Raw genomic sequence first — 138,051 nt, forward strand, 5'->3', positions numbered from 1 at the left:
CCTTGGCCCATAATCAGGTGTGGCAGCCATCCTCAATCCTGTGGTGCACAGTCTGCTTAGGCTCTTGGCCTCACTTTTTATACCTTATTTTGGACAGAATGTGCTTTTTTCCCTCTGTCATTTTGGGGAGTTTGGCACCTTCTAGCTAATTATTATTATGTATTATAATTATAATTTATAACATAATTACTTTTATGTTAAAAATGCCCTGACATTTTTAACATAAACTCTGTTGGGCTCCAAGATTAATTGACATCTCCTTTCCCCCAACAGTCAGGGACTGTGGACACTAAACCCAGCCCCAGCTCTGCTCACGCTGTGTCACAGACATTTCATTTCTAGATCCCTTTGCTAATCCCGTGGCATATCACTACCGTGGCTCAGGGCCAGCGTGCAGTGAATCTGCCATAGTGGCCGCTCCTGGCTAAGCAGTCCTTGCCTCTCCCAGCTTACAAGAGATCATTCTCTTCATTGCCTTAAGCAACCTTGGAGTCTCCTTTAGTGAATCTGTGCTTGTACAGTTTTCATTCTGTTTGCCTGAAAATGCTTCTCTATCCTTGTCTTGTTGCTGGGAACAGCAGACCTGGTGCCTCCCCTGAGCCTGCTAGGCAGCTGTCCCTGCCTTCAGAGCTGCTAACAAGGCAGACAGGTGTGCTGGGGACTCCCTGTCCCCTGAGGGTCCTCTCCAGCTACTCTCAGGACCTTCTTTGGTCTTTGGTATTCCACTGTTCTATCACCCAGGTTGGGAGAAGATATCCTTCTTCCCTGCCTGCCTGCTGTCCTCTGCCTTCGAGCCTAGAGTCTAACATCTTCAGATGCTGCCTATACCCAGGCTCCCTCCCTTATCCTGAAAGCACTGAAGTGAATGTCAGATTCTGTCATCTGCTTCCAGACCTTCTGTGTTCTATGCTGCGTGCTGGTGCCTGGAGTCTCGTTGGACCTGCTTTCGTTTTCTCTCCTTTGTATCACATGTGCTGCTAAACTCCATGTCTAATTCCATAAATAGGACAGTCAACTAGAGGAGCTCTAGGCTGTCTTCCTATGTTGCTGGATTTCTATAGTTTTGCTTATCACAGTTCAACCCATTCTTTCAATTGTTGGATTAGTTTGTGGGGAATTTATGTCCAAGGCATCATTGGAAAACATGGAGCAATCTGTGGGCACCTAGCAGGCTGGGCTAGCAAAGTCCCACTGCCTCAGGACGCCAGAGGCTGAAGACATCTGAGAAGAGCTGCCGACACTAAAACCAGATCCAGTGCCAGTGAGGAATAAGCAAACAGAAGCGTTAGCAAGATGCTATGATGTGTTACCTACAATGTTCAACTCACAACAGCAAAAAATACAAACCATGCAAATAAACAGGACACATGACACATATCCCTGTGAGACAGGCAACTCCAACAGCCATCACAGAAGTGTTTGCAGAACTGAGGGAAGCATGATGACACATCACAAATAGGGTTTCAAAGAAGAGAGAAACAAGTCTTTCAAAGAACCAAGTGGAAATTCTGGAGTTGAAAGTACAATGCCCCAAATTATAAAAATTCACCAGAGCAGTTCAACAGTAGAGCTGAACTGGCAGAAGAAAGAGTAAGTAAACTTGATGACACCAACCAAGAAAAGAGAGAGAAAATGAAGAACCTAGGGAGAGCATGAGGGAGGCAGGGCACCTCTGGCACCCCACAGAACGTCGGGAGGAGAGGAGAGAGAGTAGCACAACAGTGTGTCCGAAGAACTACTGAGAATGGCCCACATTTTTTGAAAAGCACACCATCATTTAGGAAGTTCAATGAATTCCAAGTAGGATAATGAATGCAAAAAGAGCCATAGACAAGTCATACTTAAAGTGCTGAAAGTCAAAGATAAGGAATTCAACTTCAGAGTAGCAAAAGACTTGTTGCTACAGGATTCAAAGTGGCTGCTTTCAGAAACAATGGGGCTCCCAGGGCAACTTGGTCAAAGGCCTAAGGAGCTGTCAGAACCCGCTATTGACAATCAGAATGCAAAGGGGCATCATCCCACCTATGGAAGGATCAAAAGAGAGCTGTGAACAATCAGAACAGATGAAGGGACAAGTTCTAGACATAGGACCACTAGCAGCCAAGAAGAAGCAGAGGGTAGAGCAGAACCACAACATGAAAAAGCTAAATCAGAAGCAACAAAGATCCCGAGAGAGAAGACTCAGGGCCAAACCATCTATCACTAACGCTGGTCTTCACTGTCTAACTTGCTAGGTGATTTTTTCCCCTTGGTGGTCCAATCAGTGAGAGTATGGCATGTTATATGGACCATCAGAAATAGCTAGAACTTAGGCTGCGGTTGTGGCTCAGAGGTAGAGTGCTCGCCTAGCACGGGCGGACCTGGGTTCGATCCTCAGCACCACATAAAAATAAAGGCATTGTGTTGTGTGCATCCATACCTAAAAAATAAATATTAAAAAAAAAAAAGGAAGAAATAGCCAAAACTTAGGCTGGAGTTGTGGCTCAGAGGTGGAGCGCTTGCCTAGCATATGTGAGGCACTAGGTTTGATTCTCAGCACCACATTAAAAAGATAAATAAATAAAGGTATTGTGTCCACCTACAACTATAAAATGAATGTTAAAAAAAGAAAGAAAGAAATAGTGAAACTTCCAATTTAGGCAACAGTTTTAAAAACTGAAAACAAAAGTACACACCTGAGTCCCTCTGGGTAGCATTACCTTCTGTACAGCCAGGAAAACAGCGCAATCCTCTTACTCATAAACGCTTCCTGAGGGCGTGCACGGGACTGAGAGCTGGGGACACTGGGCCCACAAAGACAAGCAGGAGAGCAGATGGCCTGTCCCCAGCGCTGGGCTCTTGGGGTCAGCCCAAGTGGAAATGGTATTGCTCTCCACTCGCCTGCTGCTGCACCTCCACAGTTCACTGGAAGCATTTCCTAGGTAGAATAGCATGTCCTGGCAGGGGTAGCAAATGCCAGTCCTACTACCCAGCTTGAGAATGCATCACCTTTTCAAAACTCCCCGCAAGGAGGCCCTTAGCTCCAGATCGTCACTGTCATTCAAGATCTGCTGGTCAGATTTCACAAATTCCTTCCCCAGAACCAGTGCAAGGCGTCCTGACCAGGCCTATTCCCCCTAGTGGTCCCCAAGCACAGCATAGTGGCCTGCAGTCCATGCTCAGGGTGGGGCCAAGAGCAGCCCCCATAGACCCAGAGGGGTAAGGCTGGTGCTGCTGGCTGGCGGAGGCTCTAAGGGCTGACCCTACTAGGATGAGGCCCAGAGGGGTCAGCCCCATTCACACCCAGAAGCTGGCGGGCCTGCGAGCCAGCCCTGCTATACTCGTATCTTCTGGTGATGAAGTTCCTGTGTTGGGAGCCTCAGGGTTATTCAGCAGGCTCCATGAGTTCCCTTTCCCAGGAGAGCAGGTGGCCCTGTCTCCGGCGCCAGACCCGCAGTCTTTTCATGTCACTCAGTTAGACATCTGGGATGGTGGGGCTCAGTGGGCGGGTCACTGGGGCATTTCACAGACCAGCCCTCTACACTTTGACCCTGCCAGAGGCCACCAACAGTCCAGGCCATTCTACCATGTGTCCACTCCTTATTCCTGAACCACACAGCTGCCCTGCACTCCCAAAGAAGTATGTCCTACCCTGGAAGATTGCTCCGGGCCACTTTGTCAGGTGATCATCTTGCCAGAACACAAATTCCTAAGGACAGGGCAATGTCCCCAACCCCAACAGGAGTTGCCCAGCACGGACAGCTGAAAGGGCACAGACTGGCGGGCAGGACTCTGGGGTTCACGGCATCTGTGGGCCAAGGCCCACAGCCTACCGGCACGGACATAATGACTATCATGTCAGATAGTCACGTGACTATTCTGCCACCAGTTCCAGGCCACCTCCAGCCTTCACAGACCTCTGACTTGGAGACACACTAGCTGAGTTCAGGGGGTGGCCAGCAGGTGTGTACAGCTCCAGGTTAGCCTAGGGTTTGCAGGACCTCTAATCCTGGGAGAAGGCTTCTAGCCCACATCCTCTCTCCAGGAGAAAGTCTCAGTCTTGGTAAGTTCACCTTAGTCTTTTCACAAGCAAAAGGGCTGGACAGCAACAAGGGCATATGCATGTCCTGCCCTCCAGCCCCAGAGATGAACTCACCCTGGAGAGGTCTGGGCACCAAGAGGACTTGGGCAGATATTTGGGGTCAGAAATGGTTTCAGAGAGATGAGTGCTATGGCACATGCCAGCTTGGGAGGCAAAGGCAGGAGGATCGTGAGTTCAAAGCCAGCCTCAGCAAAAGCGAGGAGCTAAGCAACACAGTGAGACCCTGTCAAAGTACAAAATAGGGCTGGGGATGTAGCTCAGTGGTTGAGTGCCCCTGAGTACAATCCCTGGTACCCCCGCCTCTCCCAAAAAAAATAATTGGTTACAGAGGGATAAATAAGCTAGCTCATCACTCTCAGTTCAGCAGATCTGCATCAGCTCTGGGCTGCCTGGCACTCTCCAGGGCCCTGTAGGGTGGTTTATATGCCCTTGGCCAGTGCACAGATGCCTACAAGGTGGCTAAGTTGCTGTGCGGACCCCAACTCCACTGGAATGGGCCCTGGATGCTTGTTTTCCTCGTGAGTAGCTTTCAGGATTACTTAGAAATCACTAAAACTGAACCATAAAACTTGGTCCTGGCTGGCCCTATGCCACTCAGAGACCTAAGATTTGGAAACAGACTAGAAGGGCCTTGAGAAACAGCAGCCTGATGCAGCCCATGGGGGACATTGGCTGCTGAAGACCTATCCCAACCCTGGTTCCTTTGCTCTGTATATTTAGAGACCACGGGAGGGTCTGCCACTTGAGAATTTGGGCTTCAGTTTAAATAGTTCAGGCCCCAGGGCGGGTGGACAAGCACAGGCACCTGAGAAAGGCAGGCACCTTCCCTTTCTCCGGCCTGGTCTCCAAGAACTGGGATCATTCCTCATTAAACCCACGGTGAGTTCCCATTTTCTCAGAGACACAGGAAGAGTGTCTAATGGACACCATAGGGAATTTCATGCAATATTATCTTTATAACTTCCAGGTGTTTGAATTGAAGTAGAAACACCCATGAAGTCTGTAGGACTGTGGTGTTTCTCCTATGCTGCAGTCCTGATGAGCAGAGTTGATCCTTCCCCTCCTGCAATCTGATCCACCTGATCAGCCCAGTGCCATCAGCAGAGGCCTGTGGGGAGAGGGGATTCCTCATGGTCTAGGCCCACTGCACCCTTGGCCATCCAGTCCTGTCTTCAGCTGCAAGTCAGGACACGGTTGGGGGTTGGGGGGGGACTTCCCACTACTCCTGCTGTGACTCCAGGGAATCTGTGGGCAAGCTCTCAGCAAGCTCAGCTTAACCCTCCAGTCTGTGGCTGCAGTTTACAAAGAAACCAGCTGTGGGTTTTCCAGAGTCTCTGTGCTGTGTGGCAGGGCTGGTGGACCTACTGGGGTAGCTCTTCAGAGCGGGTCAGATTGTTCATCTTCTTCATGTAAAGAGAGCTGTGCCTTGCAAACAAAGGGTGACCAGCGGGGACCTGGGGACCTGGGCTCGATGCGCTAGAACAAGGCCTTTTGGATCCACCCGCGCCCCCCCTATCCACCATCGCAGGGAGTTCTTCCTCTTCCCTGCAAGCGGTAGGGGGATGGGGCACAGCTCGGCTGAGGTTGTGGAGCAGCCTAGCAGCAGCATCCTGCCCAGCGCTTGTCCTCGAGGCATGTCCCCAAGCCCAGTAGGCCCACTCGCCCCGCCGCCCCGCCCCCCCATTGCTGTCCCTGGCACCACTAACGTGCCCATGCTCCCACCGCAGCGGGTGATCAGCTTCAAGCTCCCTGAATCGATTACAAATTGCCTGAAATAAGTGCAAAAGTTTCCATCCATAATGACGTGAGAATCTAATTAGAGTGTCAGTATTTGTTTCCAGTAGTCCTGGCATCAAACTATTTTAATTTCTTTGAGAAGTAGTTCCTTGGTGTGTCCCAGAATAATTTTGCAAGTGGACAAGGCTACCTGGAGGAAACTGGACTTCAGAGCCAGAGGTGGGTCCAGGGAGCAAGCCTCAGAGTACTTTGGCAGCTGCTTTATTCCAAGTAGTAAGATCTATTTTGGTCCATTTTGAGGGTACAGAATAAAGTCCATTACCTTTCAGCAAACAGTTTAGTACTAACATGATTCTTAGAAACTTGAAATCTTTGTAAGATACCCACAAATAGGCTTCAGGCATTAAATATAACATCGCATTAGCAACAAAAACGAAAAACTAAACAACAGCAACAAAAAGGCAACACCGAAATGCCGAGGGTACCAGGAACAGGGACTCAGCGCAGGCCAGTCTTCCGTGGACTGTGGCACATGCGGAGCCGGACCAGCCGTGTCCCTCCTGAAGGTCAAGGCCATCCCTCCCGCCATGCGGCTCCGGGTCGGATTCTCACACCCACGCCTAAGTCAGGGAGTACACGCTGTAGGCCGTGGCTGGCCCTGCGAGGAGCCCGGACACCTGGGGAAGGGCTCCTGCCGGGCCACCGAATGCGCTGGAGCCGTGCAGCGGGGCGCCCAGAGGGAAGGGCAGGGCGAACGAGGGCAGCAACGGCTTGGCCGCCAGCTTCAGCTTCTCCAGCTCGGCCTCCTGCAGCCGCTTGGCCTTAGCCCTACGGTTCTGAAACCAGATCTTCACCTGCGTGTCGGTGAGGCTCAGGCTGCTGGAGAACTCGGCGCGCTCAGCGATGGACAAGTACTGTTTCTGGTGGAACTTGCACTCCAGCGCCAGCAGCTGCGAGGTAGTGAAGGGCGTCCGCGGCTTGCGGTTGTTCTTGTGTTTTCGGAGGATGCAGGGTGCCGGGCTGGGGGCTCCTGAAAGGAAAGAGAAGTATAAAAAGGGCCCACAAACGCTGGCGCTAGGTCATTGTCCTGACACTGCCAGACCCCTGCAAAGGCCGGTTGTTGGCGCAAGTTCCCATTCATGACTGGGCCCTTGGAGACCCCAAAGGCAGCTGGGGCAAGCGCAGGAAGGGCGGGGAAGCGGTGGGGCAAAGGTGGCTCCCTGTGGATTCGGGCTTTGCTCTTCAACCCACAGCCCCTCACCCCAGGGAAGATTAGGACTCTATCCACTTGGAAAAAGCGGGAGGCTCGGACTGGAGACCGTGGCCGGAAATGAGTGGGGTGAGCGTAGAGTCCAGGACTCCAAGCCAACTTTAGCTATCTCAGGAAGGCATGGGGCCGACAGGGAGTGCTTCAGTCGGAGAGTCCTGGAGAGGAAAAGCCTTGGGTTGTGGACAGGACCGAAGCCTGCCCGGAGTGGGATGCAGGAGTAGCTGCTGGGCCTGGACGCGCTGCAGGGCTCCGGTGGGCAATTGTCTTTCTTTGCGCTTAGGCTGGGCGCGTTTGTGGCTATTACTTTGTAAGTTATGAGCGACAGCGCCCTTTCCGCCCTGGTTTTCATCCAGGCTGGTCGGGCGCTACTCAGGACCGGGGACCGCGAGGCTGGGCACTTACGTAGGGGGCACGCAAGGGCAGCAGGCGGGACCCAGGCCCGGGTCTCTAGGGCGCCTAGCGGCTTCTCCTCCCCTGGCTCTGTGGGCTTGGAGTCTGGCCCGCGCTCTGCCTCCAGCAGTGACTCGACGCTGAAAGGCAGGGGACCTGAGCCCGCGCCGCCCCCACCGCGTGCCCTGAGCGCAGCGGTGTTCATCCCGAGCGACGTGGGTGCCATGCGTGGGACGGTGGGTGCGGGGACTGTCGCACAATGCGCGCGGGACGCAGAAGCAGCTTGCCGCACCGCTGCCCGGGGCTCCGCGGCGCCCCCGCCCTCTGTACCCTATAAAAAGGTGGTGCCGCTTTCATGAGCCGCTGTCCAATCGTCGCGGCGGCTGATATGCGGGCCTCGGCGCGGGTTGGCTTTGCTAAAGAGGAGGCGGGAAAAACAGGGAGGGGCAGGGCCGCTGCTTGGGACCTCTGAGCCCCGGCCCAGAACCGCTTGGCTACACTGGTGCGGAACTCGCTGCGCTGGATGAACTCTGTCCGAGATTTGCCCGCGCTTCTCCTGCCCAGAAGGCTGCGGGGACGCTCCCGCAACGCTTTGAGCTGTACCCAGTCCCCCTGAGCTGAGGAACCAACAACGGGCGCGGCGGCATGGTGGAGCTGCGGCCTGGGCATGGGCCGGTGTCCTTGCGCGGATTCCGGGCGATATAGACTGCGCCTCTGGCAGTCCTTGAGTGGCTCCAGGGATGCTCTTCCCAAACGTCCCAGCCCTCGGGAGCAGAACTTTCGTCGTGTGCCTGCTTCGACCATGGCTCTCTGTGTGCATCCTGGGGGTCGCATGGGAGGAACACTGCTCTCGGACTGGTGACTCTCTGCTTCTGTTTCTTTGGAGCCGAGCCATGGAGTCCAGGCTCTGAGCGGCTCCTCCGGCTCCTGGATCCGCCAAGCATACTCTCGGGGAGTTGCTGCCCCTAGGCTTGCCTGTGCGTCCTAGGGACGGCGTGGCGCATTGCAGGGCTATGGGGCACAGACCCACCAGGACGTGAAAGGGTAGACCTTGCATGGCCTCAGATGCCAGCTTGCAAGGCTTGGCGCCCGGGGCTGCTAGGAGCCAGAGTTCACCGCTGGGTGCTGGGTTTTCGGCTCGCTGTCCGCCTGTCCCGCTCTACATTGCAGATAGTTTTGGCTGACCTGCGATAAGGCCCCAGAGAGGGTGTCTGGTGGGTGGGAACAGCCAGGGTCACTCCTTGAGGCTTCGGAGGAGGAGGAACCTAGTGGGGACTGCATCCCAGCTCTGCAAGAAAGGAGGCTTGGCCTGATACAGACTGCACCTGTGGATTCCTTTTCCAAAACTAGACTGAGCTTCCGGTTTAAAGAGCTCCTGTGCTACTTGGAAGCCGGGCTGTTTTAGAATATTTCATAAGTTGGTTTGGGATGCTGACCTATGTCTGATTACTATCCTAGAATGTAGAAACAACTAAATTAATCTATTTATTTATGAAAAACCAAAGTTGCCTTAAGACCATTCTGGGGCAGTTTAATTGTCCAGCTCACCCAGAGAAAGAAGTTAGGTTTTTCTTCATGTAGGTGTAGAAAGTACCAGAAACCCCCCAGAGGGCTCCCAGCTGCCTATGTTGCCTGGCAGAGGACAGAGCAGCCCTTCCTGCTCCAGACTCTCCACTGTGATGGAGATGGTCTGAATTGACTGGCGATGACTGCATCATTGAAGCACTTTCTCTGAAGGTCTCTCTCTGGTTTTTTACTAGGCAGCTCACAGGAGTGTTCAACCCCGAATTCTAATAAGGATGAGTGCCAGCTGGTCTGGGCCTGCCCCTGCCAGGGGATGCCACAAAGGTGGCCTCTTGGTGGAGAAAGCAGGAGCTTGGCTGGTGTGGCCGCCTGGGGTCCACGCTGGGCACAAGTGGGCTCAACAGGATTCTTTCCTGCCAACTTGTGGAATGGTGCTTCTTGGGTTCCTCACCTTGCCCCCACCTCCCAGTGGGTGTCCATGCTGGCATCTCTTCTGGTAGCCCTGCCCTGTGCAGCAAGACTGGCTCCTGCCTGGCTCTGTGGGCTCCAGGTAGGACACAGAGGAGGGAGGGGACAGTGCATGAAGGCCTAGGTCCCAACATAGTACACACAGCCCCCTTCAGCCTGGCTGGCAGAGGGCCTGGGTGGGGGGCAGTACTGGAATGAAATGGGACCCCTTTTTCAACATGGCAGCTTTGGATATAGAAATCCAAGTCCCCTGTATGAAGGATCCTGGACACTGCTCTGGCCACTGGAAGGGACAATAATGCCCATGGACACCGGGCATCCCTGAAGTTCACCAGCAGGGCTGTGTGTGGACAGATAGGAAATAGCACAGCCCTTGCAGCAAAGGGACCCCTTCCAGGTGTGCTCTAGAATGGAGGCAGACCCTGAGGCTGCCCTCATCCTCTCTGGCTGATGCCTTCCCAGTCTGATGGCACCATTTCCTCCCTGTGTTTGGGAGTGCTGATTGCTTAGAGAAAGGTGAATGCAGACCGGAGTCAGAAGGGTTTTCTGGAATAGGGATAGAATTTATGAGGCTGGATTTCATTGTAGGGTTTACTGTCACATTTGGAACTTGGCAGGACTAAAGAGACTGTTTCTTCTCTCAGCTTCGACTGAGACTGCACAGTTTAGGCCTTGCTAAGTTGAGCCAGAAGATCCCATGTGGTGGAGGCCACCCCCACTGTTACAGAAGGTGACATGGCCCCTCTCGGATAACTGGGTTGGGTTCAGCCAGCCTGCAGACTCTTCCTGCTGTCTGGCTGCCAGTGTGTGGACCTTGTACAGGCAGCTACCTCCCGTGTCTCATACCAGAGCAGAGTCATCCACTCCAGCGTTTTCCAAAGTCTCCCTTCCCAGACACTGGTCTTCAGGGAACCACAGGGAAAAGCCAAGTTGGAAAACCTCACATCTCTGCCTTATCCTTGTCCTGGTCAGTCATGTATGTGTCAGTTGTGGCCCTAGATGTGGCCCTGTCCTGGGAGGGCAGCTCTCCTCCCCAATAACATTTCTATTGGAACTTTGGCTTTTTCCTTCACAACTTGTTGGAAAATTGTTCCAAATACAAAGTGGTATTTTACTCCGGATTCCAGCCAGAAGAAGACCAGTTTGGGTGAGCTCTGGCAGCTAACAAAGGTGACGCAGAGCAAGTGGGAAAATCAGGCACAGGGGTAAGGTCATGAGGCAGGCTTGGGAGGGCTGTGCAGAGCTAGGAGCCTGGTTCTGCACCTCCTAATGATCCACCTTCCTCTCCTGCTCACCATGTCTTGTCCTTCAACACACCCTCCTGGTTACTTTTCACACTCAGGTTAATAACTTTGGCAAACTGCTTGAAGGAGGAGAGTAAAGGGGAAAACCATCCTTATTGATTGCCCCTTTCCCAGAATAACAGGAACACATTCCTTTGTGCAGTATAGATGGCCCTCAGCCCCTCACGATGCCCCCGTCTAATCTCCAGGACCTGGGAATGTGTTCTGTGGCAGAAGAGCTGAGATGCCAATCAGCTGACCTTGAGATGAGGCATGCTGTGGTTTGGGGATGGTTTGGGTGTCCCCAATGGTCCACTGTGGTTGGTAAGGTGGTGCTGTTGGGAGGTGGAGCCTGACAGGAGGTTCTTGGGTTGGTGTGCTCTTAGAAGGCAATTCTCTGTTGAGAGAATTATATATGACCACACAGTGAGGTGACTTAGCTTACTAAGTCACCTAATGCATATTATAAAAAGGGCAGGCCTGACCTCATCTCCCTGCTCCTAGTTTGAGGTGTCATCACTTGCTTCCAAGGCTTTGGTCATTGCCACCCTCCATGATATGGCACAGCCCAGGGTGGCCCTCACCAATCTGAACTACCCCATTTGGACTTTGAACCTCCCAAACCTTGCTGGCATGCTGCAGATGGCACCCCTGTGCTGTTTCAACTGTCTGCAGTCACTTGCTGCAGGTGCAGTGGGAAGCCAGTTTCCTAGGAGAGGACACATGCTCAGAGAGCTGGGGTTACTGCAGGTCTCACAGGATGGGCCTGTCTGATTCTAAAGTCCTTCCTCTTTTCTTTCTACTTGGCCTGAGGGCTGGGAGGTGGGCCTGGGGCTATTGCCGGGCACAGCCCTGCTCTCAAGTTCTCCCTGAGCTTATGGGGTCCCAGGCAGAAGGAGGCAGGGCCACGTAGCACATGGGACCTTTGCTTAGGGAACAGCTCTCCCAGCCTCTGTCTGCCCATCATCATCTCCACTGACCATCAGGCAGGATGCAGTGCTCGTCTCTGCTCTGCTAAACCCAGCCCAGAGTACTGACTGGCCAGCACAGTGATCAGAGGCAGTGGTGGTTGGTTAGGACCGGACATCTGGGCTTTTGCTTGATGGGCTTGGTAGTGTCCACTCTAAGGCTGGCATAAATGTCCCAAGCCCAAGACTCAAGACACAGGGGTTGGTGGGGAATTGATCCCCTGAGAAAGGACAAGGCTGCCTTTCAGAAACGGAAGGTAGGCTTCTTGGAAGGGGGGTGGACTGAGAAGTAAGAGCCATGCCAGTACTAAGGACAAGTTCTGCACCCCAAACTGCCCTGTACAGCAGCCACTGCAGACCAACCAGCACAGCACAGCCTACTGCCCCCCACCCCCAGAAACCTAGAGACCAACTCACTCTCTGGAGGGTAAGGGTCTGGGTTTTCCTCCATTTTCTGGCATCCTGAGCCCCACCTGCCCTGGGTTGAAAGAGGGCTGTGTGCAACCCCACTTCTCATCCAGCCACTCCTTTATCTCTGGGGCCATCTGGCTCTGCCTGCCTTGGAGCTGGAAGTTAGCTGCCACCTGCTTGAGCTCAGTCCCCAAAACTAAGAAGTACCCAGTGGGCAGGATTTCCTGTTAGGCAGGAGAGGGCCCAGGCTGGGCATGCTGGACAGCAGAAGTAAGCTAAGTCACCTCACCTCACTGTGTGGTCACAGAGGAGGCCTGGGAGCCTGGAGCCACTAGGAGAAGCAGTGAAGTCTGCAGATCTTTATGGGACATTGCTTGGGGATTACTGGGTCGTACTTGTTTGTTTTGAGGATTAACAACTTTTCTTTGGAGATGCTTGGGGAGAAAAATGCAGAGGTGGATGGAGACAACACCCGGGAGGGACTGAGGGATGATAAGAATGAGTGGAGGGGGTGCTGGGGATGTGGCTCAAGCAGTAAACGCCTGGCATGCGTGGGGCGCTGGGTTCGATCCTCAGCACCACATAAAATAAAGATGTTGTGTCCACCAAAAACTGAAAAATAAATATTTAAAAAACTCTCTCTCTCTCTCTCTCTCTCTCTCTCCCTCCCTCCCTCTCTTCTCTCTTAAAAAAAAAAAAGAATGAGTGGAGGGCTGGGACTGGGGCTCAGGGATAGAGCACTTGCCTAGTACTGGGTTCAATCCTCAGCACTACATAAAAATAAATAAGGAGAAAAGAGGTATTGTGTTCACTTACAACTAAAAATTTTAAAAAATTAAAATTAAAAAAGAATGACTGGAAATGCAGGGAACCAAGCTGTCCATTCCAGGCCGGTCCTTCTGGGTCACTAAGGACCTGAGGGGAAGGAGTCAGTTCCACCTCCACGGGCTCAGGGTAACTGCCTAGACGACCAGACCGCAGAGGCCCTGCAGAGGGCCCACGGAGAGCTGGGCGCGCAGCCCGTGCAGCCCAGGGTCACCAGGTCCGCAGGGAATGGAGCCCGTGCTGGGAAGCAGCCGGCAAGGCAAACTTCACTTCTGCAGAAGGGTGTGCTGTGGAGGAGCCCAGCAAGTGCCATAGCGCGATTGGGCGGGCAGTCTGCCTGTCTTTACCGCTGTGGCAGCACTGCCCCTTGCTCTGATAGGAGGAGCTCGGGGTTACCATCTACGTGGTTGGCTAATTTTAAAATTGGGGTGGGAAAAGGGATGGGCTTTAGTTAAATCAGCTGCGATTGAATCTTACATCCCAATTAAGTCTAAATACTATATTGTGAAAATGGACCATAGACTTTCTCTTTCTCACATTTGTCCCCTGCGACCATACATGGTTCCTGCTGTCTCCGTGGCCTCCCTGTTTTCTGTCTCACAGATGCCCGTGGCAGTCTTGCTCTTCCTATCTTCTACTTAGCTTGGATTCCTTTCTTTTGTTTTATTTTGTATCTTCTTTTATTTCGTTTTTCTTTTTTTCTGGAGGTGGGTACCGGGGATTCAACTCAAGATACTCGACAACTGAACCACATCCCCAGCCCTATTTGTGTTTTATTTAGAAACAGAGTCTCACTGAGTCACTTACTGCTTGCAGTTGCTGGGTCTGGTTTTGAACTTGAGATCCACCTGTCTCAGCCTCCCAAGCCACTGGGATTACAGGCATGTGCCACTTGCCCAGCAGTTTTTTCTTTTTTTTCAGTTGTAGATGGACACAATATCTTCTTCTTCTCTTTTTATACCTTTATTTTTATTTATTTATTTTTATGTGGTGCCAGGTATCGAAACTAGTACCTCATGCATCGAGGCAAGCACTCTACCACTGAGCTACAACTCCAGCCCGCCCAGCTCCTTTTTATATTTTATTTTGAGAAAGGCCTTGTTAAGTTGCTTTAGGGCCTAGCTGAGTGGCTGAGGCTGGCTTTGAACTTGTGATCCTCCTGCCTCAGCTTCTGGAGCTGCTGGGATCACAGGTATGTGCCACTGTGCATGGCTTATTGTTTTGTTTTGTTTAAATATGGAAAATGAACCATTGAATTTTAAATCTTTATTTTTAAACTATATTGTGGTACTATGGATTTATCCTAGGTACTACTTTAGTGGTGTTAAGTTGGATTGGGAATGTCCCCGAAGGCTCCTGTGTTGAAGTCTTGGTCCCTAACACAGCAGTGTTAGAGGTGGAGCTTTGGGAAAGTGATTGGATTATGAGAACTCTGACTCCTCAGTGGATTAATCCACTGATGGATTCATAGCTGGCTGTACCCTTGAGAGGAGGTGGAAACTGAGGGAGATGAGACATAGTTGAAGGGAGTGGATCCTTGGAGGTGTGCCGTTGAGGACTATTTCTTGTGTCCACACCCCACTTCTAACCTCTATCATGCCCTCTCCTCCAAGATGCTCTGCCTCACTTCAGGCCCCAGAGCAATGAGCCAGCCGACCGTGGACTGAAACCTCTGAAACCATGAGCCAAATAAATCTTTCCTCCCTAAAATTGCTTTTCTCAGGCATTTTGTCACAGCAACAAAAAGTTGACTAATACAAGTGGCATTCAACACATTTTGATATGTTTAGGTTTTCTTTCAGTTCATAATTTCCCTCTTGATTTCTTCTTTGACTCCGCAGTTTCTTGGAAGTGTGCTACTTAGTTTCCATCCATTTGGGGATTTTCCAGGGATGTTTTAGTAGGGATTCTCAGTTTATTTCCACTGTGGCTGGAGGACACATTTTGTCCAGCATCAGTATTCTACATTTGTTAAAACTTGTTTTATGGTTCAGAACATGGCATGTCTTGGTGCACGCTCTGCATGCTTTTGGAAAGCAGTGGCCCTTCCATTCTGTGCAGGTGGTCAGGAAACATCTTTTGGGTGGAGGTGGTGAATCATGTCTCCATCTGCCATGTCCTTCATATTTCCTGCCTGTTTATCCCACCAGTAATTAAGAGAGGGTTTGACCATCATTGTGGATTTCTCCATTCCTCTTTGTGGTAATTATCAGTTATTTTGTGCATCTAGAAGCTGTCTTATTAGATCCATATCTGTTTAAGATACTTATGTTCTCTTGACCTACGGACTCGTTTATCAGCATGGAATGTTCTCTTTATTTTTTGAAATGTTTTTGGTCTAAAGTCAACTTTGTCTGATATTACCACTATTATTATTGCAGTGCTGAACGCATCAAGCTTTACTGCTGAGCTACATCCCCAGCCCTTGTTATTTTTATTTTGAGAAAGGGTCTTACTAAGTCGCTGAATTGGCCTCAGACTTGCAATCCTCCTGCATCAGCCTCTGAAGTAGCTGGGATTGCAGGTGTGCATCACTGTACCCAGCAACTTTGTTCAATGTTAATGTGTAGATTCCAGATTGTTTTCAACTGGTGTTAGCATGGCATAGCTTTTCCATCCCTTGATTTTTAACATACTTGCAACTTTATATTCAATGAGTGTTTCTTGTTATGCAGCATGGCCTTTGTGCAGTGTGAGGGACTCTGCCTCTTAGCTGAGTATTTAAACCATTTATATTTGATGTGCCCAATGGTATGGGACTATCATCTCACTATTTTATAAGTTACCATCTGTTCAATTGTTTTTCTCTTTTTCTTGCTTTTGGGTCAATTGGATTTTTTTCTTATTTCAATATGTCTCCTTTGTTGACTCTTGTTTTAGTAGTTGTTGTAGGGTTTATGTCTTCAATTTATTGCAGCCTACCTGCAGAGATGCCACACTGCTGTATGTGGCACTTCCACCCCTAGACCCTGGTACCATGGTAGTAATACCTTCTACTCCTGTACTTCAGAGACCACACATTACAGGGATTTTTTTTTTTTTTTTTTTTTTTTGAGATGGGCTCTCTGTGTTGCGCTTGCTGTCCTTACATTCTTAGGCTCAGGTGATCCCCCGTCTTAGCTTCCTGAGTAGCTGGAACTGTAGGTGTGCACCACCACACCAGGCCAATACAGCTTTTGTGTAGATGTTTTTTATCTTGTAAAGAGAGTTAGACAATAACCAAGTGTCTCTTTGGTTTATCCATGTACTTACAGTTTCTGGTGCTCCTGGGTCTTCATGCAGGTTCATCTTTCCGCCTGGTGTCACTTTCCTTCCAAGAACTTTAATATTTCCCTCTCCCTCTCTTTCCTTCTCCATCCACCTTCTCTTCCTCCGCTGCTGTCATCGTTATCCCGCTGCCACGCCGCCGCCTCCTCCTCCTCCTTGTCCTTCCTCCTCCTCCTCCTCCTCCTCCTCCTCCTCCTCCTCCTCCTCCTCCTCCTCCTCCTCCTTCTTCTCTCTCTCTCTCTCTCTCTCTCTCTCTCTCTCTCTCTCTCTCTCGGCCAGTGACTGGACCCAGGACTTTGCACATGCTATACCAGCACTCTACGCCAAGCTGTACCCACAGCCCTTTTTATTTTTCCTGTTGAAGCAGAGTCTAACTAAGCTGACCAGGCTGGCCCGGAACCTGCCTCTGTCTCCTGAGTTGCTGGGTTCACAGACTTGCACCACCTCGGCTGGTAGGGTGAGTTTTCTGATAGTCACTTTTCAGTTTTGTCTGAAAAATTATTTATCTTTCATTCAATATTAAAAGATTTTTCTGGATATAGTTTCAAATCGACAAACTGTCCCCCCCACCCCCAGCATAGCACTCCACTGTCTTCTCACTTACACTATTTCCAGTGGAAGTCAGCTGCTCTCCTTATCCTTGTCTCTGTGCACATAAAGTGTCTTTTGTCTCTGACTACTTTCAAGATTGTATCTTTGTGCTTGGTGTTGAGCAGTTGGTCATGGGGGCCTGAGCTAATTTTAGTCACATGTCATATGCTTCAGTTTTGATGAGTTTCTCGGATCTATAGTTTCATAGTTTTAATCAAATTTGGAAAATTATCAGCCATTACTTAAACTTTTATTTTCTGATTTCTACTTGCTTTGGGGATTCCAGTTACTTATATCTTAGGCTGCCAAAGTTGTACCATGTCTCAGTGATATGCTTCATTTAAAAAAAAAATTTCCCTGTGTTTTATTTTGGACAGTTTCTATGCTGTATTTAAATTTACTGATTTTTTCTTCTGTGATATGTATTCCATCATTAACATTAATCAGTGTATTTTCAAATTTCAGATATCATAGTTCTCACCTACAGAAGTTCTGTTGGGTCTCTTTTCTATCTCTCTCGTCTGTGCTTATCTTTCCCAGCAATGGAATACCTTTTTGTTGGTTTGTGATACTGGGTATTGAACCAGGCGTGCTCTAGCACTGAGCTAAACACCAGCTCTTTTTATTTTTTTTATTTTGAGACAGGGCCTTGCTAATTTGTCCAGGCTGGCCTGGAACTTGGGATCCTCCTGCCTCCTGAGTGGATGGCAGGCGTGGTCACAGTGCCTGGTGGAATATTGATATAATAATATTCTATCAGGTTTGTCTGTGAGTTCTGTCTTTGGTACAAGTTCTTGGGTGGTTTTTGACTGTTTTTTCTTTTTATCAGACATCTATTTTCCCGCTTTTCTGTGTGCTTGTATTTTACAACTGGATGCTATACTTTTGTGAATTGCCTTTCTGGATGCTGGACATTTTTGCCCTTCCACCACCTGCTCTGGGACAGCTGTGCTATTAGAAGCAGTCTGATCCTTTCGGGCCTTCCTTTAGGATTCCTAGGCAGGTCTGCTGGGGTGCTTGTTGGGCTGATCAGCCCCCACCTGAGGCCAGGCCCTTTGTGCATACCCTGAGTGCTCAAGGGCTGGGGAGCACCAGGCACTATTCTCCAAGGAGAAAGATACAAGCGTAGGGAACTCCTCACACTGGCCTGGTCCTACCATCTCCTCAGCAGCCCAAAGGACAGTGCCACTCATCCTGGAAGCCACAGAGAGGCTGGCAGGGTGGGAACTCACTAATCACCCCTAACCAGTGTAAGGTCCTTCCTGTTGGGTGGGGGGTACTCATAGAGTGCAGACAGGCCTTGGCTTAGGAGGAAGAAAGGGAAAGCTGAACAGAGAGACATTTGGGACAGAGGCAGAGTTGGCCACAGGGGCCATGGGAGTCAGAGGAGGCCCTGAGGACCATAGTGCAGGAAGTCACAGAGCCGGAAGCCTTGAAGCCCCCCCTCCCTTTGCAGAGACAGTATCTCCGCAGCCTGCAGTCCAGAGGTACTACAGAGTGCCTGCCCCACACCCATCTTCCTCCCATGTCTCCTAGGGCTATCTGGGAAGTCCATGGAGATGTTCGCTGCACTGAGTGGAAGAATGTGGGACAGGTGGGTGGAGGTAGAGGAGGCAGTGGCCTGTAGCTTGGGGGCCTACAGGGCATCCGGAGGCAATGGGTCAGACCTGGGTGCAGAAGTGCAGCCTGGCTGCCCTACTGTGCCACGGGTCCCTCCTCTGCTGCTGGGAAGCTGGGTCCCCCAACTGTGGATGGGAGGTGGTCTCAGGTCTGGTGGGGACAGAAGAACAAGGTTGAGGTGGCTCCGTCCACCCTGGCAGCCTTCCTGCCAGCCCTCTGTGTTGAGCCTGTGTACCTCACTACCTGGGGGCTCTTATGAGCCCACCAAGACCTAGGAAGGGTGATGCTCTCCAAGCACACTCAAGGTGGAAACAGATCCTCCTCTTGCGCCCAGTCCCCACCTCGGGGGAATTTAGGACAGAGGTGCTTGGTCCTCCCACAGGCCACTATGCCTGAAGTCCTGGGGTCCCACCTCAGCTGACCAGGGTGTATCCTGGCTCTGGACACCTTGGCCCTGCACCCTGAGGGTTATGCCAATGTCACTGGAGAGGTCTGTGTCCCAGCTTCTGTCCCTTGGGACAGCGTTTCTCCAGTGCTGGCTGGTGAGGGCTACTGGGCAGCAGTGCATTGTATGCTTCCATCCCGGGCAGGACTCTCCCAGGCAGCCCGACAATGTGTTCAAAGGGCCTGGATAAATAGGCAGACGTGCAGGGGACAAGGGTTGCTGTCTCCAGGCTGGGTGGGACCTGTGGAATCTGCTTCATCAGGCCTGCCCTGGAGCTGTGCCCGCAGGTCGAGGCAGCACTTGTGTGTGGTTTAATGAGCTGGAAAATACAATTGGCTCCCCTGGCTGTGAAATTGCTTCAAGGGCAGTGGCGTCACTTAGCTGCTGGGAGACCCTGGAATTGATCTCCTTTGTTCACAGGGCCCAGCACATCCTTGCAGTTGTGGAGGCCGAGCAGGGCCTCCTCCCAGGAAGACCCCAAGCAGCCCCCAGGTCAGAAGGTACTCAGGAACTCAACCTTCAACCAAATGTCACAGGCCTTCCTGTGCTAGCCATTTCCAGAGCTCCCTTTGGAGTCTTCTTGTAGGATGTGCTCTCCCTTCTGGCCAGGCCAGGAGGGTGCTCACTGGCAGGGACTCCACAGAGGACTCTGGTCACTCACTACTGGGGGCTTCTTGGGCAACCATGTTGCTGCCTGGTAGACCTTGCAGCCATGGGGCTCATTTCTCTCCAGTCTTCTGTGCTAATCTGAGTTGGGTCATGATGCTCATGAAGCTGTCAGTGTTGGGTGCAGAGCAGGCTGAACTGTGTTGTCTGCAGGGCAGGCTGAACAGATGTTGGCTGCAAGATCGCCCACGCACTCAAACCCCCCTCTCTCTGGTCCTTTATCACCTGTTTGTGTCAAGTCCCGCTCAAGGTTGAGCACTCAACCCCCCTTGGGCCAACAAGGCAGCTTGCAGACCCAGAGGCCTCATTAGATTTGGGCTATAAAAACTCCCTCCTGCCAGGCCCCCTCTCTCTCCCTCTCTCTCTTGCTCTTTATCTTTCTTACGCGCGCTCTCTCTCTCTTGCTCTTGCTCTCTCCCTCTTCATCTCTTCTCTTCTCTCTCTCTCTCTCTCTGTCTCTCTCTGTCTCTCTCTCTCTCCTTCTTTCCTTCCTCTTTGTTGCACTGCTGCAATAAAGATCTTTTGGTTGCTCCGAGTGTTGTGGTCACTTTCCTTTCAGTCAGGGCTTCTGTGACCACTGGGAAGGACATGTTGGGGAAAAGCAGCCTCAGCTGTGACAGAGAGGGTGACGCCTTCTTGTGTGCATGGGGCATCAGTTTCTGGAATTCCTGCTGGCTCTCACATTCCTAGGGCAGCTGGGCTGGCTGTGCTCAGCTGACCTTGGGAGTTTCGCTGCCTAGCTCAGGGACTGTGGCAGAGGAGGCCAAAAGTGGTAAGTGAGCATTTTTATCTCAATCCTAGAGGATTCATATAGTCATTTTCTACTGGTCTGGATTCAGAGCAGAGATACTGATTCTAGAACCTCCTCCCTGTCGTCTCCCAAAGCCTGGAGAATCAGAGTGAGGAGGGGCCTGCAGACCCAGGCAGGGTTCTCAGGACAGCATGGTGTCGAGGGGCACCAGCCTCAGGAGCACTGCCCTCAGATGGTCCGTAGAGCTGAGTATCTGCAGGCAGGTGCTGTGGAGCAAGGATGAGAGTGCCACAGGAAGGAAAGTCCCCTCTGCAGAGTGCAGAGGTGCTCTCAGAGCTGGGCCCTCCCATGCAGGCATGTGGTTTCCTTCCTGCAGCAGGCTCCTAGTTTCCTTCCCCCCAGTCCTAAGAGCAGCTTTCTTCCCTAGCCATCATATCCTTGATATCACAGCCTTCCCTGATATCAAAACCTTGCCTAGAAGCCAGTCCTGGGGCTGCCTGTGAGCACTGCACAGACCACTTGTCCACCCAGCTTGCCCAGGCCTTGAGCAAGATGTCCTCTCACCACTCTGGTCCTTGATACAGGCTGTAGTGTGAGAAGCAGGGCTGCTGGGTTCCACAGAGGTGCCCTCCTTCCCCTCCCCACCAGCCCTGCAGCAGGGGTAAGTCCACCAGGGCACAGAGGTCCCTGCTGCGCCTCAGACACTACTAGAGGACTTCTGGGTATGTAATCCAGCTTAATCCTGTTGGGCCTCAGATCAGCCTGTCAGCAGCCCTGCAGGCACAGGAGGCCACACAAAGTAGTCTCCATGGATGGACTCTGGCCCAGTCTGCCGACATAGGTCCCCTGGCACTAGGGCTAACTGCCAGTGCATATAGGCATGGATTCTGGGCACCCAGTGACAGGCACATGTGCAGCCTCATCCTGGAAGAGTCCAATGCACAAGGCAACATCAGCTGTGCTACCCTCTGTTGGGCAGGCCAGACAAACAGGTGACTGCACCGACACATGGTCTTGTCTTGGGAGTGAGGACAAGAGAAGGGTGGCATCCCCTCAGAGCCATGGCTTTTGTTTCTAGAAAGGGGAAAACTGAAGGCCATAACTCAGGTGAGAACCAATCCCGCAAACTCCAGAAAAAGTCAGCTTTCCCTGCTGGCTCCACCACAGATCCCAGCCCATGCAGCCGGCCAAGGGGCAAGGGGCTGCACAAGGCCAGTCCACTCTCCACAGTGGCCACGATGTGAGTGCCTTGACCACTCCAGGGACAGAAAAAGTGAAGGTCAGTCACTCTTAACTTGGCTTCCCCCAGAGCAGATGGAGAGAGGGGAGAGAGCTGTAACCCTGGTCACCTGGTCACCACTGCCTTATTCCATCCTTCATGCAAGTCACCAAGCCCAACCACACTCAAGGGCTAGGAAAAGTATCAAGGACTTTGTGAACACATTTTAAAACTACTCCAAGCCTGAGGCAGTGGTGATCCCAGTGACTAGGAGGATTGCCAGTTCAAGCCCAGTCTGGGCATCTTAGCAAGATCCTATCTCAAAAAGTAAAAAGGAGATGGGGATGTAGCTCAGTGGCAGAGTGTCCCCAGCACTGCAAAACAAAATGGAACAATGTAACAACAAACCATACAAAGGCCCAGCCAGGGAGAGAGAGGAAAGAGGTGCAGGTGGTGGACACCAGGCCACTGTGCAAGGGAATGGTGCTAAGGAGGTGACTCCCAGGGCATGGGGCCCCAGGAACAGCCAGGCGGTGCCAGCTTGCCTGCCTGGGAGTGCCCCGTAGGGGTAGAACAGGACTGTCCCCAGTGGGGACAATTCCAACAGGCAGGCCAAAAGGTGGGGCAGTGGGTGCCTGGCCCAGGAGAGGCAGAAGCACAGCCACCCTGGACAGGGAGACCCCAGAAAGGGGAGGTAGCAACCAGGAACTCCTCAGAGAGCGAGGGCCAGTTGGGGCTTGGCAGGGGCCCAGGGAATTCCCCTTCCTGACCAAAAGCAAGCTACTGAGAGTGTGAACAACCCATGGCCCAAGGCTCTTACGTTTGAAAACAATCTAAGACAGAATGTGACCAACAGCTGAGCTTCCAGCATTGGAATAAAACATGGGTGTTGGGTCTAACTTCCAGCTTCTTCCAGGTCCTGGGGGATGGAGACCTCTGGGCACAGACATGGGTTAGGAAGAGCAGCACCTGTTATCACTGAGGTTTTGGCCCTGGGCTGCTACAATGTGTCCAGGACCCTGACTGGCACGTGTGACCTGTGCACAGTGTTGGTTGATCTTGATCCAGGCCCTGTCTGGCACCTGAGATCTTTATCCATTCTTCATTCTGGGTGGCCAACTCCCACCTACTCCTACTCCATTCTGGGCCCTCAGTGTGGTCTGTCAAGCTGTCACCCTCAGTCCCCTCCTCATCTCTGGACTTTCTCTGAGCTATGTATGGAATCCTGGAGTAGCAGGTAGAAGGGCCAGCAGCAACCTATGGACAGCCCAGGATGCCGGGGAGGCCCAGGGCCTTGGCTGGGAGATAAGCTAAGGCAGAAGCTCAAGGGTGAGGCCCTGATGCCTTTTGTCCTTACCAAGGACAAGCATGACCCCAAAGGGCTGAGCACAGTTAGGGAGGACATTTCCAACCCCCTCCCTTTCCCCAGAGTCCCCTAGGGCCAGTTCCCCAATTTATGGTCACCATGACTGAGAAGGGGGAAGCAGGCAGCCAGCTGTTGGAGGACTATGGGTTCCTCGGCACCACCCCACCTCTGGGTGGGCTTGCTGGATATCTAGGGGCAGATGCCAGGGCCTGGGATGTCCCTACTTCCTGCCTCAGACCATGTGTTGGGGAAGAGAAACAGCCCTGGCCTGCGGGTAAGAAGCCACTGCTTGTCACAGGTTTGCAAGGCAGTCTCTGGAACACTGAATGAAAACGATCCTGACTCCCCCTCCTAGGCCTTCTCCTAGCAGCAACAAGGAAAATCAGCTCAATTTGGCCTACATCCCCGGCTCCCCTCTGCCATAGAAAGCCCCGCCCCGAATCAGCTCTGCTACACTCCAGCACTGTAGTTGTAGCAGGGGTGTTTCTTCTTATTCGCTTTTACCCCTTAATAGAGCAGTGCTGCTTCGGTAATCCACGGCGGGGGCGGGGAGCCCTCTGGCCCTTCCTCCACCTCTTGGGGTGTGGGTGGGGTTGAGGGGGGTTGGGCGCTGGCCGCGACTCTTGGCTTTCCTGCACGAGGGCCGGGCTGCCCGGACCAGCGAGAAGTTCGGAGAGGCCACGGAGCGCTCAGGAGCCAGGCTCGGCGGCCGCATCGAGCGCCAGAGGCGGCGGACCCGCTAGGCTCCCGCGCCCGGGCTCTTTGTTATGCACATGAGGGCGCTGGACTGAGAAAAGGTCTCCGTCAATGCGTCAGTGCGGAGCCACATGAAGGGCACTTTTCTTCCCCGGTCTCCGTCTTGGCACATGCCTGCTGCTTCCAAGTGGCCTCTTATTCAAAGGGCCCGGCCCCCATTCTTTGTCCCCCTAGGTGCCCGGCCCGCGGCCCCTGGCAGCTGCTGCGCCGTCAGAGGCCCTATAAAGCCCGCTCTGCAGGTGAGCCTCTCGGTCAAAGGCGCTTTCAGGCGTGTCACCCGGGAACGGACTCCGAGCGTGTCGCTGCTCGCGGCGCCGGCACAATGACTGCGCCACTCAACAGCCACCGCCCGCCCCGCCCGCGCGTGCGTCAGCGGGAGCGGCCGCCCTCTCTTCCTCTAGAAGCTCGCCGGCCGGCAGCTCTCCTCCTCTTCCTCCCGATCCCTCCTGCTCCAACCTCCAGCCGTTCACACCCCTCCCCCAGCTTCTTCCCCCTCTCGCTCCACCGTCCCAGTCCCTGGTCTCCGTCCCCACCCCACCCGGGTAATTGTCCTGGGAGGCGGTACCCTCAGCGCCCTGCCCTGCGTGGGGCTGCCATCCAGCCGCCTGTCTTAATACCTCTTTATCTTTTCCTTTCAATCCTTTGAATCCCGCCAGTGGTTCCGGGCACCAGTTCTGCTCAACGGGGTGACCAGGGAGGATGCGTTGAGGGGGCATTCAAGACCCACAGGAAGCCCGCCTTGCGTCCTGCTGGCCCGCACTGCCCCCGCCTCCCGGCGTCCCGTGGCTCTCCTCCTCTGGTTGTGCTAATGTTTGTTAAAAGAATGAGAAGAGAAAATTAGAGCTCTAGGTGTCAGACCGCCAACAGTCTGTGCCCCGATTTCGTATAGGACCCCAGAGCTCCAGAGCTGTGCTGCCCCCACCCCCACCCCCCGCCGGAGTGAAGGGTGCCAGGTAGTGGCCCAGGGAAAGAGTCCCTGGGATTCAGCTCCTCTTGCCTCTCCAGCTTGCTTTTGTTTTTTCTTTTTCTTTTTTTTGTACCAGGGATTGTTGAACCAAGAGTGCTTAACCATTGAGCATCCCCAGTTCTTTTTCTTTTCATTTTGAGACAAGGTCTCACTAAGTTGCTTTAGGCCTCACTAAATTGCTGAGGCTGGCTTTGGACTTTCCATCCTCTTGTCTCAACCTCCCGAGTAGCTGGGATTTATAGGGATGCACCACCATGCCCCACTAGAGTTTGCTTTTAAAGCTAAATGTATTTGCTCACATTAGGGAAACTTGGTGTCTGGGTCAGCTCTGTGTTGCTATAATAAATACCTGAAACTGCAAAGAGAAAAGGTTATTTAGTCCATGGTTCTGGAGACGGAACTGGCCCTACTCTGAGAACACTTGGAAGAGCTGACTGCAGCTGAATGGGTGTGGTCAAGGCTCTGTCCCAGAGTCCCTCCTTTCTGGGATGACCCAAGATACCCTGAGGCTGGGCCTTCTCCTTCATCAGGTCCTGCAAAGCTGACTTCGATGTGGTGTTTGTTGTGCTGTACAGTCACCTACCAGGGCTCCCTCTCCTGGGCCCTAGAGCCCAAGGCCTTGGCAGTCCAGACCTGTTGGTCACTGTGGCCATTGGAGGAACAAGGCCAGGTGGCTCGGTCCCCACATGCCTCACCTTTGAGGCTTTGCTGAAGGTGCATGTGGGCACCTGAAGTCCAGAGCAGCCTACCTCAGGGCTGTCAGGGCTTCTTTTGAGTTTTCCTGTGCTGTCATGTTCCTAAGGCTGTTGTCCCTGGACACAGATAGCATCCATAGGCTGACAGGGCCTCACTGCCACCCACACCGAGACTGGCTTCCAGGGTCAGAATAGGTGGAAAAACCTGGCCCTGGACCCTGCCTCACCTGGAGCCAGGCAGAGAGGGTTCCAGACACAGCCCTGGATCTGGCTCTGCCCCACCCCATCAGGCACCCCTCAGTGTAGGCCCTTCTTTCAAGCCTGGGACTATCACGTGGAGACGTCTCCAAGCCAAGATGCTGTCTGGCCAACCCAGAGGAGGCCTGCACATCTGGCAGGCACACCCCAGCCACTGCAGCCTGGTATCTTCCTAGCCCTGAGGACAAGTGGAAGGACAACCCGCTTCTCTTCTGTCCTGTCCCATGGGTAGAAAACGACATCTGTGTTTTCAGGGGGTGACAGCATAGAGCCAGGCTAAGCAGGACGGTGCTAAGCAAGCATCTCTTGAAGCTGCTATGGACACAGATGTCCAGGACATTTGGGGCCTCAGGTACCTGCTCTCCATTCTGAACCCCCAGGCCTAAGGGCAAGATGGGCAGAAAGGTGCTGCGATGCTGACCACTGCCAGTGTCCAGATGCCTGTGCAAAGGGGGTGGGCTGGTGCCACGCAGATGTTGACTGTCCTATGGTTACCCCAACAGGGCCTGAGTCCCCCGGCACGTCCAGTGGAGCTTCATGGGGAAGCAGCACCTCAGTCTATCGAGCCATTGGGGCTGGGATTTCAGGTTGGGCTCTCCCCCGGCTGGGCCTGGAGAGTCACTGCTGCTCGCTGGCAGACTCAGGTTGGCAGCATACTGACTCGACTGCCCCCTTGGGCATGTCCTCTGTTCTAGGGTCTGCTGTGCTCCATGGCTGCCTGGGCCATCTCTGGTTTCTTTTCACCACACACTGGTCTTGCTGACCATGCCTGGTCCATTCCTTGGTAGCTCATCCTCCCCTGGATGCCTGCTCCCCCAACAAGCCTGAGGTCCAGGCAGCAGTGGCTGGGACTTGTGGACCAGGCCTAGGCTGTCTCAACATGTCAGGTTCTAGCATGAGTCAGCCCAGCCTGGGACTTGGCCTCCTGGGGGAAGAGGCACCCAAGAGGCACCCAGTAGAACAGACAAGGGGCTAGATGGGAGGCTCTGTTGGGGAGACCTTTATCTTCCTGGGATTTTGTCTATATGGAGTTTCAGGTTAGGGGGATGTATGGACCAATCATGAGACTGCCAGATCTTCTGACCTCAAGCAATGGCCTCTAAGGGGCCAGACAGCCCCAACATCATAGGGGCTGAGGGACTCTGGGCATTTGTGCCCAGGCCCCTGAGGTGCCCCCCTGCTCAGTGGTTGGAACAGCCTGTTTCTGGCCATCCCCCAAGCTCCTGCCTCCTTGCCAGCCTCCTGCAGTGGGCAGCGTCAGCACTGGGTCCTTGGCAGCCCCCCGGGTGCACCCTGATTCAGGTGGTTTCTGAGAAGCTGAGATGACACAATGTGGCTCAGAGATCCAGGCAGGGGCAGGCTGTGCCCTCCAGGGGTTTGAGGCCCCAGAAGCCCTGCCAAGATGCGTGATCCAGTCTGTCTCCCAGGTTGCCCGGCTCTGTCCTTCCCAGCCTCAGGCTCATACTCGTGGGCTGGGTAAGACGGAGGCCCTTGCCCCAGCCCAGCCCACCCTGGGTCCTGTCTGTGCTCTGGTTTGGAGTGTCCAGCTTAGGCTTAGCAGGGCAGGGATGGCTGAAGCAGTCTGAACCCCAGCACAGAGAATGGAGTACTTCCTTGGCCCTGGAGCCAGGCTCCTTGGGGTGCAGGAGCAGTGGGATGTGGCCCACTGCTGCTCTGCTCTGCCCCTGACCCACACTCTTGGCTGTTGAGGTGGGCTCAAAGCCAGGCCTGTTTCCAAACCATTTCAGGGAACAAACAAGGTGGGAAGAAAGTGTTCCTGTGCAGCAAGGATTACAGTACTGGTCACGTGGGCCTGCTGCCTCAGGGCCTCTTCTGGGCAGCTGCCTTAGAGACCAATTAACGGCTGTGTCCACCCCCACAGTGTGTGCAAACTTGCCCAGAGACAGGGTGCTTTCTCGCTGTGAAGTGTTCTTGACTTGGAAGGCTTTTGGAGGCGCTGGGATACCAGTGAACACCAGTGACCCTTTCTATGGCCAGTGGGCACCTTGGACCCAACTTGAACAGCCCTGAATCCTGAGCGCTGAGTCCATCTTGCAGTTTCAGTTTCCACTTGGTGTCTTGCTCAATGAAGAGACCCCAGAGTATGTTGCCTTCCATCCTGGCACCCCAGTGCTACTACCCCTTCATAGTGTGTCCACCCTTCCAAGGCCACATGTGACTACTTTCAAGACTATATATGCCTCCCTTCCAAGGCCAAGTGTTTCCTGGGCATCCACAGAGATGTCCTTCCGACATGAGCACAGGCTAGCTTGCCAGCTAGCAAGAAACTCAGGGCGAAACTCAGGGCAGTGGAGGTTGGGAAAGCTTCACTGAACAAGGAGAGGCCCTGGAATGGCCAGTGGAGGCTTCTGGTGGGGGCAACTGCAGGCAGGAACTGGCATCTGTGGGGCATACTTGGCTTTCTCAAGCTGGTCTTAAGTTGCAACTGTGCCATTCGGTCTTACTGGAGGAGGCACAGCTCCACTGTGCAGCCAACTCCTACCTGCGCCACTGCAGTGGTAAGACCCTGGCGAGTGGCCCTGGACTGCTGACAGAGACAATGCCCTTGGGGCTGGCACTTTCAACACTCAGGCCTCCAGGCCCCTGGGGCAGTGCTGGGCCACATGCACAGGAGTGCAGGGAGTCTTAGCAGGCCCTGCTGACACCTGGGCTGCAGTCCCTGCCCCCCCCCCCTCTCCTGAGTTCCATGTTCCTTCCTTTAATTTTGGAGCAACCCTGCTGTTTTGCTGCCAGTACATTTCTCTGTCTCTCTGTGTGGTTTTTGGAGGTGATTCCCCAAGCAGTTCTGAAGGTTTTTTTTTTTTTTGGAAGAGATACAGAAGCTGGTCCTGGAGCCGGGAATCCAAAGTCCTGCCGTCAGAGGCCAGCATTTCTGCAGAGCCCCAGGTGGGGTCAGTGTATTGCAATGACAGCAGGGTCCAAGGAGCATCCTTTCCCTGCCTGTGGTTGAGCTGCCCTTGGCTGGCTGTGTGGACATGGCTGTAAGTGAGGCCAGGAAAGTATGCACCGGCATCTCACCTCTGCTGAAACCCCTTCTGAGTCCCTGCTACCTGCACAGGCTCCCCAGACATCTGCTGGGTTGCAGATACCAGAAGAAGTCAGACAGACCCTGCCATGGGCCCTAGTCCAGAGCACGACGGCCACCCCTCCTGCTCCTGTTGTCTGTACTGAGAGCCCACGGGGTGCCGGTCAGCCATCAGTCCTGTCAGCAGGAAACTGGGAGGCCAGGAGAGGCCTGCATTTGTCCTCAGCATGGGTGCCCAACCACCATAAGACCTGGGCCTGGGTCTTCTCACATAGCAGGCACTTGGCCTTAGCTCTCTGTTCCCCCTCCCCTCCCACACCCACTCCCACCCTTGAGTTTTGCAGTAGAGGCCTCTGTGAGTGATGTCACCCCTTCCTAGGTTGGTGTGCCTGCCTACAGCGCCACCTCCTGGAGGCAAGCGCCAAGTCTGGCTCTCAAGACTGCAGTGGTGGCCTTGTGCTGGGGTTGCTGGGGTGTCTGCGGGCACTGTCTGGGAAACAGGAGCAGTGGGACCTGAATTGCCTAGGCTTTTGGGGTGCTGGAACCAGGGACTTGCGTGTGATGGGCAAGTGCTATATTGCTGAATCTGTCCTACCAGAGCTTCATGTTTGAGTGTACTGGGGACACACCAGGAAGCAATGCAAAGGTCCATTATCACAGACACATGCAGGACCAAGCTCTGTTTTCCTTTTCCAGAGCTATGGTCAGAGGGAGGAGGAAGGATCCTTGTCCTGCTTCAGGAAGGGGTCCTCAAAGATCCCTTTGACTCCAGGCCCCAGCAACAAGGCAGTACCATGGAGGTTAGGGGTGGGCCCTGGACCTCTGTTCTGGGCCTCAGTTTATCCATCTGTACATGAGCAGCTGATCTCCAAAGATCAGTCAATTTTTATTTTTATTTTTTGCAGGACTGGGGATCCAACCCAGAGCTTCATACCTGCCAGGCAAATACTCTGCCATGGAGCTATACCACCAGTCCAAACATAAGCCAAACTGAAGTCCTGGCACCCTCAGACAGCAGCCAGGTGCTGTGATGCTGTTGGGAGCCAGAGGCTGGATAGCACTGGCTCCTGGGGCCTGGACTGCATGGGGAGGATCCTTCTGAGAGGACACCAGCAGGCAGGGGTGTGAAGGACAGAGAAAGGGGCACTCTGGGCAGGGAGGTGGCTCTGACCCACTGCTCTTGTCAGTGGTGGGATAGACCCACTTGCAATTTAAGGGCTGGGCACTGACTGGGACAGCGCAGCCAGGAGTTGGTGGTGGGCACTGCTGCTCTCCAGGAGAGCATTCCGGAAGACCCAGGCCTGCTGAGGAAGCTTGGGGTGCCCAAAACTTTCTTAGGGGCTGTGCTAGGTACCAGGATCTGCTCCAAGGCTCCTAGCACCTGTGTCTGAGTGGTTCGAGGCAGGAGCTCAGTTGAACATCCCTCCCACCCCAGGAACCTCAAGGAACTGTGGGGGCATCCTGAGATTCCTGCCTCTGCTCATGGGGCTTCTGTAGCCTCCTAGGGCCCACAAGACTCCACTGATACCTGCGTAGGACCTGTCTCTCAGAGTTGCAGCCTGGGCAGGGACCATGCAAGTGAGTCCAGAGAGCTGGGCCACCCCACTACACCCATGTGGGACCAGGCCAAGCCTATGGATGGCAAAATAGGCTCCCAGGACAGGGAGGGGCTGACTCCACACCATGCAGGCAGCACCTACCTTGGCCCCAGAGCCATTCAGCCCCAGAATGCAGATGTTCCAGAGAGCACGGGCATGCCAGGGCCTTTCCAGAACCCAGACTCCAGGCTCAGCACAGGAAGTCCTGGGCCCAGGGAAGATGGCTTGACTGTCTCTGCCATGTCCAGACACACGCTCACGCACACAGGGCAGGGACATGCACATACACACATACCCTTGAGCATATGTGCACACACAGATACGGGCACACACACAAACATGTGAACACACACTTGAGCACACACAGGCACACATGGCCCCTCAGGCTCTCCAAGCAGGCCGGTGACTACAATGGCAGTCCTGTCCCCCGGAGCTGGCGCCTTGTAGCCAAGAGACAGAGCAGACAAAAAGGATCTCACAAAGGTCTGTCACTTCAAAAAGCCAAGAGTTTTTGAAGTCATGAAATAACACATTTGTACACACAGTAAGGGGAGTGTTTAAAATGAGCCATTTTACGGTGCCATTGATCTTTCACAGGGTGGTGGGAAATCAAAGCCTTTGGAAAGTTCTGCCTCTTTCCAGTAGCGTTAGGGACAGTGATGCGCCTTGTCCCTGCAGTCTGGAGCCCTAACCCAGTCCCTCTCCATTGGGTCACCCAGGGCTGTGTGGCCCAGACCTGTAGCTGCAGAACACCAGGTTTCTGGCCACCTCCCAGGACCCTGGACCTAGGGCTGTGCCACATGCTGCAGGTCAGTAGCATCTGTCAGGCCCTGTCCTCTGGGTGCCCTACTTAAGTCCCCTTGAGCCCCAGAGGAGGCCCTGGAGTAGAGACCTTTTGTATGCCTGACCTCCACTACCAGCCCCAGGCAGCCCTCTGAACCTGAGAGACAGCCTTGCAGCACCCCAGACACACTGGCACATCAGGTCCCAGCAGGCTGGGGGCGGCTACAGAGGAGGAAGGTGGCATGGGGCTCTCTGTGACCCCAGTCTGGGAGCTCCACCCCCACAGACACCTACGGGTAGCATCTCTTGCTGCTGGTCCAGGACAGAGGGAGATAAAGATACTTTACCAGGCTGGTGGTCCCCAGGAGCTCCACATCAGTCATGATGTGCCATCCCAGTGGCCCCTCCGAGGGTGGGTGCTGAGGCCTCTGGAGCAGCCCCTCCCTGTCCCAGTGGGTTTCCCATGAGATAAGAGAGGAATGAGGCTGCTGCACCCTGGTAGCCCCCTCCCCCAATTAAACCATGGGCCTGGTTTCAACCCGACTCATCTGGCCCTAATGGCAGGCTCCAGTATCTTGAGGGACCCTCCAGGGTCCCTTCATTTGTCTGGACTCTGCCCAGGCTCCTGTGGGCCAGCTGAGTCTCACCATGAATAGTGCGGATGGGACAGGACCCCTGTCACAACATTCCTCATTCCTCCTCAAGGACAGCAGGGGGCCACCCTGCCCCAGTTGGAGTGTCTGGGCTTTGGGTCTATGTGCCAGAACAGGAGGACCAGAACGACCTTTGGGAGCCCACCTGACATCCAGTCCCAGCCTCCTGGGTGAAAAGGCTGAGCAGGAGATGTAGGCTGTGAGGGTTTGGCCTCATAGACTCATCTTGGTGGGCAGGAGAAGCAGGGCCTGAGAGCCTGAGAGCCTTGTTCTGGAGTGAGTTACCCACTCCTTGAAAGAGGGCCCCCAATCCAGTCCCAAGCAACATCTTACAGACTGGAAACTGTAGCCCCAGGGCACAGCTGGCCACATCCCTCCCCATCTACCTGAGCCCCAACTGCTGGCCACCACAGAACCTCGTCAGGGGTGGGAGCCCACCTGGCCCCAGTGGTCTTGGCAGCATGGTCCGAGCAAAGTCCCTTAGACGCCTCTGGCTAACTCCAGCTATAAGAGGAGTCCTTTCAGACATCTAGGGTGAGCTGCCACCTCTGCCTGTCCCCATAGTGCCTGCATCCCAGTAGAACGTGGACACGTGAGGAGAGGAAGGCTCCGTACGACAGGACTCCTGGGAGAAGAGCGCACCCCGCTCTTGATTTCCTAAAGCTGCAGCATCACAGGATCATGCCTGGGTCATTCAGTGGGGTCACCCAGGAATTGGCAGTGCTAAGAGGTACCCATACAAGAGTCACGTGGCAACTGATGTCCAGGTAGGGTGGTGAGTGAGACCGGTGAGTCCCCAGGCTTGTCCTGGGAGGGTACATCTTTGAGGCCACCTCCTGGACCCATGGCTCCCTCAAATAGCCCACCTGGAGGGAGTTGCCAGGGTTCCACTGCAATAGGGTGATCACCTTCAAGACCATTTAGAGAGGTTTCAGTAAAACCTGGGCAAGAGCAAGCCTTACAGGCACCTCAGGAATCCTAACAGAATGCAAGGGATCCCAGGTAGTGTCTGGCTGACAGGCCCAGGAGGGGTCTGGATGCCTCTGGGGCAAGGCCTGGCTTTAGTGGAGGGGGCCAGGGTCCCACTCCCGACTGAGAGTCCTGGCCAGCAGGTGCACTGGCTCACCTGAGGTGCCAGGGGTGCAGGGCTCTTACTTGTGGGCAGAGATTAGGAACGATCTTCTCAAACCGTGTGGAGATTTTAAGTTCACAAAGTACACTCAACTTGTCTAGATTCGAATCTTTAAATTCTGTCTCATGAGCCTGTGGTTTTCGTTTTAAAACAGGTCACCAGATTGTGCCGCTGGCCATCCCAAAGAGTATGTGGTGCATAAGTGCTCTTGTATTTCCCCGGGCAGCATGCCACTGTGGGATGGTTGAGGTGCCCAAGAGGGTCAGATATGTTGATTTGTGATTCCAGTTTGAAACACCTGGGGAGTTTAATCAAGTTTAACATGTCTGCAAAATGTCTGTATAAAGTTTAGAGATTTGGCATGTGTGAAGCTCTGGGTTCGATTCTCAGCACCACATATAAATAAATAAATACATAAATAATAAAGGCCCATCAACAACTCAAAAAAATAAAATAAATAAAATCTATCCAAACCATTTAAAAAATGTTTAGAGGATTTAATGTATAAAGTATAAGCTAATGGAATGTTAAAAAATAAGTGGTGTATTTTCACACTAACTCAAAAATTACTGGGTTTATAAATAAACTTTTAGGTTGAGCTTTCAAGCTTGTAAAAAACTTGTTTAAGTTTATAATTATAAAACATGCTTTTAGAGCTGGCGTTGTGGCTCAGTGGTGGAGTGCTTGCCTCACACGTGTGAGGCACTGGGTTTGATTCTCAGAACTGCAGATAAATAAATGAATAAAATAAAGTCCATCAACAACTAAAAAATTATTTTAAAAAGATATGTTTGACCCAGAAATACCACTTCTAGAACTTAACCCTGAAGATAAATCACCAAGCAGAAAAAAACACATGTGCATGATTTAGTCCTGGCCGCACTGTTTGTGTAGCCGACACCTAGAGCAGCACAGCACCACACTCAGCAGGGCACTGTCGCCTGCGATCTGCCCAGCGAGGCATGGCTGCACAGCCGTCCTCTGCCCCATGTCCTGCTGGGCACAGAGCCCCAAGCATGCTTGAGCTGCTCCTGCAGCCACTGTGGACCACACCTTTATGAAGGCCTGAGCTTGTGCTGGGGATGTGACTCAGGCTGGGGGCCCTGATGCTTCAGGAGGGGCTGGTCACCAGAACCCTGAGTCAAGGGTGACAGCTCTGCCCTCTGCCCTGGCAGGGTGTGCCCATCCCCCCACCACCTTGCCCCCTGCCTCCTATGTGGCTGACCAGTGTGCCTTCATGACAAACTGCAAACAGGAAATGGAAAATAAAATTACGGGGGCCACTGCTTTGGACTGGGCTCCTGTACTAGGCCCAACAGGCCAACCAAACCAGAATGGAGTCACCTCACGGAAGCTCCACAGGCCAAATAAAAAACAAAAAACAAAACAAAACAAAAAACAGAAACAAAACGAGGCTGTTACTTGTCCCACCCGAGGCCAGGAAAGACTCTAGAGTGAGTTCCCAACAGGCCAGGTCCAGTTGGCTCTAGTCCTCTTGCAGAGGTGACCCCAGGCTGTTTATCTCAACCTTATCAGGACACTAACGTTGAAATGGCCCATCAAGTTCTGTGTTTTTGCTTCCCTCATTCTCTAAAGCCAGCACTTCTGCCCAGCACTCGATGTGATTAACATGACTGACCCAAGTGCCTTCCTGAATGCCATCAGTTGTTCTAGAGAAGTACTGAGCCTGCCAAGGGGTCCAGGAGTGCCTGAGTCTGCCACCCAGTTGGACAGAAGTGCAGGTGGCCTGTGGATCCTGGGATTCCAGCTTTTGCCCCCTGAGAGAGAGGGCATGTGGGAGTCTGAACCTGTGACCTGTGGGTGTGTGCCCACTCCAGGTAGCACCAGGACAGGATGAAGGACAGGACCTGAGCTGGGGCCAGACAACTGGGAGTTGTCACTGTGGACAAAAGGAGCAGAAAGGAGAAGAAAAAAGAAAGTGTATCTGATTATTTTTGCAAAGGAGATAGAGGAAAGCCAAACCAGACATGAATAAGATGCATTTCCTGATGGGTGGGATGCGGGGGTGGGGTGGGGGTGGCAGGGGTGTCTCATCTGAGCTGACTTTTGGAACCATGTCAAAGTCTTACATAATAGAATAAAAATAACAAAGTGGGGAGAGGCCTAAAACAGAGTACGAGCAATAATGAGCCTCACCCCTCACCGTATTTCAAATCAATAATGTAATCTCACTGATGTGGAAAAAAGGACTAACTCAAATGACCTTTGAGTGTACACTTGGACTTTGTACCTTCAGATTAAAGACCCAAAAGACCCTAAGTTCCAGTTTGCAGGCTCCTTTGTTTGAGTTGCTGACTCTGATGCATTTTAGGACTGAGCAAATAAACACATGAAGGACAAGAGGGACTGGTCTTCTCCCAGTAGAGGGGGCTACAAATAAGGGGAGACTGGAGTCAACCCCAGGGTACTGCTGTCACATGAACTCAAGCAGATTTTACATGTGTGTGTACCGATGTGTTTACAGAGAGGAGATGCAGGGTGTGTGTATAGTGTGTGCACAGAAATGCGGACATGAGGTGTGTGTGTGGTGTGTGCAGAGTCAGGGGACATGGTGTGTGTACAGAGACAGGGGACATGGGGCGTGTGTGGCAGGTGTGCACTGAGATGGGGACACGGTGTGTATCCTCTCAGATCTGCTTCCGACACACAGGTTCTGGTCCATGTTGTCTGGTCCACACTGGGGTAGGGGGCTCTCCCAGGGACTTCCACTGGGGGGCCCCCTGGATGCTAGTGCCCCTCCTGCTCCAGCCAGGACACAGTGGCCCCTCCTGCTTGGAGCTGCTTCCTCATGCCCCACCAAGTACTGTCTGTCATGGCCCCTAACTGCCACCACAGTCCCCAGGCCTGAGCTCACCTCCAACCAGGTGGGATGTCTGGGCCCCAAAATGGAAGCAACAGAGAACAGGTGCTTAGGTGGGCAAGGTGACAGCTGGGGTCCTGCAGAGTTGCAAGCTGGCTTGATGGAAGGGCTGGTAGGAGTGAGGGATCTTCCCACTGGACCCCTGAGACTGTCCTGTCTAGCTCCCAGCTGGCGGGGCCAGAGCTCACAGACCCTGCAAGGCCCCATTCCCTATCCAGGTGAAGCATTTGCTCATTGCTTCATTAGGACATTCATGGTGACGGTAAGTGATTCCTCTTGGGGCAGAAACCCAGTGCAGGTGCTGCCAGGAGTGTGTGTGTGTGTGTGTGGGGGTAACCCCAGGAGCCGGGCTACTGCTAGACACTGGTGGCTCAAGGACCAGGCCCAGAACCCAGCAGACAAGACGGGGATATGGCAGAACATGGGTTTGGTGGTTGACAGAGTCCACCCAGGACTCTTAGAATTCCCTGAGGGCAAGTGAAGTTGTTCCATTGTGGCCAGTCAGGGCAAGTGGAGGACAAGACCCCAACGCAGGGCTATGGCCCCCAGCCCAACTAGCAAGGTAGTGGGATCTTCCTCAGCAAGAGCATCCCTGATCCTCCGCCTCAGGAGCAGGACTTCAGGGGTCCCTCTGGGCTCCAGGAGCTCCATCACATGGGGGTTGGGGGCGGGCAGTAGGTGCAGAAAACACAAAGAGCCAGTAGATGGGAATCTTTACTTACAGAAAAGCGACAGAGCCAGAGGCTCCCGGGGCGGGGCTTCAGCAGGGTGCCTGGGGGTAGGGGCACAAACACTGGGTGGGAGAGCAGCGGGGGCGATGCTCTGGTCACAGGAGCTGGCTGGGGAATGCTGCGAAGATGGAGGGGCTGGGGCTAAGCGGGAGGGGCAAGGCCGGGTGTGCAGCCCGCTCCCCGCCCCCCACGCCCACCCGGTGGGAAGAGGCGCTCTGCGGCCCCTTTCCCTTTCGCCCCAACTACTGCTCAGACTCTGCGTGGTGGGAGTGGGAAGGCGCCCGCCTGGTGAGGTTCTGGCGGGGCAGGGCCGGGCCGGGCCGGGCCGGAATGAGGGGTTCCCAGGAAAGCCGAGAGGGGAGGAAGGAGTGTCCCGTGCTCAGAAAAGGCGGCAAGAGGTCAGAGGGAAGCCTCGATGGGGCAGGTCAGCGCCACGAAGTGGCGGACACACCTACCCGGGCCAGGCTGGCTGGAGGGCCCTCACTGAGGGGCCGGGGGAGGTGCGCTACTCGCTGCCTTGCGGGCCTCCTCCTTCTCTCCTTTGGTCGAGGGCTGCCCGGGGGTCTCGGTGGTCACCGCCGCTGCAGCTGCCGCCGCCGCCGCCGCCGCCGGAGTGGGCCCCTTGTGCACCTCCTTGGCGGCGCGATAGCTGTCTCCCCAGGCCGCGGGCATCTCAGTGCCGTGCTTTCGGCTCAGCGGATAGGCCCCAATGGCTGCCAGGATGCTGCGGTGGCGCTCGGGGTCCATCTCAGTGTAGTACATCTCCAGGGTCAGCGGCGTACAAATCTTGTGCTGCGGGGGCGGGGGCAGGGGCGGGGCTGGGTCAGGGGCTAGCTGGGGCAGGTGAGGAAGAGGGGTTGGAAGTCCAGGCACGGGGTGCAGCGGGTCTATGGAAATGGAGATCGTTTCCAGTTAAGATCCACCTCCAGGTCAGAATCCACGGAGGCTTCGTGGAGAGCCACAGGACCAGGTGGTCGTGGTTAAGAGGAGGGGGCTCCCAGGGAGAAGCATGTCTGGCGTCAGCCTGGAAGGACCTGTGAAGTGTTTGATGGCATGCAAGGGCCAGGGTGGTTTCTGCTGCTCCCCGCCCAGGCCTCTGGTCTTACCCGAAGCAGGAAACCATCTGGGCAGGTGAACTGGTCATACCAGATGGCCTTGTACATGATCAGCACGCAGCCCAGGAGGGCCATAGCGAAGGCGATCATCCTGGCAGTGGGCAGCTGGTGGAGGGAAAAGAGACATTTGGTTTAGGCAGGGAACCAAGTTGGCCAGCTTCCTAGGGAGAGCCCCCTTAGGGGCTAGGGATGGTAAAGGGATCACCATCCCCAAGCCTTGGCACCTTTCAGGAGGTCAGCCCCAGGGCCAAGTGCCCAGGAACCACTCTTCAGGGTCCAGGCTATGTTGGTGCCCCCTCTGATGGGATTCTGGAAGCATCTGCCACCCAGTAAAGTGCATGTGGCCTTTGACCAGCAGGTGCTTATAAGAACTTATCCAGCAGCTTCCCTACCCACATGGCACCCAGGGAGATTAATGGCCACCATGGCGAGGGTATTGTTTGTTGGGAGCATCTCCAGGCCTCCCCAGTGAGGAGGGTGCTGGAGCCCCAGACTAGATGGACCTGCTGAAGTGCAGCCAGGCCTCAGTGCCTCTGTGGGGCCCTTCATTGAAGGAACTATGGGGTTAAAAGTGACAGATGTCACTTTTGAAAAATGAGAGGCTTTAGAAATAGTCCACTAAAAATTATTATTAAAGCCACCATTAGAGGCTGGGGTTGTGGCTCAGTGGTAGAGCGCTTGCCTAGCATGACACTACATAAAAATAAACAAATAAAATAAAGGTATTGTGTCCTTCTGAAAAAAAAAGCCACCATTAATAAAGAGGTTAAAAGAAGATGAGGGAAGGTATTTGCCATATGTGCTACAGAAAAGTTAACATCTATATTAAGTAGAAAGTCAGCAAGTAGCTTAAGAAAAGACAGTGGTGCCGGACCTGATGGCGCATGCCTGCAATCCCGGCAGTTTGGGGAGCTGAGACAGGAGGTTGTGAGTTCAAAGCCAGCCTCAGCAAAAGCAAGTAACTAAGCAACTCAGTGAAACTCTGTCTCTAAATAAAATACAAAATGGGGCTAGAAAAATGGCTCAGTGGTTTAGTGTCCCTGAGTTCAATCCCAGGTACCTCCACACACCCCCAAAAAAGGAAGAAAGAAAAAGAAAAGACAGTGGCCTATTGGGGAGAGGCTGCTTCCCTGGGAAGGGGCAAAAGCCCCAGCTCGGCACTCTGCAGTCAGCCTTGGAATAAATTTGGTCTGTGGAAGCTAAAGGTCAGGCAGGCTGGAAGGCCATCCTGAGTGGAATGACCCCTGCTATGCTCTTCTGTCTGGGCTAGACCCAGTGGGGACAGCCCAGCCTAGAACCTGGACACCTGCAGCCTGGGCTGCCCCTCCACTTGTCCCTGCCCTGACTCCCACAGCAATGAGTAGGTGTGGTTACCCTGCGCCCTTCCTCTGGGTGGCCGCAGCTCAGCCTTTGTCCCTCCAGGTCTGGAAACTTCTTCGGCTGGTCTGGGGAGGACAGCTGGTATTCCGTCTGCGTCTTGATGACCACCTGAGGAGGGAGATGGCCATGGCCTTGCTGGGCAGCTGGCAATGACCCGGGAGAGCCCTAACCTGGAAGTGTTAGGAGCCAGGGTGCAGTGCATGGTGATGGTGTAAAGCTGACCGTCTGCCAGGACCATCTGATGGCAGGCAGAGCTCCAGCAGCTACAAAATGAAGCCCAGGGAGGTGGATGCTGTGTCTGCCCACCCTCCACTCTAAGGGGGTGAAATCTCCCTGCCATAGCTTCCCTTTTGGTAGCTCCACAGCTTGGAGCTTTGGCTCCCTCCTCCAGAGCCTGTCCTGACTCTCATAGTCTTGGGGCCCCTGCCATAGAGCAGAGCTAGCTCTAAACTCTGTGTGTTCTGGAGGACGAAGGCTGGGCCTGCCCACAGTGTCCACTGCTGTAGGAGAAGCAGTTGAAGCCCACCTGGGAGAACTGTCCTCAGGGGACCGTACCACTAGGAACTGCCTGGTGTGGGCACAGAGCATGTCCCCTGCCTCCAGCTGGGACAGCTTATACTGTCCTTTACGCCCAGAGTTCCTGGAGCTCAGACTGGGTTAGGGTTGAGCTGGGCTCTTTGCTTCCCACTGATGTCTGCTGAAAGCCCACCCTTCACTAGTCACTTGCCCAAAGAGCCCATCTCTGGCCCCCCACCCAGAACCATGCCTATCAGAAGAGTTTATACTATGGTTTGCTGTCCCTCAGACTGCATTGTGGGCTGGGTGCTCAAATTCTCAGGCATCCTATGGCCAGTTTGCCCTGTTCTCAGATGGGAAGAGGGGTTCTGGATGAGGGAGCCAAACAGGAGGTCACCTTGGCTGTGGTCAGCTGAGGATTGGCTTTTCAGGACCCTGGCTCCACTGCATCTTGGAGGAGGTCACATCTATATGAACCTCACTCCTGTCTGTTCCCAAGCAGGCCTGAAGAGGCCTCTCCCCACTGGTCAGCTACTCACCTGGTCAGGGAATGGTGGCTGCAGCTGGCTGACATCCAGGGGACTGATCAGAGGGACACTGTCCGTGGCAACCCCATCCTGGTCCCCAGGGTCTTTGCCTGGCTTCCCGGAGAAGCTGCAGCCCAGCTTCACCATGGTGGACAGTGGCCCTTGTCCTGCCCCAGAGACAGACAGGGTCATTGTTCAGAGGCCACCCTGTGGACAGTCATGCCGGCTGTCTCCGGAGTGAGAGGACCCCTGGCTAGTGCCAGTGCTCCTCCAGCCAAAGGCTTTTTGTCCTTTCCTGACCCTGGGGCCCCTCAACTATGCAGGGTGTGGTGCCTCTGATCAGAGACTACCCAGACACAAAACTGGTGTGGGGGGTCTTCCACCAACTGATCTGTCCTAAAGGATATCTTAAGGGCTGCTGTTATGCTCAAAGGAAAAGAGTCAAAGAGCAGTTTGAATTGGGTTTCCGGTCTTAAGCACACAGGCCCAGATAAATTTGAATTTCAGTTAACCAATGGTTACTTTTTAAAATATAAGTGAATCCCATGTAATACTCAATATGGAACATGTCTATACTAAAATGTCAATCTTTGTCTATCTGAAATTCAAATGCAATAGGGTATCCTGTGTTCCTCTGGCAGCCCTGCTGGAGCTACTGAAGGAGGGCATCTGATAGTAAATTCAGACACTAATGGAAGAACATGGTCTTGTTGGTGCATGGAAGGGCAGGTCTCCTGGAAACCCAATATCCCAGGACAGAACCCTCGAGTCAGGATGGGCCCCAGTGGCTTAGGGGAAGGAACGGGATGCAAGTCCCTTGAGCACTAGGCAAGTCAAGAGCAGACACACATTCACCTCTAGGCTGACCTCTGAGAGAAAAGGGGTGCAGCAAATGACCCTGAAGCTGACAGATGAAAAAAGAGCACAAAATGCATTCAATTAAGAGAAGAGGTCTGTGTCCACTAAGAAATGTAGTCTGCCATTAAGACCTCTCAAAAAGAACTCCTGGCCCTGTCAGCATCACCGCTGATCCACCACCATTCCAGAAGGAATGATGCCCACGTCCTACAATATTTCTGGAGAGGAGGATTTGGGGACACCCATAGCCAAGGCCAGCACAGCTTGCACCTGGCAGCCTGACAAGGACACAGGAGAGGAAGTCATAGCTCATTCCCACCTGCAAATGCCAGAGCAGACTCCAAGTTAAATCCTAGCAAGCTATAGCCATCAAGATACAAAAAATGAGGCTGAGACTAGAGGACTGCAAATTTGAGGTCAGCCTCAGCAACTAAGCAAGGCCATAAACAACTTAGCAAGATTCTGTCTCAAACTAAAAAAGAAAAAGGTCTAGGGATGTGGCATGGTGGTTAAGCATTCCTGGGTTCAAAACCCAGTACAAAAAAAAAATCTATATCTTCACCACATTAACAGAAGAAAGAAGGAAAAACATCTGATGAATTTCCGAAAAAATATTTGACAGGATTCAACATTTATTTACTATTTCAAAAATCAATTACATATTAGGGACAGAAGGAATGTTCCTTAATTTGATAGAAGTTAATAGTAAAAACCCTACAGTGAAGCTCACTGAACACAAGTCTTCTGGTGCTGGATACCAGGAAGGAGGTAAGAATCACCTTGACCTGGTCTGTTTTATGACACAGTAGCAGAGATCTCAGCAATGCAGCCACACAGGGCACAGAAATGAAACCGGAGCCTGGGACAAGAACAAGGAATGCTGTCATTGTTCACGGAAGAAACTGCTTTGGTGTGTAAGAAAATCCAAAAATGCTACAGATAAGGACTGAAAATGAGTCTATTGAGATGACTAGAGATAAAGTTTGCAAAGCAGGTATATTTCTTTATGCCAATGGCAAAAAAAAAAAAAGGAAAACAATTTTTAAAAAGATTCTATTTAGATAGTATCAAAATTATGCAATGCTTGGGAACAGGTATAGCCAGCCAGAATGGGCAGGACCTCCATGTGGAAAAAGTTATTGACAGGCACAAAGAAGAGCAGATCTCCTAACAGGCGGGGAAGGCTGTGGTGGTAGGTTTTGGAGGTCTCCGTGTTGAAATGTGCCCCTACGCAGCCGTGCAGCAGTGTGTCTGTGGAATCAATGTATAGAACACAGAGAAGACGGTGTTGCTCTCACCCAGTGAAGGGAACATCTCAACACAGGTGCACCAATGCCTGTGTGAAAGGAGCTGGGGAGGGGCAGCAGGAGGCCACTCTGAGGAGGTCACCCTGCTGCTGACCCCACTCAGGCACTCTGGGGAGAGGTCCCTTGGAAGCATATTTACTGCCGGTGACTCTGTGTCTGGCCAGACCAGGAAAGAGGTCATGTAGCACGGCCCCACACCCATAGCGGTTGAGAGGCTCTTCCTGGAGTGGTCTTGGGCCTGACGGGGGTGCTGACTTCTTGGCACCTCCCTTGGGCAGGTGAGCGACCGTACTAAGGGGATGTGGTTTCACGGTGCTTCGAATTTGGCGCACAGTACACAACCCGTTGGGCACTGGGTGCTGACAGTATCGCAGTGGGAAGGCAGAGATGGACGATGAGGCAATGAGAATACATGTAAAGGCGAGAGGATGGAACGACAGGAGAGGGTGCAATGCAGGGTGCAGGAGAGAGGCGTTAGGATTTTCACGGAGTGCCCTGCCGAGGTACACCAGCCTCTGCACAGGCCGGGAGCGGCTAGGCGCAAGCATGTGGGAGAGTCCAATGCGGGATGGATCCGCTTGGGATCATATGGGGCCAACTATGAGCTCCAGCTCCCCTGGCGCTGCATCATCTCAGGTTCCTACAGCAAGGGGCAGGACTCCCCCCACCCCACACGCGCCTCTGCATCTTGTTCCAGGCCTCAGTGTCGGGCGGAATGCTAGGAAGGGGGCTGTGCTTGGGATCACTCCCCGCCCCTCTCCACACACTAGAACATCCTTTAGGTCGCTGAGTTACGCAGATCCGCTGGGAAGGCGCGCTGGATGCATGCACACAGTAGACAGCTCTGGAATTGTGGGGAGTGGGCATCCTTACTCTTCCTATTGGCTCCTGCCCCACCCCGCTCTGTAATCACGTCTGCGCTGCTGTTGTGGGGACCGTGCACCAAGCTCCAAGATTGGAGGGTGGGCGGTGCACAAGCTGTTGATGGACAGATGGATGATATCTCTGCTAGAGGTCACGTCATAAGAGTTGCTTTCACTCGCACACCCCACCCAACTCTGGGACGTTGTGTCACGAGGGGAGGTGCCCGCGGGCGTGGCTTATGCAGGCCAGCCACCAGCGCGTGCGCGTCGGGCGCGTTCATGACTGCGGACCTCTGCGGGTCCGCCCCTACCTCGCCCGCGCCTGTCCCCGCCGCAGGCCCCCACCCACCGCCCGACCAGGTGCTTTTGCCCCCCTGCCCTGCAGCGGTTGGTGATTTGACTCGGGTTTGAAGCCCTGCTGAGCTGCGGGGCGCAGGCAAAGAGAAACCGGGGCGCAGTCTCCTGCGTTCCAGCCACCTGTGGCCGCATATCCAGAGCTGTGGCAGGTGGTTCTGGAGAAATGCCGCCTCCCTACTTTCTGGCCACTTCCTGCCGGTCATGCAGCCACCCCCATCACGCCCCCGACCCCATGCAGGCAGCAGATCCTTGATGCTCTGGCCCAATGCCCCTTCTGCTACCCATCTTCGCCCCATTCCCAGTCCCTTCTCCCTGCCAACGTCTGCAGGCAGAGCTGAACAGGAGCTGGGACGGGCCCTCTCTGCCCACCTTGGGGATGCATAGCTCCCACTGGCTCTCTCAGACCTGCAGGGGTGGAGCCAGCTCATAGGGAGGAGGCTGCAGTCCTACCCGTCTGCTGCCCGCCTGTGCCTGATAAGGGGATCCCAGCAGCAAGTCAGGTCTCTGCAGGTGGGACACTCAGGTACTTACTGAACGTCCAGGTTGTGACTGTCCCCACTTAGGACTCCCCTGACATCGCCCACCCCTGAGAATCACCCCCATCCAGTCAGCAAAACCGGGCAGCATCTCCCTCTTCCCGAGAGGCCTGAGGACCTCCCCACCCCCCACTTCTGGTTAGCAGGATGGGCCTGGCCTGGGGACAGGCAGAGTCCCCAAGGTAGGAGGGTAGCTGTGCCTGGCCACCCTGGCCACCATTCAATCTGCCCAAGTGCCCCTACATACACTTGCACCGTACACACACCCAGCACATCCCTGCACACGCACTCTCTCCTTCACACACCAACACACCCTTGCGCTTGTCACATCGTTGCACACCCCCCCCACACACACACGGGCCCCTCACCCCACTCCACAAGGAGAAACCTGGAAATGGCTCACAGGCGGCTCCTACTCCAGCTGCTGCAGGACGCGGTCGCGGGAGGGTGAGGATGCGGATGTGGATGCGGAGGATGCAGTTCCAGACGCTTCGCAGCCGGGGGCGGGGCGGGCAAGGGGCTGGAGCCGCGAGACCGAGGCTGTGGTTGCCGTGGTAACCAGGCTGGAGGAGGGACCGCTGCTACTGTGGCCGCACACACCCCCTCCCACATCAGACGTTGTCCGGGAGCCCCTACCTTCACAGGCAAGCACCTGACACACACCTCACACTCACACATGTAACACATGTAATACACAGCATAGACACATCTCACATGCCTCAACACCAGACACACACACACACACACACACACACCTCCTAGGAACCCAACACACCTCAGACCAACACTACCCAAATCCACACGTAAACACCCCCTTAGGGCAGGGGGCAGATACTGGGACCAGCCCAGCCCAGGCTGCTCCTCCACCAGGCAGACCTTGATGGCACAGACTGCCTGTCCCCTCCCCTGCCTCCTATCCCTTGGGTTTGGCCCCCACTCACCCAGAGGATGGCCTTCTTTTTTTTAATATTTATTTTTTAGTTGGACACAATATCTTTATTTATTTAGTTTTATGTGGTGCTGCGGATCGAACCAGGGCCTCGCACATGCTAGGCGAGCGCTCTACCGCTGAGAGACAACCCCAGCCCCAGAGGATGGCCTTCTGCTCTGTCAGCTTCTGACTCCTTGGGCTGTAGGCTTTCCCGGGGCAGCCTCGGCTTTCCCAGTCACCGAGGTGACGACTGTCTGTAGGATGCCCAGCATGCAGAAGGTGCTCCACAGTGCTTGGCTGAGGGTGTGTGTACCATGATTCATGCAGGGCTCCAAGCACAGTGCTGGCACATGCACTGTGCTCACTCCCATGTCCTTGGTGAGAATCCTGTTCCACTTGGGCACCATGTTTTTGATGTCATTGAACACTACTGTTCAAGTCTTTGGTAGACATGTGCTTCATTCTCTCAAGTAGATGATGCAGAGAGAAACTGCTGAATATTTGAATATTAAGTGTACATTTAGCTTTTAAGGGAATGCAAACGTGTTTCCTTGGCAGTAGCTTTACATCCCAGTAGTGTGGGGCTCTCACCAACATCTGCTATTGTCTTTTTCATGGTATCCATCTGAATTAGCCACCTCTGGCTGCCAAAAAAATTGCTGCAGATGGGTGATTTAAACAACAGACCTCATTTTTTCACTGTTATGGAGATGAGGTCTGAGAGGAAGGTGTGAGCAGGGCTGGTTGTTCCTGACATGGAAAGGGAGTCTTCTCCCTGGTCTTCACATGGTTGGCCCTGTGTCTGTGCCCTAATCTTTTCTTATCAGGACTCCAGTCTTGTGGGATTAGGGGCCTCCCTAACAACCTGATTTTAGCTTGTTGCCTCCTTAGGGACCCTAACCCCAAGTGCAGCTGTACTCTGAAGGCTTAGAACTGCAACACAGGACTTGAGGGGAGACCTTGGTACCACCCAGGCAGGTGCACAGTGGGCTGGCAGTGGTTTGCATCTTAGTTACCCTGGTGACTAACAGTGCTGAGCATCTTCTCAGGGCCTACTAGCCATTTGCAGACCTTTGGTGGAATGTCCCTTCAGATGTTCTGAGCACTTTTCAGTCAGGCAGTTCATCTTATTATCAAGTCGTGAGAGTTCTCTCTGTATGCTGCACACACCCTTTCTTTGTTTTACGATTACTTGTGGAGGGGTTGGGAGGAGACGAGCTGATAAACATACCTGTGTGATGGTCACTACAGTCAAGCTTATTAACACACACTCTTGCTGTGTACCAGCCCTAGAACCTGATCATCTCACTGCTTGCAGTCTGTGTCCTGTGACATCCATTTCCTGGCTCCACCGCACTGGCAACCAGCCCTAACCCTTTGCTTCTGATGTGAGTGAGCTGGGCAGCGTTCTTCCTGTCCAGCATAATGCCCTTGGGGTCCATCCATCCACTGGAACAGCACAGTGTAGGATGGAGGCAGAGAGAGTGGGCACCTTTGTCTTGTTCCTGTCTTAAGGGGACGGATGGCAGTGTCTGTGTTTGCCACAGATTTCTTGTAGGTGCTCCTTTACCAGGGTTAGGGAGTTCCCTTCTGGGATTGAACCCAGGGCCTGGCTCTAGTGTTTTTGGTTTGTTTTTGGTAGTGGGGATTGAACCCAGGAGCACATTACCACTGAGCTCATACCTAGATCTTTTGATGTTTTATTCTGAGGTAGGATCTAAGTTGCTGAAGATTTCATTAAATTGCTGAGGCTAGACTCAAATTTGATTTTGATCCTCCAGCCTCAGCCTCTCAAAACACTGGGATGACAGGTGTGTGCCACCATTCCTGACTAGTCCTAGTTTTAAAAAAGTTTTTACCATAAACAGGTATTGGATTTTGTCAGATACTTTTTAGGATGACATGAGCTCTTTATCCTTCATAGTGTAATAAATACATTGATTTTTAAATATTGGGCCAACTTTGCATTCCTGGAATAGTGCAAATAATTTCTTTTTGTGTGTTGCTGAATCAAGCTAATGTTGTATCAGTGGTTTTTCTGTCTGTGTTCAAGAGTGGTCTGTAGTGTTCTTTTCTCATGATGTCTTTGGTGGCTTTGGTAGCTGGGTGTCCCTGCTTCATGGAAGGAGTGTCCTTGTTCCCGTTGTAGATGGCAGAGTGTTGGTGCTCCTTTTTGATGATTCCATTAGAAGTCAGCCACTAATTAATGTGCTGTCTGTGCTCTGTATTGAGTATTTCTCTCTTGCTGGTCTCAAGATTTTCTCCTTGTGTTGGGGTTTTAACAGTTCAAATTCTCATTTGGTGCTTTTTGTTTTTCTTTTATTTTTTAGGAGGCAGGGTCTCCCTGTGCTGCCCAGGCTGTCTCAGGCTCCTGGCTCAGGCAACCTCCCTCTGGGCCTCTGGGGTGGCTGGGACTGCAGGCCTGTGTTGCCAAATTTGTTCTTTCAGTGAACTGCTTATTGAGATTATTTAAGACATTTCATCACACTTTTCTTTAGTTCTCTAAACACGGTTTCCATTACCATTTTTTTGGGGTGGGGGGAGGAGTTGTACCAGAGATAGAACTCAGGGGCAATTGGCCACTGAGCCACATCCCCAGCCCATTTTGTGTTTTATTTACAGACAGGGTCTCACTGAATTGCTCAGCACCTCACCATTGCTGGCTTTGAACTTGGGATCCTCGTGTCTCAGACTCCCGAACTGCTGGGATTACGGGCGTGTGCCACCTTGCCCAGCTCCATTGCTTTTTATTTGTGAAGCCTAACACCTACATTCACTCAGAGGAAGTTTCTAGAACTAGCTTTCCCCTAAATACTGGCCATGCTTTTCCTGTTCCTTTGCCTTGGGTTGAAAGCAGGTGCCTTAACCGGCTGCTCGTTGCAGGTCACAGGCCACACTGCTGCAGGGTGTGATGGGGGAAATGGGTGAGAGGCAGGGGGCACACGGAGCTCTCACCTTCTGCTCACCTTCTCACTAAACCTAAAACTGTGCAAAAAATGAAGTCTATTAATTTAAAAAACTAGATGTTTTAGATAATATGTTTCAGCCTTGAAACCTGACACCTGGCCTGTTGCTCTCTTGCTTGTGGGTTTAGTCACCTCCCTGGACTGAACCTCGTGGCATGTGGCGCTGTGTCCCCATGTGTCTTCCTCAGCCTGGCCCCTTGTGCTGCCCTGTGTGGGCTGGTTGAAGGCCCACAAGTCTCCACCCTGGGCTGTCCCTGTGGCTGGGCATGCTGTGTCTAGGTGGCACTGGGGCTCTCCTTCCAAGTCTCTGGCCTTCTTTGAGCAAGTGTGCAGGGCTTGCTGCAGTTGGAGGTAGGGGGAGAGGCCAGAGAGATGGGGAGGGCTGAGCCCTCATCTTGCGGTTACCCCAGTGTGGGGGTCCCAGGCCCAGTGGGTTGCCTCGGGCTGGGTCTCCTTGTTAAGGCTCCAGCTGACCTGCAGTCATTGCTTGTCCCACTGGGAGGACTCTAGCTCTTGAGCCGCTGCCTGTGGGCCTTTGCTACCGGCTGGCTGGTGCTGGGTGGCCCAAGGCGCTTTTCACTCTTGCCCAAGGTGCATCACTTCTTGCAGCGGCCATTTCCCAATTGTTCATGTTAAAGTTTCAGATTCTAAAATTGTTTTGTGATCCTCACTCCATCCTGTCAAAATCCCAGTCCTGGTTTTGGGAAAACTCAGTTATGGGAGGGCTGGCAGCTCAACCCCATGGCCACACTGCCCCAACGCTGCCCTGGCAGGCTGGACAGGGGCAGTTTGAGGGCAGGGCTGGGACAATCCTCAGGTTGAAAGCTCCATCCAGCCACACTCTGTCAGGAGTTTCAGTCCAGCTTGGGGTCCATGCTTCTGGCCAGTACCCTCTCCTCCGGGTCACAAGGCCAAGGCCTGCCCATGCAGGACAACTTCCTGGTGTGTCCCAAGGAGAGAAGAGTGAGTGTGGGGGATGAGGGCACTGTGTGGGATGGCAAGGGTGGTCTAGCAGGCCAGGCAGTGGGGGTGGGCCAGGTGGGTGACCTGGAGGTTTCTCAGGGAGTCATTTCCTTGGGGACACCTTGGTTCCAGGTTGGGGTGGGGCTGGGCAGCCATGGGCCCAGCCCCTGGGGCAGTGAGATTGTGGGACCCTGACCTCTGGCCAGACACGCCCAGGCTGAGGAAGACACAGGCAATAAAGCCCGAGCTGCCTGTGTGGGGAGGGACAAGGAGGTGCCTGGACATGTGGATCTGTGACTGCGGCTCCTCAGAGCACTCTACACTGAGAAGGAGGCCCGGCATGAGGAGGTGATGCTGCCCCTGAGCCCCAGCTGCTCTGCCCACCAACTCTGGCAGTGGCAGGTCTGGGCCTGTGGTCAGGGCCATTGTGGCTGCAGGTTTTGGAACCCTAGCTCAGAGACTGCCTGACTCTGAGGAGGGCCAGGGAGGGAGGCTAGGGAGGGAGTCACTGTCCACAGACTGTGGGGTTGGGCCATGTTTGGTGGCAGTTCTGAGAGGGCTGGCTCTTCCCAGGTGGATGGGAATGGGCACAGCCCTCCCCTAGGGCCCCCTGGTCTTTGTCCATCTGGTGTGTGTACTCAGGGTCTGCCTCTGAGGGCAGACCCGATGCCCCCAGATGTTTACAAGAGTGCCTTGTCCCCTGGGGCCCCGACCCTGTGGAAAATCACCACAGGCCCCTTGGAAGGAAGGGTGACATTAGGCTGTAAAGGCCCAAAAGAAGGGATGGGGTTCGAGAAGACCAGAAGCAGCTTGAGCTCAGGGAGGCAGGCCGCAGGGCCAGGGTCAGCATGCAGCGATCTGGTGCTGAGGACAGGTGCATGTTCCTCCCACACTCAGCATAGGAATGGGCCTCTGTGTGTGTGTGTGTGGGGGGGGTCCTTAGGAGTAGGCAGGGCAACTGAACCCACCAGGCCAGGTCCCCACCCTAAAGTGCTGAGTCACCCTGGGAAGGAGAGCAAAGGTGTCTGGGAGGCTGCAATTCACATCCACCACACAACACACAAACACACTTCACATGCAAACTGCACTCATGCAAACCACACACCATGCACACTGCCCACACCATAAGCTGTCCTTGCTGCCTGGGGCTAGGAGGCTGTCTGCCCAGTGGCACAGCTGCAGGGCTGTGGCTGTGTGCTGGGGTCTCTGCATCTTCTCATGGGTACTGGGAGCTTTCGATGCTCCTCTCACTCCCGATGTGTGTGTGTGTGCGTATGTGTGTGTGCACGTGTGTGTGCAGGGTCCCTCTGAAGTTCTCAGTACTGCCCCTCTGCCCCACTGGTTGCATCCAGGGGTGGCAGCCCTGGCCCAGGGCAAGCCTAGTGCCTGACTTCTCAAGCCCTTCTCTGTGAGATGGGACCCTACTTACTTGTGGACCACTCCAGGACTCCAGCCAGTCCTCCTGAAGGCAGAAACCATCAGCCTCATTAGCTGCTCAGTAGGGTCCTGCCAGGGTGGGCTGAGGGCTTCCTGGTGGGCAGGTGCAGTCCTCTGCCTCACACTTTCTCCCTGGCCCCCAGGCTCTTCCTGGTCACCTGCCTGGTGACTGTGCTGCTGCAGGAGGTCCTTGCAAACCCAGCACCCCAGGTACACATGCCTGCCCCTACCAACAAGGATGTTGGCAAAGGCCCCCCCAAGCCCATGGGCACTGAGGTAGGGCCTCAGGATGCAGAGGGTCAGGCACCTTCCACTGGGGTATGACAGGCCATCCTCCATGACACCCAGTGTCTCCAGCTGGGGACGTGAACCTCCATGGCACCTAGGAAGACCCCCCAAGAGGCGGGCCCCTTTGATGCTCACCTGGGTGGGGGCCAAGCTGTACTGATCGTGCTGATAACATGGTGGCCTGGGCTGGAAGTCATAGGCCTGCCCTGGGTCAAGGCCACTCAGCTTGTATCCCAGAGCAATCAGGATAAGAGAGGCCCGCCCTTCCTAGCCACTCCACAGCTGCTTTGGCCCAGCTCCCCTGGGTTCCCCTTTGCTTTGCTCTTCTGTCCCCACTTTGCCCCACTGGGTGCTGGACTCAGGGGGCTGCCCCCACAACCAGCCAGGGAGTGGGGTGTAGGACAAGCCCTAACTTGCCTTTGCAGAAAATCGCCAGTGGGTGAGTGCGAATGCTGAGCCAGGGTGAGGTTCACATCCCTGCGGGGTCATTTGGGGACAGGGAAGCTGGCCAGTCTAGGTGGGCTGGTCACTTGGGGACAGGCTGGTGACTTCACTTCCCTTGCCCATAACCCTGATATCCAAGGTGGCCGTGTTCTGGCCTTTAGTCCCCAGAGACCCTCACAGAGGGTGTTGAGCTGGCCGGCCTTTCCTGTAGCCCCAGGTGGACCTTGGAGCAGCCTCTGCACCATGTGTCCTTCAAGCCAGCCCCCTGAATAGCAGTGCCCACACCTGTGACTCACTCTCTCAGGTCCCTATCAGGACCAAAGGCAAACATGAGCAGGACGTGGAGAGGTAAGTGTCCCCAGAAGCCCTACCGCACTCACCCCTGAAGCCCAGACCTGTTGGACCCGGGGTGCACATGGTGGGTTGAGAGGAATCCTGTCCTGTAGTTCTCCATGGGAGGCAGTTCTCAGGGCCAAAAGGTATCCATCCATCAGCCACAAGCCCTGTGCCAGGAGCAGGGGACCCTGGGGGCTCTGGCCAGCTCCCCTACCCACTGGCCCCAGGCTGGCTCAGTCTTGGAACAGGATGGCTTCTCACCTCCCTGGCCCTTGAGGACCCAATGAGAGGGTTGACCAGCATCTTGGGGCTGGTGAGCACTCTCTTTGGTGGGCTGGCTACCTGCATGTGGACTGACTTAGCTTGTGGGCAGGGCCTGGGGCATCCAAGCTGTAGAGCCTCTGAAGAAGGATGGTCAGTTGGTGGGGCTGCCCCCAATGCCGAAGCTGAAGCTTGCAGCCTCCGAGGAGAAGCACCCAGGTAATCTGGGGCCAAGACCACACAGGGGGACCCCAAAGGGATAAGCTGGAGAACTTGCCAGTGGACAGGCCAGTGGAGGGAGGGCCTTGAGATAGGAACTGAGGCTATACCTCCATTTATCTGTCTCTAGGCCCCAAAGCATGGGTGCAGACTGAGGACATCCTGGGCCGTTTTCGGATCCCACAGCAGGGTCCTGAGCTGGATCTTGATAGTCTGTACCACCCTCCGGTGGAGGAGGTCCAGGGCAAAGAAAGGCCCTGGTCCCCAGTGCTGCTGCCTCGCCAGGTGCTCGAGGGACCAGAGGAAGACCTAGACCACATCCACCACCCTATGGAGGACTCCAGGGAACCCTGACTGCTCTCCCACCTCTGCCTGAAGTCCACCTGCTGCCTCTGCTAATCCTTCCCAGCTAGAAAAATAAATGCCTGCAAACAGAGGTGGAAGGCCACACGTGTCCTTAGACCAGTGACGAGGGTGGGCCTGTTCCTTCCAGGAGGAGTGAGCTGTGTCTGCCCCTTCTGTGGCACATCAAGAGCCTTCCAGGCTGCACAAGGGCCAGCTGACCCTGGCTCTGACTACTCTGGTCCCCCAGGCTCACCCCGTGCATGTGTGGATGGGGTGAGGGGTATGACGGTAGTGAGTGGTGGGAACCAGAGGGGAGCACTGGACCAGCCTCAGCAGAAAAATGGAGTTTAATCTGAGCTCTCCACAGAAGGGGTCAGAAAGGAGAGGACTGGGGAGCAAGAAGATGGCATCAGTGGGCACTCAGGTGCACAGGTATACAAGCATACAGGGGCTCAGGTGAATGGAGCAGGACACAGGCCAGGACACGCTTTCTGACCAGATTTTCTGGGCAGATGCCTAGCTGTATCTTGGGGGCCAGTCCTCCTCAGGTCCTTGATCAACAGACCAATGCTTGGCACGGACACAGGCCACTTGGATTCTCATACAGTGGACGCACTGCGGTCTGGCAACCCTGCCCTGCAGGGAGAGGGAAGGACCAGGGCCAAGTCCCAAGTCACATTCTTGCTGGCTCTAGCAGCTAAGATGGAACTGAGGCAGCTCTCAGTCCTGGGTGCCCATCCTGCACACACTGCAGTAGTTTGTCCAGGTGACCTCATGTGCCCTCAAGTTCTTTGTCTCCTCCCATGTCTCTACTCCCTTGAGAATACAAATGGTAGCCCCGAGGGCTCATGCCCACGCCTTGGCCTCAAACCCTGTGAGCAGGAGCCAGCCTCCCCACATTGCGGACGAGCTGGCCATGGTGGAACAGTGAGTGCGCTTCAGGGTCTTGCCTGATAGGGCCGAGCAGGTCCTGCTTCGCCTTGGCGCACCTTCCCTGTTGTCCTGATACCCACTCAGTGGGGCACTCTGAATCCGCATGTCCCTCTTCCTGGACCACTCCTGGCAGAACAGCATGCACAGAGGCTCCAAAATCCTGCCCAAGTCTCAGGTGGGCAGAATTCCTGGGCTATGTGAGGGCTCAAGGCCCCAGGCTAACCCATGCCAGGCACAGGTAGTCAGTGGCCCTAAGGTTTGGTCTCCCCATGTTTACCCCTTCACCCTCCCTGGGTCTCATGGGTTACTGGGGCTGTCAGGCTCAAAGGCTGCCACTGGCCTAGGGTGGTGTTTGTGGCTAAGTCTCTCTGTGGTCTTGCCTGAGCCAGGACCCCCAGTGGACACTTGTTTAAACTCCTGAGTGTGACCAGGAGACCCAGGATTGTGCTGTCATGGTGGGCAAGCCAGGTAAGCAGAAGGAAGCAACTGGCCAGCTCAATCCTGCAATTTTAGAGCCTGCGGGGAAGGTTAACCACCCCAATCAGGTGTGGCTCCTTGGGTGGTGCTCATCTTAGGTCACTTTCCTCTGTTCTCCAGATGTGGCTGGTCAACACATCTGGAGAACAGAGGAAGTGGTGGAGGGCTGAATTCTAGGAGGCACCGCTTGGGCTTCACTGAGTGCAGAGGCCTAGTGGGGGCCTGGGACACTGCCTATGGAATGTGACCAGAGATGCTGCACAGGGGATCTGGCCTCAGCCAGCGGTGCCCTTCACTCATCCTCACACACCTGAGCTGATCCCCAGCCTGGGAGCCACATCCTGGTTCAACAGCTCCACTGAGTGGACTTGTGGCAGGGTGGCTTCTGCTCTCATGTGCATCTGAAGTTTAGCTGGGCCCAACAGACAGCTGGTGGGCATAGGTACTCCCCAGAAGAGAATGGACCCAGACTTAAGTCTAATGTTAGTGAAAATCGGACACGAGAGTTGAGTATTGGCATCAGCCAAGACAATCCGGACATGAGAAACAGACCCAGAAAAGATGCTCCACACCAGTAACTGTTGGGGAATGCAAATTAGAACCTAAGGGATACAGAATTCATTTGTTCAACAGGATGGAACAAAGTCAGGCCACAATGAGCACCCAGGAAATGGAGCTGGATGCCCCCTCGTGGTGGGAATGTGAACTAGCACAGCTACCGATGAATAGGGGTCCGGTAGGGGGCATTGCTTGTAATCTGTTTTAGTCAGCTTTTCCCACTGCTGTGACTAAGGGGACCCAACCAGAACAATTGTAGGGGAGAAAAACTTTATTTGGGGGCTCATGGTTTCAGAGGTCTCAGTGCTTAGACAGCAAACTCCATTCCTCAGGGATCGAGGTGAGGCAGAACATCATGGCAGAAGAATGGTAGAGGGAAGCAGAGAGACTCCACTCACCTGTTACAAATATATACCCCAAAGCCATGCCCCAATGCCCCCCTCCTCCAGTCACACACTACCTGCCTCAGTTTCCACTCAATTAATACCATCAGGTATTAATTCACTTATTATGTTAAGACTCTCATAATCCGGCTGGGGATGTGGCTCAAGCAGTAGTGCGCTCGCCTGGCATGCGTGTGGCCCGGGTTCGATCCTCAGCACCACATACAAACAAAGAGGTTGTGTCCGCCGAAAACTTAAAAAATAAAAAATAAAATTCTCTTTCTCTCTCAAAAAACAAAACAAAACAAAACAAACAAACAAAAAAGACTCTCATAACCCGGTCACTTCTTCTCTGAACCTTCTTCCATTGTCTCACACGTGAGCTTTTGGAGGATACCTTACATCAAAACCATAACACTAGGCCTCTCTACTCTATACCACCCTCACTGGCATCTGACATGATTACTTTTGGCCATCTTCCCTGCAAAGTGTCCAGGCCAGCCCTGACACTTGTCCTCCTGCTTAGGGGTGAGCAAGGGGTCCTGGTCAAGGACCACCTGTGTCTGCAGCTTGGGGCTGGTGCAGAAGCCTCCACCCGACTCAAGTCACCCAGCAGCCACTGAACCCACCTCCATCCTCCTGCTGGCCCTCTGCCCAGCCCCCAGCCCCAGACCTCATTTCCCACCTCACAGCTGAGTATGCATCAAGGGTGGGCAGGGGTCTGTTCTTTGGGGATCCAGTAGCTGCCTTGAGCTCAGGGATAAGTCAATGAGAAAGAACAGAGTCTTTATGCTGAAGGCTGACACTGACTGCATTTCCCCATCATTTTCATAAATCAGGGGAATTCTGGTCATCAGAACCCCCCAGATCTGCCAGACCCTTGATCCCCTGGCTGGGGCCTGGTCTGGCTCTGCCCTGGGAAGGGCTGTTGGTTGGGCTCAGGGCATCATCCACTCTTCTGTCCGTGGAGTGGTCTTCACCAGGCTTACCACATCGAGCTGAGGATGGGTGTCCCTTTCTTGAGGATGAGGATGCCACCTCCCTGCAGGAGGAGCCAAGCTAAGCTGGGGCAGGAGCAGAGGCTAGGATCCCATGAGCCAGGGTCTGAACTCAAGACACAGAATGGATCCCATTTGCTTCCATCCTCTGAACTGTAGGTCCAGACACCAGCAGCCTTGGGCAAACAGGGACCCTGTCCACCCAAATGCCCCCTTTGGGTGACCTCAAGTCTCAACTGGACATGAGCTAAGCAGGGATAGGGGTAGGGGTCTCCTCAGGAGCATGAACAGGGGCACACCTGGGCCAACTAGAACTTACCCAGTTGCAACAACAGCAGAGGCCTTTTTCATAAAACTCAAACCTCTTTATCTTTGCCAGGGCTTTCTGGAAGAGAAATGAAACAACTAGAGGGTCCTAGCTGAGAAACCCTGGCAGGTGGGCCCTGAGTCCCTGGGCAGGAGGTGGGGGCACCGGGAGTCATGGCCCTCAAGTCTACTTCTCTGGTTCTCCTGATGCAGAGGTCCCAAGAGTGCTCAGTCTTGGATTTTAAGGACTGGGCAGTGGGTATGGGGCAACTCTCATGCCCTGTCCAGGGCCTATGGTGGACTGGGTCTGAGGGCAGCTCGGCAAGCCCTCCAGTGCCCCTGAGCTGCCCTGGGGAGTTGCCTTCAAGATAGGAGCCCCTGGACTGCTTCCCTGAGGTAATTCTTGCTCAAGATCTGCCAATGGGGGTGGGGGGCTGGGGGGGTGGGATGGCTGTGTCCACTCACTTGGCAGGGTAATGAAGCCAGATTTAAAGTTAGGTAGTCAGTGTAGTTAGGTAAATCGGGTCTAATATCCAGTGAGATCTAAAATGGAGGCCATGTTGAGAATGAATTCCGGGAAAAGTTGAGCAACTCTTGGGATATTAATGAAATCTGGGAAAAGCCCAAGGCCAGAGCCCATCCCAAAGAAGTGTTAATGAACAGCCCCCAGCAAACTTGAAGATGCTGACTCAGAAGTCCTTCCTGCCCAGATTACTTCTTTGGCCCACCTGTGTCCCAACCCTGGGGCCTTCCCACCTACATGCCATCACTGAAAGAACTATAAAAAGGGGAAACAACCGCACTTCCATGGATTCCATCTCTTGCGTCCCCTTCTTCCTCCGGGAGAAGTCTTTTCTGCTGTCCTTTAATAAACTTCTACTTTCCACTCTGACCTGGCCTCGGCGTGCTTCTCTGGTGTTATTCTTCAACATTGGGGAAGCAAGGACTCGTCACTGGTCAGCAGCGGTAACAGTGTGAGCCATGTGGCTGCAGAGCATAGCCAGGATGGGGTGGCAAGCAGGGAGACCTGGGGCCTGGGGACACATCCCTGGAAGGTCAGGAAGTCCAGAGCCCCGCTCCCCAAAGCTGGCTCCACTGGTACAACCTCTCCCCAGTCTGCTTCCCCACGCCCAGGCAGATAGGTCAGGATCCTAGGAGGGAGGTGGGAAGCTAGTGGGCAGAGAGGGAGTCAGCCACAAGCCCAGATGCACCTCTTCTGTCCCAGCCAGTGGACAAGTGCGTGTGTTCCTGAGCACTGTATGCTGTGCATAAGGGCCATGTGATGGCATCTGGAACTTCATCTTTCACTCTTCTGAGCCTCCAGGAGACAGAGTCCCTATCCCCTTCCCACAGCCTCACTGTGCAGCCCACCATGAACGACTCATAATCTTTCCACAGTGACTCTGCAGGTCCCTCTCCTTGTTGTTGGGCACCAGATCCATGATAGCAGCCTGGGGGCGGGCAGGGGTCAGCTTTGTGGTCCTGGGCACCTTCAGAACTTCCCAGCTAGAGATGATTCAGGGCTCTATGGATCTGGTTAGGAACCCTTTCCACCACCTACTCCAAGGTAGGTGACCCTGTGAAATATGGGAAAGGGACACTGAGGCTCAGAGCAGCAGTGTAGCTTTGGGGCCCTCACCAGGCTCCCCAGTAGGTGTCCAGAGGCAGGAGCTTCAGCCTAGCAGCCAGGAGCTGCACGATGCCCAGGGCTGGAGGGGAAGAGCTAGGCTCAGACGCGGGCCCTTCCCCAAGGCCTGTCCTCCTTCACCAACTTTCACTCCTGGGCCTCAGTAAGTCAAGGTAATGACGACTTAGGGCCCAGGACAGAACTAGGACCACTGCTCACTTCCCAACCTGCCACTGGCAACTGGCTCAGCATCTGCTTGGACTCCACTGGCCCTCACTGGCAGATGGAGGAGGTGGGAAAGTTCACGTCTGCAAAAACTGAAGGGCTGGTCAGCCAGGCCCAGGTCAGCATGGACCCCTGGTGGAATGCAGAAGCCACCACCTGTGGGTCAGCTGGCCTCTGCTCCTACCCTGGTCAGTGGGCCAGAACATGGGTCACTCCCACCCCCCTTCAGAGGAAGTAAGGAAGAAAGGCGGAGGTGTGAGAAGGCCAAACCTGTTCCTAAGACGAGGGGGCAGACCACCCCATCTTCCGGTTGCACAACCTGGCTCTGGGACCTAGAGAGAGAAACTGCCGAAGACCAGGGTGGCCTAGCCTGGGAAGGATCTGAGGCTGGAGGTGAGCCTGGCCTCCCAGCAGCTGGAGGCGAGCCTGGCCCTCCCAGCACCCTGCGCGGGTTCCTTGACCCAGACACAGGGCTGACCAAGGGCCACCTTGTGATCGTAGGGCCGGACACTGAGGACTTGACAGCAGGGGTAGGCAGAGGGCAGCTGTGGCTTCCCTAACTCCCAGACTCCCTGCAGAGGGCATGAGCGTGGACAGCACACCTGCCCGGGGCTCCCCACAACCCAAGAACTAACTGATCTTGACTCCATGTCCCATCTGTGCCAGGGTATACAGCAGCTCTGTGAACAACAGCGCAGGGACACCCTTGAGCCCCTCCATGCAGCGTACTCCAGGATTGGACATGATGGAGGGATGGGATCTGATGGAAGGGCGGAGGGGACTTGCCTAGCATGGGCGAGGCCCGGGATTCTATACTAGCACTGCAAAAAACAACAACACTTAGGGTTCAATCGCTAAAAGTCAGATTGTGGAACTGAATGCCCAGCATGTGTGAAAAGTTAAATATTGGGGCTGGGGCTGGGGCTGAGCAGTAGCACACTTGCCTGGCATGTGTGAGACACTGGGTTCGATTCTCAGCACCGCATATAAATAAATAAAGGTCTATCAACAACTAAAAAAATATTAAAAAAAAAAAAAAGAAAAATTAAACTATTATACTGTGAAACTGGAGTTCTCCCCAAAGTCTCATTGGTGGAAATGCTGGAAGGAGGGGCCTAGAAAAAAGGTCTTCGGAGAAACCTGACCTCTCCTGCTGCCTTTGCTTCCCAGCCGCATGAGGTGAGCAGCTGTGTTCCACCATGAGCTCCCCACCATGATGTACTGCCTGGCCATAGGCCCAAAGCAATGGGGTCAAGTGATCATGGACTGAAACCTCTGAAACCATGGGCCAAAACAACCTTTTCCTGTTTACAAGTTGATGATCTCAGGTATTTTGTCACCGCTATAAAAACCTAACACACAAATGAATGGATTTTCTCAGTTTTAAGGTTTTCCTGCTTGGATACTTCAAACGGATGTCTCCTCTACACACTTATTCCAGACTCTAGGATTGATGGTGGCCCAGCACAAACCTCCAGGTGTGTTCAGCTTTAGTCAATGAGCAAGTCCACATCCGGTGTCACCAGGGCCAACCTCCCTGGCTCCCTGCCCTCAGGGAAAGTCTGCTCTGCCCTGTTGGCCTGAATCAAATTCCCTTTGGCCCTATTTCTGTAAGTAAGCACATGCCAAAGAATTCAAGATCCTGAGGCTTATCAGCAACACATCATTCCTGTGTGAAGGGGGAACTGTGTGAGAATTCAGTGCTGCCCCTGGTGGGTGAGTCAACAGAACCCATGATGTGCTCCTTCCTCCTGCATCAATTCCTGGTTGCAGCACACAAGAACACAGGCAGATGTGGGGGGATTGCAGAACTGATACCTGCAAGGGACATGGTCCCCACACTGCATGCAGACATGGCTGTGCTGAATAAATGAAGTTGAACAAGAGCTGTCATCTGAGGTGTGCGAAAGTTCTTAGTTCTCAGTGTGGACGATCCTCCCCTTGTCCAGCTTGGTCCTCACAGGCTCCTGGCTTATGCCAGCCTAAAGCCATGACCATACTTCAGACTACCTTCCTACTCCTAGCCGTGGTTCAGTATATAGTGCTCTGACATGGTCACCAAGCTGGAGGGCATGTGCTTTCCCATGAGATGAGGGGCCCGAGGCCTAGTTCCCAATAGGACAGGCATCATTTGCTTTGGCCTAGCTGCACACTGTGTGATGACCATGCTGGTCCCTGTGGCCTGGGGTGCATACTGGCTATTCAATAAACTGTGAGTGCTCCTTACCCTAGAGTCCCAGGCAGGTTTAGACCCCCTTCTCTTAGGCAAAGTCCTGCCCGGTGTATAGCCAGCACAGCCAGGCACCGAAGGGGTACCTGTGGGGGCTCATGACAGCACCAGCCTACACTGATTTTCCCTCAAAAGCCGAAGTCAGTGTGCATCAGCAGAGATGCAGATTTCTCAGCCTCTCCTTAGCAGGTCTCAGGATTCCCTAAGGCTTGTGAGCCCCTGACCTGGGGCAGCCAGTGTCATCTTAGGCCTCAGACCATATAGGATGGGAGGTCATCCAGGATGGTCAACTCTCATAGACACTTGCTTGAGAACAGTTTGGAGAGCTTAGTGTTCTGGGAATAAAGAGGATGCTTGGCGGCAGGGGCAGTGGTTTCTAATAACCAGGTCACCACACTGAGCTCTACTGGGTGCCAGAGCTGCACAGCACTTCAGGCCAAGGTCAATCCTCCCAGAGTGTGCAGCCACCAGAGGAACCCTGATAGAAGCCCATCCCTCAGGGTAGCTCTCCCACCCCTGTGGACTAGGTCTCCATGCCTCGCATGGCAAGCAGCACCAAGCAGGACAGTACTTCCTAGATCAGCTTCTCTGTGCTTCAGGAACCAGCAGGTACTGGGCATAGAAAAATCTAAAGGAGGCTACAAACCCAAGTGTTCACAGAAGTCAGACACCTGGGATGTGGTATAGGGATTGCTTGCCTTATGGACTTCTGTTTTGTTTGAATGCTTTCATTTATAATGAAGAAAGTTAAAAAAAAAACAACACTAATTTATAGAATATTCACCTTCTAGAGATGATTACAAGGCAGAACTAATTTGAAATAGTCACTTTAATCATGATTCTTTTCAAAAGTAGCAACAGCAGCATCTCCTTCTGAGCAGCCACATCCAGCAGCTGCAGGCACAGGACAGACGGCGCCTGCCTCCACCCGTTGGCACAGTGGTGGCCAAGCAAGCACCTCAGCTCCTGAGGTGAAGAAAAAGCTGAACGTGCTGGAAGTTCCTCAACAGGACCTTTGACTTAGAAAATGTGCTCCAGTCAGAACACAGGTGACTGATCCTGCTAATCACTGGCTGGCTGTGCTGCGAAGGCTTGAGCAATGACCACAGTTCCATAGCCATCAGCAAGAACTCTATGTGGTCTCTGCTACCTTTTCAAGGATGGTGATCTATTTGCTTCTAAGCTGACGGCCTGCAGTTCCCTCTCCATGAGGATTGAGGCCCAGGAAGCTGGTTTCTCAGTGGTCTTTGAAACTGGCCTTCCTCTTCTCCACAAATGCATCCATGCCTTCTCTCCGGTCATCCTGCAAGAAAGGGAGGTCAGCATGCACCTGTATCACCTGGCACCTGTGGGGGTCTCAGGGCTGCTCTTGCTGCTCTCTCCCTGTCTGCTGTCCATGCTCATGGGGCAGGGAGGGCGATTCTGCAGCAGGCCCACCTGCAGCCTGGGAAGAACAGAATTCCTTACCAATAGGCCTAGGCCTGGAGAGGAGGTTTATACCCCAGGCAACAGTCACTCAGGAACTACCCATGTGAGTGTAGAGTAGTCACACCTCAGAAAGCCTCAGAGGTAACCTCTGGCCACCCTGGCCCACAAATAGCAGAGGCAGGGTCTGTGTCCGCAGCATACGTCGGGCACTAAGCAGGACCACAGTGGAGCCCTGCACCTGTCTCTTCCTTTGCTGTGTGTATACACACACACACACACACACACACACACACACACACACGTGCACCCACAGACATGCAAACACCTTCACTTTTTCCATAAAAAAAAGCCATTTCCAATCCAGTAGAAAGGAGACCACAGTCGATCTCGGGGATTCCGATGTGCCTGATTCACCTCTCCATGCTGAAAACCAAGCAACTGGCCCTGGCTCTGTGTTGGCACCTTTCCCTCCAGTCAGAGGTGCCTTGTTTCCAGCCGACCCAAGGAGTCAGTTCATGAGAAGAGGACCTTTTTTTCCTCCACCTCTCCCAGGAAACTGATATGGAGAACCTGGAGATTATTTTCCACCGGCCCCACCACCCATTCCATTTCCAATGCAAAATGTCTATGCAGGGAGGGGTTTTCCTCACACCTTCCCCCACGAGCTGGAATTTGTCCCCCCACCCCCGCATTCTGAAAGTACAATGAGTTCCCTGAAGGGTTCCTTCCACCTGCAAATGAGCCTGTCACTCTACATCCAGAACCAAACAAGAAACCTGATGTTGTTGCTCTCTCTTCAAAAGTAATTTGACTTATCTCTCATTTTTAGTTTTTAAGTAACTGCTTTTACTTCAGTAATTGACTATACTTTGGCTCCAATTAAAGCTCAATGGAACTATAATTCTTAAGATAGTATTTTGTAAATAAAGATGGTTTAAGTAGGCATAAAAAAAAGCCATTTCCAAAACCATTCTAAATCTTTCATAAAACACCTCGATATGACTTTCTGATAACAAAAAAGGTGAATTACAATGGCAATTAGAAGACATTTTCCTTTAAATTACTGGCAAAAATCCTAGAAATGTTGCTTGAAAGTGTAGGATTAGAGTTATTACAATACATTTGAATCACATTCCAAATAAGTGGAATGATCCAGGGAAAATATGGGTGAAGTGAACTATATTTAATTTTTTAAACTTCCATTTCTTTTTGAGAAGGGGTCTCACTATATTGCCCAGCACTCCAGTGATCCTCCTGAGTAGCTGGGATGCAGGTGCCACCACCCACCTAGCTAGGAATGCTGCTTAAGATGTGCAACAGGAAGTGGCCTTTTGGAGCATTCCCATTCTTCTAACCTCCATACACTCTACTTTCTTGCTAAAAACATGGCCCAGTGATAGAACGAGTCTGGTCCAGCCAGAGGGTTCTAATAGTTCCAATCAAAAGGAAATGGTAGTTAATCATAGAATCTTAAGAATTCCCAGCAGCTCCTGTAAGTGGAATACGCTCAACTCTCAGCAGAACACGGTTTACTCACGGTGGCGAAGGTCGAATAGAAGAGTTTCTTCTCCAACTTATTTCCTTCTGTTAATGTCATTTCAAAGGCTAGAAGAGAAACCCGATGGTCATGAACTCAGATGCTACATGTGGGAACACAGAGTGTCCATGTAGTGCTTGTGGACCCAATAGAAACCTGACTCAGTAGTGCCAGGAGGCCCAGCTCTGTGCAGGCCTCCCCTGGTTCAGCTCATGCCTCCCTGTGCACATACGGCCCCAGCTGAACAAACTGCTCTCCCAGGTCTTTTGAATGTCCCTCAATGGTGGCAGAAGAAACTGAAGGAAAGCCAAAAGGACAAGTTGTCCAACTGTGTGCATCTGAGTGGCCGAGGAACCCAAAGCACAGAGAAACGATAAGGAGGAAAATCAGGAGAGAGTGAGCAGACACCAGCAGTGTCGTATACTCTGGGCCTCATTCCAGGCCTTTCTTTTTAGTGGAGGACACAGGTGTGCTGCTGTCTAAACACCTGGAGAGAAGTGCCTTCAGCTGTGATCCTGCCCAAGGTCTCAGCTCCCCCAAACCCTCACATGGCTGCTCCTTGAACTAGCACATCTGCCTAAGGATAACAGCAACCCTGGAGGCAAGTTCTCTCTGGAGGTGGTATCAGGTTCACAGAGGCTGGGGGACTTCCTGGGCCACATCTCCTGCGATGGGCTGACTCTAACAAGCCACCATAGTGAGGCAGAGGCCGTCTCACTCTGAATGCCAAGATGGACTGTTACATTCAGGTTCAAGCAGTTCTGTGGAGGGCAGTCAGACTGCTTTGCCAGCAGAGAGAGAACCAAGTGTCCAGACCAAGGAGAGTGTGAAGTCTGCCTGAGGCTCACACCGATGCTCTTGGGGTCAGCCTGTGCTGAGAGGAACCGTGCAGCCTGGGCTCAGGAGGAGAAAACAGGGCTTCCCGAAAGCCACAGACCAGCTGAGCATGGGGACCAGGCTCCTTTCTTGGCCTCTTCCTTCCATATCTGGCACTGTGTCACCATCACCTTCCAGGCCTGGCCCAGTTCTCGAGCCCTGGTACAAAGGTACACTCAGAACATCTCCACAGCCTGAGAGACTAGGAGTCAGCACTCTAATGGCAGAATCACTGTCCTGAAAATCCTTCTATTGCTGCCCAGGACAGGCTGATCTGTGCTGTGTGGAGCCTTACATCTGCGTTGCTACGGCCTGGGACCCTTCACTCTCTTCCTGCAGAACCTACCTGCATTCACAGATTCCTTGGCCATGGCTGCTATAATTTTGGAATTGCTGGCAATTTTTTCTGCACATTGGATGGCTTCTTCAACCAGTGTCTCAACAGGAAAAATCTTGCTCACAAGACCTACAACAAAAAAGGAGGTAAGTGAAGTGCAGATCTGGCACAAGTCCACTGCTCGAGTTCACAGATGCCCAGTCAGGCTGCCTACAGCATCAAACAGCAGAGAGAGGAGGAAGGTGAACTGTGGCCACCAATGGCAGGGAAAGGGCTGGCCTGCAAGGGTCTAGATTCCCACAGCCTATTTGGTTCTATAGGAAATGGGATGCTGTGCTATTCCTCCTCAACCTGAGAGTATGTTGTCACTCTCTTGAACATAGAATATTTCAAGATCTAAACCCCAAAATAGTCAACCTCCCAGATTCTCAGGATCTAAAAGCTCTGGTGCCAATTACCCCCAGGACACCTGGGCCAATCTCTACCCAGCTCCCGAGGGTAGACCTGCATCACCTGCTTGCTTGGCATCCTGAGCTGAGATGCGGTCACCAGTGAGGACCATCTCCATTGCCAGGGACTTGCCGACTGCACGGGTAAGTCTCTGAGTGCCCCCTGCACCTGCAGGGATAGAGATTGCGTATTGTAGCTGGCTACATGACACATGAGGTCAAAAAAAAAAAAAAGAGAGAGAGAGAAGAAACCACAGACATACTGCTTACCAGTCTATGCTGAAGATAAGGCCTAAGATGAGTTCTAGCCAGGGGTCAGGCAGAACCAAGTGGTCAGCAGGTGGAACAAAAAGGGCTCAGAACCTCAGGGCAGGCCCCTTTCCAAGCTCAGGCCCCCAATTTTAGGATAGTGGATTCTCCTCAGGTTTTTACCAACATTCTAGGAACTTCCAGCTTTCCCTCACTCCATGTGCTAGATCCTTAGCAATTGCTGCCCTATCCAAGACAGACCCTGAAAATTCATGAACCTTGTAGCACAAAACCTCAGAAACTGCCTGGCTGAACCCAAAGGGCAGTGGAAGGCTCTTGGGAGTATGCCTGATCCCCCTGAGGTCTGCTCCCACCCCCAGATCTACCAGTGGACCCCTGCACATAGATAGAGTTGCTCTTTGCCCAATACCCCAGCTCCCTCCTAGGCAGGGGATGATGGGGATCTAGACACCTGCATGTGCTGAACTTGGTAAAGCCATGTGACCTGCCTCAACCAATGACATGGGAATGGACAGGCTGGGGTCACACTGGTCAGACCTCCTGGCATCAGTGCGAGATCACTGTTTTCTTTCCAAGGTTTCTAACCTATAGGGATCCGCCTCAAGTATGGATTACAAGCAGGAAAGAACCACTGTGGCTGGGGGCCAGAGTCACGTGATCTGATGTCACCAGAAGTGGGATATGGTTGTAACCACAGGAACCAAGCTGTGTTCTGAGCTGTTATGTCCACTCTGTTCTTCATGTGCTGGTCCACAAATAGAGCACGAATCAGACCTGGGGCTGTCTTTCTGGGGCTTTTGGTTGGATGCAAGCTGTAGGCCCCAAGGCATAGCTAGCCTTGAAGAATTACCTTCAGAGTGCCTGCTAAAGCTACTGTGTTCTCACCTGGGATGGTCCCCAGAAGGATTTCCGGCTGTCCAAACTGGGCTTTCTCGCCGGCGTAGATGATATCACACATCATAGCAAGCTCACAGCCCCCACCAAGCTGCAAGATAGTGTTCAGCAGTTTTTCCAGGGAAGTCCAGTCCAAAAACCAAAGTCTGCTCGCTCTACTCATTGGGAGGGCAGACTCTTCTGTAAAGTGTGGACAGTAAGTGTTCTCAGTTCTGAGGACACTGAGCTCTGCCATAGTGGCTCAAAAGCAGCCACAGAGGATGTGGATGTGGAGGACGTGGCACATATGCAAGGGGACTTCATTAAATTACACCATATGAAATGACTGTATGGCTTCCCCAATCCACGCCAGGGGCCCTGATACATCCAGTAGAGGATGTGATGCCTTCGCAGGTACAGCATAGGTCTGATTACATTATATTAATACAGAAAAATCCATTAACACATTTGGAAAGAACCAGTAGCTGAGCATTCACAAAACAAAGTGGATGCAAAAGATTCCTATTCCTCATTCAGCATTACCAGCAGAAAGGGATTGCTAGCCTGCAAGCCACACGCAAGGCCTTTCTAAGATAAGGATCCTGCATGCTCCCTCTCACAAGCAGAACCCATCAACCACCCCAGGAGCAGATCCTTGATGTCCACACTCACAGCATAACCATTGACAGCAGCAATGACTGGCTTCTTGACCCGAGTTAGCTGGTCCCAGTGGCTCAAGAACTTGCTAGAGTAACAGTCCTGGAATGTCCGGCTCTGCATTTCCTTGATGTCAGCTCCAGCTAGGAGTGGAAAAGAGGCAGCAAAGATCCCACCAGTCCTATAAACCCCAAACCCACATGTAGTTATCCCATGGACTATGTCAGGCTCTGGGAACAGCAAGGAGCAGCCAATACTGAGATGCCTATTGTGACCAGATAATGCAGAAAGGTCACAGGGCAGGCAACAGATGCCTGGTGGACTCAAGAGAAGGCAGTCTTGTTTATCAGCACTTAATCTGGCTGGTAAAGACCTGAGTCGCTCTGAATATGCTGCCTTCTGCTGATGAAACACACTTGAACATCCAAGAGTGCTGTTCATCTAAGCAGCTCATTTGGGTAGATCCTAAGACACCTGCCAACACCGAGAGGCCAGTCTGTCTTGCCACTTTCCACAGGCCATAAGCACCCCTCCCATCTGCCACCACTGCTGCCAGCACACCTGCAAATGCCTTATCTCCACCAGTAAGCACGATGGCACCCACAGTGGGGTCTTCCTCAAAGGTCTCTAGTGCCTGGTTGAGTTCCTCCATCAAGCCGTTGCAAAGGGCGTTGAGTGCTTTGGGGCGGTTCAATCGGATCAACCCCACGTTGCTATTCTTCCCCTTTTTTTCTGTGATGATGTACTCAAAGTTAGCCCCTAGGGCAAGAGAGCAAAAGGAGATCTCTGTCACACAGGTGTCAAAGGTAGGGACACAGAGATACTCAGCCTGCAGCCCCCACCACTCTGCTTGAATCCTTAAGTTAAAGAAAATCCCCAGCACAGAACACTGCTGTCCCCTCTGATATGCCTGGTCAGTCTTTCCTGGCATCAAGGAGAGGAAAATGCCTTTTCACAACGAATGCCCACCAGAGGACAGCAGGACAGGGCTCTGGTCATACAGGGTAGACAGGCTGGCAGGAGGAAGACAGAGACAAAGGACAGAGGGGCAGCTAGCTCAGACTTGGAGGGAGCAGAGAGAAGGACAGCCTGATAAGGGGCATCTATATGTTGAGTGGTCAGTCCTCGTACACAGAACCTGTCCCAGGAACATGCAGGTGAATGACTAAAATATCCTGGAGTGTCCTTTTGTGTGTGTGGTGCTGGGGATGGAAGCCAGGGTCTTGTGCATCTAAGTAAGTACTTAACCACTGAGCTGCACCTAGTCCTTGGGTGTGAATGTTGAGCAGCAATGTGTCTGCCATTAAGAAACCCAGGAATTTCTGCCAACCCCAGGCTGGGGTGCGGAAGTGAACAGGCAAGAACTGGGGGTGCATCCAACTACTATCCACCACTGGATAGTCAGTTGGACCCACAGGGTATGGGAGGAGCCCAGCATGGGGTATGGCGAAGAATTCCTTGCAATACTGGAGCAGTGGTGTATGCAGGAGAGCACAGCCAAGGTGAAGGAGCGGGAGTAAAGGATAGGACTGTCCTTTCTACAGCCGGCTGTAGGAGGAGCCTGAATGTAAGCATGAGCCTTTCTGAGTGGATGAGCTTAAGGGCAGGCTCAGGGAGGAATGGGCACTGAACGTGCCTGGACAGGGGGCACTGAGACAAGCGAAGCCTGCATTTTCAATTCCCAGGCTGACTTGTTCAAAAGGACTACATGTGCTCTTAAAGCTACCTAAACACATGTGGAATTTCACAACCAACATTCAAGTGCCCAGTAGGCCACAGGTCTTGGCCTTCAGTCTAGGTACAGGAGTTGAGAAAACAGTATTGACCCACCCAGAGTCTGGACATGACCTGCAGGCACCGGGATCAGGAAAGTTAGGGTGATGTAGCTGGGGTTAATCTGGGGGCCAAGATTTGGGAGGTGTGTGGGGATGGGGGTCCAAGAGAGGGGCAAAGAAGCCCAAGGTCAGGGGAATGAGGGTGTCCGAGATCAAATTGAGGGGTGTGGGTAGGGGTCAGGATAGGGGCTAAGGGCTGGGACCGGGTCATGAGTCCAGGGTCAAGCCGGGATGGGATGTTGGGGGGGCACTCAGAATGAAGTGTCTGGGGAAGAGGCCCGGGGTCAGTGGTGGTCTAGTCAGGCGGGGATCGGGAGTGAAGGTCGGGGGTGCGGGTCAGGGTCAGTCGGGGAAGTCCAAGATCCAGTGGAGGGTGCAGGCCGAGGGCATCGGGGCGTCGAACCCCCTCCCGGCCCGCACTCACCCGAGGCGAAGGGCCGCAGCGCTGGGCAGCGGGCAGGTAGCTGCAGCTGGCTGCGGACACCCAGCAGTAAGGCGCGGAGGGAGGCCATGGCGCCGAAGCTACCAGCTCCGCCCGCGAGCCGCTGGGCCCTGAGAGGCCAGCCGGAAGCGGAAGAGGCCGCGCCAGGCCGGGGCGGGGCGAGCCGAGGCCCCGCCCCGTGGCCACCCGACGCGCCGGTCCTGAGGTGCGGGCGCCTGCCTTGCCCTCCGGCTGCGCTGGGCGGGTCCTGGCTGCAGCCGCGGTCGGCCTAGCGGAGGGAGGCGGTGCGCTCGCCAGGCTCCGGGCCGCCCAGGCCCGCCCACTGTTCCCGCCCCGGAGGCCCTCGGTCCTGCGGTCGCGCAGCGCCCTGGGTGGCGCCGGGCGGCTGCACGTCACCGGGGCTCCGCGACTGGTAGGTCCAGACCCAGCAGGCTCGCTCGCGGCGCGGAACAAGACCAGGACCCAGATAGGATTTAAGTGAATTTAAAATTGATGTGATTTTTATTAATTTCAATAATTCTGAATTATAGCTTTTAACTATTTAGACAAGTATGAATGGGCCTTCATTTGTATTTTTTTTTTTTTTTTTGGTTCCCGAGGACTGAACTCGGGGGCACCACTGAGGCACATCTCTAGCGGTTTTTTTAAGTGTTGATGAACCTTTATTTTATTCATTTATTTATATGCGGTGCTGAGAATTGAACCCGGTGCCTCATGTGTGAGGCAAGCGCTCTACCACTGAGCCACAACCCCAGTAACCCTCCCCCCACGGTCCTTTTTTGTGTCTTATTTAGAGACAGGGTTTCACTGAGTTTCTTAGGGCCTCCATGATAAGTTGCAGAGGCTTTGAACTCCAGATTCTCCTGCCTTACCCTCCTGAGCTGCTGGGAATTCAGGCCAGTGCCATTCCGCCTGGCTCTTTCCTCTGATTCTTGCATAGATTCTGCAAATGCTAGGGTGAAGAAAAGACATCACCTTCAGATCACTTTTCAGAAAAGCAAGACTGATATTTTCAAGAAAATAATTCTATTCAATTATTTTGAAATGAATTTAAAAATTAAAGAATTTTGAATCTTCTTCTGAGGTAAAATTTAAAATCTTCATATTAACGGAAACCAATCACCCACATACTTTTACTAAGGGTTAGTAAATGTTAAACCATGTGACAGACCCAAAATGAAATGACTCAAACATTGAAGAAGTTTTTCTAACAACCTAGGGCTGGTGTTGAGGGCAGGGCTACTGTCTTTTGTAACGGAATTTAGGGACAAGAGCACAAATAGTCAAAGGGAAATATAAATTGGATTTAAGTAAAGCTAAAACCTTTTTTGTTTCAAAAGATAAGATAGTGAAAGACTCCCATAGAATGAGAGAAACATTTTACAAGTTTTATACCTGGTAAAAGTCTTGTGTCTAGAATTTGTAATGAACTCTCAAACCCAGTAATGAAAGAATACCCAACTAAAAAGGACAAAGTATTGAACAGATATTTCTCCAATAAAGACACAAAAGTGTCTGAAAAGCCCACGAAAAGATGCTCAACATCATTTGTCACAGGTATGGTACAAGCCAAATGCTTTCACATCTATTGGGCTGGCTATAATAAAGAGATGACAATGCCCGATGAGGGAGGATACGGAGAAGACAGAGCCCTCTACTGGCGAGTGGAAGGGTGCAGTCACTTGCTCCTCTTTTTGCAGTGGTGGGAATGGAACCCAAGGCCTTGCACAAGCCTGGCAGGCCTCAACCACTGAGCCACACCCCCAGTGCTAAGCACAGCCACTTTGGAAAGCAGTCTGGTATTAACATCAGTCGGGCGTGGTGGCGCATGCCTGTAATCCAGCAGAGGCTGAGTCAGGAGAATCACAAGTTCAAAACCAGCCTCAGCAATGGTGAGGTGCTAAACAACTTAGTGATACCTTGTCTCTAAATAAAACACACACAAAAATAGGGCTGGTACCCCCCCCCCCCCCAAAAAAAAAAGGTTAAATAGCAAACCCAACCCCAGGTACAAGCATAAGAGGAGTGAAGACATGGCCACATGAGAGTATATAAGTGAACATTCATAGCTGCACTACTCATAATGGCCAAAAAGTGGAACAATCCAAATGCCCACCAATTCATGAATGTTTTGTACAATTGACACATTAAAATATACTAGAAGATACCCTGGGGGCCAAGGGTGCAGTTGATTCATAGAATACTTGTCCAGTATCCACAAGACCCTGTGTTGGATCCCCCGCCCCCGCAAATATACACTGGAATACTGGGGATAAAAAGGAATGAAGTACTAATACACACCACAATGTGGGTGGACCTTGAAAGCATGTCAGTAAAAGAAGCCAGACAGGAAGACCTGATGTATGATCCTGCTTATGTGAAACATCCAGAACAAACAAAGCATACAGGAAGTAATTAGCGGTTGCAAGGGGCTGGTGGGAGTAGGCAATGGGAGTAACTGCTAATGATGGGAGTATTCTCTTTTATGGTGATGGGGACATTCTAAACTTGATCATAGTCAGAGCTGCACAACTCCACACTGAAAATCATTGAACTGTATACTTGAATGGGCAAAGAATATGGCACATGAATTCTATGTCCATAAAACTATTTTTTTGAAATGAAACAAACCTGATTTGGTTAAGCCGTCTGGGTAGTGTCACCGTGAAGCCATCACCAAGGCCCTCAGTGTCAGGAGAAGCACTGACTTTGTCCCCATTGGTTGACACAAGGTGAACTTGTGTGCTATAGCTGGTGGCCTAGACCAGCAGGATGCAGATTGGTGAGCTTTCTATTTCAGAGGATGTGGGGCTGGGTGAATGACCAAGGTGCAGGTCACAGTGCCTAGAGGATAAGAAGAACAGTGATCATCCCCACCCTGCACCTCTTGGGGTCCATGGTGGTCTCATCCCCTGCATTGGAGTTGGTGTCCTCTCCATAGCCATAAGGGCACCTGTTCCAGGCCAGGTGCCCTTTCTCCTATCACCCTCACCCCATCAGGTCTCCAGCCTAGGTGTGGGGTGTATGGAAGGGGGACAGGGGGTTTCTACCCTTAGGCTGCTGTGAGGTTAACCAGAAGTGTTCCCAGGCAAGTGGTCCTTGTCTTCATGCTGCAGCTTCATGATTGACAGAGGAGTCTAGCGACTGAGCCAGAAATAAATTTGAACACTTCAGGTCATTCATGGCTGGATTCTTACTAGGAGGGTATGCCAGGAGGCTGGCCCCAAGACCAGGGGTGGTCAGAGCAGAATCTAGACTTTTGGTGGGGAGGTTGAGATCCTTTATCATTCTGATCTTTAACCAGAGAAGGGCTGGCCAGGATGATGGACTGGGCTGAGAGGTATAAATTTGCTGATTTGACATTGAGGGGCTGCCTCAAGGGGAGGTGATGCGAGGCACCAGGGGACTGAGCATCACTTATTCTTTGACTACTGCCCATTACAGATTGGCTTCCAACAAAGGCTGGCCAGTGGCAGACTGGATAGGGTCCAGAAAGCTGGAAACATGAGACAGGCATTATAGAATGGGACAAGGACTTTGCAACCCTGAAAACATGGCAGCAGCTATGAAGCACTACCACAGACCCCAGGGTGGGCCAAAGATCTGATGTGGCCATCTGCCTGGAGCCATGAGACCAACACTAGTGTAGGACACACAGGAGTCCAACATGGCACACACAGTGTCCATACAGAGGGTGGGGAGCTGGGCCATGCTGCCTAACTTGCAGCTCAATTTCAGAAAGTCAGTTAGGGAATCAGCCCTCACTTTGGGCATATGCATGCGACCTAAGGCTTTTGCCAATTTGGATTTTATTCTGCTAAGGACAGAGGTTGGGCACTGGGTGTTCTGAACCATAGCAACACATGAGACCATTGGGTTTCAGCTCAGCTGGATCTTCATCTCCCAGCTCAAGCCTGTAGACAACCTGTGTGTGGAGGGAGGTAGAGCTAGTGCTTTGCTTCAGACAGCATTGGGTTGGGGAGAGGACCAAGTCCCCTCTAAGGGAGATCAACCCTACCTAGGAGAAACAAGTGACACTAGAGCTACAGTGGTTACACCCCAAACAGTCTTCTTCTCCTCCTTCTTTCAGTACTGCGGATTAAACCCAGGGACGCACATGTGCTAGAAAAGTGCCATACCACTCAGCTGTATCCTCAGCACTTTTTATGTTTTTGCTCTTTTTATGTTAAATTGCCCAGGCTGGCCTTGCACTTGCAATCTTCTTGCCTCAGCCTTTGGAGTAGCTTCCATTACAGATGTGTGTCACCAGCCCAGCTTGTCTTCTGCTTCTAGTGGCCATTGGCTCTCTCCTTGTCAGTCTTCCCCAGGTAAAGCAAGGATGTGTCTTAAAAGGGGTGTGTGGGGTATGTCTGTACCTGCAGTTGGGAGGCAACTTTGCTGACCTGGGACCTGTCCCAGGGCTACTGTAGAATCTTAGCTACTTTTAAGAGAGTCTCTGGCACATCCTGGCACTGGGTGAATCTGGTGAACAGTACACACTGTTCCCACTGCAAATATCATTGGTTCATTAAGTAGTTGAACTTCCAAGTTTAACTCCCAAGTCAGTCCCAGGGGTTGGGGTTCTGGCTCAGTGGTAGAGCACTTGCCTAGCACATGTGAGGCACTGGGTTTGATTCCCAGCACCACAAACAAAAATAAAATAAAGATATTGTGCACCTAAAATATTGAAAAAAAATCAGCCCCATACCCATCCTAGTTCCTCTTCCTCCCTGCCATCTATGTGCAAACCCTTCAGTTCATTCCAGGTGCCTGTAGGACTGCAGAGGCTTCAGGGGTTGGGAGCAAGCTTTGGCCCTGCCCCAAGTCATAGGGTGGAGAGGAGGGGAGGTGGGCTGGGAGTGAGGGGGCAGTGGAAAACAGCTGACCTTTGAACAAGGGAATTGGTAGGGGCCTGACCCATCTCATAGTCAAAAATCCACATGTAACTTTTGACTTCCTCAAACTGAACTGATAATAATCTGCTTCTGATAGAAAACATTGCAGCCAATTAACCCATATTATATATTGTATATATCATATATGATGAAAGCATACAAGAAGCATACTTGAGATGGCTTTTTACTGGGATAGGAAATTTACCAGAGACAAACTGCTCAGCAGAGACCTTGAGTATCTGCATCCAAAAGCAACAAGGTTGCTGTGAAATTGTTAACAGCAGTGCAGTAGACAAGACAGTCCCTTTCATGTAGTTAAGATTTACCTCTGCATTTCTGTTTACATTTCTTTGAATTGCAAATGGTTCCATGCTTGACCTGTATTTGTGTGAGTTTTGACAATTTTTAATTTTTTAAAAAATAGATTTGTGTATGGTTATGTTAGTAAATGATATAATAGGCACTTGTCTATATAGACTTTGTGCCTTTATTTTATGCCTACATTTTTCTTCTTCTTCTTGGTATTTCTAGGCTATAAGGTTTATCTCTATGAGTTTTTTCAAATTGTGTTAACTCTTGAAAAATTAAAAAAAAATAATGAGAGAGAGAGAGAAGAGAGAGAAAGAATATATCCAAATATAGGACCCTCCAAGCTCAAACTTCCATTGTTCAAGGGTCAGCTGCACTGTAACAAAGTCTACCACTGTCTGGACATCTGCGCTGGAGGTGGAGCATGTAGTTTCCCAGAATGCCAGAGAAGCAATAGGAGGGGAGGGCAAACCCCAGCCTGGAATGGCCTGGGTCCCTGGCTGTCCTCACCCCAGAGAAACAAGCAGCTACAGATGACTGCAAGGATTGGGGGGTGTTTCTTCCTAGGCCCTGTGTATGGCTGAAACTTGGTGCCCCTGGGTGTTCAGGGAAGTTCAAGGCCTCCAGCTCCTTGGACTGCATTGCAGTGGAGAACTACCCAATTGAATTGGGACCCTGGCTGAATACGCAGTCAACTTCCTTGGAGAGAAGCCCAGGAGGAGGAGAGGAGAGACTAAGAGACTTTTCTCCACGTGTCCTTTGTTAATGTTGAACTTTGCACTTAACCTTTATCACATCCTATCTATGCACAGACGTGTGACTTATAGAGGACCCTTACTTAGTGTGGTTTGACTTATTGTCTTTAGACTTTACAATGGTGTAAAAGCAACAGTAGAAGCTGAATTTTGAATTCTGATGTTTTCTTCGGCTTGGAGAATGTAGGACTATCTTGCTCTCTGAGAGCCACGATGCAGGGGATAAACAGCCAATGCTGTAGCATACTGCGCAGCTAAGCTATGATGTTCCTAGTTGAAGGAATTAAATGCATTTTAGCTTGCGATATTTTCAGTTTACAATGGGATTATCAGGAGGTAACCCAGGTAAACAAGAAAGCGCGCGCGCGCACACACACACACACACACCGTCCCTGCCCGGGCTATCTCACAGCTTCCAGGGGAGATCTCTCAGCCTCACTCCAGGCACCCACAGACCCGTTCTTGGATTCCTAAACTGACTCCACGGCGCCTGTGAAAGGGGCCCTGGGTGACTGCGCTGGCTACTTAGTTGAACCAGGAAGTGCTTATCCGGCTAGACACTGGTGAGTTGCCGACACTCGCCCACACCTCTCGGCAGCGGGGGGTCACACTCCAAACCCCCGTTCTCCTGCCCTCAGCTCCAGGCGCCGAATGACCCACCCAAGTGCGCCGCCGAAACTGGCCAGCAGAAAGGCGCCCCTAGTGTCCAGTTCTCTAGGGTGGCAGGCGTAACTGGGAGGCTAGCGGAGGCAGGAGAGGCTAGTGTCACACGGTGCGCCCTCCACCCGCTGACCTCTGCCCCTGCCCCACTCACCCCCTCCCTTTTCTCCCCGCAGGGCCCCAGCCCTCAGGCTCCGCCTCATTAGGCCCCGCCCCGTCCTCAGGCCCCGCCCTCGACCGCCTCATCCTCACCAGGCCTCACCCGGCCCTCAGGCCCCGCCCCCCCATTCTCACCAAACCCGGCCTCCGGCCTCAGGTCCCGCGGCTGGACGCCAGCACGAGCCATGGCGTCAGGCGGCGATGGCGCGGAGGCCTCGGGCGGCCGGCGGGTGCTGGTGGTGGGCGGCGGCATCGCGGGGCTCGGAGCCGCACAGAGGCTCTGCCGCCACCCGGCCGCCCAGCATCTGCGGGTCCTGGAAGCCACGGCCTGCGCCGGGGGTCGCATCCGCTCGGAACGCCGCTTCGGTAACCGCCTCGGACCCTTTCGCGGAACCCCTTCCTGATCCCCGCTCCGGAGCCCAGTCCACTCTACCAGGGCACGAGGGCGTCAGGCCGGTAGCCCCACCCACACAGCCCAAGCTCTCTGGGCGCGAAACATGACCCAAAGCTAGTCAGGAGGCGTCTGGCCGCTCCAGCCCAGGGTCGTTCCAGGCACCCTCTCTTTCCCTCCAAGTCTTTCCTGTAAGTGCCCTGCTGAGGCAGGTGCAGGCCAGCACCTCTCCTGGGTGATCCCCTTAAGCCAGGTCTGTCAGAGTCCAGCCAATGGGAACTACCTGGCCCTCGAGGACAAAATCATGGCTGTCATGGGAAGCGTGGCCTTCAAGTTGGTCTTCAGAGCATGCTTGGGAAGGGGAGGGCTGGGGTGACCTTTCTGAAGAGGGGACCTCCAAATGGCATTTCCTCTGCCCCCAGGTGGCGTGGTGGAGGTGGGTGCACACTGGATCCATGGGCCCTCCCAGGGCAACCCTGTCTTCCAGCTGGCTGCTGAGTATGGTCTCCTAGGGGAGAAGGAGTTGTCCAAGGAGAACCAGCTGGTGGAGACAGGTGGGCATGTAGGCCTGCCTTCTGTGTGCTGTACTAGCTCCGGGGCACGTGTGAGCCTTGAGCTGGTGGCAGAGATGGCCAGTCTGTTTTACGGGCTGATAGACCAGACCCGGGAGTTCCTTCATGCAACTGAGACCCCAGTGCCCAGCGTTGGGGAGTACCTCAAAAAGGAGATCAGCCAGCAGGTAACCGGCTGGACAGAGAATGAGGAGACCAGGAAGCTCAAGTTGGCCATCCTGAACACCTTCTTCCACGTGGAGTGCTGCTTGAGTGGCACCCATAGCATGGACCTGGTGGCCCTTGCGCCCTTTGGAGAGTACACCGTGCTGCCAGGGCTGGATTGCACCTTCTCTGGGTATGGATGTGGCCCTGTCTCCCCAGAAAGCCCTCTGTACACCCCAGGGCCAAGGGGCTGGCTGGACTCTGTTCTCTGACTTTGAGAGGCAGAGGAGGTGGGGGAAGACTAGAGACATTTGCCCTTCCCATTCAGAAAAACCAGTCACTATTTTTCCTAGCTTTGTTTACTTAAGCAAAAGAGAGTTATTTTTCAAAAGCACAACTGGGAGAGGAAAGATATGTTGGAATGCCTTCTCTCTCCTGTCCCTGAGGCCTCTTAAGTACAAAGTGCTACCAGAGGGGCTTCAGCTGCAGAGTGCCAGGCAGGCCTCTCCCCTGTGACAGGGTGGCTTTGCAGGTGTGATCCATTGGACTCTCAGAAGTCAGCCCTGAGGCTTCTGCCCAGGAGATGGGCATTTGTGACTCAAGAAATGTGCAGACACAGAAGTCTTGGGTGGTTAGGAGGGAGCCCTGGTTCTCCATGCTTACCTGGACAGCTTTGTGTCCATTATCTCAGGAAGGTGGTGTTAATATTCCTGTGGCTGACAGGAAAACCACAGGAGCTGCTCCCCACTTCTGAGCAGACTCTGCACCTACCTCCCCGTGCCTGGCTGGGAGTGGTGCTCCGTTTGACATCTGTGGGAGCTTGGAGGTCTTATTTCCATCAGACTTATGGTTCTCTTAAGCAATTCTGACATCTATCTCTCCTAGGGGCTACCAGGAACTTACCAACTGCATCATGGCCTCCTTGCCGAAGGACGTGATGATTTTCAACATGCCTGTGAAGACTATTCACTGGAACGGGTCCTTCCGGGAGGGCACATTTCCTGGGGAGGCCTTTCCTGTGTTGGTGGAGTGTGAGGATGGCAGCCGCCTTCCAGCACATCACGTCATTGTCACCGTTCCCTTAGGTAGAGTCCACTTTCAGTCCCAATACCCCTCCCTGGTACAATGGCCTCAGGCTGCATAAGCTCTGGGATGTTTGCTGGGCTGTGGGCTCCCATTCTTACTCTGATAATGTTTGGATAGACGGCAGGAACCACTCTCATGTTTGTAGCAATTGCCTGCTTTGGGTTAAGGGTTTCACAGTAAGAAAATGCAAGTAAAAGTATGCTCTGCTTGTTTGGTGGGCCGGGCGGGGGTGGGGGTGGTGGATTGGAAAGGCTGGAAGTGCGTTGTGAAGTTTCGCTTTCTTGGGGAGGAAAGGGCAGGAAGAATCTGATCTGCAGATTAGGTCCTGTGGGGATCCTTGGGCCCAAGGATCTGCCCAATCTGCCCAATTCCAGATCTGGTACTTTACACCTAAGTGTGTGAGCCAAAGTTGTTTGGCCATTTGATAGCAGTGGGGCTGGCTGAAGGTGGAGTGGCCAGCGTAATTGCTGTGGACTGGACTTGGGCTTTGTGTGTGTGTCAAACCCATGGATCTGTGTTTCTGTTGGGTGTTTTATTCCTTAGAGCAGCTTCAGGAAGTGTCTGCCACTCCCTGCTGTTGGACAGCTTTGAACACGCAGGTGATGCGAGCAGTCACTTGATTGCTCAAGGCATGGCGAGTGCCAGAGCTGACGTGGGAGTCTAGGTTTGGTCGAGGGTGTGAGATGAGAGCCCTGAGGTGGCTGCAGCTGCCATGCTGTGTGCCCGGGATGGACAAGACTGTGCTGTTCTCACAAGTGGAATCATACTGGGCATATTAGCATCTGCTCTGCTTCCCTTTTTTATTAAAAAATATTTTTTTAGTTGTTGATGTACTTTTATTATTTATTTATTTATATGTGGTGCTGAGTATCGACTTCAGTGTCTCACAAATGCTAGGCAAGTGCTCTACCACTGAGCCATAACCCCAGCCACAGCTTCCTTTGTTTTTAACAGAGCTTTCTATGTCTCCAAATCAGCATGCATGGATCTGTTATGAGTCCTTTTTGTTGAACACCTATGGCTTAATTTATGTACGTCTGCAGTTCATGCTAACCAAGCTGCTAGGGCTGAACCCTGGGTATGTGGTCAGTAGATTGACCTGACCCTGGTGTCCACATTGTTCACAAGGCAGTGCTCCAGGCTTATGTCTGCTTTTAACCACATGGTAGTTAATCATAGTGATGGACGTGCAGTGGTCCTCACTGCCTGTGTCACCAGTGTCTGTGTGCATTGGAGACTGAGTGGCTGGTATGAAAGTAGATTCCAGCCGGGAGTTGCTGGCTGAAGATCTGGACAGGGTGACCCCACCTGTGTCCCCATGACCACGCAAGGGAGCCCTGTCCCCGTTCACTGCCTGTTGATGACCTTGCTGTTTGCTGCTGGTCGTTCCTCCTTTCCTCGCTGACTTTGGGAAATTGGCTTGCCGTCACATGCTGCATATGTTCCATCACCTCATTTGACTATGCTATTGTTTGTTGTTCATCCTCTTGTCTATCTCTGGACTGAAGTTACATTTTTGCCATGCAGACTAATTTTTATATAGCTTCTGATGTGGTATGGGCCTATATGTTTAACTGATCTCAAGCCACAGAGCGGAGAGACAGAAGGCTTAGGAATGAGCTTTCTTGCAAAGCAGTGTGTGGGTTCCCTCATGCAAACTGCTCCACATGACCAGTGGTGGCCACTGGGCCTGTAGTGTTCCTTTAGAGTCCCAGTGGGCAGGGCCAGCCTCATCTCTGTGTCCCCAGGGTCCTGAATGAACATGTGGCATGTTTAGATGCCTCACTGTCATTCAGGCTGGGATCTTGTTGGCACAAATTCTAGTTTCAGAACTATGTGGTGTGAATCACATCTAATTCTGAATTCCAGGTTTTCTCAAAGAACAACAGAATACCTTCTTTGATCCTCCACTGCCTGCTGAGAAAGCAGAAGCAATCAGGAAAATAGGCTTTGGGACCAACAACAAAATCTTCCTGGAGTTTGAGGAGCCCTTCTGGGAGCCCGACTGCCAGCTCATCCAGGTGGTATGGGAGGACACATCACCCCTTCAGGACACAGCTCCCTCAATGCAGGATGCTTGGTTCAAGAAGCTCATTGGCTTCTTGGTCCTGCCACCCTTCGGGTATGTCTGTGTCCTAAGTGCTCTGAGGGAGGCTGGCCCATTCATTAGGTCTGTCTGCTTGAGAAAACAACATGTGGGGCTCACTGCCAGCCATTTCTGAGGGCTTAATGGGTGAGGGGGGCATGAGCCTCTAAGGGGCTGACTACTGACATCCTGGGCCTGACTCCTGCAGGGACAGATGGAGGTTAACTGCACACAGGTTATCAGTGTCTCAAAGGGCCAGAATGTGCTGGTGGATTGAAGGAATGTTCGATTCCATTGCACTTACTGGGATTCTGTAGGAAACTGGGACTTGTTGATGCAGAAGAAATTTGAAATATGGGTCTGTTCATTTTTGGGGAGAGATGATACTTGAAGGGGATGCAATTACTGAATACTTATAAGTAATGGATCAAGCACCATAGGGGAAGGCTTGACTTCATGGTCCAGCAGCATAACATATTTAGCTGGTGCTAATTCAGGAAGTAGCATCAGGCATGATCAGAGGGTGGGGCTCACACTTTCACGGTGAGACAGAACAGGCAGTGTTCTGTGGTCTTGTGGCAAAGAGAAGTTTATATTATACTCAAGGACCTTATTTCCAGCATGAAAGACTAGGGACTCAGATGGGAGCAGGAGGCGTGGCCTCTGAGCAGCCCTTCCACTATCCCCTCTCATTGAAGAGAAAACTTACTTTCCAGAGTTTAGAAACCAGTGTGGCAGATGATGTGTGGCTCTCAGACTTGTGGCCAGGATCCCTTTATAAAGTGGTGAGGATCTCAAGAGCTTTCAACTATGGGGATCATGTCTGCACTTACCATGTGAGAAACTGAAACTCAGAAATTTAAAGATAAGTCTTATTTAAGATGACAGTAATAAACCTATTCCATAGCATTAGTAGCATTTCACAATTAAAAATAACTATATTTCTCAAACAAATTTGATGAGAAGGGTGGTGGAGTTTGCTTGTCTGCAGATCTCTTGGAGTCTGGCTCCAGAGCTGCTGGTTCTCAAAGCTGCTGCTGAGTTTACCCTGCAGCGGTGTTTTGTTTTGGTGGACAGGAAGAGGGCCGAGCTACACAGACTTGCAGCTGGAAGGAGGGAGTAGTGAGACACAGCTTTCAGACAGCTGTACCGCTCAACATGTGGTGGTTCTTGAGGGCCAGGTGTGGAGTCTGAGGCCATATCCAGGGACGTTGCACTTTGTTCCACTGAAGTCCATTCGTCTGTCTGGCACTTTGAATGGATCCTTCACCTATCTCTGATTTTGGTCATTCAGAAAATATTGGTTCTTGCAATCTTCCAAATGTTGACACATTTTGTTATATAATAAGAAAAAGTTTGGGGCTGGGCATGTGGCACAATGGTAGAAGGCTTGCCTAGCACCCGTGAAACCCTGTCACCACCAATCTCAGAAAAGTCTCTTGGTGAGGACTCCGAGTGAAGCCAGCATAGTCAGCACTGTTCACTGCACATGTGTATGGCCATGCTCACAGCGCCCCGCACCTCGCGACACGTCACTGCCAGTGCACATCTTGCAAATGATGGCTGGAGCAGCAAACATCATCTTGGTGTTATGCAGTTGCTCGGACCCTTAGAGCGCTGTCCTGGAAAGCTCTGGGACACTGTGTGGGTGTGGTGGGGCCCACAGAGTGTGGGTCCTTGCAGAGGGACAGCAGAGCTGGGCTAGCTGTGGCTCTTCTATGGTCTCTTTCCAGCAGGTCTGTGCACGTGCTCTGCGGCTTCATTGCTGGCCTGGAGTCTGAGTTTATGGAGACTCTGTCTGATGAAGAAGTACTTCTCTCTCTAACCCAAGTGCTCCGGAGAGTGACAGGTGCTTAACTTGCCAAAGCAGATTTACTGCCTTGTGCTGTTGGGTAATCTGTAGGCAGGAAGTTTACATTTCAGAACAGAGAACTAAATCAGCTCTGTGCATCTCCAGGACAGCCCTTGCTCCTACTGGTGGAGTCAATAACATTCTTATCATTGAGGAACTAAAATGCCTTTATAAACACTTACTACTTCTTTTTTCTAAAATCTGCCACCAAAATAAATGCTGTTTGTCCTTTAACAGAGACTTTCAGGTGAAGAAGCTGAGGCTCAGAAAAGTTGCTCAGGCAGCCAAGGGTCAGTTGGTTAGCAGGGCCTCTGGCCTCTGGTGTTGCCTGTTGGCCCTGGCTGTGTTTGCAGCATTTAGCAGAGCAGCTGAGAAGGGAAGAGCCTCTTAGGAACAGTTTTGAAGCTGGACACAGTGGTGCATGCTCTGTAGTCCCAGCAGCTCTAGAGTCTGTGGCAGGAGGATTGCAAGTTCAAGCAAGGCCAGCCTCAGCAACTTAGCAAGACTGTCTCAAAATAAAAAATGAAAAGGACTGAAGATTAAGCACCCCTGGTTCCATCCCCAGCACCAGGAAAAAGAAAGAAGGAAAGCACTTGGTGGCTCAGTTTTTCCCTAGCCAGTGTCTTTCACTTTAAATTCCTCAGTCTTTAAAATGAATACCAGTTGCAGACACATGATTGAGGGTTCCAGGTTGACATGCTACATCTCTGGTTCAGGAAACCCACAGCTGCCTGCGCCTAAGAGTGTGCTGAGGTCTTGCTGGCACAGTGCCCCATACACCCGGGGCTCCTACAGCTACGTGGCCGTGGGCAGCACTGGAGATGACATAGACCAGCTGGCCCAGCCTCTCCCTGTGGACGACTCCAGCACCCAGGTATGATGGCAGGCCCTGGTGGGGTACCAGCATCCCACTGCAGATCTAGTTCCTGTGAAGACCCAGAGGCACTGGAGTACGAGTGAGTGGTGGGTAGGGCTGGACCTCCAGACTCAGCCATTTTCTTTTCAAAATTAAAAGTTAATTTAAAAGTACATTGGTTATATCAAAACTATATATGCAAATAGCTTCAAGAGTCATAATTCTACAATACTGGCTAACAAAGTGAAACAAAAGTAGCTGATGGGCAACTCATCCCCTACCCAGACTATTCTTTCAAACAATTTTTTTATTCTTTTTTGTGGTGCAGGGATAAACTCATAGTCCCATGCACGCTAGGCAAGTCTCTACCCCTAGCTACATCCTCAGCCCCTCAGCTGACTTGATCTCTAAATTTACTCTCTCTGTAAAGCACATGTTTATATTATCACTTTCAAAAAAAGAAAAAAAAAAAATTGTGGAGGGCCTGGGGCTGTATCTCAGTGGCAGAGCACTTGCCTAGCATTTATGAGGCACTGGGTTCAATCCTCAGCACTACATAAAAATAAATAAAATAGAGGTATGCTGTCCATCTACCACTATAAAAAAAATCATGGAAAACATCAAATGTATACAAAAGTAGGCAGAAGCTTGCAGGGGCCTACCCTGTCCTCGGCAGCCTCCCGACCCATGGTTTCTGAGCATGGTCATACGCACATATATTGTGTGTAACTCTAAACAATAAGGACACTCTAAAAGTATGGTCGGGTGCAGCTCAGTGTAGAGCATTTGCCTGGTGTGCACGAGGCCCTGGGTTCTAATCCTAGCACTACAAAACCATAACCACAACAAAAAGCCCAGCAAACATATGTAGCTGTACTATTACGACACTAAAAAAGAAACACTCCTGAGCATCATCCAGTACTCACCATTCAGTCTTCCAGTCATCTTATGATCTTTTTTCAGCTCATTTATTGGCCAAGTCACTTATTGGTCAGCTTCTGCCCAGCTCATAGGCTCTAGCTTTTGTCTACTTCTCTGTCTGCCTGGCTCTGGAGTCTCTCCTCATCCTCCTGGGGGACTCAGCAGTTCTGGAGAGGTCACTGTTTACTGCCTCACAGCTTGGTTTCTCCAGGTGCTATTCACACCTGCACAGTCCAGGCATGAGGTCTCCTGCCAGTCTTGGGAGTGAATAGGTGAGCATGGGGCTCTGTTTTCTGTCTCTGTGTCAGCTGTCTCAATTGCATCCAACCCTGACCCTTTTCTGCAGCTCCAGATCCTGTTTGCAGGGGAAGCCACACATCGGACGTTTTACTCTACAACGCATGGGGCCCTGCTGTCTGGCTGGAGGGAGGCTGATCGCCTCATTGGTCTGTGGGACCTGCAGTCCCAGCAGCCCCGGCCCCGGCTCTGAGCTCGGTTTCTACCTGGGTTGCTCCCTTGGGGGATGCTGGGACCTGCCTTCTTTCAGTCTGGCTTGAGATTCCAGGACCTCACTGACAGTCCTTTTTGGATAACTGGGTCACCTCATTTCTTATGTCTGTCACTGGAACCTGCCAGGATTGAGCTTGGACTGATCTGGAAGTCGCTGGATGCCACTGCTAGTGGGGATGCTATGTACATAAAGCAGTTAATGCCACCTCCTTTTGTCTAGAGTTGTCCTTGTACCTGGGGCTGCAGAAACTGCCACCTTTGTTCTTGCTGTGCTGCAGGCCAGGTTGGGGCCATGTCTTCACCCTTTGTGCCCCTAGTGTGTACTCTGTCCCTGGGTACCCTTGCCCCTGGCCCCTGATCCCTGGCATCTTAAGGTGCTCCCCAAGTTCCCATTGCTGCAGTCTGGGACCACAGTGTGGTTGGCGAGCCACCCCATCTTATTGGGGAGCCAGGCAGTGCTGGCGTGGATCTGCTGGGTGCTTTCTATTTGGTCTTACTGCATCCTTATAGCAGCTCTAGGGGATAAGCCATGCAGAAGAGACAGAAAGCTCAGACTGAGTAACTACCCTGCACCAGAGCTACCATGGGCTCTTGACATTTCTCCTGGAGCACTATGGCCAGAGGGCAGGTGGGTATAGCTGGGGGGGCACTTTGTAGGGAGGCACAAGAACATCAGAAGTCTGCTACCCACCCCCACAGGCTGGGGGGCTGCTGGAGGGCTTGTGTGGGGAGCTCCTGGCCTAGGTACCTCAGGACAGTCTGTCCATCCCCATTTGGTTTCAGAATCTGGAAGGAAGGTCTCAAGGCCACACCCCTCCAGAGCTGCCAGGCTCATGCCCTTACCTCTGCAGCCCAGCTCAGCTCTGCCTGGCCCTTCCTTTCTCATACTTCATGTCTAGGTTTGTCAGTCCTCCAGGGCGTGCCGTGACCCCTAGATGGCCCAGAGACTACTCAGGCTCCCCCCATAGCATGTCATATCCAGTGCTTTGTAGAGTCCTTGCTGCCTTGTGCTGCATGAGGCACCTGCCAATCAGACTGGTGTGAGAAACATTCAACAACGCTTTGTTATAGTTTATGGTCCCAGGATATGAAAGTGCAGCTTTCTTCAAGGGCAAAGATCTTCATTGTTGATTTTGAAGTTTCATCAATTCACATGCCTTGAGGAAACATTTCTGTTTTCACAGACCCAGGCTTCCCCCTCTTTGTAGGAAAGAGAGGCTCTGAATGCCTCATTGGGAAGGGCTCTGCAGTGTACCGTGGGGACCCAGATCCAATCCAGGAGCGTTGGGAGCTCAGTGTTAGAGGTTAAGCATCATGACATCATAACATGGTAATCTGAGCCTGTGTAGTGTTTAGGACATTGTTTCAATGATGCCATTGGAGGGAGGCTCTTGTAGCCCTTTTGGGGTGAGTGGTTTGGCCTGGGGGCAGCCTGGGCAGGCTCATCTTGTCCTGCAGCCTGGAGGAGCACTGCAGTCTCATTGTATTATTAAACGTTGCAATCAGCGTTTGGAAGCATTGTTACACTAAACTTGGAATACTTGAAAAAGAAGTGGAGCTGTTTAAGTGTATAAGGTAAGTTTAAAGTATGATAGCGTTTTAAAACAAGTCTGTAAGAAGGGGCCAAACATTGACACGAAGTTTTGCTATATATACTCCGAATATGCTTAAGGGGCAACTGGGATTTTTCAGTTTTTTAATTTTATTTTCTGCGGTGCTGGTGATAGAACTCGGGGCCTTGAGCATGCCAGGCAAGAGCTTCACCGCTGAGATGCATCCCAATCTCTGGGGCTTTTTAAATCTAACTAGGGTTAGTACGTGCCTTAATTGCTTAAGAAAAATCCCACAAAACCCAGAACCTGAGCGAGAACGGCTCTGCCCCGCCCCGCCCCGCTCCGCTAAGGGGGCCAGCCTGTACGGGCTTCCTCACGGCCAGGACAGTGGTGTGCGCATGCGTAACCGCGCGGCTGCACCCTGGAGCGCCGGAAGCGCGGCTGTGGCAGGGTCGCGGGCCGGGCGAGGCTGTGCACCGAGAGCGCTTCCGGGACGCGATGCCATGCGGCTGTCCGCGGTCGCGCTGCGCGCCGCCGGAGCCGCCTGGCGCGAGTGCTTCCCCCTGCAGGGCCGCGACGTGGCACGCTGGTTCCCGGGCCACATGGCCAAGGGTGAGGTCCGGCGGGAGGCGCGCTGTCCGGGCGCCGCTCGGCGCGGGAGAGCAGCGGGGCCGCTCCAGGCGCAGGGCTTCCCGCTGCGGTCTTGCAGCGATGTCGCTCTTCTGTGGTCGTTTGCCCCGCCTCGGAGTCTCCAATTGTACACCAAGTTTGGCCCTGTGCGGCCGGCTGAGGGACCTTGTGGGGACCTGTCTCCACCAAGGGCGTTCACTCGGTGGTGTCCTCCCTGACAGGCCGACTAAAACTCTGCCCCTCCGGAAGCTCACGGGCCCCTCCCTTAGTGCTCTTGTGTTTTGCAGGGCTGAAGAAGATGCAGAGCAGTCTGAAACTGGTGGACTGTGTCATCGAGGTCCATGACGCCCGGATATCCTTTCGCCGCGCAGGAGGGGCCCCGTTCCTGAGCCAGACTGTGCATGAGACAGCAAGCAGGCAGTACTGGTCTCCGCCCACCTTTGCCTGGCCCTGGCCCTCATCCGGTCGGCTGCCTGCAGCAGCCAGCCGCCTGACTTGTCCTTACTGTCATTTAAATCAGCGCTTTTCCACCTTCTTATATGTTAGAATTACCCGGAGGCTTTTATTTTTTTTTTTAATTTTTTATTGTTGGCTGTTCACAACATTACATAGTTCTTGATATATCATATTTCACAATTTGATTCAAGTGGGTTATGAGCTCCCATTTTTACCCCATATACAGATTGCAGAATCACATCAGTTACACATCCATTGATTTACATATTGCCATACTAGTGTCTGTTGTATTCTGCTGCCTTTCCTATCCTCTACTATCCCCCCTCCCCTCCCCTCCCCTCCCCTCCCCTCCCCTCTTCTCTCTCTGCTCCCTCTACTGACATTCGTTTGTCCCCCTTATATTATTTTTCCCCTTCCCCTCACTTCCTCTTGTATGTACTTTTGTATAACTCTGAGGGTCTCCTTCCATTTCCATGCATTTTCCCTTCTCTCTCCCTTTCCCTCCCACCTCTCATCCCTGTTTAATGTTAATCTTCTTCTCATGCTCTTCGACCCTACTCTGTTCTTAGTTACTCTCCTTATATCAAAGAAGACATTTGGCATTTGTTTTTTAGGGATTGGCTAGCTTCACTTAGCATAATCTGCTCTAATGCCATCCATTTCCCTGTAAATTCTATGATTTTGTCATTTTTTAATGCAGAGTAATACTCCATTGTGTATAAATGCCACATTTTTTTTTATCCATTCATCCATTGAAGGGCATCTAGGTTGGTTCCACAGTCTAGCTATTGTGAATTGTGCTGCTATGAACATCGATGTAGCAGTGTCCCTGTAGCATGCTCTTTTTAGGTCTTTAGGGAATAGACCGAGAAGGGGGATAGCTGGGTCAAATGGTGGCTCCATTCCCAGCTTTCCAAGAAATCTCCATACTGCTTTCCAAATTGGCTGCACCAATTTGCAGTCCCACCAGCAATGTACAAGTGTACCCTTTTCCCCACATCCTCGCCAGCACTTGTTGTTGTTTGACTTCATAATGGCTGCCAATCTAACTGGAGTGAGATGGTATCTTAGGGTGGTTTTGATTTGCATTTCTCTGACTGCTAGAGATGGTGAGCATTTTTTCATGTACTTGTTGATTGATTGTATGTCCTCCTCTGAGAAGTGTCTGTTCAGGTCCTTGGCCCATTTGTTGATTGGGTTGTTTGTTCTCTTATTGTCTAATTTTTTGAGTTCTTTGTATACTCTGGATATTAGGGCTCTATCTGAAGTGTGAGGAGTAAAGATTTGTTCCCAGGATGTAGGCTCTCTATTTACCTCTCTTATTGTATCTTTTGCTGAGAAAAAACTTTTTAGTTTGAGTAAGTCCCATTTGTTGATTCTAGTTATTAACTCTTGTGCTATGGGTGTCCTATTGAGGAATTTGGAGCCCGACCCCACAGTATGTAGATCGTAGCCAACTTTTTCTTCTATCAGACGGCGTGTCTCTGATTTGATATCAAGCTCCTTGATCCATTTTGAATTAACTTTTGTGCATGGTGAGAGAAAGGGATTCAGTTTCATTTTGTTGCATATGGATTTCCAGTTTTCCCAGCACCATTTGTTGAAGATGCTGTCCTTCCTCCATTGCATGCTTTTAGCCCCTTTATCAAATATAAGGTAGTTGTAGTTTTGTGGATTGGTTTCTGTGTCCTCTATTCTGTACCATTGGTCCACCCGCCTGTTTTGGTACCAGTACCATGCTGTTTTTGTTACTATTGCTCTGTAGTATAGTTTGAAGTCTGGTATCGCTATACCGCCTGATTCACACTTCCTGCTTAGCATTGTTTTTGCTATTCTGGGTCTTTTGTTTTTCCATATGAATTTCATGATTGCTTTCTCTATTTCTACAAGAAATGCCATTGGGATTTTGATTGGCATTGCATTAAACCTATAGAGAACTTTTGGTAATATCGCCAACCCGGAGGCTTTTAAACACGCTGGTTGCTAGGCCCCCTTTCAGATCATAGTCTGTGTTGCGGGGTCCAGGCCACATGTGTTCCGAAGCTCCACACCTGTGGTGTTGGTGTCTGAATGGGCCACTCAGGCTTTCCAGGGTACCCCGCATGGAAATTTCTAGATAGGGTATGAAAGCTGAGATGAAAGGTTCCTGCCAACCTGGGTTTTCCTCTTACCTGACTGAATCATTGACAAGACATGGTGATTGTGCTCATTAATTTGTACTACTCAGACCTGGTTTTCTCACTTTTGAAAAAAGTGTGGAGTTTCTCCTGTGGTGGTGTTTGCCAGCTGTCACCAACCTGCCTGTGTAACCCCAGAAAAGCTGGGGATGCCAGCCCCATAGGCCTGTCCCTGTGGACCACCCAGGAATAGCCAAGTGCAAACGTGTGCCTGACCTCCACTGCCTGGAGTCTCTGGAAGTAGAAGTGGAGGATGACCATTTTCAGGGCTCAAAGGCTGGTTGGAACTTAAGTAACAAAATAGCAGGAATTTTTGCATTGGGCTGTAAATATATATCAATTTACTGACAGGCTGGTCAAAGGTGTTTACTGGCAATTATATGTCTGATTATTCTTTAAACTTTATAACTTTTACCTTTTTTCGGTATTGGAGATTGAACCCAGGGCCTCACACATGCTAGGCAAGTGCTGTAATGGGCTACATTCCTGTTCTTATGTCTGATCATTTAAAAAATGAATAAAACCTGTAGTCATTATTTAGTGTGTGTGATGAGAGGACTTTTTTCCACCTTTCATCTCTAGAACATTCTACTTTATCTAGAATATGGCAGGGAAGTGGTATTGGATAGTAACATCCTGGGAGAGAGTGCTGGAGGCTGGTGGATGACCGAATGAGCAGAGACTTGGTCAGCACTGAGGGAGGGTCCCTTTGTGTGGCAGGTAGCGGTTAGAGTGGAAGCCTCACTAGGGCATGTCAGAGGCCTCTGGACTCTCAAAGCTCGACTCCCTGGGAGAGACAAGTACTAGGAGAGCCAGGGGTCTCTACACAGTGAAGGGAAGAAGCTGCTGCCTGCCTGTGTTAGCCTCACGTTCAGCCCCAGAGTCCCTGGCTGAGGGCAGTACTGAGAAGGCAGCATCTTCCTTGGGGATCTCTGGGAGGAGGCCTACCCACCTGTAGGGTGGCAGCGACCCCCAAGTCCTTGGTGGCCATAGGTGGGTGGTACTTTGAGGTATTCTCTGGGAGGTTCCCCCTGAGTGATCAGGTCATTGTTTTGAGCCCAGGTGCTTTGGCAGCTAAATAGTAACTTGCTTATAAAACCTCCCTCTGAACTGGTTTCCCATTTGGGAAGCTGAGTGAAGCCATTGCCTTGCTGACTGCCTGTCCTGGCTACTGCAGGAGGTGCACCCTGTCCTCAGCCTGAAGGGCAGAATCTGAGTTGGCTTGGCAGCCGCTGGGGTACGACAGTGGACTGGGCTGGCTCCTGATCTGAGATAGGGCTTTGTCCTCTGCCTTCAGCTCTTACTGACAGGAGGTAGATAAGGTAAAGTAGGTTGATGGGCTGGTAAAGCTTTGAGGAAATTTTGCCTTAATGTTGCCACATCCCACTTTCAGGCCGCAACCCTCTGTTTCAGGAGACCCTTGGACTAAAGCCTCACTTGCTGGTCCTCAATAAGATGGACTTGGCAGACCTCACAGAGCAGCGGGTGAGGGCCTTTCCAAAAGATGCCTGCAGAGCATGACACAGATGTTGCTGGACAGACTCAGAATCAGCCAGGCTCAGTGTTCTCTCTCTAGGCGGGTTCTGCCTCAGAAACAGCTCTGCTTTTTTTTTTCAGTTGGCTACAATACCTTGATTTTATTTATTTATTTTTACGTGGTGCTGAGGATTGAGCTCAGGGCCTCCCGTGTCCTAGGCGAGCGCTCTACCGCTGAGCCACAACCCAGCCCACATCTCTGCTTTTCAGGAGGACTTGACAACAGAACAAGAAAAGCAGAGGCACCACCTCCAGTAATATTTCCAGTCTCCATGTTTCCTTTTCCCTTGGGCCTTCTGTCCCCATTCTGCTTAGCTCTGGAGAAATCTGTTAGCTACTTTGGGCCTGCCTTCCCCACCCCCAGTCCTTCTACCCTCTAGATCACAGGGTGTACAGAAGGCAGCTGGCAGCAGAAAACCTGGGTTCAGGCTGGTGAGCATGGATGTCTGGGGGCATTGCAGCCATCACGGAGACCAGTGCTGCCCAGCACAGTGTGCTTGGCATCCTGATCTTGGATGTCTACTTGCAAATGCTCAGAATGGACACCATTTCCCCAGGAGGTGGCAGTGTGCCACTGGAGGCTGCCACAGCTGAGCCTTCCCTTAGGCCCTTCTGAAACCATGAATGCTGTGTCTACTTTGCCCCACGTGGTGGCCTCTGGCCAACAGTGATCACTGTAGCTGAGGAACTGACTTTCACATCTTACCTAGTTCTAAGTTTGAGAAGCTGCATGAGGCCAATGCCTGCAGCTCTGGACATCGCTAGTCTAGTCTGGAGGTCTGTGATGGCTGCGGCACCCCCAGGTGTCCGCACTCACCAACCTGACCCTAGGTTTTCTATGGTTGGCTGCCTTCAGCACACACGGTGATCCGGAAACTGGAAGGGCTGGGGGAGGTGTGGGAGGTCCGGTTTCTCCAGAGCCAAGCCGAATTGGGCACAGGTGGGAGGGTACTTTCTGTGTGACCAGGAAATGTGGAGGCTGGAAATGTTATTGGAGGTGCTGCTTCTGCTTTTCTTGCTCTGTGGTCGAGACCTTTGCTAAGTGGTGTCACGGTCTTAAATTCAAGGCAATTTTTAAAAAGTTGTTAGTAGCATGGAAATTTCCTTGCTGCAGCAGCAGCAGTGCCTTCATTTTCCTAGGTGACTGGCACACCCCAGTGGCCTGCAGAGCTCAGGTGGCTCTGAGCAACGGTGCTCCTGGCCAACTGTTCCTTGGAGCTCAGTCCTGGAGTTTGATTGTGCCGTGCCACCCATATTTGCATTTAATATATAAAATGGCAATATCTCTTTCAGAAAATTCAGCAGCACTTAGCAGGAGAAGGCCTAAAACATGTCATTTTTACAAACTGCATAAAGGATGAGAACATCAAGCAGGTAGGCCTTTTTCTGCTCACATGTTTCTGCTTTATAACATTATTTTATAAGAAGCAGTTTTGGGGAAGATCCTGGGGTTGGCTTCTGCTTTCCAGGGATGTGGGCAGTCAGCCAGAGTATAGCTGTCCTAGAAGCCCCCTGGGGAGCCACCTACTCCTCCCTAGTGTAGGGGTGGGGACAGTCTGCCTCTGGGTCTGGGATCTGGGCACTTGAGAGTACTACCTTCAGAAGTTCAGGCAGGTCAGGCCTCCCTGTCAGCTGCTGCAGTCTGTGTGTGAGGTCCGTGTCTCCTGATGAGTGGCAGGGAGAGGGTCCCTGATGCTGGTGTGTGGAGGTGGCTGCATGGGGAGTGCATTAGGGGATGTCAGGCTGAAATGAATGGCTTTTTGTTTCAGATAATCCCAAAGGTCATAGAACTGGTTGGGAGCAGCTACCGCTACCACCGATCAGAGGTTGGTTAGTGGGGCCCAGAGCTGGTAGTGGGCCAGCCCTTTCCTGCCTGTGAGAGGATGGGGAGTGCCCTAGCAGGAGGCTTGGCCCTTCTCCTGGGTCTCTTCAGCCAGCAGGGCTGGGTGGCCCATCAGGTGGTAGGTCTCTGCCTGACCTCCTTCCTGGGCTGAGAGTCCACGGCCTGGGCAGGATGGGGCTGAGGGTCTTCCCTGCCCCTGTAGAACCTGGACTACTGCATCCTGGTGGTTGGTGTTCCCAACGTGGGCAAGTCCTCCCTCATCAACTCCCTGAGGAGACAGCACCTCAGGACAGGTGAGCCTGCACCCTCTGCTGCTGAATTGGCCCTTCTGCATCCGTGGGCTCTTCCGCCTGGACAGCAACGGAGAGGGCAGTGTGGGGGACAGCTGTTTGTTGCACTGGATTTTACACTGGATTTGTTTTCTAATGGCTTTCATGTGGGATGGTTTTCTAAGCTCGGTGGTTTTTGTTTTTCATTTGTTCAAACCCCTTTGGTGCAGATAATTCCACTTGCTGTAGGGTAGAGGGTGCGGGGGGTGTTCTTATCCCAGGTTTCCTGGACTTAGTTTGGAAACCTGAGCCCTCAGCACTGGTCTCCTGCTCATCCTCATGTTTGATAGAAATGTGGCCTGCTGCGCTCATTCACAGTGCCTTGACTGACCATTTTAAAGTTTAATGCTGGATCTAACTGTGTTGATTTTGTTGTTCATGTTAGTATTACAGTGTTTATTAACAAATCTATTCACAATATAAAATCTGAGAGCTTTAAGCCATGCTGAACCATTATTCCAGAGAGTATTTTTGGCATTAATTGGAGAGTTCTTAGTTATCTGTTTTGTTTTTTTTTTTTTTTTTTTTTTTTTCAGGGAGGGGTGCACTGGGGCACTTTACCACTGAGCCACATCTTTATTCTTTTTTTTTTGTTTTTGGTGCTGGGGATTGAACTCAGGGGTTTATGCATGTGAGGCAAGCACTCTCTCAACTGAGCTCTATCCCATCCCTCAGCCTTTTTTTTATTTTTTAAGACAGGGTCTTGCTACGTTGCTTAGGGCCTCGCTAAGTTACAGAGACTGGCCTTGAATCTACAATCTTCCTGCCTTAGCCTCTTGAGTTGCTGGGATGACAGGCTTGTGCCACCATGCCTGGCCAGTCGTCTGTGTATTTTCCTCTGTCCTTTTGTGGTCAGTGGCATGAAGTGTGTTCTTAGTGCTGTTCAGCTACCCTCACTGTCCCCAGACTTTCAGCAAGACAGCTCCTGGTCCCCCAGCCCCGCAGCCCTGGTCTGTGTCTGACCAGTCTGTGTCAGTGCAGCCCTCCTCTGACTGGCTCATGCAGTCAGCACTGCAGTGCCCGTGTGCCCTGTGTTGGAGCTCCCGTTGGAACTCTTTCTTCCTGGGCCTCCGCGTCCTCTGCTGTGTCTCTGCCAAAGCGTATTTGGATTCTTGCTCCTCTGACTCCTGAGTTGGTTTGGCAGTGGGTAGAGCCGTCCTTGGGGCGCGCCCTCAGCTGGGACCTGTGCAGTGGCCTTGGCATTCACAGTCTGGGCAGGCTGGTCAGGCTTGCTGCGGGCTGTTGGGAGGTGGGCAAGTCCAGGAGGGTGGGGCATGATGAGGGACAGCTCAGGTCTTGCTGTTGTGGGCCTTCCCAGCTCTGGGGAATGAGTCCTGGGCATGTGTCCAGCCTTGTGGCCCCTGCATCTGGCTTTTAAAAAGAGGCCCTGCGTGAGCTGTTGGGGCTAAATGTGGGTCATCATAGCCCTGGGAAGCTTGTTTGGCCTTTGGGGTTTTCATTCTGCTTGTCAAATGGGTTAGTTACATGTGTGTCTGACCGCGCGTTCTGTAGTTGTGTGTCTTGAACACACGAGAGCCCCCTTCTGTCTTACAGGAAAAGCTGCCAGGGTGGGTGGTGAGCCTGGGATCACCAGAGCTGTGATGTCCAGAGTCCAGGTGGGTCCTCTGTGGCCAGGCACAGGTGCTTGCCTGGTGCTGCTGAGCAACCTTGTTGGCCCTGCCCATGACCGTCCTTTCCCGCACTCCACTGCATCTCCACCGGGTACTCACCTGTGCCAGGCACTGCCCTGTCCTGTTGCCCAGCCGCCAGGGCACCCCACTGTCAGGAAAGGGCAGAGCCCACTTTCTACACATTCCCTTTTGGTCTCCATGGGACCTAGTGCTCTTATTTATTCTCCAAATCGGGTGAATTAAAACCTCTGGCCACCCCTGTGCTTGGTGAAAATGATGACCCTTTGGGGGTGGGTTTGCTCCTGGGCCCTCCCGTGGAGCCTCCGAGGCCTAGTGTGTGGGGCCAGCCCATCAGGAGGCTGCTGTGGGGGCCTCACTGTGAACTCTGTCTACATAGGTGTGTGAACGGCCTCTGATATTCGTGATGGACACCCCTGGGGTGCTAGCTCCTCGGATTGGAAGTGTGGAGACGGGCCTGAAGCTGGCCCTGTGTGGTGAGCTAAGCCTGGTGCCCTCCCTCCTACCTCGAGTGCCCAACGCTGACCTTGGCACAGACCTTCAGCAGGAGTAGTTGTTCCACTTTTGCCCTGGCTGCTACTAGATGCTTCGCAAAGCATGCTGGTTGCTATCTGACCCTGCCCTGTGAGAGTGACTTTCACTCTCCCATTTGACAGATGTGGGCAGTCAGACCTTATAGCAAAGGCTTAGCCAAGTGGGAGGAAGGTCAGGATGACAGCTGTGTTCTGTGGAGAGTCTCTGTGGCAGCTGAGACTGCGAGGGGCGCAAGCTTGTTGGGGACACAGATGCCAGCTGTTGGATGTGCTCACCTTTGCTGCCATCTTCCAGGAACCGTGCTGGACCACCTGGTCGGGGAGGAGACCATGGCCGACTACCTGCTCTACACTCTTAACCGACACCAGCTGTTTGGGTGAGTGGCAGTGAGGGCAGGGCAGGGTGGGCAGCCCCCGCTTGCTTGTCCTGGCCAGGTGCGGCTCTAGACACAGCGCACAGGTATTGTAGACGTGATAATCTGCACATTGTTAAAAATTGGGTAAGTCTGACATGAATGCACCTGAGACCATCCGATAATCAAGAAAACGGGCACTCCCATTGCCCATTGTGCTTTGTAGTCTTCCCTTCCTGACCTCTGTGCCCAGGCAGCCCTCTGCTGTCCGTCACTAGATATAAATTTTCTAGAATTTTGCACAAACAAAAGAGATGCCTTTCTTTCAATTGGCTTGTTTGAAATTTATCTTTGTGTGACCTGCTAAGTGGTGCTCAGTGTTCAGACATTGCAGTACGTTTATCCAGTCACCTGTGGGTGGACACCATGTTGTTTGCAGATCTTGGCCAGAGATTTACTTTTATTTAATCTCCAGAGAGTCAGCTTTTGGTTTCATTGACGTTCTCTGTTATCTTTCTGTTTTTTACTTCACTGATTTCAGTCTTTGTTGTTTCTTCATTTATACTTTGCTGATTTTCCTTCCATCTGTACTGCTGATTGTTGAGAAGGGCATTAAAGTCTTCACCCCTCACACACCAGTCTGCTTCCCTGGGCGTCCTCTTGCACTGGCACTGTGCATTTTGAGGCTCTGTTGTAGGTGCAGTAGTGTGCAGGGTGTTGTGAAGTGCTTCTTCATCTTCAGAGAGCTCTCTGTTCTGGGCCCCTTGTCCACAGCACAGAATGCTAGGTTCTTTTGATTGGTAGTATCATGGTATATCCTTGCCCACCGTTCTACTTTGTGCATTTGTCTTTATAGTAAAAGTGCATTTCTTATAGGCTGCGTAGAGTTTGGCCTTGTTTTTATCCAATGTGGCGGTCTCTACCTTTCCTATTAGATATTTAGACTATTTACGTTTTGTGTCATCGTTGATGGTTTGAATGTGTTATGCTGTTGGTTTTCTAGTTGTCCCGTGAGTTTTGTGTCTTCTCTCCCTTTTCTGCCTCTTGACATCCAGCTCCATCTCCTTTGTTAGTCTGGTGCCTGTGGTCTTATGCTTCAGGTTTGCAGGAGTCTCAGGAGTCACAAGAGTCACCTGCAGCACTCAGGCAGGCCCTTTTCCTCACCTGATGAGCTTGCCACTGTCATCACACATTCCACCATTGCATGTTGGATAAGTCCTGCACACACTTCCCTTCTCTTCTGTTTGCATAAACAGTCACCTTTTAAGGAGACTCAGACTGTAAGAAGAGCACGTTATATGCTTACCTAGCACATTGCTGTTCAAGGTGCTGCTTGTTTCTTGAGTTCATCTGGTCTTTCACTGTGTGTGAAGGATTTTCCTCAATCTTTACTGTGGGGCAGGTCTGCCTGGCCCCTCTCTCAGGGCAGGGGTCTGCTGAGGTGTGTCCTTTTAGCTCCCGTTGTCCTTCTCCTTTCACGTCACGTCTCCTTTCAAAAATCTGTGGGCAGATTTTTGGTGGGAAGGGTGGCCCAGCGTCGTGCTGGTTTTCCTCTGGTGAGGGGTCTGCTTCCTGCCCTCCTGTTCTTTGTCTTCATATTCCTCTGGCTGCTTTGAGTGACTTCTCCTGGTCACTCCTTGAGCAGTTATGTGGGCCCTGCTGTGCTCTTGTTCGTGTTTCTGTGCTTGAGTGTGTTGGTTTCCGGTCTGTGACTTCATGTGTTTGTTTCACTTGGCTAATTTCCAGTGTTATTTCTTCGGTGTTTCTTTTACCTTCTTCCTGCTCACCAGGGCTTGGGTGCCAGCTGCTGGGCACTTGGCCTGTGTGCTGCTTGCTCTGAGATGCTGGGTCCTGTCTGGGTCCTCGCTGGGTTTTGGTCGCTGTCTTCTGTGGTGTCTGGTCTGCTCTTCGTCCTATCTCATTGCTTCTCAGGTCCTGCCTTCTCTCACCATCTGTTCCTCAGCTCCCGTAACCACATGGCAGTGAATGTGAGTCTGTACATTCTGATACCTGCCACTTCTGGGTCCACTTCAGTTTTTCTCTCATTTGGGATCTGACTTGCTTTGCAGGCTGGTCAGTGTTATTAGGTACCAGACTTTGGATCTCACCTTGTTGGGCCATGGATCTTTCTTTCCTGAAGGAATTCTTGAGCCTCGTCCTGGGATGCTCAGGAGCTCGGCCACTGGCTGCTCTGGGGTGTGGTCAGCAGGCCCCCAAGGTCTGATGTGGCTGTGGCCTGTGTGTAGGTACGTGCAGCACTATGGCCTGGACGGCGCCTCTGACGACATTGAGCATGTGCTGAAGAGAGTGGCCTTGCGGCTGCGGAAGACCCGGAAGGTGAAAGTGCTTACAGGCACTGGTGAGTGAGGCTGTGCTGTGCCACTCAGGGTCTGTGTGTTCCCTGGCTGTCCCTAGAGGAGGGCAGGAGGAGGGAGGCGTGGGGGTTGGAACATGCATGGGCGGTGGTGCTGTCCTGGGGTTGGGGATTGGGCAGAGGAGCTATTGAAGTATCTAGAGAGAAAGGAGCTTGTAGTCCAGGCTCCAGAGTGTGGGACTGGCCCTGTCCCCTGTCCTTGGGTGGTGCTGAGTGGACATTATGCTCTTCTCTATGAACAGGCCTGGCCTGAGCTTTACTCACTGATGCCCAATGTGACTGTCTTGGGGCTGGGCTATCCTTCTTGGAGGACCCTTTCTCATCAGACCCACTGTCTCTAGGGGATGTGAATGTCGTCCAGCCCAACTACTCTGCGGCAGCCCACGACTTCCTCCGGACCTTCCGCAGTGGGCTGTTTGGCCCAGTGATGCTCGACTGTGATGTTCTGCAGGACTGCCCCGCTGCCGACACAGACTCGGCGCCTGCTGCGTGGCAGATGGCTTCCCGGACCTCATGTGGACAGAGCGTTTGAGGCTTACGACTTCCCACTTTTTTCCAGAAGCAACCACGCTGGTCCCTTTGATTCAGGGCCCCACTTTCCCACTCACTGTGGCCTGGCCAGCCCGATGGAGCAGGCCTGCGTGACTGGCCTGGTGAGGCGGTTCCTGTTTAGTGTCTCTAGGGAGAGGCTAATGCTGTCTCGAGGAGCTAAAACTGTAATCTGTAATGTTTAGAGTTCTGGATGAAAAGATCTCTCTCTTCTGGCTCTTTCATTGTACACCCATGCTACCTTGGGCCCACATATTGAAGTCCCTCTCCCAGTGAAAGCTGGAACAGGCAAGTCAGGAATGGGGCTCTCGATGTCCTATGGCCCTGCAGTGACCAAGAGTCTTATTCCCAGTGCAGGGGTTTATTTTGGTTAACTTTGTTATTAAATGAATACATAAACATGGATGGAGGTTCAGAGTAGTGGAACCCAAGGATTTCCTCCCCCTCAGTGCTCTGCTTTCAGGAGGCCACAGGCCCATGGCTCAGCTGTACAACAGGCCAGAGAGTCATGGATGGCCAGCTCCTAGCCAAGGGGACAGTGGCCCTCTGCTTCAGGGGGGCCCAGAGGAGGTGCCGAGGACCCATCCCAGTGTTGTGTAGGGAATGTTGCTGTCAGCAGCCTGCATTCTAGAAGGCAGGGTGGTTGGGTTAGCGCAGACGGGAGGTGCTAGTGAGCCTGGACCTGGTGAATAGCTCTGACCTCATTGTCTGGTGGTGGCCTAGCTTTCCCACAGCTGCCTGAGCATCTGCCAGTCTCTGATGCTCAGCTGACTCTCTCCATGCTGTGGGCAGCTGCTCCCAGCGGCTGGTCTTCCAGTAGTGCCTCCCACTGCAAGTGCTGCATGATTGACCCATTCTGAGGGTGCCTTCTTAGCATTGTCTGTGTCTTTCTGAGGAGGTATTCAAGGGCCCTTGGCTGTGCGAAAAGCTAAACACACTTGAGGTGAGGCTGGTGTGAAACAAGCATTGAAAAATGTTTTCGTTGCCTCTGGAACCTTTTGACACCCGTGCGCTGTGGTGTGCAAGGGTCTGATCCAGTGCAGCCCTTCAGGGAGGCATCTGAGAAGCCAAGAGGGCTTTGGTGGGTCTCCCTGTACCAAACTGGATGATGGAGGGATCTCATCTGCTTTTGAGAGATCGGCGGGCTTGGCCTTGGCTTGCTGGTCTTAGGTGGCATCCAGCTTGGTTTGGAAGGTATGGAGGAGCATCGGGGCTGGCTGTGCCCTGAGCAATGGCAGTGTGGATGACAGGATGCAAGGAGTAGTGTCCTGTGACTGCTTGGCCCAGGTCTTGAGAGTAGCCTTAAAACCTATCCCCAAACCAGAGCCTTGTGCTGGATGGAGAGATGCTGGTTTCAGCATTGTTCTGGCTAAGCCCAAAGGCTTTTTGGTCCCGAGGGTGAGGGCAAGTCCTGGAAAGAGATTGTCTGTGGGTGAGGGTCTCACAAGAGCACCTAGGAGATGGCCTCAGGTGCTTAGAGATAGACATCTTGGCAGAGCTGGGAACCCCTGAACTGGGCTCATGGGCACTACGCTGGTGGGCCCTGGAGACACAAGGGGCCAGTCTATACATGAGGTGTTTGGGAGTTGGAGGCAATCCTTGTAAGGACTGCCAGCATCTTGAGGCTGTTCTGGGTACCCCTCCCCTCAAGATGTCCATGTTTAGATAGCCCTTGGTGGAGTAAGGAGCTCAACTTTCTGTCCTGAGCCCAGGCTTGCTCTTGTCTGACTATACCTGCTGGAGCCTTGGCCCCACTGCTTTGGTCAGCCTTCCTCCAAAGACTTGCAGGTGGCCCTGGGTCTGATGAACCATGGTCTCTCCTGTCTGTCCTCAGCCACTGTGCCACAACCTTACTGAGGACCCTCTGCTTCCACCTGGTCCATCTGCTCTGAGGGAGGGACTGCCCAGTTGGAGATGCTGCTGCTCACCAGAAGTGTAGGACCACTTACAGCACAGGGGGACTCTATAGTGGGATTGGCAGCTGCTGTCCCCTGAGTGATCACTGGATGGGAACTTAAATTACAAGAAAATGGAATTCTCTTGAATGTGGGTTTTTCCCCAGAATGGGTCTCAAGATGAGTTAAATGGTCCTTGGGGCCCACTGGCTCTAAGGTGGAGACCATCACCTGGCAGAGGGTTTTGTGGGAAGTCTGCCAGGCAGAGAGGGATGCTGCCGTGGCCTCCCAGGGCATGTTCTGCTGGGAGCTCTGAGAACCACAGTGGGCATCTTCTGGAATGGATGGCTTTCCTCCCCAAAACATTACTGTGCTGTGAAATCCTCAGGACCTGCCCTAGGCAAGTGGTTAGCACCTGACGTTTCTCACTGCAGCCTAGTTGAATGTTCCTCACTCACTGATATTCTGCTCCTGTGGGAAGTCCATTCCAGCTGCTCTGGTGGGAAGCCCTTGGTCCTCGATCCTCAGGGCTTCAGTGGCAGAGTAGAACCTTTCTGAAGGTGGCCTCTGCCTGGTTGGTCAACACTGTCTACACTCTTCTGTCCAGGGAAGGCCAGGGAACAGGAGTGGCCTGAATGCCTGGTCTTGACACCTCCCAGCCTGCAGGCCTGAGCAGGAGCCACAGCTAATTGCCTCTCTCAGGGGACCCTGACATCCTGGAGCTGGGGGTGCTGCTGATTCCATGGTAGGGTGGGGAGATGGGGAGGCTGGGACAGTCTTAGATGGAGGGTGGGGTCCTCCAGGGCCTGAGGACTGTGGGCAGTGGAGGGAAGAAGTGTTCAAATGCTGTTGGCCTCTGGGACAGCCTGAGGGGCCTATGGAGAAGGCTGGGCTGGGGGCCAGGATATGGATCCCAAGCACAGCTGTGCCTAGGGCTGTAGCAGCCCCAGGGTGCCCAGGGCTCCAAGGGCACCACCCAGCAGCAGGCAGAGGCACAGGTGGTGGGAGGACTCTGCACCAGAAGTCCAGGTCCAGTAGCTGTACACACCCCTGCCTGTCCCGTTGCCGCCTGGTGCCCAGTCCTCGTCGTCCTCCCGGCCACCCTCCTTTGGCCCTGTGGCCCTTCTCCAGCCTGGGCCCCCAGCCAAGCTGGCAGCTGCCCCCGCCGCAGCCCCTGCTGCAGCCCCTGCTGCTGCCACGCGCAGAGTTGAGCCTGCTCCGCTGTAGCGGGGGGCAGGCCTCACGCGCACCCTTGAGGCCCCGCGTGCTCCACCGCGCAGGCCTCCGCGGGCGCTGCCCCGGGCTCCTCCACGGCCACCTTTGGCTGCACCGCTGTCGCAGAGGAAAGCTGCAGCCAGTAGCAGAGCCCAGCAAGTTGCAGCTGTCCAGTTCATCTTCATTGGCAAAACTGCAGAAAGGAAGCAGAAGGGACTTCAGCTTCTGCGAGAAGGGGCACAAGGGCATACGGCAGAGATGAGGTGACAGGGAATGTAGGGCCTGGGCACAGGGTCTGGGACCAGTGGGCTCGGGGTCTGGATACAGGAACATGAGAACTTGGAGACTTGGGAGGCTCAGGTTCTGAGGAGATATAGGTCAGGACCTGGGGACCAGGCTGTTGGGTGAGGGGATTCAGGGCCTGAGGCAACAGAGGTTTGTGATCTAGGGACCAGGATGGGGTTAGGGGATTCAGGGCTTGCTGACAGTGGTGAAGTGGCTCAAGTCCTGGGAGTTTAGGGTTCAGGATCTGGGGACAGGGGCTCAGAGCCTGAGGACAGATTGAGCTGCTTTTGTGAAGATCTGGGAGCTTACCACTTGTGGTGAGGCTGGACTGGGCTGTGTGTGTGTGTTCAGGCCTGGGGTAGGGGCTTGGGGTCCTGTTCACCAACTGGGAAGGGTATGGGGTGGGCTGGGAGGGATTAACACGGCAGGACTGTTATGTGCCTGGGGCCCAGAATTGGGGGGTGCTGAGCGCCTGTGGTGGGGGTGCTCAGGCCTAGCGGTAGGGGCTTCATATCCCCGGCTCTGCGCAGCCATGTTGGGGGTGTTGGAGGGGGTCGTGACTGAAGGATGCCAAACACTCAGATCAGTATCTAGAGAAAGAACGGGCATGTGACCCGACCTGGCATCCCCGATCTCGGATCTCCGGAGCCTTAGAGCCAGTGGCCGCGGCGAAATGGGTGCGGGGTTGGTAACACCGCTTGGACTCCGCCAGGGAAGGCCCCGACCCCAGAAATTTCCCTTCCTGTCCCCGCCCCGCGCCCCACCCTTCCAGGCCGAGGCCCAGCAGTGGGGGAGGGGAACCGGACAAGGATGGGCCCACCCAGCTCTGCACCGAGGGTCTGGGCGGCGTTTCCATCCTCTCCAGGACCGCGCAATCGCCCCCACCCCAGCCTCTCCGGTCCGCTCCCGGACCCCCGCTCGGACTTACCTGCTGCGGGCCTGGGTCGGAACTTCTGCCCAGATGCTGCTCCGGGGCCGGGGCGAAGACCCTCTGCCAACCCGGCGCGGCTGGATGCTGCCGAGGCCTCAGCGAGGACTGAGGGCGGCAGTGGCGGCGGCGGCTCAGCCCCGGGAGACCGGAGGGGAAGGGAGGAGATAAGGCAGGCTCGGAGGAGGGCGCAGCCCCTCTTGTTGTCCGGCCCCCATTGTCGCCGCGCCCCCTCCTCCTTCCTTCTCCTCCCCGCCTCCCTCCCCAGCTCCTCACTTGCCCACAAAAGACCCTCTTGTCCCCATCACCCAGGCGTCTCTGATTGCGTCTTACCCAGCGGAACACACCAGCCCCCTCCCTCTGTGCCCTCCCCACCTGCCCACTTCGTCCATTCCCATTCCCCAGGGCCTCTCCCCAGCCCATCCACGCTCCTCCTTCCGGTCTTCCACATTATTATCCCCACCTGAGTGGACATCCCAGCCACAGGGGCCACAAAAATGTGCCAGGAGGAGAGGAGGGGATGCCTGCCCAGGGTCCCAACTTTCTGAGTCCCACCAGCAACAGGCTCCCTTCCCAGGTCTGTGAGACTTGCTCATGGGCACTGGGATGTGCCCCTGACCATAATTTGGGACTCATGGTCATCCTGTTGTTCTTGCAGTGCCACTGAAAATGCTGCCAGGTACCCTGTGCTCCACCGGGAGTATCCTGATGGCACTAGATGAACTTGCCAGGCCTGGCTCCGGGACCACTTCTGGGAGTGCTCTCCTGGGGAGCCAGCCATGGGGTCTGTCTGTTGCTGTGCCCTCCCTGGCCCTCCGAGGGGCATATGACCTCTGCTCCAAAAAGCATGCAGTTTCCTGGCCACAGGGTCTGCAGCCTGAGTTCTAGGAGCCCCACAGAAGCTGAAGTGGAGCCTATTACAGATGGGGCAGAGGAAGGGAGCTGGTCAAGGTGAGCCAGTTTTATTTGCCCCAGCAGATCCAGGTTAGTGAGGGAAACTTCTCTTCCCATTGAAGCCAGTTAGATTTGGGTTTCTGTCACCTGCAGTGAGGAGGAGCCCAGCCCGGTGCCTGGCTCCCTGCCCTTCATTCTAAGGGCCCCACTCAAGTACATAGAGTTCCCAGGAAGCCTCCCACAGCTTTATGGCAACAGCATAAATGACAACCAGAACCTCTCAGACATTCACAGAGCACTGCAACACACAGGAGCTAGACTAAGATAAAGAGACGGAACAGTGGAATAAGAAGTTTGAGGAATCCGAGGGAAACTTCAAAACAGACATTAAAGGATACATAACCTCAAAGGCTTAGAATGACCGGCAGATACAATATTTATAAAATAAGAATAGGTTGCTGTGAACAAAGAATAAAAGAAACTTTTCAATCTCAATTTGTTGAAAAAAAAAAAGAGAACAGAGGGATTGAGTCATAAAGCTAAGGAAATCTCAGGCAAAAGACAGAATATGAGAGGAGAGGGCTCTGACCCCTGACAGTTGTGCAAGGGTGAACATGGAGGCAGGAGGGTTAGTGACCCAGCAGGAAATGTGCGGGAGAGGTCCTCTCACCTCCTCTTATCTGAAGATTGTAGGATGGTCTCAGGATATGTAGGGAGGCAAGGAAAACACTTGGACTACTTTATGTTTGAGTGTGAACAAGAAAGTTCTTAATGGAATACTAGCAAAATGTGCATGGTGGTGCGGCAGAAGGCATGCCAGCATCCAGTGGGACTCAGGTCTTGCCTCAAGACATGCCAGCGACTTCATTCCTCAGTGGGTAGAGGGAGAGACTCTCTTAATTTTCTCAAAAGAGGAAGACAAAGCATTGGATTTCAACCAACACTCATTTGTGGTGGGGGTGAGGGGAGAAAGGCCAAGAAAGTGAGTCAAGGAAATGAATTTTCTTTACTCTGCTGTGTTTCAGAACCACAGCAAACATCCTGCTCAGTGGTGGGGCTGTACATGCACTCCTTTGGGAACACAAATGAGAATGGCCTTGCTTTCACCACTTTTGTGTGAGACAGGACTGGCAGGGCCACCTACAAGACAGCAGTGTTTGGAGTGGGTGATGTCAGCAGTGGCAGGACACTTGCTGCTGCCCACTGGTGCTGACTTCCCACCTGCAATAGGGGCCACAAAGCACTGGAGGGCCCTTGAGACCCACGCAGAGGGCTCTGGGCATTCCAGGGGGTCTCTGTTCCCCCTAGGAAGAGGGTCTGTGCAGAGATTGAACAACCTTTCCGTATCCTTCTGTCCTGCCTGGACATGGTACCCAGGGTGCTGCCATCATCTGATGGCCACAGGGTGCTGTTGGCAGAGTGAGGGTGGTGGGTGGAGATCTGGGTCCCCGCTTGTCGCGGCTGCTCCATCGCCCTGTGCTGGGCATACCTGGCCTCCCGACTCTGCTTGTTAAAGTAGTTATCAACTGGATATTCTGTGTCAGCAAAACTGCATCTTAGACTTGAGTAAATGCACTAGCTTTTCTCCCCAGAATGAGAAAGCAGTCAGAAGTGCAATTAGCATTCCACAATGCAGATGGCATTGTTCGAGAACACAAAGGGAGACCTGCTTGCATGGAGGCATGAACGAGGATAGGACAGCTCAGGACTGTGGAAGTGATGATTCTCTACCCACAAGTTAATTCATTCAAAGAAATACCAACAAAAATTCCTGCACATTTTTTTTATTAAGAGCGTTATTTCGGTATGATTTTTAAAGGAACCCGCTGTCGGTTAAACTGCACCCCTGTAAAATTCATATGCTGACTCCCAAACCTTGGTGGCTGTATTTGGAGACAGGACCTTTAAGGAAATAATTAAGTTTATTTGGGGTCATAAGGAGCTGCCCTGATCCAAAGGACTGGTATCATTAAGAAGGGGAGATCAGACATGCACCGAAGGATGACCATATGAGGACATAGGGAGGAGAGGAGGTGCTGTCCACAAGTCATAGAGATAGGCTTCAGAAGGAACCATTCCTGCCAAATTATGAATCATTCCTGCTAAATTTCTATCGTATAAGCTGTTTGTGGCACTTTGTTATGGTACTAAAACTAATATAGACCAAAGAGATCATAAACTCTGGATAGAACACAAAGGCCTAAAATAACTAAGATAATTTTTAGAAAGAAGATCAAAGAGGACTCACTATATCAGATATTGAGGCATCACGGAAAGTCATGGTGAGGAAGCATCCTGGGCAAGGGACAGGCAGACCAGCACAGGGAACTAGGGCATGGGTGACCATTCCTTCCAGCTGCTCTCCCATACCTTGATCATACATTTCTTCATCTGCATCCCCTGAAGTCCTTTTCATAAGTTGCATGTGTAAGCAAATGTTTCCTGAGATCTGTAAGCTCCTTTAATAAAATAATCCAACCTGACGAGGGGTTGTGGGATGCCAGTTTATAGCCAGTTTGTCAGAAGTGCAGATAAAACAACCAAGGATTAAAACTGGCATGGAAGTGGTCAGGTCCTCAAGTCTGAGTCCTGGGGGGAACTGAGCTACCTCCAGGTGAACAGTGTAGGACTGAGCCGAATAGAGGACACCCAGCAGTGTCTGCTGCAAGACTGTTGCTGAGTGTGTGGGGACCCCTGCTTGGCCTCAGAAGTCTTCTGTGTTGACTACTGAGCAGGAGCTGGAGAAACTGAGTTTATATTATTTACTCAGAAAACATAAAAAGGGCAAAATGAAAATTCTGGAAGTGAAAACAGAAGACTGGACATGGCTAGAGAGATGGAAGATCAGAAGAAATATCCAGAGGAGAGCATAGGATCAGGGCGGGAGCAGAGGGACACTGAAAAGGTCTGGTACATGATTCTGGAACCAGAGGGAGAGGAGAAAGTGCATGTGGTAGAGGCAGAGTTCAAGGAAATGCTTTCCAAAATGGACAAGAGGGCAAATCATGAGCTTTGGAAGCATCCAAACCAAGAGCAACAGAAACAGAGAAGCAGCCCAGGAGAGGCGCTGGAGGTCAAAATGAAAAAATATCTTAAAGCTTCCAGAAGCAGAGGAAACCCAAGTCACCTGCAAAAGAAATAAAAATAAGACTGACACTGAGCCTTCAACAGAGCCACATGGAGAAGCATGGCAGGCAGCCAGGAGCTGAGAGGCAATGATTCCTGTATCAGGAAAATGCCCACAGGAAACTGATGTCACTGTATTAGTGTCAGACAAAGTAGAATTTAAGCCTTAAACATTAAGGCAGGGAGATGCCTAGAGGCAGAGTAGTACCTCCCAATGATAAAGGTTAAACTGACCAAGATGACAAAATGACCCTAAATTTGTATTCATTTTGACATACTTTAAAATGCACAAAGCAACATGATGAGAAAGATGATGTTTATAGCACAAAACTTTTGCATAGATTTAACTCTCACACAGACCACGGGATACATCTGTCACATATACACACTGACAAGGCACACCTCCTGGTGCCATTACTAAGGAAATGGGGGCAGGAGTGGAAACCAAGTGCAAGAGGTCTTGCCCTGACAGCACTGGGCAGGGAGTGAGTGGTTTACCAAGTTCCATGATCCTGAGAAGAAAGGGGGCAGAAAACTCGGGCATGGGCATGTTACCTGGTCACAAAATCTACCAGGCATCAAGCAGGAGGATGCCCTTGTTTCTGGGGAATGGTGTCACCTGTGTGTTGGGGTGCTGCTGAGACCTGCGGCCTGGGGATCCTTGGTGCCCACTCTGAGCCTTCTGAAGTTCTCATGGGAAGAGGGCAATCCATGCAGGCTTGGGGGTAAGGGATGCAGGGCTTAAGAGAGGGAGAGGGGGCTGGCTACCACCAAAGCAGTCCAGACCCCAGTGGTCAGGGGAATGGCACTAGAAAGGGACTACCTGTGACTCTGCACTGAGCTTTTCAGGCTGAGTGGCTGCCAAGGTGCTAATCTTGCTGGGAGAGGTCTTGGGAGCTAGGGAGCCATTCCTGCTCCAGTGCTGATCTCCCAGGAAGAAGCCTGGGGAACTGGGAGCTGTCCCCTGTTCAGTGCTGATCTCACTGGGAAAAGCCTAGAGAACTGGGAGCTGTCCATTGTTCAGTGCTGATCTCCTGGGCAGCAGTGTCCAGGGCCCGGACATAAGTCTTTAGGTCTCAGTCACCTCCTGTGCTCATTCAGATATCCACTTGAGGCCTCTGTGTTCTGGGCAGCTATAATCCAGGGTGGGATGGGGGAGGAGAGGAAGGAAGTTCTGCTGCCAGTTGAGACAGCTGGCCTGGTCTTGGTGGTGAGGCAGTGTCTGCAAGCAGGGCAGAGTGGTCAGCAGTTCCAGAGTGCATCCTGCTGCTGGTCCTCAGGAGGGGTCAGGGACTTGGAGGAGTTTGGTCAGGGCCTCCCTAATGTCACGGTTTCGCAGGCAATAGATTATGGGGTTGAGCAGGGGAGTGACAACCGAGTAGACCACAGACACCAACTTGTTGAGGTTGAAGGAGCTGATGGCGTGAGGCCGGGCATACATGAACATGGTGGTGGTGTAGAAGATGACAACCACCACCAGGTGCGAGGCGCAGGTGGAGAAAGCCTTCTGGCGGCTGCCTCTCCCTGGAATCCTTAGCACTGTGGCCAGGATGTGGGCATAGGAGACCACAGTCACCAGCAGGGAGGTGGCAAGCACAGCCAGGGCTGCCACAAAGTCCAGTGTTTCGATGGTGGTGGTATCTGAACAGGACAGCTGCAGCAGGGGTGAGATGTCACAAAAGAAGTGATTGAGGACGTTGGGGCCACAAAATCTGAGGTGGGAGATGAGAGTTATGGACACAAAGGAGGCCAGGAAGCCACCAAGCCAGGCACTGAGCGCCAGGTACAGGCAGAGCCTCCAGCCCATGAGGGCTGGGTAGCGTAGTGGGTGGCAGATGGCCAGGTACCGGTCACAGGCCATGGTAGACAGAAGAAAGCACTCAGAGGAGCCTAGTGGAAGGAAGAGGAACAGTTGGGTGAGGCAGCTGGAGAAGGAGATGATCCCTACTCCTGCCAGGAGACTGACCAGCAGCTTGGGGACAGTGACTGTGGTGTAGAAAGTCTCCAGCACTGACAGGTTGGCCAGGAAAAAGTACATAGGTGTGTGCAGTTGGTGGCTGGCCCTGATGGTGCCCACGATGACCAGGTTCTCCAGGACTGTCATCACATAGATGGTAAGGAATGACCCAAACAGCAATCCTTGCAGGTGGTGCAGCTCGGGGAAGCCCAGCAAGATGAATTCTGCCACCCAGGTGTTGTTGGGGTTGCTCATGGCCCTTCCAGAAAGGGGAGGTCACTTCTGAGCACCCTGGAACAGTGACACTAAGATGTGGCACGTGATAGGGTCAGGCTTACTTCTACACTGGTGAGAGCAGCTGTGAGCACTGCACTCCTTCTGGGGGTCTCAGAGGCAGGGCTTCCCTCCCCCACCCCCATGTGGCTGCCCAAGGACTGAGGGACTAGCAGAAGACATCACGACCACAGCATGCCTTTGGGACCCACTGCAGCCAACCTCACCTCTCAGCTCAACTTGCGCACCTACCCAGGGCTAACATCTATCAGTGGCCACAGGGCCTGTACACACCTGTCTGAGCAGAGGCACTCCTCACAAATATGCCCTCAGGCATATATCCTCTCCTGCCTCAACATACAGAATAGATTCAAGGGTGTGCACTCCCAGGTGAAATCTACATCAGATGCACACCCCAAGATGCACATACACACAGACTTTGGAGGTGTACACACACATGGCCATGCCAGAACACACACAGCATCAGGAAGACTTATTTTGCCTGGGGTGCCCTGGGGCACTTCCCTATCTTCCCTGCTGACTCCCAGGCCTCCTGGCTGGTTCATACTGCTTTCTGTGGCCAGGGGACCCTCGTGCTTCAGGAAAGAGAGGGAGAGAGGATACTACTTTCATTAACTGCAGGGCAACCTGCAGAGTGAATAGAACTTGGGGGCTGTAGAGAGGTGGGAGCGAGTCCCCACCTCAAGGTTCCAACTGGCCTGGCCTGGAGCCTGCGCTTTCTGAGCTTGCGAAGTGGCTGTGGGGAATGGGTGGAAGATGTCCTCTCCCAGCCTCGAATGGGATGTGCAGTTTGGGAACTGTTGTTAGCACACCCCTGCAGGTAGGTGCCTGAGGGCAGATGGGCTGATTGCATGGAGGAGGTGGCCTGAGACACCGGCTGAGGAAGGGTCCCACTGGCCTGCCAGGCGCTCCTGGCCCTGCCTTGCGGCTGCTCCTCAAGGCTTCTCCTCTCCTCGCTTGTACTTGGGTTTCTTCTGGGCTGATGGTGCGGAGGGAGTCCGAGGTCCTTGGCTCCTCTGTGTGCTCAGCTTCTACTTCTGCAATTCGCCCTTCGCAGAAGGGCTCCACCAAGGTGAATTCCCCAAAGCCGCCGAGGGCTAAGGCAGACGCCAGACTCCCGCTGGGGCGAATGGCTAGCTCTGCGGATCACTGCGGCCCACCCAGGCAGGGGCGCAGCGGGGCCAGAGAGCCTCTGGCGGAGGAGCCAGAGGACTGGCCCCTAAGTCTCAGCACCCCGGTAGTGAGATGGGTCGCGAAGCTGCGAGGGGCCTGCAAGGGTCTGTGGGCCCGCCTTGGACTTGCAGGCTGAAGGCGCGCAGGTCTTAGGCCCGAACGAGCACGCAGACTGAGCCCAGGGCTTAGTGCCTGGGTCTGGCCTTGGCTGCTTCGGGGCTGGACGGCTCCGGGTCCCAGTTCCTGCGGCTCGGGCCAGCTAGCTCGCCGGTGGCAGCTGGGGGTCGCCGGAAAAATGCTGCGCTCACGGGGCCTTCCGGGGCGTTGCCTCAAGATCAAGGTCCGGGCTAGGAAAGCACAGTCCCCGCCTTGTCTTCGTGAAGCTCGGACAGGGTCTGGGAGAGGCTGGGGGTGGGGGGCGGGGGCCTACAGCCTCTGGCTCCTCGTGGTCTTTATTTGGCTCCTCAGGGGCCTCGCCCTCCTCCCAGTCTTCTTTCTGCTCCCTAACTTGGGGGACTCTTAATTGCTCTCCAGGCAATTTGTGGAGGGAGCCGGGAGGCGCGCTGCTGGGAGTGAGTCCAGGAGAGGTCTCCGGAGGAGTCTGCTCTTGGAGCCTGATTATCGCCTAACATGGATTCCCACCCTCTCCGACAGGCCAGGTGGCCACAAGCTCAGTCTTTGCTAAGCCGTGTTTCCCTGTGCGGAGGCTTGCATTTCCCTGCTTCTCATGGGTGTTTCCTATAGATGTGAGCTTCTGCTTCTGTGAGGTGCCCCATCTTTTGTCCATTTCTTCCAATGGTGTCCTCTTTTACTTGATTTGTAGGAGCTCTTATTTTTAAAAATCACTTTCTAAATATCTCTTTGAGGTGTAATTTATGCTGTGTGTTGAGTTTGATGGATTTTGACCAAAGTGCACGTGCGTGCGTGGAAATCACGCTCATCAAGGTAACTCCTTGGCTGAGAGATGTCCTGATGCCCTTTCCTAGCCATCCCTGCTCTGTTGTGATTCTTTTCCTTGCAGATTAGCTTCATTTGCTCTGGAAGGCAATGTGACTAGAGCCACAGGCTTCCTGCCAGGCATGCTTCGGAGGCTCTGGATGTGGGGACCCTCTGCATGGCTGCGGGGTTTTCTCTGCAACCTCTACTTTCTCCTTTATTTGTTCCCAACATCTGGAGATGCCTGGCTTTCTTTCATTCATCCCATATCAATTCATGCCTGCACAGAGGCCTGAAGACTCACTTGGGACCTTTGCAGGTTTACCTTGATCATTTCCATCTCTTGGCGTTGTTGTCTTTCACTGCCTGATGTGCAGTGTCTTAAAAGCCTCTTTTTCATTTTCTGCTACTCCATTTTGGCTGAAAGTGGATGTCTTTAAATAGTTTTAGAATATTTTGTTTGACAGGTCATTATTTAAAAGTGTTAAAAAATATCCAGATATGGGGGCATTCAGATTTTTGTTCTTAATTTTAAATTTAATTTTGTTGTAGTTAGAATGTATGCAGTTATTTCAACCTTCCAACTTTACTAGCCCTGCCCTATGTGTATCGTACATGCACCTGCAAAGCATGTGGGTCCTGTGACTGCTGAGCACAGCACTTGTGTGGGTTGATGTCCCCTGGTGTGGGGTCCTTGTGCCCCTCCTTCTGGACTCTTGCACTCACTGGGCATCAGGTCGTTACTTATGGGTTTTTTCTTTCCCTTTCCTCCTCTGTCTGGGAGTGCAGTTACATTTACTGTAGCCTGCTTGTATCTGCCACAGGGCAGTGAGGCTTGGTTTACATCTGAGTCTTTAGAACAACCTCCATCTTGTTATCAGTTTCTCAGAGCTATTATATTCAGTGTCTAATGAGAAGTTTAGCTGTGGCTGTGACATTTCATTGCTTTCTGTGTCCTTGATTCTCAGGCATTTGGGAAGTGATCCTGGAGAGATGTCCCCTCCCAGCCTGGCTGCTTCCTGCACAGGTGAAGGACCCGTGACTGCACCTCGGATACACCTATCCAGGGTCCTCATTACAACTATCTCCTTTACCAAACTCACACACCAAGCTGATCTTCTCCTGACCTAAGTTGCCCTAAGACCAGGTGCCTGAGGGCTAGAGGCCACCCCACAGCCCAGAGCCCACTGAAATGACCCTAGTGACCCAAACTTCTGTTGACTCAATCCTTTGCTGACCCTGGGGGACCTGCTGATCCTGCTACCCTGTGGCACTTATCCCTCCCCAAACTCCATGGGGCTCTGGCCCTTCCCCTCCTCCTGCCTCCTGCCCCTTCCTGTCCTTCCTGTTGCTAGCTGATCTGGCCTGCTGTGACTGTGAGCACCAACTCTTTTCCTGATGTCGTTTCTGTGTCTGCAGTCTTACTGTACCTCACTCTAGCCCATCCAGTGAAGTTTTAGCTAACACATTGTGTTTTCATTTTAGAATTTCCAAATTGTTTCTTTTATATAATTCCCCTTTCTCTCATTATACCCGTGTATTCCTTTAATGCATGATCATATTTGTGATGGAAATTTGAAGATGTTTGATGTCTAGTTCTGATGTTGTCACTAGGGTTTTGCTTCTCTTGATAGACTTTCTTCCTGCTTCTGGATCTTATAGTTCTGCTCCTTTGTGTATGTAATAAATCATGCATGGCTTCAGGTCATGGGCTCTGTGTTACTATGTGTGTGAGTGTTCTATCTTCTCTTTTGGTAGACAGTTAGCTCAAGTAGAGACACTGTGACCCTTTAGTCTTCTTTCTAAGCTCGATACAGCAAGTCTAGAGCCAAAGTGCTTGCCCCAAGGGGTCTAGGTCTTAGGGGCCAAGAGTCCTTGCTAAAAGCACCAGGTTCTCCACAATTCCTATCTGCCAGCTGGAGGTGGGACACGCCAGCCCATAATGGCAATTTGTGGCTCTGGACAGGTGCTGTCCTTGCAAATGTTCCTCTGTTGCTAGTCACTACTTCCTGTCTTCCTGAGGAGTCTGTCCTGAGCATGTGTGGCTTCCTGGAGGGCTTCTGCAGCTTCTGCAGCTCCCCTTCCCCTACCTTGCTCGAAGTCTTCACTACAGAGTACAGGTTAACAATTCTGTTGCCACTTGTTGTTAATAAGAGGGACATCAATCATTTTACCCCACAAGGGTAAAAGTCAGGGAGGAGCTGCCAGGCTGAGGGGCAGGAAAGGCTAGTGCCATAGGGCTCACACCCAGGCCTATGCCAGCCCTTTCAGCCTCCAAACCCTGGCAGCCAGGGACTATGTGACCCCACCTGCCTGGTGGGTTCCAAGGGCTGAACCCAGGATCGAGGACAGTAGATAGGACCCAGCCTCTATGGGCCAAGGACAACTTGGGATCACCAGTCATGTCAAAGTGCAGACCTTGAACTTGGAGTCACATGATGCTAGACTTCTACTGTCTGGAAGAAGTAAAAACACACAAACAGTCCCTTCTAGAGGAAGTCAGTGTCAGAGTGAGTGGAATCATTCCCTCAAGTAATCTTTCCAACAGTGTTCAACACGTGGAGATGTCCCAGGAAGAAATAAGAGCTGGTGGAAGAGCAAGCATCAGGCTTATCAGGAAGCAGCCTCCAAAGCAGCTCTTTCCATGAAACCCATGAAAAGGGGCCATCAGAAAGCCAGAGGGCATGGAAGGCTGCCCTCTATCAAGGTGACCCAGGTGATGTTCACAGAGTGCTCGCCCAGCAGCAGCATGCACATTTTTTTTTGTATCAGGGATTGAACCCAGGGGCCCTTAACCACTGAGCCACATCCCCAGCCTTTTTATATTTTATTTAGAAATACGGTCCCACTAAGTTGTTGAGGCTGGCTTTGAACTTGTGATCCTCCTGCCTCAGCCTCCAGAGCTGCTGGGGTTACAGGTATTTGCCACCATGCCTGGCTAGCACACACATTCTTTTCTGGTGCATGTGGGACATTGATTAAGATAGACTTATTTTTTAGGCCATGAAAGAAATCACAAACTTAAATAACTCAAAATGACACATGGTATGCTTTCTGACCACAATATAATTAAAATAAAAATCAATAAAAGAGAGATATTTCTGGAAAATGTCCTAATACTCAGACAATATATTTCTACATAATCCATTAGTCAAAGAAGAAATAAGGGAAATTAGAAAATATTTGAGGGCTAGAAGTGTGGCTCAGTGGTGGAGCACTTGCCTGGCAAGTAGCCTGGCAAGTGTAAGGCTTTGGTTTTGATCCTCAGCACTGAAAAAAAGAACAGAAGTATTAGAAATGCTGAAGTGCTACAAGAAAGTAAACACGTAGTCGGCAGTAGGTTGGCAAGGCACAACTGTACTTCTGCAGAAGGGCACCCAAAGGGAATCTGGTGAGCAAGCACACCTGGGCAGGCAGTCTGCCAATATTTATTCTTAAGGAAGCACTGCCCCTTGCTCCTGACAGGAAGAGGTACAAACTACATGATTAGCTAATTTAAAATTGAGGCAGGCATGGAAAAGGGCTATAGTTGTGATTGGGCCTGTTAGGGAATTTAAAAATGGCTCTGTGCTGACCACAAGATTCCCTAATTTAAGACAGCTCCATTATACATGTGAAACTTAGGTTGCAGTAAACATGCCTGTGTTGCATTACAGGTTTAGCTTTGATAGAAAAGAAAACATAAATCTTACAGAAGGAAGAAAGGGAGGAAAAAATAAAGTGAGAAAAAAAAAAGGATCCAAAATGAACTTGAAAACACAACACATCAAAAATTACAGGATGCTGCTAAAGCAGTACTTAGAAATTTATAACACCACAGACTGTATTAGAACAAGAAAAAGATCCTAAATCAGTGACTCAGCCTCCACCTGAAGGAGCTGAGATATAGTGATCAGTGAAGCCCGAAATGAGGAAAACAAGGGAGTTGCGGAGATCAGAGCAGAAATCAGTGGAATAGAAAATGGGAAAGGCAACACATAAAACCAGTAAAACCACAAGCCGCAGAGACAAGCTTACAGACCTGTGAGCACACACACTGTCCTGCACACTTGGGTCCTTGTGCAATCACCCTGTGCCTGTGCCGTTCTTCCCCACTGGTACTCGCACCTAATAAGAGCTGCCACACACCTTGGAGGAGCAGCTTCCAGGGTGGGGCAAGAAGCACAGGATGGGCTTGGAGCGTGTCTAGCCCAGGGTGCTAGGAAATGTTAAGCAGAAGCAAAACCAGCAGTGGGGTGTCAGGGGCCAGAAACACCAGGGAGCAGTGGCCGAAGGAGAACAGTTGGAGCAGGAAAACAAAGCAGGCCAAACACCTTCTCGTGTTTCCCACCAGGTATCTGTGGTGAAGAGTCAAGTCTTGATACAGCCAAATTTCCATCTTTTATGGTTCATGAGCAGCTCTTGGCTGCCCTGAGTTTGGAATTGTAAGGTCCTTGTGTTAGACCCTGATGCAAAAAACAAAACAAAACAAAACAAAACAAAACAAAACACCGATTCCAGTTGAAATCAAATTAAAGCAAGCTTATAATTTCGACCAGCCAGGCTATCTCTCCCAAAAACCACGGGAACAGAAGACAGCCCCGTAGCTCTCTAGGAACACAGCTTTATAGCCCAGAAAGTTACAAAAAGGGGGGTGTCTTGAGAACTTACAGATAACAAAATTTTGATAAGCATAATAACACAAAGGCTAGTTAATATTTTAGCTGGCCCTGACATCAGAATTTATGAGGGTCATCACAGCTTCAGAGAGGGTCGTTATCTGGCCAGGGAAAGCCAGACATGGGTGAGTTCAAGGCAGAGCAGGCATTCCCAGCTTAGAAATCCCAGTAATTTATAGTATAGCCGAAATTAGCTTTTCATGCCTTGTGGTGAGATGGCTCCCAATCTTAAAAGGGAATTAGGCTGGGTTTATCACTTGCTTAGCATCTGGATGGCCACCTTAAGTGACAGCAGCCATTTAAGGACAATTTGGCTTTCCTGCCCAAGGGCGTTCCTGAGAAAGGCTCACCACTTGCTCACAGCAGCCCCACCCTTCACGGCCTGCACCCGAGGCCCGCTCCCGCAACACCAAGCCTGCCGGCTCTCTCATCTATGGAGAAATGCCTTTATTTGTCAGCTCTGACAATAAGGTCTCGTGCTGTGGCTGCCGGTCTCCGTCTCCCTGCTTTCCTTTCAGGAATGACATCCACCTACACTTTCGTGAAGTGTCTTCAGGGTCCTTCTTTCTTAGGTTTCTCCTCTTTCTTATTTTTTAAACAATCGAGGTGGAACTCCAGAACATAGCATCAATGATTCAAAGCGCACAGTTCTGTGGAGTCGAGTCGGTCCACAAGGTCCTGCAACCACCGCCACAGAGCGTCCGGCCCTCCCGTGGGCCCTGTGCTCTCTGGAATGCACGAGGTTGCTTTCTGCCCCATGGATTTGCTGCTCTGCTTCTTCTTGGAACCTACTTCGGGGTGTGCGGCCTCGTGGGCGCCTCGGCGCTCCTTTCCCTCCAAGTTGAGAAGCTGCGCACTGCCAGGTTTCGCTTGTGCGTCCCGAAGTGCTGATGCGCAGAGGGCTGCCACCTTTCCGCGGCTGTGAGCGTCCTCGCGGGGCCACGCCCAGGAGTGGAGTTTCCTGGTCCTGTGGTGACTGCGCCCCCCTCGAGGAACTTCACCCTGGTTCTCCGGGGGCGTGGCGCTCCCGGCGGCCACCAGCAGCTCGCCGGGCTCTGCGTCCCCCGCTGCCAGCCGCGCTCGCTTTCCACTAGGACTCACCGCGGTCCTCGCGGGTGTGGGGCCTCCCGGGGTTTTTTATTTTACTTTTTTTCTGTTTGGGGGCACTGGGAGTGGCATCCGCGGCCTGGCACGAGCTAGGTAAGCGCTGTGCCGCAGAGCCACAGCCGCCCTCACTGGGGTGGGCCTGTCTCCCTAACAGCTGTGGGAGACGGTCGGCGGTCTTTACACGTGCTTGGAAAATGCCTGTGAGGTGTTCTGCGGTGCTTGGATTGGGCTGTTTCTCTTTTTGTTGTTGAGTTTAGAAGCCCTTTATACCCTCTGGATACTGGAGCCTCATCAGTAGGTGGGCTCTCCCGCAGCCTGGAAGAAGTCAGCCCTTCCTGCGCCTTGACTTTAGCCCAGGGACACCTTGCGCTTTTGCCTGCAGACCCGGGACACAGCCTGCTGTGCTAGGTGGGGGTCTCTGATTCAGCGCCAGAGGGCGCTCGTGCACCAGGCCACCTGGAGCCAGCTTCCTATTCTGGGCCTGGGCAGAGCCCTCTTGGGCTCTTTCCTGGTCTTTGCAGGTGCCTGTCTGTCCCCAGGTGTAAAGACGACCAACACCACAGCCGTTAGGGAGATAGACCAAGCTACAGCTAGGGCGGGGTGTGGCTCAGCGGCACAGCGCTTGTCTAGCTCGTGCCAGGCCGCGGTCCATCCTCAGTGCCCCGAAAAAGAAAAAACCCAGTGAGGCCCCATCCTCGAGGATGGCGGGAAGTCTACACTGACTCAGATGATCTGCCTACTCCCTCTCCTGGTGAGCTCGAGGGCCAGGGCTGGTAGATCCACTCTGCTGGACCCAGCTGGGGTGGCAGTGCAGCAAAATCAAGGACAACTAATGAGTTGTCATGAGTGAGCTGCGATGCTTTGAGTTCTTCTCCTCATCCTTTGATTATGATAGTTCTCAGCATTATGAACCAGCAAACAGGAACTTTATAAAAACATGAGATGTTTTCCTCCTGTTGTTAATGTTCAATTCTACTTTCCCGATGATGTCACAGTTTTCTTGGAAGTTCTGTTTTCAGTTAATAGATAATTTTCTGTGTTCAGCACTTGTTGTTTTAAACTTCCCTTTGCCCTATTTCTTTACAAGGTCTATCTTTAGAAAATCATCCACAAGCACAGGATAGAGCCAGAAAACCAAATGAAGTCACTCATGGCAGTCAGTGTGCTTCACTGTGAACTCCAAACTTCTCCCTTTAAAAACATTTAGTAGTGAAAGTGCCATAGCAGTGAGTTCTGGTGCTGGTGTGGTAGGTGGTGGCATAGTGATGACAGTGGCATACACTGCTGATTCATGCTCTTTAGCAAGCAAACAGGTTAGGTGGATCACAGTGAATCATCAGCCAGGGAAAAAGCAACAATGTGGGTAAGATTCATCCTTGAAGATTTATTCTGCAAACCAAGAAGAAGGAGAAGGATCATGTAGAAACTGAACTCACTGTTGGAATGCTTTGCTTTGCCCTTGTGTTTTTAAAGAATGAATTTTTTGGGCTGGGATTGTGGCTCAGCAATAGAGCGCTTGTCTAGCACGTGCAAGGCCCTGGGTTCGATCCTCAGCACCACATAAAAATAAATAAATGAAGGTTGTGTCCAAGTACTTCTAAAAAAATAAATATTAAAAAAAGAATGCATTTGTTCATTCACTTCTTGGTGCAAGGCATTTACATCCTTTCCCAATGGGAAAGCAGATGCAGACAACAGTGAATTTTTTATAACAGACAAATTTCCACAGGAGTCATTATGTGGTCATGGAGTGATGCAAAAACTGTGCTTTTCTGAACCACAGAAGCCACAAGGCTTCTTGATGTCCCTCAAGCCACGACTCTGGTGCTTCTAGAGGGTCTAAGCTTTGTAAGATTTGTTGGTCTGTAAAAATTTATTCTTGTAAGTGAGATGTAACATTTTTCATGTAACTATTTATTTGTTGTGCAATTTGTAATGAAGTAGCCAAGGCAGCAGCTGGGTGGCAGGGATGGCAGCTGTGACTATAATAGCAACAATTGCAGCTATCCATGTTACAATGAATCTTTTTTGTTTAACAGTTTGTAGGTACATCCATTAAGGAAACCTTGTTATGCTAATGAAGTGTAAGACTGATGGGCAGGCATCTAATCATTATCTCCTTACTTGAGGATAAATATAGCAGATGTATTTACTGTGGTAAGGCAACTCCTCAAATAGCAAGGAGTTATGCAAGTATGTTTTACTACTAATGATATTTTATGGGCCAAGAGGTAATATATGTATTAGAAATATTAATTGTTTGGACTAAAACTAAAATATATGGTTTGGGAGTATAAACTATGGTGAATGTTTCAGATTCATCCCAATGCCAAACCCATTATAATTTATAGAGTTCCCATGTGCACATCATTATCAGTGTTACATGTTAGCAACCAAGAACTTAAACTATAAAAATACAAAGGCACATGGGAACACTCTAAATACAATGGGTTTGGAGGTCATTGCCAAGAAAAGATTTTCAGGTGTTTTTGCAGCTTGGGTATTCTCTAATACCTTTTTATAAACATGATTTTGTACAGCTGTTAACTTATGATCATTTTGATTTAAAAAATTTAAAGTGAATAATGCTTGCTTTAATTGTTCATGTGGTGAATGAGTCTATTCCCCTTTTTATTTAAAACGCATGTTTTTAAGATTTTGGGGCCCATGTTCGATTATGGCTTGTCCTTGAAGATTATAAGGAATACCATGTATAAGGATAATATTCCATTGAATACAGAAATTAGAAAATGCTTTAGATGTATAGGCTGTACCATTATCTGTTTTTATTATTTTAGGTTGTCCTAAGAAGGCAAAGGCTGATAGCAAATGTTTTCTTATTGTTTTAAAATTCTCAGAAGTTTGTACTATAGCAAAGATTATAGTAGAGAAGGTATCAATGGTTACATGAATATATTTACATTTTCCAAAGGGAGTATATTGGGTTTCAGTTCCAATATTCTGACAAGCCTTTAGCATGTCTACTATAATCCTGGGTGGCATTCTCATAAGCAAGAGTAAGCACAAGCATGTTGGCAACTTCAGAATTTTCTATTTGCCTTTCAATAGCATTTTGGTCTATTAACAAAATCCATGTAGGGTTTAGTGCTTCTTGATGAATCTGGGAAAAGGAGCCTGTAGGAGTCTTCATGTCGGGCACTTTATCCCACACTTTCATGGCAGCCTGAGATGATTACGAGCTGCATGTGAATCATTAATTGGTTGAGCCCCAGTACTAGAATTTCCTTGACCACTAAGCTGGTTGAAAGAAATAAGAATGCCATTATTCAAATTGTCAATGCCATTATGACCCTTCATCTTTCCATTCCTGTAATCATAGCCTGTACTGAGCAGTGCAAGGCTGGCTTTCATCAGGGCCATCCAGTCCCGGGGACTCCTTCATACACACTGGCAAGTTCCTCTGTTAAACTCCAGTAACATGATTTTGTATATCATTTTATTCCATTGACCTTTGTAATTCCTTAAAAGTGCAAATAGCAGCCTATTATGTTGAGGATTATGATTATTTGTCCTCAAAACTGGGAAAGCTTTAATAATTTCTCCTGCTTGTTTAGCTTCCTCAGTACATCTCTGCATAGCTGGGACCTTAGTCTTATGGAATCTTTGCTAGAGAAATGGAAGGTAAAGAGCGAGGAGCAGGGCGGGACAGTTTTCAAAGGTGTGCTCTCCCCTTTTCCAAGGTTCTTTTTATTTTGAGCTTGTGGAGGTAGTTTGTCTAGAAGGAGAAGGTTGGAGGATAACATTTATAAATTTTGAATAGGTTGAAAATAGCTTCACAGCATAGATTCCAAGTAGTTAAATGCTTGAGACTAACTGGCCCGATAGACATTCTAAGACATTCATTCCCGTGTCTCTGCACCTAAGCTACCAGTGTCTGGATACCGCGGCATTGTTCCCTAATGACAGTTAAGAGTTTTGATGTATCTCATAAAGGAGCTGATTTATCTCTTCATCATCTTTGATGTATATCTTCCTGTTTTCTTAAATTAAGCTTCTTAACTGAAAAGCATGCCCTTTAACCTCAGGAGAAATGGAAAGGAGTTCCTAAACAATGGAGCATCTACGTTCATCAAACAAACTCTTCTCAAGTTCAAGAGTCAAATAGACCTCAACACAATAATATTGGGTGACTTTAACACACCCTCTTTCATCACTACATAGATCTTCCAAACAAAAGCTGAACAAAGAAACTATAGAACTCAATAATACAATCAATAACTTAGGCTTAATTGACATATATAGAAAATGTCATCCTTCAATGAGAGAATACACTTTCTTCTCAGCAGAAGATCCTGAATATCCTAGTATATGGTCTATTTAGAGAAGGATCCTTCTCTAAATAGACCATATACTATGCCACAAAGCAACTCTTAGCAAATATAAAAAATTAGAGCTACTACCTTGCATTCTATCAGATCATAATGGAATGAAATTTGAAATCAATGACTTGAACAGACAATTCTCAGAAGATGATATACAATCAATCAACAAATATATGAAAAAATGTTCATCATCACTAGCAATTAGAAAAAATGCAAATCAAAACCACTCTAAGATTTCATTTCACTCCAGTTAGAATGGCAGCTATTATGAAGACAAACAACAATAAGTGTTGGTGACAACGTGGGGAAAAAGGCTACACTCATACACTGCTGGTGGGACTGCAAATTGGTGCAGCCAACATGGAAAGCAGTATGGAGATTCCTTGGAAAACCGGGAATGGAACCACCATTTGACCCATCTATCCCACACCTTGGTCTATATCCAAAGGACTTAAAAACAGCATACTACAGGGACATAGCCACATCAATGTTTATAGCAGCACAATTCACAGTAGCTAAACTGTGGAACCAACCTAGATGCCCTTCAATGGATGAATGGATAAAAAAAAATGTGGCATATATACACAATGGAATATTACTCAGCAATAAAAGAGAATAAAATCATGGCATTTGCAGGTAAATGGATGGAGTTAGATAAGATAATGCTAAGTAAAGTTAGCCAATCCCCAAAAAACAAATGTCAAATGTTTTCTCTGATATAAGGAGGCTGATTCATAGTGGGGTAGGGAGAGGGAGAGTGGGAGGAACAGAGGAACTCTAGATAGGGCAGAGGGGTGGGAGGGTAAGGGAGGGGGCATGGGGTTATTAATGATGGTGGAATGTGATGATCATTATTATCCAAAGTATATGTATGAAGACACGAATTGGTGTGAATATACTTTGTATACAGAGATATGAAAAATTGTGCTCTATATGTGTAATAAGAATCGTAACACATTCTGCTGCCATATATAAATAAAATGCATGCAATTTAGGAAAATGCATGGAACTGGAGGTCATCATGCTGAGCAAAACAAGCCAGACACGGAAAGACAGGTGTCACATGTCTTCTGTCATATGTAGAAACTGAAAAATAAAAAGACCCTAAAGTTGAAGAGAGGCTGTTGGGGAAGAGGACAGGGACAGCGGAGGGAGGAGAGTGGGAGGGCATAAGTGTGGGGGGTGCAGTCACAGCACCGTTTGCAGGTGGGCCAGGGTGCAGCAAAACCCCTCGAGTTACTGTTCATGATCATAGAAGGCAACATGAAGTCTGCCGTTCTCCTGGGGCTGCGATTCCCATTCAGCGTGGAGCTGGAGTGGGCAGGACCAGCCTTGCTCTGACTGTTCCCTCCAACCCCCGCCACACACACATGTCCAAGGAGCCTGGGGACAGGGACACACCCCACTCTCACCAGTCTCTAGTGTTCTATGGCTCATGTCACATTGATCCTTGAGGCTGAGGTTCAGGGACAGACCATGATCCCTGTTGGAGAATGGGGTTCCCAGAGTGGTCTGGCAGGAGGGTGAGCCCCGAGAGTGGACAATTCTGTGAGAAGGGAGGTATTTAATACTCCCTTCACCTACAAGAAGCAAATTACCAGGCATCCAGAGAAAGCTGTCAGTCAGCGTGGGCATGAGAGCAGGACCTGCAGCCAGGGGAATGGTTTCCAGCTGTCGGCTAGGGGTGACTACCGTGGCCTGCAGTGTGTGGGAAACATCTTGTAATATTGAGAAAGAAAAGGGGTCAGAGGCTTTTGGGAGGGAACCCTGAGGCTGATGTGGGAAGCTTAGGGAATGGGAAAGAAACAACACCAAATCCTTGCTACTGTCCATGCTTTGAAAAGCTTTCTTCTACTTCTCTGTCCTAGAAGGCTGGTACAGTGGGAAGATGAAGCTCACTTAGCCAAACAGAAAGCAGCCCTGTGTTTTCCAGACCAGGGCAGCTCTGTTGTGGGGCAGGTCGCTCAGAAAACACCCCAAGTCCCAGTTTTGTCCAAATTGAAGCGTCTTTATTTAGCCAACAGGTTAGTGACTGTTCCCCTCGAGCCTCAACATTTTAGGATACTTAAAGGCAAAATCTGCAAAAAACACATCCAGGTTGACACAGCTGCAGGCAAGCAGGTATAGAAGCTGAACTGGGCAGTCAGCAAGACAATGCAATGGGTACACTGGTCTTCCCCACGGGACTTTCCAGGTTGGCATAGCAGAAAGCAAGCAGACGGGAAGTGGGTCAAAATGACCCTAGTTAAGTACAATAGAGAATGGTAACTAATGTCTAGATAATCAATCTCTGACAAGGTACATTGCCTAAGAAACATGAGAACCAAAAAGAGAATTTTACATTGTATAAGAATTGCTATTTTGTGTTGCCAAGTATGCTATAGTAGCTACCTATTAATGGGTACAGAGGTGGGGCTTTCCCATGGGAGAAGTATTTCTTACATGATATGGAGTCTCAGGGTAAAATGGAGTCTGTTTGGTCATTGCCTGGCCCATAACAGCTTCTACAGTGGGTGCTACTTGCCAGATGCTCACTCTGGCCTGCTCAGCACCAGGGAGACTGCACCACCTTTAACCAGCTCCCAGCTGGGGTGGCTGCATGGAGCTGGTGTTCCAGGGCAGAGTTAATCCACATGTGGCTGGCCAGGGTCCCCACTTCTCTTGAACAGCTGCCAAGTACCTGTGGGGCCTCAATGTGCTGACCACGGAGATTGGCTGCAGGTAGGGTGGGGCCCACCAAGGACCCCTACCCCAGGTGGCTGTGTCCCTGTTACTGAGGCCCAGATGCCATTTGGCTAACAGCATGCAGCCTCTTGTGAGCCCAGCACTGGCCACAGAGGCCTAAGGTGCCCACAGGTGTGGCACACAGGTTCCCAAAGGCTCCTGCTTGCAGGAGCTGAAAGGATCTCAAGGGCCTGACAATGGTGGCTCCTTGCCCAGGCCACAGCCCTCTCCACTGGCTGAGGATCCCATCTCCCCCTCCCCTGTCTGAGAAGAGGCCCAGCTGAGGGACCCAGCAGGAAAGAGCCCAGCCAGGCCCCTGTGGAACAGCTCTCCTGGGAGGCGATGGTGGGGAAGGGTGTGCAGCTTGCCATCCTCCTCCCACCCTGCCAGGGCGGTGCAGGATGTGTAGGGACCACTGCCTATTCACAGAGGGAAACAACATGCCCAGCGTTGCATGCATGGCTGGGCCACTCCCTGGAGTTCCTGGCCTACTGCTCCCCCAGGCACGTGGTTCCCGGCGTGGGGCACTGCCCCAGGAGATGGCCCCGGGGTGGGTCAGAAGTTGGGCACAGCCCTAGGGCAGGCAGTTCACCCTTTGGGCCAGCCAAGCTCCAGGGCCAGGCTCTTGCCAGCCACATCACTGTCAAGAAAGTCCTCCCAGTCCTGAGCCCGGAGAGGCCAGGTGGAGAAGCAGTACCGAGCACCAGGTGGTGCCTGCAGTGCACAGGGCTTGCCCTGTTGCTCCTGTGGGCAAGCAGGTGGGCCAGGTATGTTGGCTGCAGGGTGGGGACCTCACTGCTGCCCTGTCTCATGCTATTGCCATCAAGACTGGGAGTGAGTGCCAGCAGGCTCAGGGCTGGGTCTCTGGACAGCACATGTGCTGATGGATGGCAGGGGGACATTGGGTCAGGGGGACATTGCTGGGTGCAGCTTCCCCCACCATGCAGGCAGGCCCCCCACCTGCACACCCACACGTGGCCGGCTCCCTGGACGTGAGACTGAGCAGGGCCTCCTCCTCATCTGTGGGGTACAGTAGGAGACTGGAGGTTGCTGCACGGGATGGCCACTGGAGGGTGGTTAGGCCCCACGGGGAGCAGAAGTTGCAGGTTTCTTTTCTTCTTTCAGCCCAGGAAATTTGTCAACTGCAAAACTGTTCCTTGAAAGGAGAGGCTCTCTGAGTCAGGGCTGAGGGACTTCAGTGCTGACCCCAGGTCAGGACCCCCAACCCAGGGAGGAGTGGCTGCCATCTGGATGAAGAAGGCAACTGTGGCTACAGGGTAAGGGCTGTCCAGCCCACCAGCTCAGGTGTAAGCTGGCAGGTTCCCCAGGTTCAGGAGGTGGCCTCAGGAAGCAGTGTCATGGGGAAGATAAGGTTGTTCCTTCAGGGCAACACCAGGTGGTCTTTGCCTCTCTTCTTCCTTTTGCAGGAAGTGTCCCTGCCTGGCTGCCTATGGCTGGAAACTCCTGGGACAGGGGCCACACAGCAGGGTGTGGCCTCCACCTGGGCAGGGGTCTGGATCAGGCCTGAGGTGGCCCATTGTGCTGGTTAGTTGAAGACAGAAGCAGATGAAAGGCGGCTGTGCAGGACTGTGCTGAGGATCTGCAAACGAGGCGGCAGCCAGAAGACCCACGAGCCTTCCTGGGTGGCGGACTCTGCCGGTTTACAGTCAGGAAGAGGGTAAGTGCTCTCGGGTAGAGGGCTGGTCCAGGGACATGTGCTTGCGTGTGGCCAGGGAGAGGGAGGAAGCAAGAAGATGGTTCTGGGTTCAGCAGGCCCCAGAGTGGCCGGTGGGCAGTGCCTTGAGCTCCAGTCCTCCCCACATAGACCATCCTTGATCCTTTAGGGCAATAGGATGTATTAAACAGATCTAGTCACCTGCCCCTGCCTGTGCCTCTCCTGCCCACTGACTTCTGGCCAGGAGGGGGCACTGGTGACAGTTTTCAAAAGTCATATTTTGGGAAGACTACCTCCCTACCTTCTAAGCCAGCAAATAGACTCAGGTTACAGCCCCAGGTAGGGAGGAGTAGGGCCATCCAGGGGCTCCACTCCTGAAGGCTGTCCTGTGGGGGGTCTTTATGGTGCTCAATGATAAGGATGTTCTACTAGGACCCTGTCTGGTTTGTTGGAGGAAAATGCTAAAACAAGACCAAGTTCATTTTATTTGTGAAAAGCTGACTGTTCCTGCTTTTTTCAAGGCTAATTAACTCTAGAATAAGGACATGTTCTTCTTGGGTGACAAGGACTCTAGAATAAGGCCATTCCCTTCCTCCCCCAAGATGACAAGCAGCAACTAGCTGACACCCACAGGCATTCTGGCCTTTCCTGCCGGCACAGGTGTGATCTATGTTGTCCCTTCACTTGCTCCCCAGGATGTTGGGCCTGCCTGGTGAGTAGACTCCAAAGAGGGTGGGGAAGGCCAGTGCCTCGGTTCCTCAGCCCCCTTCCTGGCTACCTGGTTGCCCGACACAGCGACATGGTCTGGAGCCAAGGCCAGAACATGTCCACGCAGGGGCCCTTCATCCTTTTGGGTTTCCCGGGGCCCAAGAGCCAGCGTGTGGGGCTCTTCTTGCTCTCCCTGGTCATGTACCTGCTCACTGTGGCTGGGAATCTGGCCATCATCTCCCTGGTCGTGGCCCACCGCCGCCTCCAGACACCCATGTACTTCTTCCTGTGCAACCTCTCCTTCCTGGAGATCTGGTTCACCACGGCCTGTGTGCCCAAGACGCTGGACATCTTCGCCTCTCGGGTTGGAGCCATCTCCGTGGCAGGCTGTGCGGCGCAGATGTACTTTGTCTTCTCGCTGGGTTGCACCGAGTACTTCCTGCTGGCCGCGATGGCCTATGACCGCTATCTGGCCATCTGCCTGCCGCTGTGCTACGGCGGCATCATGACGCCTGGCCTGGCGGCGTGGCTCACGCTGGGCTCCTGACTGTGCGGCTTCTCCGCCATCGCGGTACTCGCCGCGCTCATCGCACGCCTCTCCTTCTGCAGCTCACGCGTCATCAACCACTTCTTCTGCGACATCGCGCCCTGGATCGTGCTGTCCTGCACCGACACGCGGGTGGTGGAGCTGGCGTCCTTCAGCATCGCCTTCTGTGTCATCCTGGGCTCGTGCTGCGTCACGCTGGTCTCCTACATCCACATTATCGTCACCATCGTCAGGATCCCTTCTACGCAGGGCCGGTACCGCGCTTTCTCCACCTGCTCATCCCATCTCTCGGTGGTGCTCATCTGGTACGGCTCCACCATCTTCCTGCATGTGAGGACCTCGGTGGAGAGCTCCCTGGACCTGACCAAGGCTGTCACGGTGCTCAACACCATCGTCACACCAGTGCTGAACCCCTTCATATACACTCTGCGGAACAGGGATGTGAAGGAGGCTCTGCGTAGGACCATGAGGGCGAAGTGAGGGGCGAGCTTCCCCCTGCCCTCCCCCTTGGTCGCTCTGCAGGGTGGGAGTCTGTTCTGGGACAACTACCCCACCCCTGTGGCTGAGTAGTGTCCATCACTGCCTGGATCGTCCTTGGGCCTTTGTCGTCCATAAAGTTGTACAGCCCCCCTGGAAGGGGGGGGGGGTTTCTACTTCCATCACAGGGTTTGCCCAGAGGCTGGGGCTCAGGGTCCAGGCAAATTCTGGAAGAGAAATAGGGTGCAAGCCCCCAGGAGGTGTCTCCATAGTGCAGTTGCCAGGCCCTCAGCTCCAGGGGCTGGTCAGCCTCTGAGACCTGGTCATATGGTCTGGGACCAACAGACTCTCTACCACCGCCCAGACTTCACCACCCCTACCTGGGGTCTCCAGAGGTGCTCACTTGGAAAAGCACACCTGAGCCCTCTGCAGGGGGCTGTCAGGGGCTGACTACAGTGGCCAGAGCACAGATGGACACACTGTGGAAGCCTCTCTGAGGGGCCTGCACAGCCTGCAAGGGCTGCTTAGGATCACTGTGTGGCTTGCCTCACACTGGGGGTCCTCAGAGCACAACTGCCAGGTCTCCACCATCCACAGGCCCTGAACTGTGGGAACAGAGGTACAGGAGGGGTCAGAGTCAGGCTGGGGCTCTGTGCAGCTCAAGAGACCTGTTGGCTTCAGGCTCTGGTCAGACCCTCTAAGAGGACAGCCTGTTCTTACTTATTCTTGGAGCAATGTGGGTGGGGCTAGAAACAAATGACTTGGGCCAGTTATGTAACCACTGCACACCTCTGTTGCTTCATCTGTGAGCCCTGTGAAATTGCCATCTGGTGGATCCCTTGTCACATGAGATGACAATGTGTCCAGCTTAGGCCCCAGGAGTGGGCCCAGGAAGGGCTACTCTAAGGGTTATTTTCATAATTTAGCAGAACCATGTATAGGTTATCCCCCTTGTCTTTCTTATTTTATCTGAGATGACTGACAGGGGCACTGTCCTCTACCCAAAATCCACTCTGATCTTTCAGCTATCAAGGACCCCTGAGAACTAGACTCTCTCTAGTTGGCCTGGATAAAAAATGAGGGGTGGTTACTTGGAACTTAGCAGGGCCCAGTAAAACTGAGTTTGCACTTGGAGCTACAGGTCCACCCAGGCCCCATGGTTGGCTGTGTGGTCATCCAGGTGGCGGGGGCATGAGACGGCTGAGCCCTAGCAGTGGGCTGGATTAGAGCTGCTGTGCAGAGGGTCCGAGCCCCAGCCCTACTGCCCTCTCTGCTTCTTAGGGGGTACTGGAGCTTCCCAGAGCTGAAGCAGGGCCTGCTGATGGGGTCCCTGGGTCTTGGCTCAAATACCACTTTTCGGGCTTATCACAGACCTGCCTCCTTTAACTGGCCTTCATCTCCTGTCCCTGTCCATTCCTCTTCAAGGTCCAATCTAATGCCTCTGTGCTCTGCCCTCTCCTCCGGTGTGGGAGCCTAGGTGGGGTTTGGGTTCTGATGGCTCCTCTTTGCAGTGACCTGTGCCCAGGATAGGGCAGGCCACAGGGGCCTGTAGGCATCTGCCCAGGGCCTGGAGGAACCATCACCCATGCCAAAGTTGGTGTTCCCACAGGCCTCCTTCTTCTGGGGCCAGAGAACACACCAACCCCAGGGACTGCACACTAGGCCATCCGTGGCTACTGATAACTGTGTAGTGTTTGTGCTTTTTTTTGTGGTACCAGGGATTGCACTCAGAGGCACTTGACCACTGAGCCACATCCCAGACCTATTTTGTATTTTATTTAGAGACAGGGTCTCACTGAGTTGCTTAGCACCTTGCCATTGCTGAGGCTGGCTTTGAACTCACGATTCGCCTGTCTCAGCCGCCTGAGCCACTGGGATTACAGGCATGCGCCACTGTGCCAGGCCATGTTTGTGCTTTTGTGCAGTTACTTTTCAAGTGAATTAACAAGCACCCTGATTTCATCAGTTCATGTCTTTGCTACCTAGATGGGGTCAGTAAAGGCCCATATTATAAGGGCTTGATGATCTCTCAGCTACACCTGGGGGAGAGGGGCAGTGGTGGGAGAAGCAGGAACCCACACTGGGACCTGCTGTGCCGCAGCCACAGACCGCAGCAGGGCAACCTCCTCCTTCATTGCTGCAGACTAGCTAGAGGCCAGAGATGCTGAGAAGCAGCACCAGTGTCATCTGGAGTGCAAGACCCTGCTTCACTTCTGGAGGGCGGGGCCCTCAGATCCTGGGAGGAACAATTCACAGGAGAAAAGACCTATTTGTTTTTATAATCAAATATTTATTCGTATTATCAATTCAGTAATTAATAGGGACTCGAGTGTCCTTTCTCATATAGAGAAACAAAAAGCAATTGGGTGGTGGGGGGTTGTAGGGGAAGAGGTCTATCGGGCTATTTTCCAATCTATAGATATGTAGTAATAACAGCCAACAATTACACCGTGTTTGCCAAGTTCCGGCAACTCACAAGCATATTTGCAGATTGTAACTAATGTGAGCTGCACAATAGCTATGTAGGAGAGATACCATCATTAACCCCACTTTACAGATAAAGAATGTGATACCAATGGGCTCAGGAACTTGTCCCAAGTCACATAATTAAAATGCAGCATAGGTGGGATTTAGCTGGGGCAGGCTGTCTTCAGAGTCCCTGCACCAATGCAGAGTGCTGCTCTGTTTCTCCTGCACAGCAAAGTAGTACGATGCCAGTGGGAATGGGAAACTTTACATTTGAACAGGGTCTGAAAACCATGTAATGAGCATTGTATTAGCAGTTCTATTTCCATTTCTTAAATAGTTAAAACCATTTTTATGCCATTTTCTTGTCTATTGGACACCACCAGTTTAAAGAGGAACAAAACAGGAAAACCTCCAGTTAAAAAGATTTCAGATAAGTATATTTCAGGAAATAATAATTATACATTCAAAGGAATGTTGGTCTCTTTGAATTGCCCCTCATAAGCTAGACTCTTACTTAGCAGTTCTAGAATTTCCCCCTAATTCAGAACAATGATCCTTGCATGGGGGTGCATTTAGAACTGCATGTGTGTGCACTGTATGTCATGCACACGTTCTCAATCGTGGACAACTTCTGTTCTCTGAAGATGGACTTTATTTGCAGATAATCAAAGTATTTGAGCCAAGTTGAATTACAATTAACAATATTTATTTGAAGTAAAAAGAAGTTTGGGCTGAAAATAATGAAGTGGCCTTTTAAACATGCGGTTATCAACCATGACATTTACTTTTTTTTTAAAGAGAGAGAGAGAGAGAGAGAGAGAGAGAGAGAGAGAGAGAGAGGGAGAGAGAGAGAGAGTTTTTAATATTTATTTTTTAGTTTTAGTTTTTGGTGGACACAACATCTTTATTTTATTTTTATGTGGTGCTGAGGATCGAATCCAGTGCCCCGTGAATGCCAGGTGAGTGCCACATCCCCAGCCCCCATGACATTTACTTTTGCTAACAAAGGATCCAGATATCTTTGAGATTTAATTCCAGAAGGTTGGACGTCTCCCTCCATCTTCCCTACAGGGCAATTATTTTGCTCCTCTTCATTAGTAAGTTAGAAATTGGGTGATAACTTGTTTGAATAAGAACTCCATGCTGTTTTCTAGATTATGCAATACTAGGTATGCACTGTGTTAAAACAAACAAAATCCAGAATTCAGATGTGCTGCTATGAGGTACACATTTCAGTCATCCAGTGAAGTCTGCCTTCATTCACAGTTTATCAGAAGAACCGAAAAGATCTGTTTTGGTCCCTGGCTTTACTCCATGCTTGGGCCTGTGGTGAGGCAGAGTATCATGTTGGACAGGGTAAGGTGGAGCACAGCTGCTCACCTCATGGTGGCTGGGAGAGAGAGTGCTGGGGGCCAGGGACAAGCTAGAGTCTGCAAGGCACACCCTTAAGGACATGCTACCTCCAACTGGTTCTCATTCAGTGGATTATTCTGCCAGTGAGATCAGAGCCCTCACTTCCCCAAAGCCTCCTCTCTGAATACTGCTGCACTGGGGACCAAGCCTTCAACACATGAGGCTCTGGGGGACATTCCAGATCCAAGCTGTGACAGAGTGATTCAGATGCTGACTTGGGTCACCTTTCTCTGGTAAGATGAGCGGGATGCCCCCACAGTTTCCAGTTAAGCAGCATGGCTTCCTGGTCCTCTGTGACTCGGTGATGGCAGACTCAGTGCTGAGTGCAGTGCTGAGTGCAGTGCTAGGTCAAGGGCAAAGCCAACCTCCAGCTCCCTCTCACAGCTGTCAACTCCCCTAGAAGAAAATTGGCTTCATTCCCCTCCTTTCTTTTATTGTTGGCCTTTCTTCCAGCGAGACAACTCACTGTAGCTGCTGGGTGCTCTTCTTTACAGGCCTGGTGGCTTAAAGGTGCTTTTGAGGGTGAACCGGCCATGCGCCCAACTTGCTCCTTGCTGTGGGGTGGTTTGTGCTGGCCATTGTGCGGTGGCTGGAGTTGGGCTGTCGACTCTGGCTTTGGTAGAGATTTGAAAGATGAATTTGGGAGAGTATAACTGCTTTAGGTGCCCCTTGAACAGGGGTGCAGCTGAACCATGTGGATGAGGCAGGTGCCAGCCTGGTGACTGCATGCTGGGGGCTCAGGGGATGGGTAGACCAGGGAGGGCCCCCCCCCCCCAGACAGCCTCAAAATGTAAGCACACTGGAGAGAATGGAATCACAGATCTCAGACCATTCGCTTCAGTACATTATAAACGCACGTCCAGTCTCCTCTTGTCTTCACCCCCGTCCTTCCTTCCAGGTCACTCAAGGTCAGTACGTCGTAATACAGTTTTATGCATGAGGAGAGCCAAGGACCGAGGATGTGGTTTGAAAACAATAAAGTCATGGTCACACTGAAAACCGCAAGGCATCTGCGCTCCTGGATCTTTCTCTTCCGCTTTGTGGCCTCTTGGCTGCTCTTTGTGGTTGAGCCTTACGGCTTTCTACATTGGGATGCAGGTCAGTTACAATGAGAACACTCAGTTCAGGGTCTGCTGGCCTGTTTCCAACCTCTAGCAGCTGGAAAACAGGAGGGGCTGGGCCCAGGTGGTGAGGCCTGGGGCTGGGCAGCTGCCATAGCTGGCTGCTCCTGGGCAATGGCCCCCCACCATCCTCACCCACTGCCAAACTGTGGCCCACTACACAAGATGGGTGCTTCTTAGCCTGTCAGGCCAGTGCTGTGAGAGGAGGACTCCAAGAGAACCCTGCTGAGGGACACCTGCTGATGGACACCTGCTGATGGACACCTGCTGATGGACACCTACTGAGGGACCACCTACTGAGGGACACCTGAAGAGGGGAAACCTGCTGAGGGGACACCTGCTGAGGGACACCTGCTGAGTGGACACCTGCTGAGGGACACCTGCTGAGGGACACCTGCTGAGGGACACCTACTGAGGGGACACCTACTGAGGGACACCTGAAGAGGGGAAACCTGCTGAGGGGACACCTACTGAGGGGACACCTGCTGAGGGACACCTGCTGAGGGACACCTGCTGAGGGGACACCTGCTGAAAGACACCTGCTGAGGGACACCTGCTGAGGGACACCTGCTGAGGGACACCTACTGAGGGGACACCTGCTGAGGGACACCTGCTGAGGGATACCTGCTGAGGGACACCTGCTGAGGGACACCTACTGAGGGGACACCTGCTGAGGGACACCTGCTGAGGGACACCTGCTGAGGGACACCTGCTGAGGAGACACCTGCTGAGGGACACCTGCTGAGGGGACACCTGCTGAGGGGACACCTACTGAGGGGACACCTGCTGAGGGACACCTACTGAGGGACACCTGCTGAGGGACACCTACTGAGGGACACCTGCTGAGGGACACCTGCTGAGGGGACACCTGCTGAGGGGACACCTACTGAGGGGACACCTCCTGAGGGACACCTGAAGAGGGGACACCTGCTGAGGGACACCTGAAGAGGGGAAACCTGCTGAGGGGACACCTACTGAGGGGACACCTACTGAGGGACACCTACTGAGGGACACCTGCTGAGGGGACACCTACTGAGGGACACCTGCTGAGGGGACACCTCCTGAGGGACACCTGCTGAGGGATACCTACTGAGGGGACACCTGCTGAGGGACACCTGCTGAGGGGACACCTGAGGGACACCTCCTGAGGGACACCTGCTGAGGGATACCTACTGAGGGGACACCTGCTGAGGGACACCTGCTGAGGGGACACCTGCTGAGGGGACACCTGCTGAGGGACACCTGCTGAGGGGACACCTGCTGAGGGGACACCTACTGAGGGGACACCTGCTGAGGGACACCTGCTGAGGGGACAAATTCTGAGGGACACCTACTGAGGGGACACCTGCTGAGGGACACCTGCTGAGGGGACAAATTCTGAGGGAGACCTGCTGAGGGGACACCTGCTGAGGGACACCTGCTGAGGGACACCTGCTGAGGGACACCTACTGAGGGACACCTGCTGAGGGGACACCTGCTGAGGGACACCTGCTGAGGGGACACCTGCTGAGGGACACCTGCTGAGGGGACAAATTCTGAGGGAGACCTGCTGAGGGGACACCTGCTGAGGGACACCTGCTGAGGGACACCTGCTGAGGGACACCTACTGAGGGACACCTGCTGAGGGGACACCTACTGAGGGACACCTACTGAGGGACACCTGCTGAGGGGACACCTGCTGAGGGACACCTGCTGAGGGGACAAATTCTGAGGGACACCTACTGAGGGGACACCTGCTGAGGGACACCTGCTGAGGGACACCTGCTGAGGGACACCTACTGAGGGGACACCTACTGAGGGACACCTGCTGAGGGGACAAATTCTGAGGGAGACCTGCTGAGGGGACACCTGCTGAGGGACACCTACTGAGGGACACCTACTGAGGGACACCTGCTGAGGGACACCTCCTGAGGGAGACCTGCTGAGGGGACACCTGCTGAGGGACACCTGCTGAGGGGACAAATTCTGAGGGAGACCTGCTGAGAGATATCTATTGAGAGACACCTCTTGAGGGGACCCTGCCCCTGGATGTCTGCAAGGCTTGGGCACACCTGGGTCTCTGCCCAGGACTGATTTTCATGCCTGGGCCCTCTGCTGTCTTTCAGGTGTGTCTGGCAGCAGGTGGCAGCAGGTGGCAGCACATGTTTTTGCAGAGACCTGAGCTGCTGACTGCCTGCGGGGTCTCTGCACAACCAGCGGCTTGTATCCCCAGGGCACCCTCGCCTTGCCTGCTCCTGGCCTGCTCCGCCCAAGGGGCTGGCAGCACCGGGTGAGAGATGTTTTTTTATTCTGAGACCTGCATCTGATAAAAAGTTGCACTTTGGGCACTAGGGAACCGTGCATAAACCTCTTGGTACCCAATCCAATTTACAGTTTATGAAGATTTCAGACAACTTTTACGAGAGAATCCTAAGAGTCAGGGGACATTGAGTTGCTTTCCCTGGAGTCTGGGGAGGTTGGGCAGCTTGGGCTGGGGTGCCTGGCCTGTGTTCAGGAAGTTGCGTGGTTTGGGCTCATTAGGCAGGGTAGGGTCCAGGGGACCACTGTGGATGGCAAAGAGTTTCCCAATTAATAATGCTTCGAGTCTCCATGGAGTTCAGCTCAGTGGAGTTAATTAATTACAAACAAGCAATTATGTATGGGCAAGGTGCCCTCCTGAGGTGTGGCCTGTCAGCAGCTGGAGGTGGAGAAGTGAGGCCCAGGGGAGTAACCATGAGGGAGAGGCAGCCAGGGCTTCTTGGCCTGGGAGCCACCTCCTTTCCTGGTCTTTGTGGAATTTTCCTGCATAGAGGCACTGCCTCCTGAAACCTTCAGGTGCCTTGCAGCTCACTCAGGAGTCCTGAGCTTGTCACACTAAAGCACATGTGTGTGCCCAGGAGCAGCCCTTCCTGACATGGCCAAGTCAGAGCAAGGGCTCTGGATCCTGACTGCCCTGTGTGGTGTCTGATTCTCAGCATCTCTGTATTCCCGCACAAGCTGTATTTTAAAGGGATCAGGTGCTGTTTTCTGAGTGTGTAAACTGATTTTTTTCAGGTGGATAATTTTTTATAATATTTTTTTTTTAGTTGCAGTTGGACACAATACCTTTATTTTATTTATTTATTTTTATGTGGTGCTGAGGATTGAACCCAGTGCCTTGCATGTGCTAGGCAAGCACTCTACACTGAGCTACAACCCCAGACCTTCAGGTGGATAATTTTTAATAAGAATATGTAATTTAAAAATTACAATTATCCAGTGGCTTGGGAGGCTGAGATAGGAGGATCATGAGTTCAAAGCCAGCCTTAGCAATAGTGAGGCACTAAGCAACTCAGTGGGACCCTGTCTCTAAATAAAATACAAAAAGGGCTGGGGATGTGGCTCAATGGTCAAGTGTCCCTGAGTACCACACACACACAAAAATTACAATTACATGGCCACATGTCTAAATTGGCAAGAAATATGCTTAAGTTCATCACATTCAGTTATTGCATTCTTTTTGCAATACACATACTTGTTTACAAAATAAAAAGACTCAAAAACTCAACAATCAGCAAATAATGCAATTAAAAATTAAAAAACACATAAGCATAAACAGGTATTTAATTGAAGAGTATTATCAAATGACAAATAAGGGTATGAAAAAAATACCCAGCATTATTTGTTCTTAGAGAATTTCACATTAAAACCATAATGGGATACCTAAGAGATTGCCTATGGTTATTTACACACACACACACACACATATGTACATATACACACATATGCATATATGTATATATTTTTTATTTGCAAAATAAAAGTGTTAATAAGCATAAGATAAATCTATTGCTGTTTAGCATATGAGAGTGAACAATTGCAACAAAAGCATTCCAACATCTTCTCTCTGAGCTGGACAGCAGAACTATTCAACTCGTCTTCCAAAATATAACATCATCAAAACTATCATTTACCCAATTTTCCACTGACTTTCATGTCAGGGGTTCTTTTTTTAAAAAAATACTATCAATAACTAATTTAAATATAAGTGATCTAGATGTTGTAATGAAAGGTGTAAATGTTTGACATGTGTAAAAAGCAAACAATAACTATATGCTCTATACATATGTCACACTTTAAATACAATATGCCCATAGGTTAAAAGCAAACTAAGGGGAAAGTAAGCATGAGAAATCTGAAGTAGAGCTATTAATATAAAATACGTTTCAAGAAAAAGTATTTTCAGAGATAAAGGAGAACATTTTATAACCATAATAGGGTAACTTCTTCAAGAAAGTATAATAATTCTAAATGTGTATGTGCCTAATATCAAAATTTCAAAATACATAAAGTAAAAATTAATAAAACTAGAAAGACAAATCCACAATCATATTTGGGGATTTCAAGCACCCTCACTTTGCTGGAAAGAGAAGTGATATAGAAACCCTAACAACATTATCAGCCACCCTGATCTACTTGTTATTTATAAAGAACTAAACACAAAATGACAAGTAGGAAATTAATAAGGATAGACTATGTTCTGTCATAAAATAAGCTTTGAGAAATTTAAAAAATTTGAAATTATGCAGACTGTGTTTCTTAGAAATTTTAAGATTTCTTAAAATCTTCACTTTAAGATATATAGAACCCCACCCCCACATCTCAACTACTTCCAAATTAAATAGCGCACTTATAAATATCTCACAGATCAAAGAAGAAGCACACGAAAAGTAAATAAAAAGTGATTTAAACTAAGTGATAATAAAAGCTTAAAATATCAGAGTCTCTGGGATGAAATAGAACTCAGATGCACACTTATAACCTAGAAAATTTGTATCAGAAAGAAGGTAGATTAAGTGGATGCTGATCCATAATAGGCGGGGGGGCATGGCAAAAACAGAGGACTTTGGGCCAAGAGGAGTGGGTATGGGGGCAGGAATGATGGTGGAATGAGATGGATGTCATTACCCTAGGTATATGATGACTGCACATATGGTGCAATGCTACATCATGTACAACCAGAGAAATGAAAAGTTGTGCTGCAATTGTGTACAATGAATCAAAACACATTCTGCTGTCATATACACCTAATTAAAATAAATAAATTAATTAATAAAAATAAGCTAGATTAACAATCAAATTATTTTCAAATTAGATAGTATGAAGGAAAAAAATGAGAGTAGGAGCAGAAATATGTGAAATGGAAAAAAATACAGCTAAAAATTGATAAAAATCTAACACATCTAATCAAGAAAAAATATAAATGGAAAGGGAGCTATCAAAACAACCCTACAGACACTAAAAATGTATTAAGTTAATAATACAATTGTATAATTATAATTATATAGCTTACATAACTTAGTCTATTTTAGAGGATAGAAACCTCTACTTGTTTACATGATCCCTGTGAGTGATCTGTTTTCTCCATCCTTTCACCTTCAGTCTGTGGATATCTTTGTCTATGAGGTGAGTCTCTTGGAGACAGCATATTGTTGGGTCTTGGTTTTTAATTTAATCTACCAGTCAACTTCTTTGGATTGATAAATTTAGACCACTAATGTTCAAGATTATTATTGAGGTATGATTTTTGTTCCTGGTCATTTGGGTTTATTTCTAGTTACTAATTTGAATTAGTTTCCCCTTTGATCAACTATTCCTTTAGTGTAGTTCCTCCTTTTGCTGGCTTTCACTTTTTTTCCCATTTCATCTTCTTGGAATATTTTGTTGAGAATATTCTGAAGTTAAGGCTTTCTGGTAGCAAATTCTCTTAATATCTGTTTATCATGGAAGGTCTTTATTTTATTGTCAAATCTGAAGCTTAATTTTGCTGAATATAGGATTCTAGGTTGGCATCCATTTTCTTCCAGAGCTTGGTATATGTTATTCCAGGACCTCCTAGCTTTGAGGGTCTGGGTTGAGAAATCAGCTGAGATCTGAATTGGTTTCCCCATTTGTAATCTAACACTTTTCTTTCACAGCCTTTAAAACTCTAACCTTATTCTGTATGATAGGCATTTTCATTATAATATGCCTTGATGTGAATCTGTGGTAATTTTGCATGTTTGGGGTCCTGCAAGCCTCTTGTATTTGCTTTTCTATTTCATTCTTTAGATTTGGGAAATTTTCTGATATTATTTCATTGAAAAGACTGTGCATTCCTTTGGCTTGTATCTCTGCATCTTCATCTAGCCCAATAAATCTCAAATTTGGTCTTTTCATGTTATCCCATAATTCTTGAAAGTTCCATTCATGGTTTCTTTTCTTTTTTAAATATTTATTTGTTAGATGGACACAACACAATGCCTTTATTTTTATGTGGTGCTGAGGATCAAACCTGGGTCCTGCCCACACTAGGCGAGTGCTCTACCGCTGAGCCACAATCTCAGCCTCATTCATGGTTTCTTAACATCTCTCTGTGGTCAACTCTATTTTTAAGATTACATATTTTGTCTTCATTGTTTGAGGTTCTGTCTTCCAAGTGGTCTAGTCTGTTGGTCA

General features: G+C 51.7%; 9 protein-coding genes and 1 long non-coding RNA gene across 13 annotated transcripts; 4 read left to right on the plus strand and 6 right to left on the minus strand.

Moving 5' to 3' along the window:
• Nucleotides 1-5,878: 5,878 nt before the first annotated feature.
• On the minus strand, nt 5,879-7,775 carry LOC124095540 (homeobox protein MSX-3). The gene is made up of 2 exons (XM_046448716.2): nt 7,491-7,775; nt 5,879-6,848 (listed from the first exon to the last, which is right to left on the minus strand). The coding sequence occupies exons 1-2, from the start codon at nt 7,702-7,704 to the stop codon at nt 6,439-6,441; spliced, it is 624 nt and encodes a 207-aa protein (XP_046304672.1). The 5' UTR covers nt 7,705-7,775; the 3' UTR covers nt 5,879-6,438.
• Nucleotides 7,776-15,633: 7,858 nt separating this feature from the next.
• Nucleotides 15,634-52,141, plus strand: Prap1 (proline rich acidic protein 1). Its single transcript, XM_058580778.1, has 6 exons — nt 15,634-15,649; nt 16,612-16,681; nt 50,282-50,348; nt 51,175-51,218; nt 51,580-51,686; nt 51,817-52,141. Exons 1-6 carry the CDS (start codon nt 15,634-15,636, stop codon nt 52,038-52,040), a joined length of 528 nt encoding a protein of 175 aa, XP_058436761.1. The 3' UTR covers nt 52,041-52,141.
• Nucleotides 36,348-44,392, minus strand: Caly (calcyon neuron specific vesicular protein). 3 transcript variants are annotated; one of them, XM_046448714.2, is made up of 6 exons: nt 44,245-44,392; nt 39,933-40,087; nt 38,872-38,985; nt 37,489-37,602; nt 36,838-37,174; nt 36,348-36,500 (listed from the first exon to the last, which is right to left on the minus strand). In XM_046448714.2, the coding sequence occupies exons 2-5, from the start codon at nt 40,065-40,067 to the stop codon at nt 36,863-36,865; spliced, it is 675 nt and encodes a 224-aa protein (XP_046304670.1). In that variant the 5' UTR covers nt 40,068-40,087; nt 44,245-44,392; the 3' UTR covers nt 36,348-36,500; nt 36,838-36,862. The 3 variants fall into 3 exon arrangements, with proteins under 3 accessions (XP_046304670.1, XP_058436756.1, XP_058436757.1); XM_058580773.1 differs by having other exon boundaries at nt 44,230-44,331; XM_058580774.1 differs by having other exon boundaries at nt 44,210-44,327.
• Nucleotides 52,142-60,579: 8,438 nt separating the features above from the next.
• On the minus strand, nt 60,580-68,612 carry Echs1 (enoyl-CoA hydratase, short chain 1). Its single transcript, XM_046448718.2, has 8 exons — nt 68,455-68,612; nt 66,757-66,954; nt 66,211-66,338; nt 65,551-65,650; nt 64,460-64,564; nt 63,956-64,075; nt 62,734-62,801; nt 60,580-61,071 (listed from the first exon to the last, which is right to left on the minus strand). Exons 1-8 carry the CDS (start codon nt 68,540-68,542, stop codon nt 61,006-61,008), a joined length of 873 nt encoding a protein of 290 aa, XP_046304674.1. The 5' UTR covers nt 68,543-68,612; the 3' UTR covers nt 60,580-61,005.
• Nucleotides 68,613-75,286: 6,674 nt separating this feature from the next.
• Nucleotides 75,287-83,873, plus strand: Paox (polyamine oxidase). 2 transcript variants are annotated; one of them, XM_046448728.2, is made up of 7 exons: nt 75,287-75,616; nt 76,064-76,550; nt 77,243-77,442; nt 79,313-79,565; nt 81,266-81,378; nt 82,098-82,255; nt 83,505-83,873. In XM_046448728.2, exons 1-7 carry the CDS (start codon nt 75,436-75,438, stop codon nt 83,646-83,648), a joined length of 1,536 nt encoding a protein of 511 aa, XP_046304684.1. In that variant the 5' UTR covers nt 75,287-75,435; the 3' UTR covers nt 83,649-83,873. The 2 variants fall into 2 exon arrangements, with proteins under 2 accessions (XP_046304684.1, XP_046304683.1); XM_046448727.2 differs by having other exon boundaries at nt 75,295-75,616; nt 81,263-81,378.
• LOC124095552 (uncharacterized) lies at nt 80,388-83,509 on the minus strand. The gene is made up of 2 exons (XR_006852520.2): nt 83,164-83,509; nt 80,388-81,426 (listed from the first exon to the last, which is right to left on the minus strand). It is a non-coding gene; the product is annotated as an uncharacterized LOC124095552 (long non-coding RNA).
• A 1,779-nt stretch (nt 83,874-85,652) lies between the features above and the next one.
• On the plus strand, nt 85,653-97,852 carry Mtg1 (mitochondrial ribosome associated GTPase 1). Its single transcript, XM_046448729.2, has 11 exons — nt 85,653-85,833; nt 86,139-86,203; nt 89,865-89,969; nt 91,314-91,394; nt 91,790-91,846; nt 92,066-92,156; nt 93,747-93,808; nt 94,221-94,317; nt 94,670-94,751; nt 96,974-97,086; nt 97,443-97,852. Exons 1-11 carry the CDS (start codon nt 85,725-85,727, stop codon nt 97,631-97,633), a joined length of 1,053 nt encoding a protein of 350 aa, XP_046304685.1. The 5' UTR covers nt 85,653-85,724; the 3' UTR covers nt 97,634-97,852.
• Sprn (shadow of prion protein) lies at nt 97,490-102,200 on the minus strand. Its single transcript, XM_058580775.1, has 2 exons — nt 101,974-102,200; nt 97,490-100,953 (listed from the first exon to the last, which is right to left on the minus strand). Exon 2 carries the CDS (start codon nt 100,943-100,945, stop codon nt 100,475-100,477), a length of 471 nt encoding a protein of 156 aa, XP_058436758.1. The 5' UTR covers nt 100,946-100,953; nt 101,974-102,200; the 3' UTR covers nt 97,490-100,474.
• A 5,069-nt stretch (nt 102,201-107,269) lies between these two features.
• LOC124095578 (olfactory receptor 226-like) lies at nt 107,270-108,205 on the minus strand. The gene has a single exon (XM_046448768.1). The coding sequence runs from the start codon at nt 108,203-108,205 to the stop codon at nt 107,270-107,272; it is 936 nt and encodes a 311-aa protein (XP_046304724.1).
• A 17,454-nt stretch (nt 108,206-125,659) lies between these two features.
• On the plus strand, nt 125,660-126,595 carry LOC124095553 (olfactory receptor 287-like). Its single transcript, XM_046448730.1, is given in 1 exon segment — nt 125,660-126,595. A coding segment is annotated over 1 exon segment (936 nt).
• Nucleotides 126,596-138,051: the final 11,456 nt, after the last annotated feature.

This window comes from Marmota monax, unplaced genomic scaffold (genome assembly GCF_021218885.2).
Source record: "Marmota monax isolate L192 unplaced genomic scaffold, Marmota_monax_Labrador192_F-V1.1 WCK01_AAM20220418_F8-fsc00076, whole genome shotgun sequence".
Classification (NCBI taxonomy): Eukaryota; Metazoa; Chordata; class Mammalia; order Rodentia; family Sciuridae; genus Marmota; species Marmota monax.

Excerpts from the sequence above, each read along its gene's own strand:
- Mtg1 (XM_046448729.2), top strand. The coding sequence starts at position 85,725 with ATGCGGCTGTCCGCGGTCGCGCTGCGCGCCGCCGGAGCCGCCTGGCGC. Across the intron at positions 86,204-89,864 it reads TCGAGGTCCATGACGCCCGG|ATCCCACTTTCAGGCCGCAA; the intron begins ATATCCTTTCGC and ends TAATGTTGCCAC. Across the intron at positions 93,809-94,220 it reads CTGTGATGTCCAGAGTCCAG|GTGTGTGAACGGCCTCTGAT; the intron begins GTGGGTCCTCTG and ends CTGTCTACATAG.
- Paox (XM_046448727.2), top strand. The coding sequence starts at position 75,436 with ATGGCGTCAGGCGGCGATGGCGCGGAGGCCTCGGGCGGCCGGCGGGTG. Across the intron at positions 75,617-76,063 it reads CCGCTCGGAACGCCGCTTCG|GTGGCGTGGTGGAGGTGGGT; the intron begins GTAACCGCCTCG and ends CTCTGCCCCCAG. Across the intron at positions 82,256-83,504 it reads TGGACGACTCCAGCACCCAG|CTCCAGATCCTGTTTGCAGG; the intron begins GTATGATGGCAG and ends CCTTTTCTGCAG.
- LOC124095578 (XM_046448768.1), bottom strand. The coding sequence starts at position 108,205 with ATGAGCAACCCCAACAACACCTGGGTGGCAGAATTCATCTTGCTGGGC.
- Prap1 (XM_058580778.1), top strand. Across the intron at positions 51,219-51,579 it reads CATGAGCAGGACGTGGAGAG|GGCCTGGGGCATCCAAGCTG; the intron begins GTAAGTGTCCCC and ends GCTTGTGGGCAG. Across the intron at positions 51,687-51,816 it reads CTCCGAGGAGAAGCACCCAG|GCCCCAAAGCATGGGTGCAG; the intron begins GTAATCTGGGGC and ends ATCTGTCTCTAG.
- Echs1 (XM_046448718.2), bottom strand. The coding sequence starts at position 68,542 with ATGGCCTCCCTCCGCGCCTTACTGCTGGGTGTCCGCAGCCAGCTGCAG. Across the intron at positions 66,339-66,756 it reads TGGAGATAAGGCATTTGCAG|CTGGAGCTGACATCAAGGAA; the intron begins GTGTGCTGGCAG and ends TTCCACTCCTAG. Across the intron at positions 64,076-64,459 it reads TCAGGATGCCAAGCAAGCAG|GTCTTGTGAGCAAGATTTTT; the intron begins GTGATGCAGGTC and ends TTTTTGTTGTAG.
- Sprn (XM_058580775.1), bottom strand. The coding sequence starts at position 100,945 with ATGAAGATGAACTGGACAGCTGCAACTTGCTGGGCTCTGCTACTGGCT.
- LOC124095540 (XM_046448716.2), bottom strand. The coding sequence starts at position 7,704 with ATGGCACCCACGTCGCTCGGGATGAACACCGCTGCGCTCAGGGCACGC. Across the intron at positions 6,849-7,490 it reads TGCCCTTGCGTGCCCCCTAC|GAGCCCCCAGCCCGGCACCC; the intron begins GTAAGTGCCCAG and ends CTTTCCTTTCAG.
- Caly (XM_046448714.2), bottom strand. The coding sequence starts at position 40,067 with ATGGTGAAGCTGGGCTGCAGCTTCTCCGGGAAGCCAGGCAAAGACCCT. Across the intron at positions 38,986-39,932 it reads AGCCACCATTCCCTGACCAG|GTGGTCATCAAGACGCAGAC; the intron begins GTGAGTAGCTGA and ends CTCCCTCCTCAG. Across the intron at positions 37,175-37,488 it reads CAGATGGTTTCCTGCTTCGG|CACAAGATTTGTACGCCGCT; the intron begins GTAAGACCAGAG and ends CCGCCCCCGCAG.